The 131,885-nt window shown below is 37.9% G+C and overlaps 2 protein-coding genes and 1 long non-coding RNA gene across 3 annotated transcripts; 2 read left to right on the top strand and 1 right to left on the bottom strand.

Annotated features, from left to right (window-relative positions):
- Positions 1-11,663: 11,663 nt before the first annotated feature.
- On the top strand, positions 11,664-40,227 carry LOC129725706 (homeotic protein deformed). Its single transcript, XM_055681842.1, has 5 exons — positions 11,664-12,495; positions 22,079-22,179; positions 25,907-26,090; positions 38,430-38,794; positions 38,865-40,227. The coding sequence occupies exons 1-5, from the start codon at positions 11,982-11,984 to the stop codon at positions 39,135-39,137; spliced, it is 1,437 nt and encodes a 478-aa protein (XP_055537817.1). The 5' UTR covers positions 11,664-11,981; the 3' UTR covers positions 39,138-40,227.
- An 18,566-nt stretch (positions 40,228-58,793) lies between these two features.
- On the bottom strand, positions 58,794-80,236 carry LOC129718505 (uncharacterized). The gene is made up of 3 exons (XR_008726932.1): positions 79,797-80,236; positions 62,091-62,226; positions 58,794-61,832 (listed from the first exon to the last, which is right to left on the bottom strand). It is a non-coding gene; the product is annotated as an uncharacterized LOC129718505 (long non-coding RNA).
- A 20,484-nt stretch (positions 80,237-100,720) lies between these two features.
- Positions 100,721-102,395, top strand: LOC129717433 (homeobox protein Hox-A2b-like). The gene is made up of 2 exons (XM_055667320.1): positions 100,721-100,955; positions 101,614-102,395. The coding sequence occupies exons 1-2, from the start codon at positions 100,721-100,723 to the stop codon at positions 102,393-102,395; spliced, it is 1,017 nt and encodes a 338-aa protein (XP_055523295.1).
- The last annotated feature ends 29,490 nt before the right edge of the window (positions 102,396-131,885 follow it).

Genomic DNA, 131,885 nt, shown 5'->3' with positions numbered 1-131,885 from the left:
AGTCAGATCCATGACCCAATTTCATCGGGCTTGCTTTCAAATGCGTTTTCAAAATGTCCAAATACACGAATCGATCCATAGCACACTCATTAAATGTCAGATTTCCTGGGCCACTTACACTGAAAGCACCCCACATCATAACATGACCACCCCCATGCTTGACTGTTGGTCGCAAACTCTTTGGATCAAGTTCGGTGTTGGGCTTACGCCACACTCTAATTTGTCCATCAGACCCAAAAGTATTAAATTTGCTCTCGTCCGTGGAAATCACGTTCTGCCTGAACTCTTCTGGTTTAACCACGTATTTTTGGGCATATTCTAGACGCTTCTTCTTATTTTTGGCTGATATGAACGGCTTCTTCCTTGCGACGCAACCTCGATATCCTTTGTCATGGAGTACATTCCGTATTGTTTGAGGGCTAACGTTGATGTTGGCGTTTTGTAGCAAGCTATCTGCCAACTTAGTAGCACTGACTTTGGGATTTTGGTTGATTTCACGCAGAATTATGCGATGATGACGTTCTGTGAGCTTTGTCTTACGCCTTCTTCCAGGAACTGTTAGTTTTTTTGAAGTTTTGAAGCACGTACCGAACAGACGATTATGGTCGTTTCACAATTCCTGCGATTTCGGACAAGCTTTTACCTTCTTTTTTCATGTCCACAATTAGTTTGCGGACTGAAACTGGGATTTTGCTATTAGCAACGAACTTTTTCTGCAAACGAAAATTGAAAACATAATACGTAACACAAAAACCATACTTCTTTAAAAATTTTACCGTTCCTGCAGCTATAAACACTGTAACAACGGATTATGCCGACTGACAGATGGTTGATCATTTACATGACTAACTTTTGAAAAGGTTGTAACTGTACGGACAATTTTTTGGCCTGAATTTTGAGATTTTTTTGACAATATTACGATTCTATCAAATACAATATTTTTTTAAGTTGTTTTTATCGGTAAGCTAAGCAGAGGACATAGGGTAAGGAGCGGCTTAAGCAGTGCGCCCATTTTAATCGGTCGAAGAAAACAGGCCTTAAACTCCTGAATTTTGATCAATATCGACAATTCCAATGATGGAAACGAAAACTTTGATTGTCTAGCTGTCTTACGAATATAAGAAATACCGTTAATCATAAAGAAATCTGTGAACAAACATCATTCTAAACAAATCGACCTATATTGCAGTCATTCAGGAGCCACTTTGGAAACTGCTGAAAATACGTTCGGGGTGATTGGAATAGTGTCCCTCGATTGGTAACTTTCATTGATTATTGTTAAAGTTTGCTAACAAGTTTTAACAGGGAAAAAGTTAGAGAACAGATTAATATACTTCTGTTTGTATTTCACCCAACACATCTCGAGTATTTCGTCTCAATACACAGACGGTTCCTAAAGCTGCTTAGAATATGTTCCCTACCCTATTTATTAAACGAATGATACAAATTTGACAAATTGTTTTTTAGTTTTATTTTATGCCTGTTTTTTGTTGTACAATATTTGGGCCACTGCTGTACGGGCAATTTTTTGACACAGTGTAGATAAATTGATAAAAGCTTGAAATGAATGTAATGGTTTGAAAAAATGGGGAGTATTGATGGTATTTTTGAGAACAAAGTTGAGGTCAAATTACAATTAATATTAAAGTCGAAGTAAGAGTGATTGTCAAAATCGAAACTCAGGTTTAATTGACCAGTTAATTATACACTTTTTTGCTTGAAAAAATATGAGCACAGTTTTTAAAAACATGTGCAATATTTTTTTTAAATCAAAGTTTTAATTTTCAGATCTTTTTTCTTGAGAGACTTGCGTTGAAACCATAATATCGATCATCATTATCATCAGGTTTTATTCCGATGTCATGAATGATCATTTGCAATAATAAGAAATATTTCCAATTGATTCTACTACAAATATTACAAGGTACACAGCCCTAGAGGTTTTATGAAATGGTAAATGGACCAAACAGTGCACGTAGAATTGAAAAGTGAGGACTCTTTAGATACAATATTACATTATCGACTTTGGTTCAAATCTTAACAGAAACAGGCCGTTTATCCAATGACTTAGGCATGTTTATTTTCAGGTTCCTCGTAAATCCTTCTTTCAATGTATCATTTCACAATACTCTAACGGATTTTATTTACACTTTTCGATATTACGCCTGGCGTGATTTTTAAACTGAATCATTGAAATCCAAAACGAACAACTGCAGTGAAAAGTGTGATTCTGATGTAGCTACACCGCAAATACGAACAAGATCATAGGGTCTGCCTGTAAACAGTGGATGATAGTGCAGTTCAATTCATAAGATCTCATAGCAAAAATTTTATAACATTCAAATGCAAAAACAACATAAAAGTCAGTTGATTCCAAGGCGGGCACAAATCAAAATTTGTCAGTTTTCATGTATCTTGGGCAAACGATACTAAATACTGTAAGTTCCATAATACAGCGACCCGAAAGTTCACTAAAAACTTAGAGTAATGAGTAGATGTGCCTTTACAGCTCAAACTCGGAATGTCCTAAAGAAGATGAAAAAATGGAGTTTCAACTCGTAGAAATTGTTCATGATATGCACATTGCAGACCTAAATAGATTTAATGAGTATGTGAAGTTTTAACATTTGAAATCCACCGAAATTTGACATTCACTATGTAATGGTGTTTTTCAGTCGTTGCGTGCCGATCCGAAGACGAGCATCAACTACCGGGCGCGTGTTAGTTAGGAAGCAAGGTTGCACGCTCAGTGTTGTGTGTGCTTTACCTAACTTGTTGTTGTTTGTACCAGCATGTTTTCCTTGAGACATCAAGTTCAATAACATTCTCACAGAAGATTGTTACATTGTCTACTAATAAGGGTTATACCAACGTTTCCGGGAATGATTTACCATCGAAACATCAAAATGGACTAGGCCCATAATGAAGAGGATATCACAGCAGGCGATTTGTGTCTACTCAAGACGTCTGTGCTAAGCATGCTTGCACGTGATTGGTTCATTGTTCGTGGAAAGTCGGGCTTGAAACTCTTCATTTTTTTGCAAAATGCACTACGGTATAGAAAACAAAAAAGTAGAAGTAAAAGTATAACCTTCTGGTTAAAAAAAACAATAATTCGGGGACAGCACCCACATAATACCATTTCGAGATAATCGCGTCTAAAATTTAAGTTCAGTTGAAAACAGCACACTTAAAAATATGTGTATCTCTCTCTTTCTCTCTCTCTCTCACTCTCTCTCTCTCTCTCTTGCTCGAATCCCCAAGAAAAATTAGAAAATGATTTACAACGAGTTATATTTGAAAATAAAGTGATACAATTCCTTTCAAATTTTTGAAAAAAGGTATACAATCCCTTGAAGTCGACATTGAACTGTTACATTAATCATCTCAGCTTATGTATTCATCTTATACAACATGAAAACACAACTTATAACAGGCAAAAAACACATATTTTCTAAATAAATCAATCTTCTAATCCATGAAATCTTGGTTCACTTCAGATTTCTCATAAAGTAGAATCCTCAAAAACTCATTGAAAAGCTCTGAATTTGATATTCTAGTGGGGCATCCGCACTCGAAAACTCATTTATTCCAATCACCTACCTCAGAAAACAAAATCCGCGTATTTCTCTATATGGCTACAAAGTGAATCGTTCAGCAGCCAAACAATTTTTTCATCATCATTATTTTAATCACTATTGTTTAATGATCACTGCAATGACTCACTGCACTAAGAATACTTTAATCTTCAAAATGTTCACCTCAACTTTCCAAAAACAAGCTTTAATTAGCAGAAATATATGAGATGAATTTTTACCATTCCTTAATTTCAACTGTATGTATTTTCATCTGTTTTCACTGCGTTGAAGATATCCAAAAATTGCCAAATCAGTTTCTGTGCATACGAAAAAATCATACTGAAAATGTTGAATTATTCCAACATAATTGACATACCTAGGTTACGAATTATACACGTAAGCAACTACAGCGGATACCTAGGTGACCTACTACGACGGTTTGCGGATACGCTTATTCATGAAAGTGTGATTTATTCATGATTAACAGTATGATGAATATAAAGGAGTCGTGAGATGAATAATTGAGCAGTGATTCAAGTTTTGAGATGAATATGGAAGCGTTGCGAAAAATGGTTTGTTTTGCAAATTTAGAATCAATCTAGCTAAGTTTAATAAATTTCCAATTCTTGGCGATTCCATAAGAGCAAGTCAGCGTATTTTGTTTATTTGTTTAATGGTTTCGTGAAAATTTGGTGTTCAATCCGTGCATTCTTCGTGAATATCGGCTGAATGAGATGAATAATGGAACAAGTAATTAAAGCACTGAAGTTGATCTCGGAGTCCAAGAAAAAATAAGAAACAGGACCGATGTTGAAGTTGTGTTCAAGGTAGAAATTTAATTGCTTGTTGCGAGTCTTAAGATAGATATTATAATAAAAATAAAAGTTAAAGCTAAGATTTATGCTGCAAACCAAAGTCAAGATAGCAATCTTGAATCTTGTATGTTCATCTAGCCCAACGTCGTCAAATTTTTAGCTAAGATAGACGTCAAAGTTCAAAATCAAGATTGAAGCCAAAGTCATCACAAAATTAAGGGCGTATCAAATGTGAAGGTAGCAACGTAGCAGGTAGCGTTAACCAAGCACTGGATAACGTGAATTCCAGGTAGATCCGTACCTATTTAGCACGTCAAAACATTCAGAAGCACACCTGCCTAACAAAGACCGGCACTTTTCAAACGTCATCGATGCATGGGTTTTTCGAAGGCGGAACATCGACTCAAAGATTCGCGCCCGACTGTCCAACGTATTCAAATCGAGATCGAAGAGGAAGATACGTCCGAGCATCTACAGAATATCAGGGGAAGGAATAGCTACAGACTACATTCGGAAAGTTGATGGCCTGATCGATTAGCCAGTTGAAGTGAACCTTAACCAGCAGTTGAAGCACAACCACGCGGTCATTTAAACAACGTGACGGGTAATGAGCATGACAGTGAGAACCACTTGGCTTGATGCCGAGTGTCTAAAAACCTGATTACCGATAAGCCGTGGCGTTAGAAACAACCCTTCGAAGTGGCGTTGAACGGTGAGGACGGTAGGAGAGTAATCGAGCCAGCCAAACTTTTCAAAATCAGAAGCAAGCGGCTGTATAAAGTAATTAACCAGATTATCCTGAGGGAACGGTCTGAGGAAAAACTACCTTGATGCAGATCCTCAATAAGTTTTGAGAACACAACTTGCAGACACATCATCTGTTTATAAATTTCAAGACGGCGTACGACTCAGTGAAACGCAACGAGTTGTAGCAAATGTGACAGCGGATGAAATTCGAGACACGTTTGTGACGTTGGATGGTCTGGAATAAGAGGAACTCTCGAACTTGCTGTGCCATCAGCAGGGTTCCCTATTGTAGGATCTGTTTTTTACTGTCTTCCTGGAATATTTTTTTTTTGCTGTTTGTTCGTGATACCTATCTGCGCTTACAATCCGGTAGTCAGATTGAGAACGTATTGGCAACAGAGCATTACAAAAGGAAACGAAAAATGTACTCCGTGTGTCGATTTGGCATTATTCTGAGGATGTCTTCGAGATTGCGAATGTAGAAAAGAGAAGAAGCTGTTTTTTTATACAGACGTTCGTGTCCACACTTAACAAACAGCGCGTTTCGGTAACAGCCCGAATCTACCGGTGACATTTTCCCTCTCGGCAACTCACCGACAGCCTTCGTGCAAAGAAAAGCAAACTCGGCAACAGATCGGCTGTGCACTGAAGGATGTGTGTTTCGCATATCGAATGTTATATGCAACCATACATGCTATCGTTGATATGGGAATAAGGTGAACAGCAAAGAAAAAAAAAACATTCGTGTATGGGGAACTAGACAGCAACGTTATAGTCAATATATTTTATCTGTCGGTTGACTTTATTTTGCCAATACCAACACTGTCATTAAGGGACGCTCAAGGATATCATCAAACCAGTGTTATCGCTCAGTCCATTTATTTTCTCTGGTCATCAGCCTTTGAAGGTACTATACGGAGGGCGTGCAGAGAAGCGGCACCATCATCACGAAGTCTTACATGCTTCTAGGCTTTGCGGACCTTGGGCTTCAAATGGTGAGTTGACAACCTGGGCTTCTTCCAAACGAGTCATATTATTACACTAGACTGCCGGTTGAAACATGGATAGAACTGGTTGGTGTTGCCCGGGCAATGTTGTCATTCGACAATAGCTAAGTGAGAAGATGCGGCGCGGTCAATGGCGCGTAATCCATAATTCGGCGGTAGAGGACATGCTTCGCCATCCCGAACGTCTGTTCAGCAAGAAGGTGCGGCTCAAAACAGCGTCTGATCTCCGTGCTAGGAGCGGCTGATCAACGTCCTGGTGACAGTGTGGGACCCTAAACAGAGCTAATACGATGGTCCCTCGGCGAGACAGGGAGTTGGGGATGGCCCAGCGAACCGCCCCGGAAAACAACATGTTACAAACAATGTAAGAGATAAGACGGATCGGAACAATCGGCATGGACCTAGGCAACTAAATTAAGACTACGGTTGGAAACTTGGGACATGGAAGTGCAAATCGCTCTGCTTTCCAGGGTGCGACAGGATTATCTACGATGAGCTACATCCACGCAACTTCGAAGTCGTAGCGCTGCAAGACCTTTGTTGGACAGAACAGAAGGTATGGAAAAGCGGGCATCGGGCGGCTACTTTCTACGAGAGTTGTGGCTCCACCGGCGAGGTGAGAACCTGCTCATAGCACTGGGCAAGATGCGCCAACGCCCGATAGGATGGCAACCGATCAACGCAAGGATTTGGAAGTTGAAGATAAAGGGCCGGTTCTTCAACTACAGCATCATCAACGTGCACTGCTCACATGAAAGAAGACCCGATGGCAAGAAGGAAGCGTTCTACGCGCCGCTGGAGCACGTCTACGGGCATGAGACATAGACTATGCTTGTGGAGGACCAACGCGCCCTTGCGGTCTTTAAGCGGAAGGTGTTGTTTACCATCTTCGGTGGACTGCACGGAACGGAACGTGGAGAGGGCGAATGAACCACGAACTGCCGGAGCTGCTTGGAGAGTCATCTAGCGTTCACACCGCTAATATTGGCAAGTTGCGGTGGGCTGGGCATGTCGTAAGGATGTCGGACGACAGCCCGGTAAAGATGGTTCTTGAGACCAATCCGTCGTCGACGAGACGGAGAGGTGCACAGCGGGCAAGGTGAGTCGATCAGGTAGAAGACGACTTACGGACCCCTACGCAGATTGCAGAGCTGGCGAACTTCGATATGTACTGTCAACGAGAATGCCTGAGCAGCGGATGTAGGGGTGACAGGAGAGGCACGTCTAGCCAAAGGCCGAATTTTATGGAGGCGTATTCTGGATTCGGTATAGGATCTCTACGATCTTTAGGTATAAAAGCAAAGTAAGTAAGACTAGTCAAATTGAGTTAAGGTCAAAGTTAAAATCGAGATCGGAAAACGAAAATCGAGCTCGAAGCCAACATCGAAACGCTAAATTGCCGAATGAAATCGATGTTGAAGTTGGAGTCGATATCGAAGTCTGGATTTGAAATAGAGTCAAAATTGAACTTGGAATCTGCATTAAAATCCAAACCTAGAAGAAATTTATAGTTAAATCCAAATTTTCATTCAACTCAGATGTCGAAGCTGACATTAAGACTTCAGAATTTCTACAACGAAAATAAAATTTAAAGTCAAAGTCGATTTTGTTTGAGTCTAGTCGCAATCGAACATAAGTTGAAGAGTTTAAGTATGAGACACGACCACAAGGTTTACGTAGAATTACGGTAGGCTGACTTTTTTCGAAGTATTTTTCACAATAGGTTAGGGAATTTTAAAATGGCCTCTGGAGTTGATTTCCGGCCTCAGGGCATCATCTCACATCCGCAATAACCCATATGGGGAGGTATTCGACCATTTTGGCCGTTTTTTATGAAACCGGAAGTCACCATATTGAACATCAAATTAAAATTGATTTTCAGATTCTTGGCTTCTTTATGATTCCGGAAATATCCATATTTGGTGGTATTTGATCATTTTCCAGGCATCGAAAACTCCTACTATAGATTTTGTAATTGGGTCAGGGGCCGATTTCAGGGCGTCAATCCGATTCCTGAAGTACTTTGGTATTTTTTCACTGTTTATATAGAAACCGGAAGTTACCATCTTGAACTTCTAAATAGCATCTGGGTCGATTTTCGAAATAGCCTCTAGATATCAACCTTGGTCTGAAAATACCCATATTGGATGGTATTTGGTCTTGTTTTCAGCTCTGATTAGTCGAATTCTGCCTTCAATAGTACAATTGTTAGCATAATAAAAAGATGAGGTTATGTCAGGATCGACGTCGAAAGCAATAGTTTAGAACATCTAAATCATTCTTATATCGAGAACAAAGCTTAAAATGAAATAGAAATCAAGGTCGTGGTATAAGACTTCAATTTCTAAATTGAAATCGGGATTGTGTTAAAGTGAAACTCGGAACTGTCCTTGAATTTTTACTCGATGTCGAAATTTCAGTAAAGTTCGAAGTTCTAGTCCCAGATCGGTATCAAATTTCAGCTTGAAGTTAAATTTCAACTTACGCTGAAAGTTGAAAACTATGGATAAAGGGTGAAATTGGAAAATGAAGTTATCATTGAAATACGAACTTGATGTTGCCGAAGTTGCAGTCTGGCCATTTAGAATTGGGGCAGTTAATTTTTACACTTGCAAATTTTGCATTTGCAAATTTTTGTTTGCAAACAAATCTACCTGGTCATGTTTTGCACCGTAAAACTTACGTGATGCCGAGAAAAATTAACATGGATGATGGGAAAAGAAAAAAATGTGCACCTCCAGAATCCAACGCTGAGTATTCCTAAAAGTACCGTTGCGCGAATGATTAAAAAATACAAGGAAACTCTCAGTGATTAAAAAGTGCAAATGGAGCGTCGGAGCAGACCACTTGATCGTGAACTGCGGTCGGAGGTCATGCCGAAAATCAAGACTACTTCTAACACTTCCGATAACGATTTGGCGAAAAAACTGAATGCTGGCCGTTGAACTGGGCGGCGGATCCGTCTCCGGGAAGGATACAAGTGTTACCGAGCAACCCAACTGAAACATGAAGCAAGAAACATCGACCAGAATCTGAAGTTGTGTTTTGGTCGACGACAAAACCTATGCGAAAACCGAATATTAACTAATCCCAGGGATAAAATTTTACAAAGCACGAAGATCGAAATCAAAGTCCATAGTCCACAGAAAAAACTCAAGACTGCATGCATAAGGGAACATCCATGAATGACGTAGCTTTTTTTTAGGTTTTTTGACCCCCTCCTCCCCCATCGTAGCATTTCGTCACAAAGTCAGGACCCCCTCTAGATAATAACGTAGCTTTATACCAACCCCCTCCCCCCACATATTTTTTTTTTTTTTGTAAATTTTATTATCCAAAACATACCTTGAGTCATTAATGAACAAGAAAAGACAAGGAAGGAATAAAAATGACACTAAGCAGACAAAACAGTGATAAAAAAGAACAATTAGAAAAAATCCAAATTTTTTTCTTAGTTTCATGTTTGCTACGTAGCTTGGCTTGAAGCCCCCCCCCCCCTCCCCCTCGTCACATTTCGTCACAAAACTGCAAAGCCACCCCTCCCCCTCAAATGCTACGTCATTTATGAATGTTCCCTAAGCAGAATCGAAGTTTAGGTCGAGTTTTAACTTCTAATTTGGTTCAAAGTCAGTACCCAGATCGAGGTCAATGTGGAAGTCGAGCTTGGAATTGTTTTCTAGTTTTTGGCAAAGTCTAAGAAAAATAAAAAGTCAGGATGGCGTTTAAAATCGCCGTCAACGTAAAATTTGCGGTCAAAGTAGGCTCTGGAATCAACAGCGATGATTCAAATGTTTTGGGGTCGTCTTTGCTGAAAACGGAATTGAGAGAATGATGTGAATCTGACAAAAGTCAAAGTTGGGAAATATTCAATGAATAATTCATGCAAAAGAGATTAGATATGAAATATGGGTAATGGCGAATTCAAAGTAGAACATAGAAAAATTTGACTGGAATTACTCGGTAAGAAAACATGAACGAAGACAGAAAACGATTTATGCTCAAATATAATTATGCTAAACATGACATGCAATCGAAACCAAAATTATTCATTATAGATCCGTGCAGAATATGATGGCACAATATTGTTGCAACAATAGTTGCAACACTCACAAAATCTCAATAAAAATCGTTCTTTCGTAATGATTTAAAAATACTCGTTAGCAACATGTTTCGCTAGTCGTATAGATTGCAAAATACTCTCGATGTTATACTGTTCAATTTTCCCTCATCAGTATATTGATTTCTAAAAAAAGAAGAAAAAATATATAGCTGCATTGGGTAACATTATCTCCATACCGTAAGAAATAGTTTTTCGTTGTTTTTTTTTTCCTCCTCTTCTTCACAGTTCCAACCGATAACAAATACAAATAGCAGGCAACCAATTGGTAGGTGATACTTTTTGCAATTACGTTTGTGCCTGTCTAGCTAGCGGAACAACAGTGGGTATTCCCGTTTGCCAGCAAGCAGATTGATAAACTTCACCGAAATACTCAAGAAGAACAAACAATCAAGGAAAGCGAAATAGGGAGTGGTCTCAGGAATGCACTCCGTGCGCACTGAATCGACGGCACAGCGGAAAGCAAATTTTCTTTGCAGCATCGTACGTACCTACTGCTAGCAATGTGTCGCCCAATAATCTCCCTATGAGGATCAATCGTCGCTTTTTATAACTCGGCGTGTAAGATGTGGAACATGATATGGTGCAGTAGAAATCTCATAGGCAGTTAGATGATATTAATATTGACATCTTGAAATTTTTTAATTTTTTTTTAGCAATTTGGTATCATTTTCTTTTTGGTTATTTTTAGCCTCTTGAACAGTATTTTGGCGATTTAGTGCTCAATTTAGAACTATTTTACTTGGATCTTTTCTGGCCCTCAATTTTTTTCGACTCTAGTTCATTCTCCATTTTAACGTTAGGAAGCGAAAAAAAGTTTTTTTTGCTTGAATTTGGGAATATTGTCAATTGCTTACAAAAGTATTTATTAACAAAATTATTTTTTTAATGTTTTTTAATCCTTTTGTTTGAAAAAAGTAGGGACAATAGAATAATATTGCATGAACAACTTATTTTATATTAATTTTTGCACAGTTTCTTCACAACAATGAGAACTTGTTAATAAATAGTTCGAAACTCTAGATTATTCATGACCACAACAATATTCCCCTACCATAGAAACGTAACTCCACCAACTGGAGCTGGCATCACTGATCGCATCGTACAAACACCACAGGATGGTTGCTGAACCGATTAATCACTAGTGCCTACTCACTTGCACAAATCCACTTCGCATCGCTGCGAGGAAACGAAACAACCGATATTCGAAGGCGGAGCCTAAAAACCAAGTAGAGCAGTCAACCTTTCCAACAGTGGAATCTGTGTGAGTTGTGTTTGTTATTTATCCACTAAAATCGAAAGAAGAAAAGAGAGAGAGAGAGATTAAGACACGTTCATAAATCTTTCTTGAGAGGAGCACGGTTGTTGTTTATCGCTTCTCGTCAACTGCATAACAAAAGAGTTAGTCGATCAGTGCGGATGTATATTTACGCGCGCGAGTAATTTCAGTGCACAAAGGATTACTATTATTTGTTTTTTTTTTTTTTATACTACTTAGTAGCGATTCGTTTTAATTCGTGAACAAATTGAAAGTGTACATTTGTGAGGAGTTTTGGTAGTGAATAACATACACAGCAATAAAAGGAAATAGTGTTAACGAATGTGTTTCACACAGTGTTTGTGTATGGAAATTTATTGTTCAACAAAGAGTGAATCCAATATGCTGAAGTGATAAAATTAAGCAAAATTGCAGCACCATTTCCATGCTAGTAAGAAGATGAGTTCATTCTTGATGGGTTATCCCCACCATTTTCAATCCATGGGTATCAATATTGAACCGAAATTTCCTCCGAGTGATGAATACGGCTTCCATAATGGATACAGTAGTGTAAATGGGATTACGCAAACCGGAAATGAATACTTGCATCATGCCGCCCAGAGTGACATGCTGCACCACAATAATGGTGGCAACAGCGGCGGCAGTGGTTATAATGGCTACGGGCATGGTATGAGTGGTCATTATTATCATCACCACCATCACCACCATCATAATGGGTACGCCTCTCCGGTGCAGATGCACCCAGTGACTCCGACATCCACCCCTGCAGTTGTACAGCCATCAACGCCGGCAAGCGGCTCAACACCAAATCAGAATGATGGATACGTGTCAAGCTCAACGCCGTATTATTCGGGCTTTTATAGTAGTAATGCACACCAATCGCTAATGGATGTTCCATTACAATGCTCTGAGAATGAAGTTAGCAATACGGCACTAGGATTACAAGAATTAGGTAATTGAAAAAAACAGGCGACACAAGGGTATTCCTTTTAGCGTAAGTCTGTGGTTTTGTGGTTGTTTTGTGAACATTGACGGCACACATTATCATACAACGAAAGTAAGGCTTATCCATAACTAAAAAGCCTCGGGAATTACGTCTGGTATGAACCTAGTATTGGGCCTAAACAAAAACTATATCGGTCTTCACATCGAGCTCGTATACCAATACCCAGCCGTAAACTGTGTATCTTCCATTACTCGTCAATAGAGGCTGGGTATTTGTTTACCAGCTCGAATACCCATAATACCAATATTTTTTATCTCTATCGCCTAATTCATCTCTGTCAAAGTCATCCACAATTAATGCATGTGATTTGCGCTACTTGTTTTTTACACAATCAGAACCAAAATTACACATTTGATAATTATGGTTACAATAGTTTAATAGAAACAAACACGAGCCATCTATTTTCCCTTGTCAAGTAGAAAACAATCATAACCAAGTGTTATTTCTAAACATGAATGCTAAATCATTCTTAGGCAAAGAATAAAGATTCTGAACATATTAAAGCTTCTTAAAAGTGAAGCTATATTCTGGTCAACTTCTAGTAATTACTAGTCGAAATGGTACACATCTTTCAACTTCCGTTGATTTTCAATGTGTTATTATAGACATACTTTCTAAATCATTTCGGAAACCGAGACTCATTTTGAGAGGATGTATTGTATTTGTATACGAATGAGAGAACCTAAAATATTCGGAAGCAATATTGACATTTATGTTCCCGGACGAACACCTAAGTTTCGCATAGATTCTTTAGGGTTCCTCACATTGGCACCGTGGGCATCCTCGAAAAAAAATCCCGAACAAGGAATCCTCAAGATTACTCTACCTATGAGACTAGGAGTCATGAATGAAAACTGTGTAATGGAAATCCATCGGATTCGAAACTTCTCGCTTCGAAGCATGCTATCCTATCTAAGACATTATATCATGGAAACGATTTCTTCAACGAGTCCGTATTCTGGGAATTCTCACTCAAGATTCTATGTATTTTGATTGGAGATGCTCATGTTGCATATCGGGTACTTCTAGAGCAATAACATAGCACAGTTTGATATGAGTTTCAGACTTCATCATTGTTTGCCGATAAAAATGTGAAAAAAATACACATATTTACGTTACGTCACATTTATTACGTTCGGTGCAAGTCAGTTAATCTTTAATCAAAATGTTCCTAGAATATTAGATTGTGTTAATTCCATAAATAAGTATCCTTCGGAAATAGCGTTATCATAGGCGAGCAGAAAGAAACCTGTTTATTGATTGGAATTTTACTTCAGAGTCACGGAGTACATGCTATCGATTACTCAAAATTGGAAGCTGTCCAAACAATGGGTTGTATTACAGAAGCTTCGACGAGCAACTCGTCTCATTTAAAATGCATGGTCGAGTCGACTCGAATTGGCTTCTGCAAAAGAGCCCAATGACTTGCTGAAGAGAGAATCAAAGCAAAACACGAGCAGGGCATTCCTACTTCAGCAAGAATTCGAACAATCTTCAACCTTCTGCTTTTTATGACGACATCGTCTCAAAACCCAAATTTCCTTTTCATTCGAACGTCAGCTAAAAATATTTAGTTAAGGCAACTCTGCAAAATTATGTCAAAAGTATGTAAAGTGTCACGAAACAATGCACAAAAAACCACATGTAGATGGCTATTTGGGATCAATTTACCATCTTCAATGTACAAAAATTCAGTAGCCTTCGCTTTGTGAAGATCGATTACGGCGCCGGCCACGTCCTCACGGCCGTTAGGGACAGAAAGAAGGAAGTGTTACAACCGTTGTTGTCAGAAACCGGGTTTACCTCTGCATCTCTAACGATTATAACGGGAAAGGAAGGTACTTTTTATCACCGTGGTCAGTGACAGATTTTTATACTTTTACGTTTCCCGCCTTTTTGTAGACTATACTGCTCTTCTCTATCGAGTCTCGCGTAATTACCCTGAAAAGTATCGGCAATTATAACTGCCTGGAGAGGTATTCATTCAACTCTGTTCTAGTTTTTTCTGAAATTCAGCGTGAACTAGGGATATGAGTATGTGTAAAAGTCCCTCTGGCATCAAACAGTCTGGTCTGATTCTACTTAGATTCGAACTCATGACCATCCGCTTGAGGATACGAGCTCCCCTTAATAATCAGACGCAAAAGTACAGAAAGTTGTTCACTTGTAAAGTACATGCTATCGAAAAAATTTCGCAAAGGTCGAGGAGCAGAACGGAAATTGCACCAATTTACAGCAAATTGCACCTTGAAAAAAAATCCTTCCTTGTGGTTTGACCGATAAGTCTTAAATGTTTCATCGAATAATCTGAAAATTTATGATTTTATTTTTAGTTATAGTAACTTATACAGGGTGGTTGGTTCTTTATTGGAAGTATTTCAGGGGCTGATAGAGAAAAAAACTCCTCTGCGCAGATGCCCAACGTTGATCTACCCGTAGTTATTCTATTTTTAAGTTTCTTGTATACTCTTCCATAGAGTGGCTCTAACTTGAAATGTATACCACTCGGAGCGATTCTATTGATTTCTTTTGAAATTTTCTACCTTTAGCTTTAACATGTCTAAATAAATGTAAAAAATTACATTTTAGAAGCAAAAATGTCCAAAAGTAGTACTGCTGTAAACGTATTTTGTTGTTTTATCACAAAAAAAAAACACATAATGAACGTTATTGTTTTTTTCAGTTCAACATGAACGTTTTGAATCCCTATACAGTTCGTTCTCTGGCACCACTTTTCTATCTGCTTTAGTTTTCAAGGAATTTCAATTTTAATGCAGCATAGGGTAATGGGGGTATTATGGCCCAACGACATATGTTGGCCTTCCCGTGAAGATTTTACGCATTTCATTTGATAAATTCAATGAATATTGGAAAACAATGCACAACAATATCGCACGCTCAGCCTTGGGGCTAATAGCGGTCTTGATCAACTAAATTAGTTGAGAGAATTAGTTATCGATATTGTTTTTGACACATTTTGCATGTGTAGGATAAGTACAACGATACACCGTGCCCCAGTGCTGAGTCGAGAAAATTTTCAGCTCGAAAAGATCCTAGACTCGATCGGGAATCGAACCCAATATCACAACCGTGTGGGAGACCTAAGAAGCATAGTACACTATAGTTTTCGGCAGAATACTGACTCTATATGCGTGAACTAAATCCATTTACATCAATAAATTACCATAAAAACAGTTTTTATACTCTAACAAGTGGAAAAATGTTAAAAAAATAGTTTAGGGCATGACCAAAATATGTTTGTCTCTGTTTAGAGTGAACATATTTCGGCCATGCCAAGTTTTGACAGCTCTTTGTTTACCATTCGGCCGTTCGCACTGAAACGAGAAGTAACTTGCAACAGTTTACAAGTAATCATTTCTAGATTTATTACATTTATTGATTTGAAACAGACTGAAAAACTGCTACAAATCCTGTTTTTTCATTTTGCGATGCCTAATATTGCAAAAGCTTCATGGCAGAAGGATATTCTCATCAAATCCACTAATTCTACTCTAAAAAGATCGATGATGAACTAAAATATGATTAGTCCAAAATGGCTCAACACTCGGTTCTAATTTAAAGGTGGGACAAAATGAAGACATGGTGGTCCAAAATATGATTTTAGTACTTTGTAACAATCCTGATATTTCTAGGATATTTTCCAATAAATTGCATAGCTGAACGATGGACACCAAAGTAAACATTTAGTTCCCAACAATGGTATAATAAAGCAGGTGTTTATGTTGAAAAAATCATGTTTTTTTTCCAATTAATGTTGCAATTACTTCCTAAAGCTGGCCAAAATACTCCCGTTGCCCTATTTGATGGTTTGGTTGCCAGTTTTATGTTGATGAAGGTTCTCCACCAAACATACTGCAATAAAATTGTAATTTCGTAAAAACCAAAGAACGAGCTGTAGAGCGGTTGAAAACGATTCATTTGAGCTAAAAAAATAATAACGTTGAGTACTTTTTTGTGAGATAACATCAACATGCGTTGAAAAAACATTCCTAGTTTTGAACATTTTTGATTACAAATGATATTTTTTGCATTTAGCCAAACATGTTACAGCTGTATCCGGTTGAAACTTTTCTCTGCTTTCAAATGAAATCCATAGAAGTGCTCCAAGTGGTATACACTTGAAGCTAGAGCCACTTTATGGAAAAGTATCCATGAAACTTTAAAATGGAGTAACTCCGAGTAGATCAATGCTAGAGCATATGCATAGAGGAGTATTTTCATAATATTTGGCCCCCTAATAACCATTAATAATTGACATTCGTAATTATCGTGGAATTGCCATTATTTCATGCATTCCAAAATTATTTGAATCAATAATTAATGAAAAAATCTTTCAACAAGTAAAACACCAAATTACAACTCAACAGCACGGCTTTTACAAAGGCCGATCAACTACCACAAATCTTTTGGAATTCATAACTTTCACTCTGACTGTAATGGACAACGGTAACCACGTAGAAGCTCTTTATATGGACTTTAGCAAGGCATTTGACAGAATCGACATACCATTATTACTCTTCAAGCTCGAAAAATACGGAACTGAAACAAAATTTTTGGAATGGCTGCAGTCATACTTAACAAAACGAACACAAATAGTCCGCTTTCAAAATTCCTTTTCAAACCCAATAGAAGTAACTTCTGGGGTTCCTCAAGGTTCCCACCTGGGCCCTCTTCTTTCTTCTTAAGTCAATACATGTGCTTGTATATGCTGATGACATGAAGCTCTTTATAGAAATAACCAATGCAGAAGACTTCGAAATATTCCAGAATGAAATTAATGTATTCTACACTTGGTGCAACAAAAGCCTATTAAAACTCAACATTAAAAAATGTAATTCAATAGCCTTTAGCAGAAAAACAGTAACACCACCTACAAACATTTTCTTAGGAAACCAACCAGTAGAAAAATGCAAAATCGTAAGGGACCTAGGCGTAATCTTAGACTCCAAACTTACATTCATAGAACCCTATAATACAATTATCAACAAAGCAAATAGTATGCTGGGCTTTATAAAACGCTTCGGCCACAATTTTCAAGACCCATATACAATCAAACTATTATATATTACATACGTCCGACCAATTCTGGAATATTGTAGCATTGTATGGAATCCCTATATTGCCACACATGAAGAACGCATTGAATCTGTCCAAAAACAATTTCTTTTGTACGCGCTTCGTAAGTTAAATTGGACATCATTTCCCTTACCATCATATGAAGCACGCTGCATGCTTATAGACATAAAAGCACTTAAAGAACGCCGCGATCTTTCAATGCTTTATTTTATCAATGACATTATTTCTCAACGCGTGCAATCTACTCAATTATTATCACAACTAAATTTTTATGCACCCAGTCGTCAATTAAGAAATCGTAAAATATTTTCGGAAAATTCTCACAGAACAAACTACTCAAAAAATGGCCCAATAAATCGCATGATGCGTCACTATAACCAGCACTGCGAAAATATCGACATCACCATGGGCAGAAATGAAATAAAAAAACGACTAACTACTGGAAATAATGTATAGAATATAAGAAAACATTGTATTATTATAACTGTAGTCTACATTTCTTGACGAAATAAATAAAATTGTGATTTTGATAATGTTGTGCAAAACGACTATTTTTTTATTCTTTTGTATGCAAATATATCGAAACTCAGTAGAATATCCTGTCCACGGTCCTTACAAAATTTTTATAATTTATACGGGCATTTGTCCACGGGGGGGTAAAATCGTTAAAAATCTGTCCATGTGCTATGTGGATGGCCCCTAAGTAATACTTTGCCTCTCAACCGATTCATCATTGGTAGCAGGAAAATCATTATGGTTGAAGAAAGTACACTCAAACCAAAGAAATTTATGTTAAAACTTTGATGGTTGAATGTTTCTTTGATTTAATAGTTGTTTTTCAAGTAAAATTTATTACTTCACACTGTACGTTGAATTGAGTTTAAGTAAATGAATTTACTGTAACTTTCGATTGGAGATGAATAATGTGCTTACTCTTATTAAACGTTGACATCCGTTGCGATCTATTCCAGCAAGTGAACTTTCAAATTGCTCTTATTCTAATTCCAAATTCAACAATAAAAGCAGTATCATATAATTATAGGCGCGGTTTATTACTGTTCAAAAAAATCAGCTATTAAAATTCTACAAAGTTCCGAAGAAGCGCAGATTATCTAAATAGAATAATGTTTTCAACAAACAAATAAATCGAACACTATATAAGGTACCCGAAATAAACAAAAGGCTGCAAACATACTCCATCATGGGCTACAAAATTAACTAGAAAATAGAGTTTAACAACTTTCCAGGCCACATTTCCATTTTTTCATGACTCGACGAAAATAAATAATCATAACCGGGAAAGTAAATATCAACAATTGTGAACTATTGAAAAAACAAAAAAAAATGTGAAGATGTGGCGTGTGCAGTCATTTTTCATTCAACTGGCTGTATCCTTTTGCAAAAATTTAGGGACAAACGAAAAGTTTAGCCACCTCATACCAATTGAATCACATATTTACAGTTTTCAACTCATGAAAACAAAATATTAAACTTCAGGTTAAGGTGGAAGCTCTGACAACACGGGTTTAGGTGTTTTTACCAGCTTTTTTGTTCCAAAACTAGAATGTTCCGTGTGGGTAGTCGCTACTGGCTGTGTAGGCGCTTGATAATGCAACGATTTCAATGGCTTCAGTCAGATAAGTACAAGTTGCTGTTTAAAATTCGTGGTGTGTGGTCATTGGAGAATATACCCAACAAAAAATATTCGACGCTATCTTACCACCGACGGTGTAGAAGTCGCAGAGTAAATTACAATATTGGGATTTTATCTAGTATTCTTTTTCATTGATTATGCGATTGCTTATTAATATGCCGACGTGTGCAGTTGTGTAGGGTTGTTTTTGTTTGCCACAAGCTGCAAACTGTCGAATTTCGTTGATCCGACTCTTCGCACACTTTCTGCAGATGACGTTCAGCGACTTCTATCGATTTATGGTCAAGAGTAGAAGGTTTATTGGAGGCCAAATTTGAAATGTTCTCTGGGTATTTAACGGAATGGTTGCCTAGCGGCTTGTTTTTGTATTTTGGTTGTGATTTGTTTGGCATTTTGTGAATAAGCTTAGAACTCTATTTTGTTTATTATGCATATTTGCACTTGCTTATATATATTTAAGAGACCTAGCTTGTGCAGTTATGTAGAATACTAACACAAAATATTTATTACTACGATGCTTGTGGAGTTTCTAGGAGTAAACCTGGCCTGTAGTAGCAACAACCAGCATGCAGTTCGAATAGCTAATCCCAAGCAACAAATTCGATATACAATGTCAATCGACTCTGGTCAGTAACGAAATGGTAGCCGGTGGTGGTCAATCAACCGCAAGTTCAAAAAATAATTAAGTCATATTTCCTGAAAGATTTCAATCACTCTTCCAAATTTTTAACAAATAAACAAAGATTGGGTTTATGGTTCAAAAGCTACTTAAAGTACAACATGTAATCCAAACTATGAAAGTTATTACACCATTTGCTTTGAACATAATCACAGTTCAATCACAATCACAATTTAGTCCTTGCCAATGCCCAATCTTACTTATAGGTTGCGCAACTAAGTTCTCATATTTTTAATGAAAACGCAATTTTTACTCAGAAAGGCGTGCAATCGCTTGAAAATGGCTTGGGGGTGACTCGCACTACCGAAGCAAGCTGTTCCTGCATTTGGCATGGATCCTCATCAAGCAATTCGTCCAATTCAGCGTCCTCGAAAGTTTTTGGCCTTAAATACACAAGTAGTCGTCAACATTGAAATGACCACCTTTAAAGCTACAGAACCACTCCCGGCCAATTTCACTTAAAGCTGCATTTCCAAAAAAAAACTCTTGATGCGCTTCAGTTCAGTGGATGAAATGAGGAAAGTAATACTTCTAGCAGGTAATGATTAGTTTGCACAATAAAATCATTAGCGTGCCAAAATGGTTTATTTGCCATATGTCTCAAGATACAAAAAAACTGAAAACGATTAAAATTCCCCCATTGCCATAAAGCAGTGTACAAGATAAGATCAATTTCATAACTAACGAATCGACCGTTTCAATCAAGCTACTCGAATATTGAGTATTCAAGCGACTGTTAAGATTTCCGCCATTAAAAGCATTCGAACACCTGAAGAAATGTTCCATGGATGTGAGAGTTTTTCGTAATTGCATTTCCAACTAAATGACTCCTCAGTGGTACTGTGTAGAAGCCACAAATGACCGACTTCTAATTTTCAAAGGTACGAGAGTTAGAAATAGTTCATACGTTACTCGTCAAAGCACTATCTCATATTTGCACTAACGTACCAGAACAACTACTCGACTCCATGTGTACCCGACCTATGCATCCCAACGAATCTTCCTCAATGCCGTCCAATCCAATTCTTTAGGATTTCAAGTACCTTCGATGCAGAAATAGCTGGAGATCATCGAACAGCAAACAGTTGGTTGGTAAAATCAAGAGATGCATTCGAAAAGTCGTCGGGAAGGCCGTACAACACTCTTGTTCCGGCATCTTAAGAAAGCTTCGTCGAAAGGCCGATAAAAAAAATCATGGATGATGAGACTCATGTTAGGGCGGACTTCCGGAAGCTTCCGGGGCTACTGTTCTTCACTGCCCATTACAAGTTTGATGTTCTAGAGGAAGTAAGGAAGCAGAAACATTCAAAGTTTGCCAAAAGTACCTGATTTGGCGAGCGATCTGAATATGTGGCAAACGAAATGCGCTGTTCATGACTACCGATACTGTAAACGGGGAGATCAACCTCAAGGACAGAAGTGTCGTCTTCCTCTGTTGAAGTAACACTGCCACTATTCAAACTATATTCTGGAGTGGTACGAAGCCAACCCCCAACACTCAGAAACTGAGGCCTATCGGAAAATACTTGTCTATTATGAAGCAGGCACTACGAAAGCATACCAAGGATTTCAAATCTGAGGAGAAGGGTTTCCATACAGAACATGCTGCAGCCAGATATTGTACAAAACCTAATGAGTAGAGTTTAGCGTAAGGTGCGCGCGTACGGTTATGGTATTGAAGTTGAATGAAATAAATATGCCAAAAGCTTACTAATGGGTTAGATGTATTTTATTGTCTAAAAGCTTGAAAAGGATCAGGCAACGAAGTAATTTTTACAGCGTTTTTCCCGTGATACAATTTCATTTTTAATCGATTTTTTAACTAATTGAGCCAACACTATATCATACACTAATAGGATTGGCTATTTCGACAAAAGTTCGAGGTTTGGTAATAAGATAAAAAAACGAAACTGACCAGAGCCATGCAACAGAACCTAGCCTTTTAAATACATGCTTTGAGGTTATACATCAATTATGCTTGATTATGGACTACGAAAGCTCTTGAAAATGTACTTTTTAACGGCTCATCCAATATCTGTATTTAACAATTCAAACGAAGTGAACGATACTAAAACTAGAAATTCCAACTTCTCTCACAGGTATAAAACTTGATAGGCGAATAGAGGAAGCTGTACCAACGGGGCAACAACTGCAGGAGCTTGGTATGCGGTTGCGATGTGAAGACGTCGGATCAGATCAGGTAATCAGATATCTTTTATCATAACTAAAATCACCAGATAACCTTGCTGAGAATTAATCGAACGAACTACTAGACCGACGATTGTTCAAAACAAAACAGCAACTAACAGCACCGTTTGTTCGCGATGGATTTCACATGTTCCAACGTTTATTATTTCGACATTTAGCTGGTATTGGCCAGAGCGTTTACTAAAAATGCCAAACCAGTTTAAGTAAAGCAAATCCGCCGTGCTCATTTATGTAGGCGTTGCGAGCAAATCGACGCACTGAAGAAGCAATGATAGAGTGTAAACTGTACGTTTAGTTTAGCCGTGTGTATGTGTTGGAAGCCGAACTTTTTCATTTTTTAAAGCCTCCGACACCGTGCAAGTAGGTAGCTTTTAATGGTAGTTTAATTGAATAAACGATCTCTTCGAATAGAGTGATAATGTGCAAATAATTTATTTATTTGCCAAATCGTGGTGGTGCAACGTAAAATTAAAGATTGGTCAAATGACTTTATAGCCGACGGAACTTCAATTCATTATTTTTTAATACCACAAATTGAATAAAGATTATCCTAAACGTGAAAATGAAAAATGAATAAATAATTTAGCAAACTCGAAGTTGTATATGAAAATTAGTAACAGATGCATTGAATTAGTATTATTTCTTGAATACGGAAAACTATAAGTCACTTCAATTTCAAAACCTGAAAAGAATGCACCTGAAGCATCAATGGGCACAATCTTTTACAATAGTTTGTCTATCCACCATTTGAATGCATGAAACATCTGTTTTGTGGCGATACAAGAGCAAGATCGCGCCAAATGACCTATGGTCGAATATCGACCATTTTTGATTTGAATGAAACTTTGCACACGTATTTGGCTTAGCAAACTTAGCATTTTTCACAGGTGAAGAAATTTTTTACACCCATGAGTGACATTCTAAAAGGGCGTATGCCTTTTGGAATAGGTTTTATTCGAAGCATTGTAGCCCAGAAACCGTTGGTTGGATAGAAAAACTGTCTGAGAATGAGTTGTAGGGAATTAAAAATGCACCGTTGAAAAAACTATACACTGTACAAAAAAATTTTTTTTGACCAAAAAAAATTTAAAATAAACATTAAATTTCAATTTAAAAAAAAAGAGTTGATTTTTTTTTCATTTTTTTTTTTAAAGAAACTTGATGTTAATAGGCAACTTTTAAAAAAAGTCCAGGATGGAGAAATAAAACATATTTTTTTTATGGTAGATTAATTTTTTTATAAAAATTCTAATTTAAACATTTTTCAAAATATTTGTATTCTGATGATTTTAAAAGATGCAGAGAGTCATTTTGAATCTAAAAGCTCTTGGTAGTAAACATTCCAAAGGCATCGGTTTTCGAGTTATTTTAAATTTAAGCTCGAAAAATTATTATTCTTTCGGAAAATACATGTTTTTCTTAATTTGTCCATGGTTCTCCAGCAAAAACCATACGTTCATTGGAATGCTTGATCAAAAATATACAATTCATTCTTTGACAACAAAACGATTGGATAAATAACTCAAGCGCTAAACCTTAGCCTACCTACACGTTCCCCCTTGCCGAATGTTTTATAAAAAAATATGTTTGTCGTGCAACACTACCTACTTGTTTACTAATAATAACTGTTTGTAAAGTACGCAACCAATAACTGCTGGGTTACCTATAATATCTGTTTTCGTTTATAAATACGATTGCACTACTTCAGATGTGTTAGTAACAGTTTGCATTTTGTGAAGATGAATAAAGTGAAAATGGTATACACCAAGCCCAAATGCTGTAACCTTTTCCTGATCATCGGTGCTCATCAAGCTTACGCAAATTGAACGAAAACGTTATTGCAAAATTAAAAATATTGAACAGTCAAGCTCATTTTAATACGTCTTTATCAATTTGTGATTCGTTTAGTTATTGGAATGATAGTCAAGTCACCATTCATCCCTTCGTTGTTTACTATTCAGAATCTGGAACACTTAAGAATATCAGCTTCATCATAATATCGGAAGTACTCCATCATGATACTGTTGCGGTTCAGGTGTTTATTGCCAAATTAATGAGTTTTTTGAAAACAACAATAGAGTTGAAAAAAGCGATATTAATGTCTGATGGAGCTGCCTCACAATATAAAAATAGAAAAAACTTTTCAAGTCTTTGCAAGTTCGAAACAATGTATAACGTCGATGCAGAGTGGCATTTTTTTGAGACTTCTCATGGTAAAGGCCAATGCGATGCAATTGGTGGCATATTAAAACGAATGGCAGTAAATGCAAGTTTAGCTAAAGAACATGAAAACCCCATCACAAGCGCAAAATAATTGTACGATTGTGATAAAAATTCATCAAAAATGTCATTTAGTTGGCTATCATATGAAGAATATGAACAAGGAGTAACAGAATGGAGCAATATTTTCAAAAAATCTATAATAATAGCTGCCACACAAAAGTATTACTCTTTTGTTCCGAGTTCAGAAAATAAGATACAAACGAAGCTGTTTTCAAAAGATGACGAATCATTTACTTATAATGTATATAAAATATAAGATGAAACTAGTATCTATGTATCTATGTATCTATGTCATAAAAAATATGTTCCTAAGATAATGAAACTCGAAAATAAATATCTGATTCTTATATATATTTATATCACTTAGAACATTTAACTCTTTTCTTGAGAACCGTTCGCCCAATCGTTTCGTTGTCAAAGAATGAATTGTATATTTTTGATGAAACATTCCAATGAACGTATGGTTTTTGCTGGAGAACCATGGACAAATTAAGAAAAACGTGTATTTTCCTCAATAATTATAATTTTTCGAGCTTAAATTAGAAATAACTCGAAAACCAATTCCTATAGAATGTTTACTACCAAGAGCTTTTTAATTCAAAATGACTCTCTGCATCTTTTAAAATCATCAGAATACAAATATTTTTAAAAATGTTGAAATTAGAATTTTTATAAAAAAATTAATCTACCTGAAAAAAATTATTTTTCATTTCTCCATCCTGGACTTTTTTTCAAAAGTTGCGTATTAACGTCAAGTTTCTTTAAAAAAAAAAATAAAAAAAAATTCAACTCTTTTTTTTTAAATTGAAATTTAATGTTTATTTTTAATATTTTTTGGTCAAAAAAAATTTTTTTTTTGTACAGTGTATATTTTTTTTATGGTGCATTTTTAATTCCCTACAACTCATTCTCAAACAGTTTTTCTATACAACCAACGGTTTCTGGGCTACAATGCTTCGAATAAAACCTATGCCAAAAGGCATACGCCCTTTTAGAATGTCACTCATGGGTGTAACAAAATCTCTCCACCTGTGAAAAATGCTCAGTTTGCTAAGCCAAATACGTGTGCAAAGTTTCATTCAAATCAAAAATGGTCGATTAAATTTTCGTGTATTTCCAGTCGATTTGAAATGATTTTGCACACAAGCATTTTTTGTAAAAGGAAAAAGCTTTCGTTTTATATGCAGCCGGTTGCAAAAGACTAGATATAATTGGAAGGAAGATTTCTCCTAATGCATAAAAAACAAAAATTCTAGACTATTCCTGTATCTTACCAAAGTTATTGACAACATAAAGTGGTTACGACAAAACGGAAAAAAACTTGTCTCTTAAGTATTTAGAAGTCATATTGGATAGGAAACATTGAGGATCGAATTTTTTTAGTGATTTTTTAAAAATGTCATTCCGAATAAATATCTACTCTACTATTTTCGCAGGATGAATATCTGGACGAGGAACGAATGATGCTGGACCGATCGCCCAACGAGACAGAATCCAACGATGGCGATCTGGACGAGCTGGACACCGATAACGAACTTGACGAAGATTCGATAAATATCACAAGTGATGGCGAAAGAATCATTTATCCGTGGATGAAGAAAAACCACGTTGGTGGAATGGGTAAGTAATAATGTGGGATTGTTAAATGGTTGCCTTTATTCGGGAACAATTTTGTAATTCCTACACGACAGGTGCTATTGCAAGACAGTTGAACTATGAATAATTTGATATCCTCCATCACTATCAATCATTCGGGTAATAGACGAAAAAAAGCAATAATTTGTCTGATGTTTTGTATAGCAACCTTAAGTTACTAGTGATAGAATCGTGATTTTTTATCTTCCACCAGTACTGCAGAAGGTATCGATCCTATGCTGTATAACAGCATGCCTTCATGTGAAAGGCCCAATCAGTAAAAAATCCAAAATAGCAGCAGCACTAACGAACCGAGAATTATTCAATGTTTGAAAACCCGACGGTGTGAGTTAATTGCTCGGCCCCGCAATCGAACCCTCAATCTCCAATCAAATACAGAACACTGTCTTCCGATCAGACCAATATTTAGCTGAAATTCGTCCGACCACCAACAAATTCTCAGCGGCAAAACGGCTTATCACAATTTCTGATCAACAAATCAGCCGCATTAATGTGACGTGAACTGCCGTTGCCGAGGCATAACAAATGATCAACCCCGTGAAGTATATATATTTTAAAGATACCTGCCGCTGAAAAGAAAAGAAACAAGTAACAACACAAAATAAATTACATCTAATTTATCACTCTCAACGAACAACAACTGCTTGCAGTCTTACGCTCGTACCGCCGGGGAGAACTTGAGACGGAGACGGCTACTCTTGAAAAATCCTTCCGTGTGAATAGGTGCCATTATAGACGCCTGTTTGCCGATATTGTGTTGCACCGGTGTTGACCTTGAGTTATAGGCAAATAGAATCGAATCATCATTCACACGTACGATGATCATTGAGGTGATAAATGAGGCCCTCTTTACGGGAATGTTTTATGTAGTTTCGAACAATAGTGATGAAAACTCGTAATAAACCTTAAAGTAGTAAGTCCTGAAGGGCTGCTACTACTCATGTTCTAACTAATGTCGGTTAATACGATTTCAATTTTGAGGACGTTAACACCCACATGAAAGACGGCAAAGCCAACGCCGTTGCTTGTAATAGCTAAAAAAGTAACTGCTCTATATTTTCGAAGCACTTCTTCAAGTTGTATAACTTTATCAAAACGTACATCTTGATGAGTGCTGTCAAAACTTCTCCTGGACAGACCAAGTTTGAAGAATATAAATTGATGTATTTATGACGCCTTACTTCGATACTCCTCCGGCGATAGTATCATTCTAGTCGTGGGCACAGCTGCACTTGGTCTGCCGGTTAGAAGTAACAGTTGGAGGGTTAGTCCGCTGGCAATTTTTATCGACTTCGTGGCAAAAGGAGTGGGCCTACGAATTAAAACTGCCCTGGCCTCTCACTCCGCTCCTTCGACTTCGGCTCTGTCTGGCAGGGCGGCAGCAACGGCTCTACAAAAAATCGATTTCGCTGCCAAGTGTCCGTTTTACTTTTGGAGAAGATTGCAAGGAATCAGTGGCAACATCTTCACTGGATTGACGAGAAAAAAAAATTTGAACAAATGTGAGACGTGGTGCAATTGAAATGACAACTTTTTTTTTGCAGTAGCAAGGTTGTTGGCAATTAATTCCATAAAATGAGATTAACAAGGAAAGAATCTCAAAGTCCGGAAAACTGAAGTTAAATTATCATGCGCCTTCATCAAATTTCGAGGAAAGAGAAGGCGACGCATGATGATTTTCAGTTTACTGTTTCCACTTTCATGCTTCGATTATTTGTCGTCATTTTTTACCAACTTCGGATTCTAGCTGAATAAGAAAAATTCCAAAAAAAAACATGATCAATATTCAAATTTCACGAGCCGCATAAGCTGCATTTGATATTCTCAGTTTTCGAACCCCATAAAATCTATCGAAACAGAGTAGTTTTTTTAAAGGCGGCTGTAGTTTGTTGTCAAGCTTTTTATTTGAGTTTTATAGTAGCCCTAACAGAATCTACTAGTTATTTTGGAGGTCCGATACAGGTCTATAACAAAATCAGGGTGGCAACTCAAAATAGATATTTTTCAAATTTTCCTGGTATTTCAATTTAAAACAAGAGGATCAATGTGCAAAAACAGTGTTATAACTAAATTATGAATATTTTTCATCTTCATCGTTTTTTTTTCGACGAACATCGACTTTGCTCTTGCATAGAGTCTTCCTGTAGCATTTTCACGTCACTAAAGCTGAAAGTTCAAAACCTGGTTTGAATGATAATTCTATTGATTTTTTTAAACCTGCATAGCTTCGATTGTTTTTTCAAATAGGTATCTACCTGTGAAAACAATCAGAATCCTTTCGATACAATTAGATGAGAATTCAATGCTTTCAAACGCAGGTAGCCTCAATTAATTAGGTGCATTTTCCATAATTTTTTTTTTCGAAACATCAATAAAATTATCATGCTAATCAAGTTTTTTTTAATATTTCATTTTAATGAGTAATAAATTATTTAGACTGTTTTACAGCGGTTTATCAATTGAAAAAGCAGTTTTAAACCATTGTTCTGCTTATTTTTTTTTTCTTAAGCTAGAAGAACAATATTTTTGAAAAAAAAAATTATAAATTGAATATGATCGGCATCCAATTGTATCATTGCTTTCGATCGAAGCTATGCATGTATGGCTATATTCACGAAAAATTTAAAAAAAATCAATTAAATCATCATGAAAACTGCGACATAACATTTGCGGTAAAAAAAATGGACGAAAATTGCCGATTTTTCATGGGTTTACCTTTAATCGCACTGACGAAACTATTCATGCATCATCAATCATAGTAATCCATGAGTCAGCAAAAAAAAATGAAAGCTCTATCAGTCAAACTCTAACTGTGATGGCGAAAAAAGTGAAGCTACTCCGTTCAGAAGTGTGCGCGTTCAAAGAACGGTACCCTGTCGCGTCAAAAAGGACATCGTGCAGCACTTTGTGGACGCCGGGTATGCCCGTTCCGGCATCTACAACATCTTGACACTATTGGACAACGATCAGAGCATCGAAAGAAAGCCCGGTTCCGGACGGCCAACGACCCTGAGCGACAAGAAGCTTCAAAGGATGCTGAAGAGGAAGACCCGGGGGAAAAGTGACTAAATCGCTGCGTGCACTAGGCCTGGAGGTTGGTGCATGCGGTAAAACAGTGAAAAAGTATCTGGAGAACATGGACATACATGTCAGGAAGCGGCAACCCCGTCCACTGGTCTCGGAGCTGCAGGCAACGACGCAGCGACAGCGGTTGAATAAGATGGTCAAGTCGATTTTCCCGGCGAATCGCGACGTGGCAGTGGTGATGGACGACGAGACCTATCTCACCCTGAATGGCAACGACTGGCAGGGAACTTCGTATTTCACTTCTCCCACGAAGGACACACCAAGTTCCCCAAGAACGTGCTGCTGTGGCTGACAATCAGCGGGAAGGGGATGTCAAAGCCGCTCTTTTTTCGCTCCGGACTGGCCGTGAACGGGGAAATTTATAGTACGAAGTGCCTGACAGAAGTTGCGTTGTTCTTCAAGAAATACCATAAGGGCGAAGACACGGTGTTCGCCAGATTTGGCGTCGACCCACTACTCGAAGCGATCGTTGGAGAAGATGGAGCGGCTGATCATCGATGTGGTACCGAAGTCGGCGAATCCGCCCAACGTCCCCCAACTGCGTCCCATCGAGAATTTCTGGGTAAACTTGAAGCGCAAGATCTATTCCAACAATTATGTCACGAAAATGGAGGGGGAATTAATAAAAAACGAAAAAAAAAAAGAGGCTAAAAACATGCCAACCCGCATGTTTTTGTCCGTTATGGCGAATGTTCTGGTTACCTGCCGGAAGACCGCACGCATGGACGTGATATTTTTTTTGCGAAGAAGCTAACATGATTACCTTTCATGGGAAGTATAACCAACTCAATCATCTGTCTAAGTTTTTTTTATCACCATCTGAAAAAAGTCCATTTTTTTACCGCAAACGTTACAGTCATCATCAGTGCTTATGTGGACTGGTAAATGGCTCATCTTATTTCAATCTCATCTTATTAAAAATATTTTCTTTTAGAAAAACTCATTTTGATAGTAATGATGTTCTGGGATCATTTTGAAATCCAAGATGGCGACTTCTGTTTTTTGCCTTTCTCCTAGAAAGTTATAGCAATAACTGGAAAAACCAAAGGTATAAAAGTGATCCCAATGGCCGAATGTCATATACCACTCGACCTCTTTCGACGAACTGAGCATTTTCTGTACGTATGTATGTATGTGTGTATGTGTGTGTGTGTATATGCAACTTTTTTTTCTCACTCACTTTTCTTAGAGATGGCTGGACCGATTTTCATAAAAATAATTGCAAATGAAAGGTCTAGTTGCGCCATAGGTTTCTATTGAATTTCATTGCAATCGGATTTTTAGTTTAAAGGTTATGTATCAAAATGTAAAAATCACGAAACATCAATATATCAGAAACCACACAACCGATTTCAATTAAACTGGTTTCAAATGATTGGGCTGTCCCCAGAACCCTTAACTTTTGAATTTCGTTATGATTGAACATATGGTTCAAAAGTTATGTAAAGAAAAGTTATCCTGAGGTTGTTTAAACTCGCTCATTTTTCTCAGTGATGGCCCAACCGATTATCACAAAATTAGTGTCAATTAAAGGTCTAGTTGCCCCATAGGTTGCTATTGAATTTCATTGCAATCGGATTGTAACTGTGTCCGTTGTTCATAAAAATGTGAAATCGCATAATGAAAGTAAACATATTGACTTTCTCCTAACGATCACTGGCTAATTAAAAGGTAGAAAAATGATAGAAATGGCTGAATGTCATATACTACTCAACTCAGTTCGACGAATCGAGCATTTTCTGCATATATGCATGTATAGGTGTATATGTTTGTGTGTGTGTACGTGTGTATGTGCACCTTTCTTTCGCACTCACTTTTCTCAGAGATGGTCTGACCGATTCTTTCTATCTTGGTGTCAAATGAAGAGTCTATCTGCCGCTTAGGTTGCTATTGAATTTAATTGTAATCAAACTTTTAGTTTTGGCGCTGCGTCAGAATGTGAAAATCGCTCTTATAGCTCAGAAGCTCAGCAGACTGTATAAAACTATAGCTACGATCAAAATATGTGGCCTCAACATCATTTAAATTTAATATTGTACTATTTCAATGTTTGCGGCCGTGCTCGGGATTGAAGTTGAAATTAAAAGTCATTTCTATCATTTCACTTTTTGCCTTTCTCCTAGAAAAGTATAGCAATCACTGCAAAAACTAAAGATATAAAAGTGCTCAAAAGGGCCGAATGTCGTATACCACTCGACTCAGTTCGACGAGCTGAGCATTTTCTGCATGTGTATGTGTGTGTAACGCTCTCCCAATCTCACTCGATTTTCTCAGAGATAGCTGGACCGATTTCAATAAAATCAATTGCAAATGAAAGGTCTAGTTGCCCTATAAGACCCTATTGAATTTTATTGTAGTCTGATTTCTAGTTTAGAGGTTATGTATCAAAATGTAAAAATCACGAAAGATCAATTTCTCAGAAACTACACAACCGATTTGAACAAAATTGGTTTCAAATGAACGGGCTACCTAAAAACTCTCAATTTTTGAATTTTATAAAGATTGAACATATGGTTCAGAAGTTATAATCGAGCATAATCGAGGGCAAGGAAACGAGGCGGCACTAAGCCGCCGTGGTTTCCGCAGTCCGAGCCGGCCGCCGACCCGCCGTCGGAAGCGGCGGCCTCTCGCACTCAAACGACTGATCTACTGGTTTGCTAGGTCTACTCAAACAGAGTTTTCTTCCCTTAGTTAAGTCCGAACGAGCGGTAGCGAGTAAGGACAGCATTCGCTCGAACAGCGAGTCGGCCGAAGGCCGCGAGTGTATTGCTTTTCAAATGACACTTTCAAGCGTCCATTCGGCCTCGAGTCCAATCGGCCTCGCGTCCTTTCGGCCTCGCGTTCATATGCCTCGTGTCCGTATGCCTGCCGTCCATTATGCCTAGCGTACTATGCCTCGCGTCCGTATGCCTCGCGTCTGTATGCTCAACGGGGTGTCATCTATAAGACCCTAATTATTTTTTTTTTGCGAACGGATTATTACTTTTCCTGTTATGTTTAAAAATGTGAAATCCAGCTATGAAAAGAAACATATTCGGATGACTACTTGGGCTCACTCACTTTTCTCAGAGATGGTTGACCCGATTTTCACAGAATTAGTATCAAATGAAAGGTCTAGCTGCCTCATAACACCTATTGAACCTAATTTGCTGTAATCGGAATGTAACTTCATCTGTAATGTATCGAAATGTGAAAATCACTAAACTTCATTATCTTAGAAACTACACAACAGATTTGAACAATATTGATATCAAATGAACGGGATAGTTAAGGGTTAACTGATGAATTATGATTGAACACGTGGTTTCAAAGTTTGGCTCCCCCGTACGTTCCCTTTTCATTTGATTGTAATCAAACTTAAGCAACCGTTATGTTTTAATTTGTAAAATAACGAAAGTCTATTATCTCAAGTATTACACGACTTATTTGAACATAACTAGTGTCATACAAACGAGTCATCTCTCAAACTTACAAATAACAAACTTCATAAAAATTTGATATACTGTTCATAAGTTTTGCAAAGAAAAGAAATTCAAAGACTATTCAACACTATAGCTGCTTTGATCAATATATATGGCCTCAACATAATTTAAATGTGGTATCGTACTATTTGAACGTTCCCGGTATCGCTCGTGATTAAATTGATCAAAATTAAGAGTCATTTCTTATATTTCGCTATTTCTTAAGCACTAACATTACGTCAAATTTCATATTTTATACTTTGATTACACCATCAATATTTTAGAACCCAACGAGTGAATATACCTTTTTGGATTTAAGCATTCAATCTATTCTTACAAATAATAAGTTTGAATGAGAAAGGCTGAGTCTGACCGCTAGGTGGATTAATTTAGGTTTTTTCCCAGTATGGACTTCCTCACTGCGACCAGAATCGTTAATCTATTGTGAGATATACCCGGGTGTCTGCTGTATCCCCCACTTCTATTATTAGCAATACCTCTATTGAGAAGTGGCATGCTTATGATTAGTTTATCAGTGCTTGTGTGTAATGAAAACACGCTTTCTTTTACACGCTTACTGTTTTCCTATACCGAGCCTCGTTCCTCCTGCCAAATATCACCAATTATAATTTCCTGGAGAAGTTTCGTCGTGCGTCCTTCTGGCCAGTTTTTTTGATTATAGGACTTATTTTTGTTAAGAGGAAGTCACGCAAAGTTATTGTAGATTTCAGCTGATAACTGGCGAGGAGCGTGAGAATAAACCCACGCTTAAAGTTCTTTTTGACGTCGAATGGCCCTGATTCTACTAAGATTTGAACCTACGACCATCTGCTTGATGAAGCGGACTCTGTAACCTTGCGGCTACGCAGCTCTCTGATTTCTGGTTCCTGGAAGCTGAATAAAACTGCGGTGTTTTCGGAACCAGCCGGACACTTGACGGATGACAACTGAAATTTTGGAATTATTAGAGCATCAAATTATACTCAACATACTCAATAATAAACTCGCTCGGAGAGAAATGAAAGCATGTAAGCTCTTTTTTTCCTCTTTATGTCATTATTTATTGTTTGTTCTGTTCAAAATGGCGGCGAAACAGGAAGCATTGCACAGTGGGGCGACTCCATACAAAGGCTGGCCAAGCAAAAAAAGTGTCGATAAATGCGACAAAAACTTGGTATTTACATAATTTTGGGGTGCTGAACACGAATTTGGTATCCATTTTTTGTTTGGGGCCGTCCATAAAGCACGAAATCTAATTTTTAATATTTTTTTGGCACTTTTTTTCCTTTTTTATAGAATTATATGATCTTTGACCACAAGTAGTGCCACCGGGCGTCCTCCCCATTGAAAAAATACGTAATTTATGGACGACCCCTCGAACTAGACAAATTTTGCCTAAATATATATATATATATATATATATATATATATATATATATATATATATATATATATATATATATATATATATATATATATATACATATATATATATATATATATATATATATATATATATATTTTTTTTTTTTTTTTTTTTTTTTTAATAAACTAAAACAACATCAGTAATACAAACTATTTACAATTTGAAAAAGTCATCATCATCATCATCATCTTCCGCTGTGATCGCTTAAATCTCGTGTTGAATTGTTTCCAGAAAATTTAAAGTTCATTATACTATCAGCAGGAAAAATGTCTTTCGCTGCAATTTTCATTTCTTCTAGTAATTTTCGATGTTTTATTGTTTCATATATATGTTATCTTCCTAATCCGGTTTCTATGGTTGCAAGAGGACATTTAAATACATGTATAACACCATTAATTGACAACTTACTAGACATTGAATTAGGTGGTGCCGCTGAAGTTGAAGGCTCCATAATAAAATTCAACGAATTTATGAATTTGAAAACCTAGACACTGGAATGACACAACGTTCTAAATGAATACGAAAAGATGCGGAGGGCGACGACTGTTTTTTGTTTTTTTCTCATAAGACAAAATGTGTGCTTTACTTTTGTATGCCAATGAGTGCGAAGCAAAAGCAATTTTCAAACGGGCTATTGTTAGCCGGAGTTTGATGGTATGAATTTGCTGCTAGTATTTAACACTTCAATCAGTTTAGCGAATTTTATGATCATAAATTGAAAAGGGCTGAATGTTTTTAATATTGTTTTAAATTTGCAGAAAGTGATAAAGTTTGACATAATTAAAAGTTTCATAAAGATTTGTTTACTATTTTCTTATTTAACACTTATTTTATAACTTTTAATTGATAAATTTTGTAATTTTTGCCCAAATATTTATTTTATTCTTACGAATTGAGTTCGATATCATAAATTTCCACTAATGGGGTATCATGGTTGACTTAAATGACTAAAATTAATCCTGGATGAAATTTCAACCGCAGAAAAAAAATTTAAAAAAACTGCTATCGCTTTTATCACTAAAGTGACAGTTTGCGCAGTTTTGCGCAGCAGCGGACAGTATGCATTTGAAAGCTTACGTTTTTACCTGAATTTTAAATGTAGTCACAACCGTAGCAAACTGCGGCAACTAAACTTTTAAGCTACTTTTCTACAAAAAATCACGTTTTTTTTATTTTTTCTAGTATCAGGCCTATTATGACCAAATTTTACAATATCTAATAAAGAAGGTTTGTTTTGCATAATATTTACAACAACTTTTTCTTTGACGTCAGAAAAATCCAAGCTATCATTGAAGCTAAAGAGCGTTTCAAAGTAATATACTCTTTTTTTTCAAAAAAAGGACAAAAAACGTCAGTTCGCCAAGCTTTGAAAAGTCATAAAAAATTCAGATTTCATGATATTGCGCCCAAATTTTGGATTTAGACACTTGAATGTTATAGCAATAAAGGAAAAATATTATGAAACAGCTAACGAAAAAAAAATTTTTTGGCTGATGGCCAGCGATTCCCCACTGTGCATTGTGCAAGCGTATTGCACAGTTCTAGCTGAACTGCACAAAAATTTTGGCAAAACCTTCACGGTAAACCATTTTAAAGGCGAAAATTTTCCGGTTTTGACTATGTATAATTTATATAACCATAACAAGCCAGAATAGGGCACAAAAAAGGACTTTTTTCTTCCTGTTTAAATCAATTGAATGGGCCAGCTACTTCTCAAATGTTCATTAATTTTTATCGTTGGTAATAAATGTAAAAATCAGTTTTTAACGGGTGAAAAATTCTTAGTTAGAACCCGTTAGAAATAGAACATTTTCAATATGATAAATTCCGATTTCTGGAATTCTTCGAAAATCGGATATTCTGCGAGACCAAATATCGATAGTCGACATCATTTGTTGACTCCAGTGAATAGTAAGGTAAAATGTAAGAAAATGTTCAAATAATAGTATTTACGGAACCAGGGCCACGTTTAGAAAGCATACATTGGTGTCCGATATTTTCAAATTCACGATGGTGACTTTCGCATTCAAAGCATCTACGAAAACAGATCATGTACCCTGCAACATGGCAGTGGGTATTTTCAAAAGCAAGATGACGTCTTGGAAACAAATATCGATGTCCGGCGTTATTTTTGAATTTGAGATGACGACTTCCGTTATCTATAAAACTTGATGTAAAATAAAGAAAAATGTGTTAATACTCCCTAATGTTTATATTTCAACAATCCGAATTATATCCTGATCCTGGAATACGGTGTCCGAAGTTTAAAATTTTGAAATCCAAAATAGCGACTAGTAGTCTCTGAAAAGCTGTGTCTTTTCAATATTAGTATTTCTAGAACTGGAAAGGCGCGTTAAAGCCGATAATTGGTGTCCGAAAGTTCTGCCAGGTTATACGTAGTTATTTTTCTACATTGAAATTCTAAATTTTTAGTAAAATATGAGGACGATAGGCAGGTCATCGGTCATGTCTAGAGGCCCACAGTTGATGTCCAGAAAGCGGATGATTTTAATTTGAAGTTAAAATTGTACAAAGCGAGGAAACCATTCAGAAACCTGAGTGCGCGGAAATTTTTCCGCGCAAAAAAAAATCAAAGCCTTGGGGTGCTACTACATTACGTATCGGAACTCGACCTTCTGTTTATTATACACAGACTTCGCAGCCAACTGTTAAGTGTACAGGACAATTGCGGGGCTAGCGCTACGATCCTACTGACACTAACAGTCTCCCCAGAGTTGAGACTCGAACCTACGACGACTGGCTTGATAGGCCAGCATCGTACCTCGAGACCATCTGGGAGGTTTTCAATATTATGTATACCCGATGGAGAATCTCGTTTTACAGAGTCAGTTTTCAAACACTCCCTAATTTTAGTAGGTACTTCGTTAATTGGTCTAACGCCGTTTTGCTAAACTCAAAGATTTTGAAATACTGTCCAGTATTGACACTCTTGGAACCAGGACTATGACCAGAAACTGAAAATCGGTGTTCGATGCCATTTTGAAGCTCGAGATGTTGACTTCCAGTTTGCGGATAGCTGCGATTTACGAATAGCTCAGTTATGGAGTGAATCTGACAGCACTTGTTTTACAGAATTTGAACGAATAAACGAAAAATACATCGCGAAAATTTTAATAATGACACAACATATTTTTGCATACTGTAACGTAAAATACGACAAAAACGAACGATACACTCACAAACACACTCACACACTAACGAAAAGTTAGCCAATTTTCACCAAGTCATCACCGTTAATAACAAACAATGTGGATACAGCCAGGCATGTGTGGCTGGAAGGTACGAGCAAGGGAAGGATCCGCGCCGTCTGTGTAGGAATAACAAGAGATGTGTTGATTGGGACGATGATTGTGCGATGATTCCCGGTATTTCTTCGGTGCTGCTGCTACTTCCAAAGTGCACGAAGCTGAACGGGTGAAGTGGAGAAAAAGGCTGCGGCCATTTCAGTTAAAGGGATTTTCTTCCCACCGCATGTTGTTTGGGAGCTCGGATTGATATTTAATTCGTTGTTTGTCTGCTACTGTCTGCCATTTTTTCATTCTGTTGGAGAACTGTAGGCTGGCGTACCGAATTAGATTTGGCAATTGGAATATTTTGCTGCCCCAACTGATGGGGGAGCACCGTTCTGGTAACAAACAAATAGTTGTAATGCTTCTCGACGCCTATACCAGAAGCATTGCACTGTCTCTCGCTGGAAATCGCTTTATCATCGCGTATGCATCATAGAAACTGCAAGTCATTTCTATTAGTATCGACGCGGTGAACTTAGCAAAGGCGGCAATGAAAGTAAATGTTAACTCCAAGGCAAGGCAAAATTGTGCCAAGGTGATCCGACGATGCAGACGGCGCGGTCTAGGGCTGGATCTGCGCCCTTCGATGTATGATACACATAGAATTAAATTGAAAATTGTATATTTTATCACTTATCGTTACTGAAATATTATTAAACCGGACTAAAACACGTTCGAAATGTCCTCAAACTGTCAGCTGATTGTAACTCTGTAGCACGCGCATGGAGTAGAAAATCCGTCAGATGCTTTTCGTGTCAATCAAGTAGAGCTTTATACGTCATTCAAACAGTTCTCGAGCCGCCATTCCGGGGATCCGGGACGCGATTACTCATGTTCGCTTTCAGCTTTTTTGTTTCCTTCTTTCGTAATACCATGGCCCGTAGGGATGGTGGTTCTCTTCCTCGTTTATCACCGCTGATACTGTGTCAAGCGGTTCTTACAAAACGTGCTAATATCAATTTCTTGGAGTTTGCAATCAGACAACTATACCATTTATATTCATTTCTCTTGCTTTCAGCGAACGGCTCGTTTCAGCCGGGAATGGAACCGAAACGCCAACGTACCGCCTACACCCGGCATCAAATACTAGAACTGGAGAAGGAGTTCCATTACAATCGTTATCTGACCCGACGACGGCGGATAGAAATAGCCCACACACTGGTCCTGTCAGAGCGTCAAATTAAAATATGGTTTCAAAATCGGCGGATGAAGTGGAAGAAAGATAACAAACTGCCGAATACGAAAAACGTACGAAAGAAAAACGGCGATCAAGGTAAAAACAACACCACATCTAACGCTACGGGCGGCCCAACGAAAAAAGGTCGTAAAGCGAACTCGTCAAGTTTATCGAGCGGGAAGAAGCAGATGAACCTACAGAATGAAGTAAGTAGATGTTCGTATAACTGAAATAAAATGAAAGAAAAAAAAAATATTATAATTTTCGATCAAACAGTGCTTTCGCACCGAGAGCCTTGACAGCATGACGGACATCCATAATTCATTGAATGGAAGCAATCTCGCTTCAGCCCCGTATATTTCTGCATCGGACGTCACCGGGGTGCTGTCGATCAATAACAGCAACAGCATCAACTCCGCCGAGTCCGCCTCTCACGAGCAGCATCCGTCACCGATTTTGAACAACCCACCAGCAGTTGCCGGCAGTGTAAATACAGTAGTTGCTCATTCGATCAGTATTAAACATGATTACGATCTAACAGCCCTCTAGAACTATTTCCAGTCAAGTTTATTATTTATTTGCCTAATACAACTAGCTTTTAACGGAAGTATTATCCTGCTAGAACAAAAAGACCATCATTCGATGCACGTTGCACGTTGTCCGTCGAAAAATACCAAACAAAACTCATGTCATGTGTTGCCCCTAAAGCACTCATTTCTATATGTACATGCTATATTATAATTGGAGATTAGTTTTAAGTTACTGGTAGTAGACCTATTAAATATGATGCGGTACTGTGGTACAGAAATTATTTCAAACAAACAACCAGAGTACGATCTTCCTTTTCCAGACTCACTGGACTCGCCGCTCATAAATTCCGAACTAAATACGCATCACATTTGACAGCTCAAATCAAGCTTTAAATTTGATGCTGGTAGACCAAAATTCAACAGTATAGTTGAAATTTAAACTGGTCCCGGGCAAGAGAAGGTTGAATGAGCGTTTATTTGTCTGTTTCTAATTTTTTTGAATTCATATAATTAAAACTCCGTCCGTAACATAGAACACTTACTTCAACGGCTTACGTTAAACTTTCCGCACAAAATTAAACAGATTTTAAAAATTCCAGTACTTTAGAGGAGTATTATTTAAACAATAGAAAGATAACTACAGTTTAGTCATTGCTAAACGTGTAAAATAAGCAAAACAAATAAACAATAAAAACCGTAGGTGAATAGTAAATTCTTGTACCACAAAAACACACACCCACACAAACTGTAACTATTGAAATAAATTCGGATGAAACAGTGATGTATTTTTAAGTATACTAATTCATGAACGTTGTAAATAGTTGTACAGGACTGAATACTTTCAAATGGGTATGATTTGCTATCCCAACAACATAGTCAATGTAGGTTTTGTGCCATTACTTTTGAATTGGTTTCACTTTAGTAGAAGTATTGTCGAACGCATTTAAAAGTTCTAATTTTAAGAATTCAACCCACTGTTTTGCTCTCCAGATTTTGATTACAACAGTGTAGCATAAGCTGACGACATGTTTGAAACTGCTGGAGCACTGAAGCATTAGTTTTTCGGTTAAGTAGCGTCTAAAGTATTATAGAACTAAAAATAAAATACATCCACATTTTTTCACAAAACGCCGCTACTTTTACTATATCACCAGTTCCTTCACTCCCCAAGAGACCAGTAGCCTTTTTCTCTTTTTCTAGGAAGCCGTTTGACTTCTGAATCCCTTTTAAACTCATAAATAAATAGACGGATTAGACACTGTTGGGAATAGAAGTAGGATAACAGATCGGTAAGTACAATTAGCTTCGGCAAATATCATAAAAGGATTAGCATGCGCTTTGATGTGTCGCTTTGTGCCTCCCGCACAAACAGAGAGACAGGATCCGGTGCACCAGGTAAAAGCTGAGCTATAATCCAGGGTTTAAAGGAATCGAAGCTGCAGGACGCCAAGAGTTAAAGGGTTCGGAAATATGTTTGCGAATTTTAGTTTTCTTGCTTTTCAAGTGCTTTGAATGAACCGCTAGCTAAAATTGAGTATTTTTGTGCAAAAATCAATATATTCTAACAAGATCTGGAAGACTTTTAATATTAATAATTCCTATTGACTTATCAAGTTTATTCTAAACCTTTTTGGTGTGAGAATCTAGAATAAATCAGGTTGCTTTTAAGAGAATTGGGTGAATTGAGTTAAGGTTTTTTTTGAATTCTATACGCGAGTTGTCGCTTCAATTCCGAAAGATTTTTTACCACACAATTTGGGATTTTCTCAAAACGTTCGGGAAATGATAAACATAAATTGCATGAATTATGGCTTTCAATTTCTCTTCCAAATATCTTGTTTTTCGTAACCATTTGCATCTTTCTAACATGCTCTGAAATGGCAAAACTTAAGCAGGTATTAGACGACGCAAATATTTGCTGTTTCAGGTACGATTTTTATTTGCACAAAATAAAATCTGTATTAAAAAATAGCAAATATTTGCTTCGTCTAATACCTGCTTTAGCCTCAACAACAAAATAATTATATACGCGAGTCGTGTAAAAAAAGGTTTCTCTTTACGCAAAAGACTGCCAAGTTCTAGTTTTAATTAGTATTGAAATAGTTTCAAGAATATTAGCTTACCTTTTTTTAAACAGTTGATCAATTAAATCTTTCTCTTGAATCTTTCTAACATCTGATATTTTTGTGGCTAAAAAAAGAAAATGTCACAGAATATTAAAACCAATATTCAAGATAACTGTCCTACAAAAAAATCTCGAAACTATTTTACAAGAAAATCAAAGTACCATGGACATATGCTATGCACAAATTGCTGAACTCGATCATTCAATATGGTCTATTAACTACTAACAGCAAGCACTGTTTTTAATTTTTATTCTTAGACTATTGAACCGGAAAATAAACAAAAACCTGAACTTTTTTAAGCAAGACCTTTTTGTTTTTGTCCCAAAGCTAAAGGACTCTAAAATCTAGTGTTAAACACAACATTGAAACCCGCCTTCTGCGATCGACAGTACATAAACAAATCGTAGCGCACCTATCGGCAAATAGAAAAAGTACAGGGTTTACATAGAATATCCGCGACTAAAAAAGATAGCTGCAATTTGTGGCATCCAGCCGAATAATTTCTTTGAGGAAACTTGTTATCCACCATTTTGCACCTGATAGCAGCGCAAGCTATCAAATTATTCAAAAAATGTTATAGCTCGAAAAAAAAAGAAAAGCAAGTATACTTCTAAAGCTATGTATAGTTTTTTATTACATTAATGTTATAAGTTTTTACAGCGCAGTTGTTTCCGAAAAATAGGTTATTATTGACGTTCCCCCGAAGCTATTAGTTTTTTGAGAGGGTCGCGGTGATTATGATGGAAATCTTGCAGATCAACAGTCATTAAATTAAAAAAATCATTATAGTTTGGAATTAATTTGAGTCTGTAATCGATCATTTTAATAAATGTTATTATTTTGCAAAAACGGTCTCGTTTTCCCCTTAAAACGCGCTTGAAATATTGAGAAAGGTTTGTTTTGGCGCGATAAAAATTGTTAAAAGTGATATTTTAAGGACTGATACCAGTAACAACAAACATTACGAAATCGTAAAATAGATAATAATTTTCACGGATTTCTGATTTTTATATATCAGCTTAAAATGTGTAATCTTTTGAGAAAAATGTGTTTTTTTATTTTATATCGTAGTCCTTCGATTTTTCAATGAAGAATAAAAATCGCTTGAATCACAGTTGGTGCATGGGCGTCATTGTAGCCATTTCAAGCAGTTTTAATTCGTGATTTAAAATTGAAATACAACGATATGTAATTTTCGAAAATCACGTTCATTTGCTTAGAAAATGCAGCCCTTTCAGATGATATTAAAAACTGGTATAGCTAAAAACCTATTTACGGTATGGTATACTACAAAATGAGCTTCAAAACGCAGTAACTACTTTTTTTCTCGAAGTTAGGCCGCCTCGAATAAAAACAAAAATCCCTAACCTTTTTCTCTGGAGGATTTCCTTGTCTAAGAAACATTAATTTTAAAAGGAAACCTATGATTTATTACCTATCAATAATTGTTTTCATAAGATAACATGAGAATAAAGTCATTAAAACATAGAAAGTGACGAGATAATAAGAAAAAAGTGGGAACTATGCTGCCGTAATCTCGCAGTCTGACGTAAGCGCCAAAGTGGCCGATTTGTGTTTTTTGAGATTAAACGATAGAACACACCAAACCGGACCTATAGGCACCGAGATTTTATGAAAAGTGCAAAAAATAGCGTCAATAACTCACGAAAACGCAATGACGTAACCGACATTTCTACTCAACGTGACGTAAATCCAACCCAACTACGTTTGTGATGCTCTTATTGCATTCAATGACTCGCAAAAACACCAAACTTGGCATGTAGATGCTTATAGGAGCAGGAAATATTTCTATGGAGGTACGACACCTATCTTTTCTCTGCAAGAGAAGGGTTCCGGCCAAGTAAACCACATATTTGAAACAATATTTCCGGAAAATAGCTAAAACTGATCAAAATGATGCCTACACGCAAAAGTTGAAGTCTTGTACAATCATTGTGTCTGCCCGATTCGCACAAATGTTGCACAAAAATCGCACAATAAATGTGTGAAACGCCTAACGCAACAGTTGTACTGCGAATACATTGACATAGAATGAAATCTGAATATGTATCATATACCGACACTTTATTTCTCACGTCGAGTGTATTAGTGACTTCTACTCATGGAGCAGTGCAAGCAGCAAACAACAACTTGTGAACTCACTAGATTTCAATAGCTATAATACTCGATCGATTTATCTCGATGGATTTGGTAATTAAAAAGTACCATTGAATGATTTGCAAAAAAAAAACGAAACAAAATTCTGTTCACAACATTTTGTAATCAACCGCACCGCAAAACTAGCAAAACCCTCCATTCCACAAAGCCACAAGAGCGTTGCTGATTTTTAATGGCAACACTTGCGCAGGTTGCTCTTTCGCTTCTATTTCGGTTTGGATTGCGACGCACAAGGCGATATCTCGTTGCTTCACGGAATGAGCGAGACACCCGTGCTGTACATACTTGATACCAGTGCACAGCGGTACAGAACGACAATTTGGGCGGACATGGGGTTTTCGACGCGATTTTGTGATTTTACAGCAATACTTTCTATGGAGAAGTTGCTTTTTATATATAGGTCTATATATACACTGGAACGAAAATTAGGTTGGTCCTTAAACCTGCAAAATAGAACAACTAAAATTCTTATTTGTGAAAAAAAAGTTGAATTATTTTTGGCAAAGTTATAGATCACTTGATCTTAAGCAATTTTGTAGAAGACTACCTTTTTGTGGCTCTTGAATTGACTGAATTAGAGCAATTCTGCTTAGGGTGGCTCTGAAAAAACAGTTTTTTTACTCTATTATTTTTATTTCAAATTTCTCAGCAAAGTTGAGTTCAGACAACTTTTATAACTTTAGAAGACGCAACTTTTGGTTGCTAAACTTCGAAGATATCTTTTACGGGTGAAGAGTTATTGATGTTTTTATTTTTGAGATACGTTTTTTTCAAAAGTTGATATCTCTGAATGGGGCAAATAAAAACAATATCTTCTGGTTTCGTTTGGAATACTTTTTCTTGAGATTTAATAAAACTAATTTGAATCTGCTATTTTTTGTCAAAAAAGTTTAATTTTTTCATTTTTAGATCATTTATTTGTAAAACTACTGTACATATTTTTCGGTAAAGTTAAGCTTAGTCAAGATAACTTCGCACATAAAACCACCTATATCTCTTAAATTGACTGATAGAGTGTAACTTTGCCTGATCTCAGATACAAAAGACAGATACAGTGTTTGTCGCAGTGGCACTTTAGCATAATGCTAACCAGGTATACAAAAAAAAAGTCCCAGCATAGCTCTTTCTGTTTAGTTTTTAAAACTTCCATTCTGTCGCCAATGGCAACCTTTACATATTACATATTAAACTTTGCAACATATCTCCACTTTATAAGTTACATCAGTGTCAGTGGCGTAGCGTGACTAGGTGACACCCGGAGCATAAAATTTTAATAAAAATTATATTACAACCAATAGGAGAAAATGTATACAATTTTCGTGAATGTCACCTCTGAAGCATGGTAATTGATTATTATGTTCGCGGATGTCACACTTCTAGAAGTGACATGCATGAAAATATTCGAATGGATGTCACCTCAGACCGCCTCCTCCGTCCCACCACGCTACGCCAGTGATCAGTGTTTTTAGTTTTCAAAACTGTAAGTTTTAAAGTGAATATATGATTACAAGCTCAACACGCATCTAGTGTATAGAGTTAAAAATAAGTTTATATATGGAAAATCGTGGATCCTTCAGGTAAAGTTACACTCTATCAGTCGATTTAAGAGATAAGAGAGATTTAAGAGAGGTGTTTTTAAATGCAAAGTGATCTTAAATAATCTTATCTATAACTTTACCGAAAAATATGTACAGTAGTTTTACCAAATAAATAAACTATGACTTATGAAATTTAACTTTTTTGACAAAAGTTAGCAGATTCAAACTAGTTTTATTAAATTTCAAGAAAAAGTATATCGCCAATTTTTTTATATGATAAAGTACACGGACTGCTCTTCCAAATGAAACCAGAAGATATTTTTTTCGTTTGCCCCATTCAGAGATATCAACTTTTGAAAAGAACGTATTTCAAAAAATAAAACATTAATAACTCTTCACCCGTAAAAGATATCTTCGAAGTTTAGCAACCGAAAGTTGCGTCTTTTAAAGTTATAAAAGTTGTCCGAACTAAACTTTACTAAGAAATTCGAAATAAAAATAATAGAGTAAAAAAACTGTTTTTTCAGAGCCACCCTAAGCAGAATCGCTCTAATTCAGTCAATTCAAGAGCTACAGAAAAGTAGTCTTCTACAAAATTGCTTAAGATCAAATAATCTACAACTTTGCCAAAGATAGTTTAACATTTTTTTCACAAGCAAGAATTTTAGTTGTTCTATTTTGCAGGTTTGAGGACCACCTTAACTTTCATTTCAGTGTGTTTGTAGACCTATATATAAGAAGCAACTTTTCCATAGAAAGTATGGCTGTAAAATCACAAAATTGCATCGAAAACCCCATGTCCGCCTAAATTGTCGTTCTGTACCACTGTTCAGTGTTGTGCGTGCTTGCTGCTATTCAGAGGAATGCATGAAGAAGAAAAAGTATCTCGAAAGCGTGTGTGCAAAAGACTTGAAAAGCGTAGCATATGTCTCGTCCTCAAGCAGAAAGAAGATGAATGGTGTCGCTTCTCATTCGTTTTGCAATGCTGCTTGATACCAGTTGAACTGTTTAGGTGTAGTAGTTTGGAGCTGCCAAATACATTGGAGAAACGCTAGAGCAATAATTGCGTTATGCCCAACACGCAATCATTGTACTGGTTCCGAATTACATCAACAATTGCACTGAAAACGCACAGTTTTGTGCTGGTTTCGCACCATCCAACTTTTGCGTGTAGGAGCCAAGAATTGCTCCCAAAGACTATTTTGAATTCTAAGATGGCATATTCTGGTTCCTTAATAACAGATCAAAATGGCCAAATACCACCCAATTTGAGAATTTCCGGAATCAGAATGATACCCAGAGGCCAGAAATAAGCCTTTTTGAAATCCAAGATGACGACTTTTGCTCTCTGGAAAACATTCCAAAATTATCGAATACCACTCAATATGGATATTTTCTTAAACGGGATGATGAACAGAAGCCTACAATTGACCCCAGAGAAGACCGTGTTAATCTCCGAGCACGGTTTCAGCTTAGCGGGGATGAAATTGAGGTAGTTGGCGAGTGCGTGCACCCAGGCTAACTGGTGATTACCGAGAATGACATTAGCAGAGAAATTCGTCGAGGTCCTATGGCGGGAAATCGTGCCTTTTTTGGACTCCGGAGAACGCACTGCTCGAATAAAATTCGCCGCGGAACGCAGTTGACTATCTACATAACTTTGATCATACTGTAGCCCTCTAAGGCCACGAAGCTTGGTCCATGCTCGTGGACAACTAACGCGCACTTGATTTTCGTACGGAAGAAGTGCAGATGTAAGATGGCAGAGGCCACGAATGCTATTATATTCCAAACCAAATTCATTTCCTAAAAAGTATTTTTGAATCGCGATATTTTGCCTGATTATGAAAAAAAAAAGTTGAGTGACTTGCCCGTTCCGAGAGACGTTCTCATTTTCTTGCAATAATTCGGAATGTGGTACTTCAGAATATGGAACATTGAACTATTTAGAATGTCAGCTTCCATCTATGATTCTGAAAACTATTCGATGTGCCACTCGGATTTCACATGTAATACAGCTTTGAAACACGATTCATATACCTTGTGAAACTGCTCCAAAGTCTGAAAAGTATCAAGTTAGTAGCAACGTTATTTTTTCCTTCTTTGCTATGATCGTAATAAAACCAATTGATCCTTCTATACTGAGAATAGGTCGGTTAGTTTCTGGCAGTTGCGTCCCGTGAATCCATAATGATTATATCTAGTGCTTTCACTAATTTTAGCCCACTGCTCTGCAAGGTCTGCGTCAATTTTGAAGATAGCATTGATTACTCCTGAATAATTTTTAGCTAGTTTTTCATCTGCTCCATATATATATATATTTTTTTAAGTCCTGAATTCTGCTTGCTGTGTGACAAATTACATCTTGGAGCAAGGTTGTGCGGACATGGGTAGGGGGAGCTATGATCCATGATTCCCGGAAGCAAGTTGATGATTTTCCTAAAACTACAGCACCTAACTTATTTAGTTCCAGAAAAGTTGTTCGAATTGGAGCTACGTAGAAATATTTTTTTCCAGGATTCTCGGAACGATAACAACAACAATTTTTCCCGTCAGTGCTTTTGAACATCTTCTCCCCACAGGTGGTAACATATTGTAACGAACACCGCCTCATTTTTTCACCAATGATAACGTAATTCTCCGGGAGCCTCCTCCCACATCTATTCCAACTTTAACAAAATAATCCTTCACCCCAATCCTTCAATGCTCACAAACTATTTTTATCTTATTACAAAAGTTCACATCAATGGACAACGTAATTCTAATTCCTTAACAGAAAAAATCTTTATAAGTACGTTAAGTAAGTAAGTAAAGTAAGTAATGTCGCCTGTTTTCTTGGATTCATTAGGAATGAGAAGCCGGTCTCTTTTTTTCGAAGCCGACGATTTGTGAAGATTGAGTAGAATCAACCGAGCAGCCGCTCAAACCTTTTTTTAAATAATTTTCTCAGATGAATCGTAAACATTTCGGACAAATTGTACACCTCTTTTCACCTGTTGTTTCGGGACCGACATTAAATCTACATGAAAATAGCTCAATTTTCCGATCAATTTCACCATTTGATCCACTTCCACAAATTACAAATGAGCAATGGCAGCAAATACTACGCGTCACACATTTTTGCCACAACTTTTAACACATTTTTGCTCTTAAAATTACTCTTTCAAGCCATGGAAAACACACTTTACTACGGTTTTCTTCGTGTGTTTTTGGCTTCATTACCATATCGTTAGGATTAAGTACACTTTTTACACCAACCTTCGACTGCACCTAGAGTCAAACTGATGCCACAAAGACGTAAACAGTAATTACTTCTGCGACGTTACGAGTTTGTCTTGGTAACTAGATCACAACAAGCCTTCTTGGATATATGGTAACTGGAGAAATCCAATTTCAAATAAAAGTGCCGAACCGCTGTTATAATACTTTTTATTTTAGGTTGTAAATTAACTTTTGCCCTCATTTTATCCGCAAACCGATAACTCATTTAATAAGCACACTTTTAATAAACTTTTTGTAACTAACTTGAAGTTCTTAAGTAGTACTACAATTTGGTCAAAGAGAGTATTACTCATTGTTTATTGTTTTTTCTCCTTCAGTTCTATCTGACTCTACAGTCTTAATAAGGGGTGATGGAGAAAAGCCTTTGTGTATAAACCTGGAGTTAACAGAATTACTAACAAACGCTTGCAAACCCCATATCTTTTGATAAATTACTGTTACAAAATTACATAGCACATCATCCATCAAATACATAAACAGTTTTGTCAGGTGAATGCCGGCTCGTTGTTTCACGGAAGCAGTCTGAAGGCAAATTTCGTGAATTTCTTCGGGACAGCTTCGAACCGAACAATCCAAAGATCTGTATAGGGACTCCATACTAAACATGCATTATCGAGAGGTGATCGTACAAGCGAGAGGTAGTGATCGCATAGTGTGTGGGTCGGTAAAATCTTTCTACGTAATTATGTGCATGCTCCAAAGTTTTTGAGATCGTTATGAACTGTTCTCAAGCTGTAAAAACTGTATATCAGCTGACCAACACGGGTTTTACCTCAAACGATCCGTTTCCACGAGTCTGGTTCAGTTAACTTCATACTGCCTACGTAATATTGATGCCAGTTCTCAAGTTGACGCAATATATACTGATCTCAAAGCTGCTTTCGATAGAGTTGATCATGGCATATTGCTTCTAAAATTAAGTAAACTTGGTATCTCTGATAATCTAATTAGTTGGTTCAGGTCCTATCTCACGGACAGACGGCTTTGTGTCAAGATCGAATCCTTATCATCTAAAAGCTTCTCCCATATGTCAGGCGTACCACAAGGAAGCAACTTCGGTCCACTTCTGTTCTCAATATTTATCAATGAGCTGTCGATTTTACTGCCACCGGAATGTCAGCTCTTTTATGCAGATGATGTCAAATTATACATCACTGTGAAACGCATAGATGATTGTCATGTGCTCCAACAATGGATTTTCGAAGAATGGTGCTCGAGAAATCTTCTAACGATTAGCATCAATAAATGCAATTCAATAACGTTCCATCGAAAACCAAATCACTTACAAATACAGTATTTCCAACCAACCTCTTGTACAAGTTGACCACACTCGAGACTTGGGAGTAATACTCGATTCTGGACTCTCATTTCACCTTCACTACGACAACATAATTACTAAAGCCAGCAGACAGCTCGAATTTATGTTTAAAATATGTAACGAATTTTACGATCCTCATTGTATGCAGTCGCTGTACTGTGCAGTACAATGTACAATGTAGTACAATGCAGTTGTGTGGTGCCCATATTAGCACACTTCGAAGATCAGATTCGAATCAGTGCAGAAAAAATTCGTAAAATACGCTCTTCGACGTTTGCGCGGCGAGATACAGTGAACTTGCCACCAAATGAACACCGGTACAACCTGTTAGGTCTAAGAACACTAGAACACAGGAGATTCGTTGCTCAGGCTGTTTTTATCGGAAAAATACTGGAAGGAGATGCTGTTTCTGAGCAAATTCTAACACAACTTAATTCTTACGCACCTGAAAGGACTCTACGGCAGCGGGATTTCTCTCTCTCGATGCCCATCGTACGGAATACGGTCGCCATGAGCCGATCCGTTTTATGGCTACCAGCTTTATTGAGGTCTACCACCTCTACGATTTCGACTTCTCTTCTGAATAGAAAGCGAGAACTTCAACGACGAGAATTTATTGAAATTACCAATCCAGGATCATTGACATTACCTATAGTATTAGTGATAGATTTATACGGATTGACCAATCAACATGTAACTTGTTCGTTTTTTTTTTTGTATCACTTCTTGATGATGCTTTGTAAATGTTTTTGTAGAGTTAGAAAAGATAAGAAGTTTTTATGCCTTTTTGTGTAACAAACTGTGACTCAACAGGGTTTTTCCTGATCACGAAAAATTCATTAGGGCATATTTAGCCAGATGAAAATAACAAGTAAATTATTAAATAATTAATACGTGGCCGACCTGCGAATCTGTCTGATTTGGTGACCTCCACGGATACCGATGTGGAAGGTTCTTTTGGAAAAAGGTACTATGTACGACCATATTCTTGGAGGCGTTTTCGTAGGCAGTTTTCGTTGTTCAGCTGGTGCACGCTGAACTTTCCAATTACCACTTTAAACTCCTTGCTCATCCCGTTAAAGCTGTACCCAGCTCATGGTAGAAAGTATGACAATCCTGGAACGTACGAGCCATAGAATCTTTCCAACATACCTTTTGCAGCGCTAGGATTAAGAGCTTGCGACTCTTCAATTCATCCGCAAGTGCTCGAATGCTTCCAATGAAATTGAGAGATTAGTAGTTCCATGTTCCGAGTTTTCAATCGTCAGTCCGTTTTCGTCGCCTGGGTCCATGCCGATTATTTTGGTTTTTAGAGTCCTGGATGCACTAACAAGACATCCTGTTTGTTTATAAGTAACCAATGGATTGAAAACATCTTATTTAAAAAAAAGAAACTTCCGTTCATACACCTAAATATCAGAGTAGAGTCTTCAGAGATTTCAAAGAGTATTTCCTGTAAGTAAACTCAGAAGCGACGAACCCTGCGAGCAATTACTCTGCGGCCTTTTGTCGCACTTCCAAGTTCATTAGTGGCCCCAAAATTTATTAGTAGTTGTTCTTTCATATTTTTCCAGCTTGAGTTCTAGGGTAACCCCTGTGTTGATAAGTGTTATTGAAGCTTATAGAATGTTTTAAATTACAAAGATAAAGAATGCGATGTTTAGAGAGTAAAATTAAGTAAACGATTCACACAAGCGACGGCAAAGCAGGAATGTAATCCAAATGTGAAATGTAAGGCCTTCACATCCGCCTATTTTGCCTATTCCGCCATATGCACTACTTTATTTGACAAAGCTTCTAAAACTTCTCATACCTTCTTGGTCAAATATTCAAATAGCTCGGTATTCAAATACATTTCCCCTGAAATGTTGTTCACAAAAAATACTAAAATTTTTGAACCGTTGAATCACAATATCGACAAGTGATTTGAACAATTTGAATCGGGTAGTATGGTTTATATTACATCAACTTGTTCTATACTATAAAGTCAAGGTGACAGATAAGTGCTGCAATAAGCTCAATCTACGACAGATCAACGGAAGAGTTCAGCGTCAATGCAATTGGTGGTCATTTAATATTAATTCCGTAAGACAGAAACATACTTAAAAAAACTCTAGGGACCTAAACGGAACCAAACACTTGTACAATAATCAAGACCGGAACCCAACGCAAATTTACCATAACAAATGCTGATAATTGCCAGGCGAACAATAAATGCACCTAATCAAAAATTACACGGGTAATTTGGTCGATGGATTCTATTAAATTTGGCGTCTTTTGACACCAGTTATAGCCATTCCACTTTTTTCAGCAGAAACTGGTATTTGTCCTTTTTGGCGGCCAACGATGAAAAAAATCTTACCTGTCTTAAATCTATTACGCACTTGAAAAAAATCGATGTTTCATAATGATGCGCTATTCACCAGTAAAAACGACCATGTTTTCCTACACTTGTTTGTCAGCCAAATTCAGGCAACTCTTCAAACGTTTCACAATATTGAAGTGTTGTATCAGAAGAACTGAACAAATTGAAAAGTGTGATTTTCTTTATTTGTATAAAATATTACCTGGATTTTATGCGTACTATTTTCTGTTTTGTTCTTGGTCCTGAAGACAAAGTTTAATTTGACTTTTAAAGTATCAAGTTAACGTTTGAAATATACGAAGCTTTACAGATCACATAAGTAACGCTATCAACATCCAATTTATTACAATCATTATTCTCATAATCTTTCAGAATTGTAAAAATGCATAACCGTTAGTTCTGCTATAGCCTAAAAACATTCTTTGATTTCAAACAGATAGTCAAAATTGCTTGAAGGAAATATGCTTGAAATATAAGACTGTACAATGTGTCCCGAATAATTTATTTTTTTTTTCTAGGTTGTTAAACCTAGTCCAATTTTAAACTAGGAAATCGTTATTAAACCTGTCCAATTTTAAACTAGGAAATCGTTATTCGTGAACCGTTCCTCGTGGAAACAAAGTTGAAATATGAATTTGGGTGAAAAAATTCATTGGTTTAAAAAAATGACAAAAAAATCGGATTAATGTTTTCTTAATTTTTTGTGAATGTTCCACGACAATCCTATATACAAACCATTATTCTATCATGAACAGTTTATAACTTATGAGTTTTTAAAGCAGGTAATGTGCGAATAAATCAATTTATTTTCGGAAAAAAATGCGAATTGGAAAGAAACTCCTGATTCGTCAGCAAACACCACTGTTTATCTAGAGATTAGGATGTATTACAAAAATATTCTACTCCACTTCAATGAACAGCGATGTTATAGTTGACTAAAAGTCGTTGGTTCAATTACAGTTTCATTCGATACAAAAAAATGACTGCATTCCGACGGGAAGATTTCTCTTATGTATCCGCAGCTCCGTACAATTTTCTTCTGAACAAGAGTAATTTTTGTTTTATTTCTTGCATTTGATCGTTGTTTAGAGAATAACTTTAGATTTTTCTTTTTTAATAGCTTATCATACATTTTTTCCTACTTGATCACAATCTTGATGAATCATAACTTAAAAAACTTTTTTGAACAAATATCGTTCCGAGTGAATCGCTGGTCTGAAGGCATTATAAAAGTCCATTGTTCAGCGACTAATGCTCGAATTGTCCGCTCTTGGAGTAGCTAGCCCCTGTTCTTCCTTCTCGCTTCGCGAACTATCAAAAACAGAGCAATTCTGCACGATGGTTTCCAACTAATGCAATACTTTTATCGTACTTTCCTACATACGAAGCGGTCCACCATTTGTGCTATTCGCTCGTTAGAATTATAGAAAATTAAATGAAATACTTCCCTTTCACTGGGATACAGACGCCCAAACGAACATCTATTTATGTTTACTTGCTTTCTTGCAATTTGATTAATGATTACTCACGTCACTCAGTCCTTCGCTCGGCACAGGAATTCAAAACATAGATGCGAGGAGAAAAAGGCAACTGTTGGCATAAAATACAGACGAAAAATCAAGGGGCACATATCACTGACAGCACATGTCCCGGTCCCGAGCGTTGAATATTATAGAATTCTATAAAAGAGCCGGATTACTTTTGATAGACTTGTATGCCAGAACAATCCAACTTTTGACAGTCAGTATAAAAAATGATACATGGGAAATTAGCTACGCTCAAATTCTCTTTCGTTAAATTTGAAACCAATCCAACAATATAACTATGCTGCTGCTGCTGTTATAAGTATTGAGTACAGAGCATGAAGATGGCAATGATTGTCGTTGTCGTCGTCGTCATACCCGCAACCCGCATTTCTGCTACGCTCCTTGATACTGTTTAAGCTGTCTCCCAATACTAATGTACTATGTACTTTTGCTTCCGCCGTGAAAAACATGGACGAAAAAGACTGTGCCGAGTCATTTATCATCCTCACAACCCTTTAGTTCGGCTCATATCCTGCTGACAGGAATTCGAAACGACCACTGCTCCAAATCCAATTTTTGTGACCAGGACAATGCTGCAAAAGGGACCACCTAGAGTGGGTTTCTCGCTCGCTGCGTGCTCTAAGCCCCGAGGAGAAGTGACTCAGTCCTAGAGAGCGTGCAGAAGGCACTTCCGACGAACCGCCTTTCTACTGCCCTGGTGTTGGATAGTATAAACTCCACGAATGTTTAGAATTGCGAGGGATTCGTTTGTAGGCAAGTTTGTGCCACTTGCACGCAAGATTGGTGGAATGGGGCTAGTCGCAAACCACATAACCTTAGCAAAATGTTGTAGTATATTCCAGAGAGCGCATCAAGGTTCGTGTTCCAAACAATAACTTGATGTTTCTTACGGAAAATGTTAGTTGAAGTGTAACTTGTTTATCTTAAGATGATAGAATAACACTATTAAAAATTAGTGGTATATGAATGGCCTATGTTTGTCTCATCTAAGACGCGAATTTGAAGAATATAGAACCTACCTGTTTTTCATTTCCTGTTAAATCATCAAAAAAATATGATTTATATTGCTTGGTTGAGCAATAAAAGTTGGAAATAATTATGACTTCAAGCTTTCAAAATATTACTCCTCAATAATTTTTCATTACAACTGTTAGTTAAGAGAATAAGCTTGAAAAATTATAAAGTGAATTGACGCAAAATTACGAACAAAATCAACGAAAGCATAACCGATCCTATTGAAAGAAAATTTGCAGAAATTTTTAAACAAAAACATAAATGTATTATAACCATTTCAAAAGATACTTGCATTTATTTGATCAAAATTAGACTATTCCCAGCAAACAATTTTGTTGATTTCCAGCTTAATAAACTATTATTCAGTGGATTTCGGCTGAACTACAGCTTAACAAACCGTTATCCGACAAAATGGTTTGTTGGGTTATTTAGGGACAGTTATTCCACTTCAAGCTCAATTTTGATCAAATTTCGATAAATAGGAACTGTCATATACTTGAACATGATTTACGTGAATTATACTTTCGGTTGATAAATTCAAAAGTATTTTTTGTATGTAAAGACCGTCCCTGAATCCAGTAGGAAGCATATTCGAAACTTACCCTCATTTGAACAACTTTCGCTGGTCGTGTACTCATTTGCTTGCACTCTGTTATTTACGTTCAAGCGTTCAAACGATTGCGAAAGGTGAGAAGTTGGAAAAGTCAGTGGAGTACCTACACATTTAAAATTGACTGCCAAATCTCAGTAATTTTGCCGAGAACGGCACCACTGAGTGCTTGGTATGAAAATAAAATAACAACTGTCATATTTATTCGTAAATTCTGGTTCGACCCAACTAAAATTTTAGCACAAAATATTACCGAACTATCACTCCTGAAATTTCAAATATTTTATGCCCTAATTTCAGTTAGATGAACCGAGATTTAGGAAAAAATGTGAGAGCTGTATTTTTTTTTTTTCAACCGAGCACTCAGTGGTGCCGTTCTCGGCAGTAAATTTTAAGTGTGTAGGACAAGTTGCGCGTTTGCATACCAAGCAAAGATTATCAGACTGCCTAAAAAAAGCCCTACCTCAGTTTAGTTTCGTTTGGAAGCAGACCAACTAAAAGCTGAAAGTCTCTCTAATCAAGAAATCAAATAGTTAGTTAAAGATAGTTAAAGAAGTTTTTTTTAATGAACCACGACTGCAAAATTGAGGTGAAATTACGACAGCCTGTCCTTTGTCAATGTTTTTCTCGCAATAGGTTTGGGAATAAAATCGCTTGAAATAAATCAAATAGACGGTGTAAAACGATTAATTTCAGTAGTAATTCGCTTTTAACTCTCTTTTTTGCTAAATAATTGGTAGCTGTTCGATAGCTAGCGGAGAACGAGTGGACTGTATGGAATGGGGTATCACTGCGCAGACATCCTGGTAGAAAAGAATCCTTGCACCTTCTGCTAATGACGCTGCAGGCCCAGGTATCCTGTACCCGCGTCCAATCTTCGTGTTATATTCCCAGCTGACATTCATGCCGGTGGGATTTCGGGTTTAAGTAAACAGCGACATCAATTTCCTATGCACTAGTATATTACATTTTAAGCCTAAGTACAAATAACTATTTACAAAGATGGACGAGTGGTTAACGGCGACTGACTTAAGCGTTAGACATGCCCCCATATATAGCCTTATCCAAACAATATCCTCATTGTCGTTAATAATAAGCTCATTGTTGTCCAGCACGCGCGCAAACTGGCGTCGCCTGACCGTCGATCGTAGATGGCGTTCACAGTCAGTCCTTTACTTGTTCGGTTGCACTTCCGAACAGTAACCTTGAAGAGAAGCGTTGTTTGATTGACTCGAAATTATTCGAAAATAATTGTGAAGATTGTTGGAACACAGTCGTGGCGTTGGAGAAATTGATAAAAAAGGTTAAGTCAAATTTTGAAATTTTATTTAGAGGCAACAATTTATCTTTTAAGCTTGAATTGAAAGCATGTAGCATGTCCTTGAAAGGACGGTTGGTTTTATTTTTTTACAGAACTCTCGTTTTCTTCAGAAGCAGAACGGCTAGGATTTTCGGTAGAATATCTCCCTGGACGCCGGATGAACGTTTGTTCAATTCCTCGTCATCGTGAGCAATCCACACTGCAGATGAGGTAGAATCTTTCGGTCTTTGAATCGCGAAATAAAACTGCTCGAAATCACTCCAATGACAGTTCGCCCATGTACCAACTGTCGTTCAAGCGATTTTAACCGATTTTTATCCTTCATTCAAAAATCGAAGGACAACGATACATTTTTTTAAAGACACGTTTTACTCAGAAAATTGCACTCTTTTAGCTGATATATAAAAATAACCACTTCATTACAGCCGCCATACCGACAGGTACTCTAGCATCAACGCGCATAATTTCCATTACGCAGCGGAGAATGAATGCCAGGAATTAAAGACCAGCAGGAGACTTCCATTGACTGTGCCTCCTTGGCCACGACCAGGTACTGTAACTTTCAAATTCGATAAAAGGTGGGTGAACCGACTGAAAAGTGCCTATAACTACAACGTAGCACTGATCCCATAATCGGTTAATTGAATAAAAAATGGAAACCCCTTTTTTTGTTGGCTCACATGAGTAAAATGATGTGCCTACTTTGTTTTCGGCGCACGCTCTTCAGTTGTCAAAATGAGCTTAAAGAGGAATGGCGCCTAAAAAATCTTCACGCGAATCAAGAATTTCCGCTTTTGTCACATAATCAGTTAGCGAAAAAGGCCAATTTGTCTTAAACGACGGTGTCTAAAGTGGTTAAAGCGTTTAGAGAGAGGTTGACCACAACTCGGACGCCTGGAAGTGGAGGAAACCACATCCCGACGGTCGAACAAACGACCAAAGCGATGAAGAGGACATGTACGAGGAATCCAAACTTATCTATCCGGAATGTGACAGATAAAATCGGAGTTTCCACGGTGTAACCAAAATGGTAAATGGTAAAGACCATCTAGTCGCGACGAAAAGCAAAACGAAGACACGGAAGTTGTACAGAACGATGTTGACCAAATTCAACTGTATCGTTTTGGATGACGAGACATACATCGAAACCGACTTTAACTAGCTTCCGGGACAATATTATTTGAAAGAATATTTGAAAGAATTAAATTGTCGAAATTCGCACAGAAATATGTGGTTTGGCTGGTGTGGCTATTTTGGCCGGATTAGGCCTCATGCCACAACGGCAAGAAGGTCTTGGAGTGGTATGCGGCCAACAGCGTCAAATTCGTGCCTGAAGAAACTTCGCCCGATCGTACAATACTGGGCCATCGTGAAGCGGAACTTACGGAAGACAAAAAAAGTCGTCGGGAGCGAGCAGCAATTCAAGGTGAACTGGCGTGTAGCAGCTAAAATGGTCGATAAATCGAGTGTACAAAATGCAGCATGTGAAAAGGAAGGCTCGAGCATTCGGTTTTTCACCGCAGGAGAACCAACCATTTTTTTAACAATGAAAGAACTTCAAAAGGAAAAACAACATGAATTTTTACATTAAGAATAAACACTTTTTAAACGTTATTTTGTCGCAGCACTTTTTGGTCGTTCCACGAAATAGCGATGCGACTGCTACCTGGGTCCTGGATGATGAAAAATCCGTGTGATTGCGCTGAACAGACTTTGTAGGTATACAGACAAACGTAGTGCGCGAAGTACGTTTGTTTTTCTTCGTCAAGAATATCGCTTAGGTGACATTTAAGACGATCTTGCTCTGGCATTTAAGACCATCAAAATCCTAAAAAATCAGTCCACGTGGAATGTAGATGGCCCCATATGTATTTCAAAACTAAATCTTTTTATCACTAATAACGTTTTGGCGATTGGAAACAAAATAATGACTGCTTCAATTGAATGATTTTGAGGCGCCTAAAAGTACCGTTGGTGTGTTACAATTGTGACACCAGCAAGTTTTTTGAAATTATCGTCATTGCGGAATCACACACTGCAAGCTTCAAACAACACATATTTCAAGTGAACAAACGCTACCAAGCACACGTACAACTATTAGTAGTGCTCAAACGACTGAAAGCGAACGCGCCAGAACCGGATTGAATCACATGTCTGTATACCGGTGCTTGTTACACAGACGAGATTTTCAAAATCTAGCTCTGTGAAAGGTGATCTCAGATCACCAGGTTGCAGGTTTGTCCACTATGGAAGGCTGCAATAGAATGAGTGGGTGTAGCAGCTTAAACCATACAAACATATTCTATTTGAAATCACCGCCTGCTGCGCTGCGACTCGCCGCAGCTCTGCTTGGTGTCTAACTTTTCTGTCTTGCACTTTATAAAAATGGTGTCTTCGGTAAAGTTTTAGGTAATGTTGTTATGAATAACTTTAGTGAAGACGTTTTTCTTCTAACTCCACTTATTTTGGAGATATACTGTTTCATTCACACTAGTCCTTGAAATTCATATTTTTTTAATATCTGAAAGAACTGAAGCATTTATTAGGCAACAATGTTAAGCATATATTCGGATATCATGAAAACACACAACTCTGTAGAAGACACGAAAAATAGCTTCAACAAAGTCACAGTAGCAGAAGGAACCTGCTGTGGATGAACTATTAATATAATCACTCTACGAAATTTATTACAAAATTTGTCCATTTCATTATCTGCATTTTAAAAATTTTTGGGAATAACTCGGTCTGTGAAGAAGCTGTCTTTTTCGTGTATTCTACAAAGTTGTGTGTTTGAATGATAAATAAATATATGCTGAACATTGTTTTTTTTGCTATAATATTTTGCTATAACAAATCTTGTTACCAGCATCAGGCACAACTTACTACAGCACATTGATAAAAAAGTAGACATTTTGGTGTGATTTTTCTTTGCAATATCAAAATTACTTACAGTTTCCAAAAACGTTCATTGATCCATTCTTGGCCACATATTAATGCAATTCCATGATTCATAATCCTGTTATTGGCCATATGTAAACAAAACCATGGTAACGTATTCGAGTTTATGCAAAACATGAAATGTATGGAGTTTTTCTACAAAACTGGTTTGGGATTGGAAAGTCTCCGTTTGTTCAGATTATTTACAAATCTGCAACTTCATTTGTATTGACCAAAACTAACGCTTCGGATTCTCAACCTTAACCTGACTATAATAAATGGCACTTGAGTTACCGAAGTTGATGTTAGCAAATAATACGAAAAAGTTTCTATGTGAAAAAGGAATGAGCGGAAGCTTTTTAATGTAGATCAATGTCAGACGAAAAATTAATATAGGTCAATGATGTGATGTCAGTGTTATTAAACATCCTACTAAGTTTAAACAAATTCTAACTTTGCCCAGCTAGCTATGTGTGAATATAATATCATTATTTAGTTTGATTATTATATATACTTGGTTAGTTCAAAAACGAGGATTTTCTGCTGTTAAAATATATCTATATGATAAACTCAATATGGAATATCGCGTGGCTTCAATTCTTTCGCGAATTGGCCACAATAGGAGACCCAAGCGGCCAATAAAGAAATGCTAAGGCCAAAACAGGAGCCTATAGAAGTTTTTTGATTTTAAAATATGTAAACAATACAACATAATTTGATTATTTAAACTCATTGTAAGTGCAGAATATAGGCGATTTCATCAGACCGATGTCATGGCAACAGTTTCCTGAAGCCGCCGCCGATGATGATGGCGCTACTGTTGGAAAAATGGTCGTAAGCTCCGTTCATTGTGCCGCATGTGTTACTGTACGGATTTATTGCATGCTTCTAACTATATTGAATGTAGGGCTATCCGGAACGTGTTGTAACATGTTTGAACGTGACCATTTATGTCCTGCACAAAATCTATAAAACGTTCAAAACAAAACAATCGTTTTTCGCTTTTTGCATTACTTCACACCACTTGCAACAACAGTTGATCTCGCATGGACGGTGCCTAATCGGCTGTTTTGCAAGCACTGACAGCCTTTTGACGGATAATCGAGCCAGAGAGCCAGAGAAAAACGGCTTCAAGCGAAATGTATGGGGATGACGTTCGTGACAGGGATGTGGATTTCATCCGATTGCCCCGTTAATTATTCAATTACATATTTTTCGAAGGAAGAAGGACAAATATATCTCATTCATAACATACTATGGCCAAAGCCGGTGCTCTTACCCTACTAAATATCTTTTGAAACTGTGTCAATAAAACCAGTTTTTGAAGAGTAAATGTAAAAAATTCACGATTTTGAGCTCTCGCACCTCTCACAAAACAACAGTTGTCCAAGTGTTTCTAAAAACTTGTCTGAATTTCGTTTTCGATTTTTTCCTAATGTGCTTTAATAAACTCATAATTACAAATAATTTTTCCACATTAATTTCTAATTTCGCTGCAATCCTAATAGATATTGTTGTGATATTTTGCTCTACAATATCTATTTTTTTATTGTTTTGAAAAAAGATTGTGAACTTTAACAAAAGCCGTGAAACAATTGAACGATTGCCGTAGTGAAGTAAAATTGAAACAAATCGAGACGATCATGATGACAAACAGTTTGATAGTTAAACAAGTGACTCGTGACTAAATTTGATTCCAAAATCAAAAGATCAATCGATCTCCACCTTTTGTGCTTAATAAAGTTGCCTTCTGATCTGCGGTTGTGCTGAACCGTTTTTCGCAACTTTTAATAAAGGGTTCATTATCTCTGCCTTGTTCAATAACCATTTCTAATTGCCTTTTATTGTACTTTATTTGCTGAGAGGGTTTGTTAACTGCTATTAATCAGCTAATAAGCATCTTATTCAGAAGCTGTCAAGACACAACACTCGACTTCTGATGTATTGTTAACTCATTTCAATATTTCTAACTTCAGAGCTTCCTCCTAAACCATCATAAAAGAACTTAATTTGTTTCAAAACCAGAAATTGATTATTGTCTAAATGTTGCTGATTCTAACTGTCTAATATCTTTTCTCAATCTAGTTTTCAATTCAACCTCCAAAGTTGGTTCTTGTAATTTGTAGTCAAACTATTATCCTAATGAGTAGTTAGAAAAAATCTAGTACACTCTAACAAAATAAAACCCAGACTGAAATACCGTAACTCAGCAACATTTTCAATAACAAACTATTTCAGAGATGAATTTTGAACATAGAAATGAACAAATAAATTGTCTATGACTACAATAGTGTTTGGTATTGTGTACAAAAAACCTTTAATTCTGAATGTTTGTTCGCCACTCCAAAGAATCTAGCGACTTCTCGGCTGTTTTAGGTGTCGTCCAATCTGAATGGTAATAATGTCCTACCTTTTTCGAAATACGATTTGTACTATATTCATCTTGTAACAAAATCGAACAATATTGAATAAGTGAAACTGAAATAATAAAAAAAAATGTAAGTAACGTAACTCAGCGTTCTCAGAGCAAATTTAATTGATTTGAAATATTTTTACTGGGTTCCAGTTTTTTACGAGATTTTAGATATGAAAAGGTAACTTTAAATCGTTATTCTAGTTCAGAAATTGTTCCCTGAAGCATTTCGGAAAGTCTTAAACAAAGATACTCGACCAAAAACAGTGATTATTGCAAATAGAATCTATATTCATGTAATTAACAATAAACTGGTTACTTACCATTTGTACATTTTGATTGTTTTTCTATCACCAGCTAATTAGTATGAAATGTCTCTCAATCGATTCCAAGTAGAATATCATCAGGTAAACGGTTGTTAGTCAGCCTATCACCACCGCAGTTTCCACTCTAGAAATACTGATAATTAGAGAAAAATCTGATAAATTCTAATGTTTTAAGAGTGAGCTATTTTCAGTTGAAAAATCTATTCCAAAGAAAAACGCGATTGTCCTTAATTGTTGCTACTGCAGATCCCTACGGCTCAGAATGTTTGACTACCATTTAATCCGTCATTCAAAATTTTGGAGCGAAAAACCAGCAATATACTCGATCACGTCCACTTCATATGCTTCATCAAAAGTTGTCCGATTGTTACTGCATCTTTTGCAACAAAATCTACCAAAGTTGTGATCCTTGAAATGGTAGTTTGTGGTAAATATTTCCGAATTCGCAGAATCGAACCCAAAAAACCATTTTAAGGTAGATATAAAGACGTAAAACGCACTCACACCGTTTCACCACTCAAATGGCCAGGTTTTTTTTTTCGCTATCATTAACAAAAGTTTTTGTTCTAACTCGAGGCGGCGGATTGAAGATTATTCACCCTGTGAGATACCTCTATAGAAACGAGCTTCTGATAATTATATACTTCAACAATCCACAAAAGCCCGGAACTACAGGGTAGGTCACGGAGGAGCGCAATTGTTGTTATAGATTAACATGATTGGTTTATCGTTCTATTGCAATGTTTATCGGCACGATAACACGAATCCAATTAACAAATCCTTTGCCTCTTGGGTTTATTCGACAGTTGAGGAACCGGTGAACGATCTCCTGAAAACCTCCTCGAATTTGTGTGAGTTGTCTAACTTCGAACCAAAATCAATTTTATTCACTGCCACCTCTACTGCCGCCATGATGCTCTACACTGCCTGATGCTTGAATATTGCTCTGCGTCCTGCTACCAACCTGGGCACTGTATTGCGTTTATTTGGGGTGCGGTTCATCTCACCATCATCGCACAGCATCTCTTCCTTATTATTAGCGCTATACGGTGGTGAGCAACACTAACACTAAACACATCCCCTCAGGATGCAGGATTCCGCTCTACCACATCGACAGGCGAGGCAGGCAACATGCTTTGTCAATGCACCCTTCAGACAATTCAGTTTAAATCGATCCATATTTGCATGCTGGTTTCTGGGCACCTAAGTGAATCCCGCGAAATAAACCTCGTGGAATGCGAAAATTCAATCTTGTCTTGTCTACTTCTATCCATCTTCAATCGCATTACCGATGCTATGGAATATTTTATAATGGGAAGAAAAAATCACATTCGAACGGCGCCTGCGCGTTTTCTTTTTTTTTAATTTTTAATTTTTTTTTTTTTCGCATCAACCCCTCTATAACAGCCAAAACTGTTTCTTTGTCCCTTCAAAAAGGACTGAAAATTATCGCCAAAACCGCATCAGAAGCGCACTTGTAAATATTTGACTGAAATTCAACTTAGTTAAATTCTGGATCCCGCTATTAGACAGCCAGTGTCAGGAAGCGCTTGAAAATACACCAACTGGGGGAGGTAAAATGCTTCGGAAAAGCTGGCACAATGTGTCTTCAACTACCCACTAATAAACGTTGCACGTGTGATTGTGTGAGCGTCCCACGCCACGAACGATAACAAAACGTGCCGCCCGCTCCAGTCACCTGACTGACCACCGTATGATCGAACCTCAAAACCTTTCGTGTTTCTGCTATCACACCTGATAACGCTTGATGCGCTCATTTTTCTCATCCGCATTTGCTTGCATTGAAGCGAAGGTGGAGGAAGAGAATATCGGAACAATGTTTTTTTTTGGGCTTTGGGTATAGAGTATTGTTCCAATTCTGATTTGGGTCGGTTTTTAAACCACGAGGTCATCAAGAGAAAATCGCGTGATCTTCGATTTAAGTTTTATTTTCTATGCTAATGGTTCAATTCATCCTTGAACTCTACCAACAAACCAATGGAACGATTAAAAGTATTATAGAAATTTATCAGAATGTTATATTGAAAATGGCAGAATAATATCAGTAAAATGTGAGACTATCCGGTACATTGTTAACAGAAAACATTAAATAAGAACTCTATAACTCAAAAATTTAAAAACGCAGATTTACTCGAATGTTTCTTTTTAATGATTTTTCTATTTCTAATTATTCTATCAATATTCTCGAAATATTTGTTTACGTTCAAAATAATTCATCCGAAGGAAACAATTGTTTGCAAAATTATACCAAATATGGATTTTTGCAAACGAAAATATTTTTTCAGCAGATTTTTACACATACAAGTACCGATTGTTTCGAAACAATTTGCTTTTTTACAGGAAAACTGAAATTAAAAATTGCAATGTGACCTTCAAGCATTACTTTGTTTTTCGATCACTATCAAATCACACATATCTTCGACACATTATGTTTGTGTTGAGTTTTACAAATCGGTAACTGTTATAATTATAATTTTAGTGCAGGTAACTTTAAAACCTGAATAAATTGGATAAAATGTCTGCTCCACATGCAAAAAGTATATCGTTTTCGACCCGACGTTATCAAAACCGCTACCCAAATTCAACATGATTTTTTCAAACAATACTGTCCCTTAAAAAAATGGATGGACGGATAGCCACTCATCAGGTACTACCAATGCATTGCACAGTTTTGCTGATAACTGGCAAAAGAGAGTTCGAAAACTTGCTTTTGGAAAATTTCCTGCTTCCTACCTGTTAACACTCAAGAGAAGTATGCAAATAAATCATAACTAATATTTGCTTTATACAGCTTTCGGCAGTTGAAAAAATCAGTGGAGTTAACCAAAAAAACGGCACACTCGCTGGGAAGGACGATATCCCGGTTGAACTTCCGAAAGCGAGCGGCTGCAAAATCATTTTACAAAGCTGGACGAATGAACAAATGCCAAACGACTGGTTGGAAGGCCTCATTTACCCTATTTACAAAAAGAGCCACCGACTCGGCTGCAGGAATTATAGAGGCATCACGTTGCTGAATTCGACGTACGAAGTGTTCTCCCATATGTTCTTGAGATTACGACCGTTGACAGAACGTTTTATCGGAGAACACAAGGCTGGTTTTCGAGAGACTCCATGATGGATCAAATCTTTCCCTGCGATATATCCAAGATAAGTTCCGAGATTACTAGCTGGCTGCAGACTCTGTTTGTTGAATTGAAGGCGGCGTACGATTCAGTCTAGCAAAATAATCTGTGAAAAATAATGATAGCAAACGTTTCTTCGACGAAACTAATTATGCTGATTCGAATGACACTGAAGGGATCCGTGAGTAGAGCTGTGGAACAGGCATTTAGGCGAGGTTGGGGTTCATCACCGACTCTGCCAAGACAAAGTAGGTGGTAGCTGGTGGAAAACGTGGAAGTGCTAGAGGTGTTAGTACTGAAATGGAGCGCGACATGTGACAACAACGTGAACCAGCTGAAGTCCTAATAAGAAAGAGGTAATAGACTCCAGGGTAGACCTCATACCCGGGGGTTGTGCACTGTCGAGGAAGACGCGAGTACGACCTGCTGGCTTTCGAGGAGACTGGAGAACGACTGTCAAATACTGATAAACCTGGGCATCTACTATTCGTTCGGCATTGGACCGCTAGAAAGACATAACATCAGACAAAAATAAAGTAAGTAAGTAACGCTTGCATCCAAATCGGCCACATAATCGCTTGTGATTGAAGTGATCTATAATTTGCAACACGAGAAGTTTCTTAAACAATATCAAATTTTATCCAAGTTTTTTGCAAGGGTTAAAATTTGACTTATTCACCATATGAAACTCCTTGAGAACGTCTTGTATATAGTTTTGTTGGCCGAGGGAAAGTTTACCGTATTCTCGATCACGGGTTATCTGCAGTCCGAGACAATATTTCGCCTCTCCAAGATTCTTCATTTTGAATCGGGAGTTCAAGTACGATTTTAGCTTACTTTGAAGTCCTGTATCGTTGGTGAACAGCAGAAAATCGTTCACATAGATTGCCACGAAAAAAGTTTTTGCATCCTTCATGGGATCTTTCACGTTTCCTTCATGTTGTTCCATATATATGTCTCGTCCTTTAGTTTTGTCTTGCATGAATGCTGTAACTACATCGAGCTGTTCGATATCGAGATCATGCTGACCACCGCCACCGTGCCACCGGGGAACATGCTTCACTGTAGTCGATGCCAGTTCACTGAGAGTATACTTATGACTAGCCGTGCCTTGTACCTTTCGAATTCACCATCAGCACCTCGTCTAGTCTTGAAAACCCATTTGTTGAGAATCACAAGCCATACAATTTTAAATAGCTTTCTTTTTCATTACAATTCCATCTGCCATCAACAATACAGTAAGGTCATTCCGCGTCGAACACTCGACAGAAACGGACGTGCAAAGTGGTCGTTCTATTACAATCCGGTCCGTGTGTACGAATAGCCAAACAAAAGAGTGTATTATTCAAGGCCATCAGTTGACAGTCGAGTCCGTGTCGCTGTGCTGAGTGATCTCACACCCGGCTCACTGCTGGTGGCTGTATTGGTGCTGCTGTACTGGTGCTGCTGGCTGCTTTGGGTGCAGCTTCGAACGATCGGACAACCACTGCTGGAAGGAAGAAGTAAAGAGGTACGTGTTCTTGTCGGCGCTAGTGCGCTAGTGCACTACATTTAGCGCGATGGATATAGATCCCTCGCCTCCCGTGCCACCATCCCCGAACCCCCCTGACCCTGACCCTTCTGTTACCCCCTCCCCTGTTCATTCTCCAGTCCCCCCTCGCCCCAGGCTTTACCCGGACGGATCTCAACAGGGCAGCTATACTGTTTATTTTCGTCCAAAGGCAGGAGTGAATTCAAAGCGATTAAACATACTGCAAATTTCTAAAGACCTGACGAAGGGGTACAAGGCCGTGACCGAAATTTCCAAGGTCCGACCTAACAAGCTCCGTGTCGTGGTCAGTGATCTGGCACAGGCCAATGCTATCGCTTGCTCTGAGCTCTTCACACGCGAGTATCGCGTTTACATACCCGCACGAGACGTGGAGATCGACGGTGTCATAACCGATTCGAGTCTGTCTGTCGAGTGTATCCTAAAAAGCGCAACCGGTTGCTTCAAAAATACCGAAACACAGGCGAAGATTTTGGATTGTAAGCAATTGCGGTCCATGTCTCTCGTCGGCGGTAAAAAAGTTTACACTCCGTCAGACTCGTTTCGCGTTACGTTTGCCGGATCTGCACTCCCTAGCCACGTCTCGATCGACCGGGTTCGTCTGCCTGTGCGATTTTATGTACCCCGTGTTATGAATTGCACCAATTGCAAGCAGTTAGGCCACACAGCCGCCCACTGCTGCAATAAGGCACGATGTAGCAAGTGTGGGGAGACTCATGCGGAAGATTCTTGCAGTGTTAATGCTGAAAAATGTATTCACTGTGGGGAAAACCAGCATGAGCTCTCCACATGCCCGGTGTACATGCAGCGCAGAGATAAAATCAAGCGGTCACTTAAGGAGCGTTCAAAGCGTTCTTATGCTGAGATGCTGAAGAAGACCGTGACCACTTCTACCATAACATCGAACCCCTTTGATCTGTTGCCCTCCGATGAAACCGATTCTGACGATTCATTAGCGGGAATATCTTATGCCAATCCTGGGGAGTCTAGGAAGAGGAAAAATGTTTCTTCTCCTAAACTTCCCCGTAAAGGTCCCAAGATTTCCCAAAGTGTAATGAAAAGTACGAACAAACCAAACAGTGCTGCGGAAAACCCGATGCAAACTCCTCCTGGGCTTGCAAATTTAAAGTCCCAGAAGGAGTTCCCAGCACTGCCAGGAACATCTAAAACCCCAGTTGTTCCTTTTGCACATCCAGTTGATGAAACAAACTCTGGATTAGTGAAATTTTCTGACATTGTGGACTGGATTTTTGAAAATTTCAATGTACCCGATCCAATTAAAATTTTTCTTACAGCATTCCTCCCAACAGTTAGATCATTTTTGAAGCAGTTGACTGCCCAATGGCCCCTCCTTGCAGCGATTGTATCCTTCGATGCCTAATTCAACTGCGTATATGAAGGATTCTATCTCTGTCTTACAGTGGAATTGTAGAAGTATTTTACCAAAAATTGATTCGTTTAAAGTTTTGATAAATAAAAACAAATGCGATGCATTTTCCCTTTGTGAAACTTGGCTTACTTCAAATATTGATCTCAACTTCCATGATTTTAATATTATTCGCCTTGATCGAGACACCCCATATGGAGGAGTACTTTTAGGGATTAAAAAGTGCTATTCTTTCTATCGTATTAACCTCCCCTCGATTCCAGGCATCGAAGTTGTCGCATGTCAAATGACAATACAAGGTAAAGAGCTTTGTATTGCCTCAATATATATTCCTCCCAGAGCACAGGTTGGGCAACGGCTGCTCTTTGATTTAATAGAACTTCTTCCCTCGCCACGTTTGATTTTGGGAGACTTCAACTCTCATGGCGTGGCTTGGGGTTCCCCATACAATGATAACCGCTCCTCTTTAATCTATAACCTTTGCGATGACTTCGACATGACTATTTTAAACAACGGTGAAATGACACGTATCCCGAAACCTCCAGCGCGCCCAAGCGCTTTGGATCTATCCTTATGTTCGACGTCGCTACGGTTGGATTGCACATGGAAGGTAATCCTTGATCCTCACGGTAGCGACCATTTGCCTATTCTTATTTCAATTAATAACGGGTCGACTCGCATGCGACCAATTGACATTCCGTATGACCTCACACGGAATGTCGATTGGAAGTTATACGAGGAAATGATTTCAAAAGCGGTCGAGTCGATTCAACATCATCCACCACTTGAAGAATACAACCTCCTCGCGGGCTTGATTCTCGACGCCGCGTTGCAAGCCCAAACGAAGAAATATCCCGGCGTAACGATCAAAGAACGGCCTCCCACTCCGTGGTGGGACCAAGAGTGCTCCGATGTCTACACGCAAAGATCCGACGCGTTTAAGGCCTACCAGAAGGGAGGTATACCTGGCGATTATTTACGGTATTCAGAGCTTAATACCAAGCTTAAAAGTTTGGCTAAAGCAAAGAAACGCGGATATTGGCGTCGGTTCGTGAACGAGACGTCGAGGGAGACATCGATGAGCACTCTTTGGAACACAGCCCGAAGAATGCGGAATCGCGTAACGGTCAACGAAGCGAGGAGTCTTCAAGTCGGTGGATATTTGATTTTGCCAGGAAAGTATGTCCGGACTCTGTTCCTGCGCAAAACATTGTTCGCGATACGTCTCCGGGCCACGACGCGATAGAATCACCTTTTACGATGGCAGAATTTTCAGTTGCCCTCCTGTCCTGTAACAATAACGCGCCTGGGTTGGATAGAATCAAATTCAACTTGTTGAAGAATCTACCCGGCAATGCCAAGAGGCGCTTGTTGAACTTGTTCAATAAGTTCCTGGAGCAAAATATTGTACCGCAGGATTGGAGGCAAGTGAAGGTGATCGCCATCCAAAAACCAGGGAAACCAGCTTCTGATCACAACTCTTATAGGTCGATTGCAATGCTATCCTGTATCCGGAAATTGATGGAAAAAATGATACTCCGTCGTTTAGACCATTGGGTCGAATCAAATGGTCTACTATCAGATACTCAATTTGGCTTCCGCCGTGCCAAAGGGACGAATGATTGTCTTGCGTTGCTTTCAACAGATATTCAGCTGGCGTATGCTCGCAAAGAACAAATGGCGTCTGCGTTCTTGGACATTAAGGGGGCTTTTGATTCCGTTTCTATTGACATTCTTTCGGGTAAACTTCACCGACAAGGATTTTCTCCAATTTTGAACAATTTTTTGCACAATTTGTTGTCCGAAAAGCGATTTGGCAACTTTTCGCATTAGCTACATGGGTCTTCCCCAGGGCTCATGTTTAAGCCCCCTTCTTTACAACTTTTATGTAAATGACATCGACGAATGTCTGGCAAATTCATGCACGATAAGACAACTTGCAGACGACAGTGTAATCTCTGTTACAGGAGCCAAAGCTGCCGATTTGCAAGGACCATTGCAAGATACCTTGGACAATTTGTCTGCTTGGGCTTTACAGCTAGGTATCGAATTCTCTCCGGAGAAGACTGAGATAGTAGTTTTTTCTAGGAAGCATGAACCTGCTCAGCTTCAAACACAATTAATGGGTAAAACGATTTCTCAGGTTTTGGTACACAAATATCTTGGTGTCTGGTTCGACTCTAAAAGCACCTGGGGTTGTCACGTGAGGTATCTGATGAAAAAATGTCAACAAAGAGTGAATTTTCTTCGTACAATAACCGGACAATGGTGGGGAGCCCACCCAGGAGACCTTATAAGGCTTTACCAAACAACGATATTGTCTGTTATTGAGTACGGGTGTTTCTGCTTCCGCTCCGCAGCAAACACACATTTAATCAAACTGGAGCGAATACAATATCGTTGTTTGCGTATCGCCTTAGGTTGCATGCAGTCGACCCATACGATGAGTTTGGAGATCTTAGCTGGAGTACTACCATTGAAAACCCGCTTCTGGAGCCTGTCTTCTCGTATTCTAATCAAATGTGAGGTCTTGAACCGTCCCGTGATTGAAAATTTTGAAAGGTTAATCAAACTTCATTCTCAAACCCGTTTTATGACATTGTATTTCAATCACATGTCCCAAAATATTAACCCTTCTTCGAATATTCCAAATCGTGTCGACTTATCAAATACTTCTGATTCTACTGTGTTTTTCGATACATCCATGATAGAAGAAACTCGTGGAATCCCGGATCATTTACGCGTGCAGCAGATCCCCAAAATTTTTTCCAATAAATATCGAAACATCAACTGCGACAATATGTACTACACTGACGGATCACTTCTTGATGGGTATCTTCAATAACAATTTAACCGTCTCCCATAAGCTCGATAATCCTGCTTCTGTTTACGTCGCAGAATTAGCTGCAATTCAGTACACCCTAGGGATTATCGAAAAAATCCCACGGACCATTATTTCATCTTTACGGACAGTCTCAGTTCCATTGAGGCTCTCCGATCGATGAAAGATGTTAAGCACTCTCCGTATTTCCTGAGGAAAATACGGGAACATCTGAGTGCTTTATCCGAAAAATCTACTCAGATTACCTTAGCGTGGGTCCCTTCTCACTGCTTGATACCGGGTAATGAGAAAGCGGACTCTTTGGCTAAGGTGGGCGCAACAAACGGTGATATTTATGTAAGACCAATTGCCTTTAAGGAATTTTTCGCATTTGTACGTCAGAATACGATCATCAGTTGGCAAAATTCTTGGACCAAGGGGGAACTGGGAAGGTGGTTACATTCCATAATCCCCAAGGTATCGACGAACCCGTGGTTCAAGGGGTTGGATGTAGGTCGGGATTTCATTTGCGTGATGTCCCGGCTTATGTCCAATCACTATAGATTTGACGCGCATCTCCGTCGTGTTGGGCTCGGGGAGAGTGGTATCTGTGCCTGTGGTGAAGGTTATCACGACATAGAGCACGTTGTTTGGTCATGCCCTGTACACCGTGACGCCAGGTCAAGATTAATAGCTTCCCTGCAGGCCGAAGGTAGGCAGCCGGCTGTTCCTGTTCGTGATGTCTTGGCGAGCCGTAACCTATCCTACATGTCCCTTATATACGTTTTCCTGAAATCCCTCCACGCCCCAGTTTAGTCCTATCCCCTTCCGCCTACATCCAACCAAACGACAAGAACACGTTAAGACCCCGGATCCGGAAACAGCAATCAGACCCGCACGATACTCTCAAGGCCCGATGGAAACAACCCAATATGCCAGTCCGTAATATCTTGGCCCAGCAGCGGAACAAATTTAATATGCTGCTTACCCATGGCAATGAAAACCATCAAACAGCAAACCTGTGCTTTTAATGCAAAATATTCTAGCTTTAAGTTAGATTTAGTTTCAGCTCGTAGTCGGCAGCGAGGATAAAAAATTTGCTTTTAGTTATTAAGATACTTTAGAAAGTAAGCTACCAGATATAATTGGCGCCGTTAAACATTGAATTGTATTTGTGCCGTGTCAAATAAACTATAGATGAAGAAAAAAATACAGTAAGGTCTTGTTTTACACGTTTTTACACGCGGTTTACTTTTCTTAATAACTTAATAACTTTCTTTAATAACCTTAGTGTAGTTTCTGCATACTCTGCTGGTTTATGTTCGTGCCAAATATTGTAATCGATCGTCAAAAACGAATTCTACGTCTTCCCCTGGCTCAGCCGGTATAGCCCATCACCTTCCGTTCCTGACATCACCGTCTCCATCCAGAACTTCACATTACGTTACCGTTGCCGTTGCGTTGCCACAACCATCAATCCTTCAACATCAAATTGACAACAAACTGGTTGCCAGATCAGGGACAAGTAACACATCCTGAACTTTAATACTACCTTCCTTAAGATCTAACTCGATGAACCCTTTGACAATCGACTGCCTGTACGCCGTGTACATACAGAGATAAATTTGAAACTTCTCTCATAAAAAATCAAAAGGAGTATTTGATTAGCTTATTTAGTGTTTTGCCTTCCTCCTAGAAAGGTATAGCAATCACTGGAAAAACCGAAGGTATAAAAGTGGTCCCAATGGCCGAATGTCATATACCACTCGACTTCTTTCGACGAACTGAGCATTTTCTGTATGTATGTATGTATGTGTGTATGTGTGTGTGTGTGTGTATGTGCAACTTTTTTTTCTCACTCACTTCTCTCAGAGATGGCTGAACCGATTTTCATAAAATTTATTGCAAATGAAAGGTCTAGTTGCGCCATAGGTTGCTATTGAATTTCATTGTAATCGGCTTTTTAGTTTAGAGGTTTTGTATCAAAATGTAAAAATCACGAAACATCAATATCTCAGAAACCACACAACCGATTTCAATAAAACTGGTTTCAAATGATTGGACTGTCCCCAGAACCCTTAACTTTTGAATTTCGTTATGATTGAATATATGGTTCAAAAGCTATGTAAAGAAAAGTTATCCTGAGGTTGTTTAAACTCACTCATTTTTCTCAGAGATGGCTGAACTGATTTTCCCAAAATAAGTGTCAAATGAAAGGTCTAGTTGCCCCATAGGTTGCTATTGAGTTTCATTGTAATCGGATTGTAACTTTGTCCGTTGTTTATAAAAATGTGAAATCACATAATGTAAGTAAGCATACTGACTTTCTCTCAACGATCACTGGCTAATTAAAAGGTAAAAAAGTGATCCAAATGGCCGAATGTCATATACTACTCGACTCAGTTCAACGAATCGAGCATTTTCTGCATGTATACATGTATGCATTTATAGGTGTATATGTGTGTGTGTGTGTGTGGGTGTGTACGTGTGTATGTGCACCTTTTTTTCGCACTCACTTTTCTCAGAGATGGTCTGACCGATTCTTTCTATCTTGGTGTCAAAAAAAGGGTCTATTTGCCGCTAAGGTTGCTATTAAATTTCATTGTAATCAAACTTTTAGTTTTGGCGCTGCGTCAGAATGTGAAAATCGCTCTTATATCTCAGAAGCTATGAACATAGTTGAATTCAAATTAATGGGCTTTTAAACCCTTAAACATCATATTTAAACATGTGGTTTGAAAGTTATAGAAAGAAACGTAACGCGCAGACTCTTTAAAACTATAGCTACAATCAAAATATGTGACCTCAACATCATTTAAATTTGATATTGTCAACATCATTTAAATGTGATATTGTGTATTTCAATGTTTGCGGCCTTGCTCAGGATTGAAGTTGAAATAAAAATACATTTCTATCATTTCACTTTCTCCTAGAAAGGTATAGCAATCACTGCAAAAACCAAAGGTATAAAAGTGCTCAAAAGGGCCGAATGTCGTGATTTCAATGAAATTAATTATGAAAATGAAAGGTCTAATTGCCCTATGAGACTCTATTGAATTTTATTGTAATCTGATTTATAGTTTAGAAGTTATGTATCAAAATATAAAAATTATGAAACATCAATATCTCAGAAACTACACAACCGATTTGAACAAGATTGGTTTCAAATGAACGGGCTACCTAATAAACCCTTAACTTTTGAACTTTATGAAGATTGAACATGTGGTTCAGAAGTTATGGAATATGTTATGAAGTTATGGTTTCATATGGAAGGTCTTGTTGTCCCATAAGACCCTATCGATTTTTTTTACAAACGGATAACTACTTTGCCTGTTATGTTTAAAATGTGAAATCCAGCTATGAAAAGAAACATTCCGAAGACTACTTGGACTCACTCACTTTTCTCAGAGATGGTTGAACCGATTGCCGCAAAATTAGTGTCAAATGAAAGGTCTAGTTGCCTCATAACACCCAATTGAATTTTGCTGTAATCGGACCGTAACTTCGTCTGTAATATATCGAAATGTGAAAATCACGAAACTTCATTATCTTAGAATAATATTGATATCAGATGAACGGGCTAGTTAAGGGTTAACTGATAAATTATGATTGAACACTTGGTTTCAAAGTTTGGCTGCCCTATACGTTCCCTTTTCATTTGATTGTAATCAAACTTAAGCAACCGTTATGTATTAAATTATTAAAACAACGAACGTCTATTATCTCAAGTATTACACGACTCATTTGAACTTAACTAGTGTCATACAAACGAGTCATATCTCAAACTTATACCACAAAAGATCAAAATAATGGTCCCAGTGGTCCAAATCTTACAAAAAAAATCACAAACCTTCAAATAACATACTTCATAAGAATTTGATATGCTGTTGAAAAGTTTTGGAAAGAAAAGAAATTCAAAGACTATTCATCACTATACCTGCTTTGATCAATATATATGGGCTCAGCGTTCCCGGTATCGCTCGTGATTAAATTGTTCGAAATTAAGAGCAATTTCTTTAATTTCGCTATTTCTTGAGCACTAACATTACGTCAAATTTCACATTTTATACTTCAATTACAACATCAATATTTTAGAACCCAATGAGTGAATATAAATACCTTTATTGGATTTAAGCATTCATGTAAATCTATTTTTACAAATAATAAGTTTGAATGAGAAAGGCTGAGTCTGACCGCTAGGTGGATTAATTTAGGTTTTTTATGTAGAGTACATTTTTACCAAACTATTCAATCATAGAATTTTACCTGGATATATTTTTTTCGGTTATGATGTCCCAATAAACAAATGGAGTTTTTTACTGAGTTCTGACCCGAAAATCGCCTGAAATCATGAAAAATTTCAAAAAAACTGAAGAGGTTGTGTTTGTGACACGACCGCAAGTTTACGGTTATGAACGACAGACTGTCTAACGTCAATGTATTTCTTGGGATAAGTCAGTTCTATTTCAACTCTCATTAGTCTCTGTAATGCTATTTTCCAGCAACCTAAAGTCACAATCTTGGATTGCAAAATGGCATCTGGAGTTGATTTTCGGACTCTGGGCAACTTTCTTTCTGATTTCGAAAATACCCATGAAAGATGTTGTTTGGTCATTGTATGCTGCTTTCCAGGAGCCGAACCCGGAAGTTGCTACCATGGATTTCAAAATTGCGTCTGGGGTTGACGAAAGCTTTCAGGGCATCATCCCCATTCCGGAAAAAAACTCATATTAGGTGGTATTTGATCAATTTTAACTGTTTGGATGAAACCGGAATTCACTTTTTGAACTTCAAAATGGCGTCTGTAGTCGGTTTCCGATTTTTGGCACCATTCTGGTCCTGAAACAAAACGGCATCTGGAGTAGATTTCTGGCCTCTAGATATTACCCCGGTTCCGGAAATATTCATATTCGATGGTATTTGACCATGTTTACCGCTCTGACTGCTCAAAATCTGCGTTCATTGTACATTTTTCAATAGACAATAATAAGCATCATAGGATCGCGGCTTTTTTTTTTTTTGCAATCCAATATGCCATACGCAAAGTTAATCGAGTTACACAAGTTATTAGCGTTTGAAGTTTGACCATTTTCGTGAAGCTCTCGATGTATTCAGCATCCCTATCCCAGGAAAAAACGTCATAACGACATCAATAGAAACTGTGGAACATTATAGAAATCAATCTTTTTTAATTCAAAATTTTTTGAAGTTGAAATTTGAAGCTATAGCATAGATTACGTTTTAATGTTCATAACGGATCTTAACTATGCGGAGATATATGCAAATTATGATAACGGTTCTAATAGTTTTTTTAATTTTTTAATTTCCACGCTCATAGAGTCCTTCTCCCTATTGAAAAGTTGATTGTGTCAAAATATGTGATTAAATCTCCTTTGTGTTTCATGTTATTTAACTTAGGCCGTTACAAATTTTATTCTCATCGTATGTCACCCACCCCCCTCAAAAATCTTGAAAATTGGAAGGGGAAGAAAAAAAGTTCTAGCCGTTTTGTTAATATTATTGGTTTTTCGACAGCGTATATACTAAATTTAGCAACAAACAAGTCCAGTGACAGCGAAAGTGTCGGTAAAAGTCAAGGAAAAGGATTCATAACAATAAAAAAGGGTTATTTTTCAACATTTATTTGAGTGCAAATAGGACGCCTTAAATTTTATACAAACTTTAATTAAAGATATTCCATTATTTTTCGTCTCGGTATTACAGACCTCGTTCGATGTTGGCACGTTTCGTTTTTGGCACGATTCAATTTTAGCAACATAAAAACTTTGGACGTGTTGCCACCAGCAACCATCCAAGCGTTTAATTGAATTTTCGCTTCAGTCCGGTAGGCATTGAACAACACTGTTCGGATTTGTTATTGGCTATTGAATTTTCTCTTTAGTCCGGTAGGCATCATAAAAAGAGTTAAATTTGGAAAATTACAGTGTTGCCGGAAGCGAACATAACCTGTATTTATTTGTCGCCCTTCCCTTGGATATCTTTGTTAACATTGGACATAAAAAGAATTCGAAATTTGTATCAGCCGCTGTTTGAAGGCATGTAACATTTTTGCAGTAAATTATGCCATATTTTATAGCTTTGACCACAAAAACCATCGTTTTTATCCCTACATAGATGCGTTTTTCATAAGCGTTGATTATTGTCATCTAGAATCTTACAAAATAGGTATTTGTCGCTTTTCTCAATCAGCGTAAGTAGCGCGCTCCTCATTTATAAGGTTTCTATGTGATAATTTTGGATCACTTCGATTTAAATGTGATTTTCACCAATTATAATACCCTATCAACACCCTGGGCTCTAAACGGAAGCTAAACAGTGTTGAGTCTTTAAAAATACGGTTTCCAAGTTACATAAATCTACCCATTTTTGGTGATGCTAAACTTTCCGGAGTGCTGCAACATTCAAGTAGTGTGATTCTAAGCTTAACGTGGGTAGTGTACAAATCTGGTCGAACTTGAAGCTTATTACTCTGTGAAGCCCTTCCAGCTGGTCACGAGGCACGATGCTGGCCTAACAAGCCAGTTGTCGCAGGTTTATGTCTCGGCTCGAGAGACACTGTTAGTGTCAGTAGGATCGTCATGTACACTTAACAGTTGGCTGCGAAGTCTGTGTATAATGCAGGACCGGCGGTTGATGTGAGTAGTATGGGTAGTAGTACCCACTCGGAATTATCGGACAAAACCAAAAAAAAAAACTTAAATTGACGCGCATATGTGCGAGCGACAGATTTTTCGATGGATATCGTTGAGTGAGAGGTTATATTTCATTCATTTCTAAGAGATTTACTATCAAACAAATCTTCGAAAACTTCAAGAACTACTCTTGTGCATTTTTTTGTTGGTCAAAAAAGTGAGACTTTTACTACTGTGAGTGAAGCCTTACCAGAAGTCCGATGAAGCTTAAATGTTATATGAAGACTTTTTCGAGAAGACACAAAAATTGTCGATTTTCCATGGGTTTACTCTTAGATGCACTGGTGAAACTACCCATGCAGCATCAATCATAGTAACCCATGAGTCAGCAGAAAAAAATGACTCGAACTCTAGCCGTGATGGCGAAAACAGTGAAGCTACTTTATTCAGAAGTGTGCACGTTCAAAGACGGCATCTACAACATCTGGCACTATTGGACAACAATCAGGGCATCGAAAAAAGCCCGGTTTCGGACGGCCGACGAACCTGAGCGACATAAAGCTCCCAAAAATGCTGAAGTGGAAAACCGAGGGAAAAGTGGCTACATCACTACGTGCGCTTGGCCTGGAGGTCGGTGCCACCGACCAAACTGTGAAAATTACCTGGCGAACATTGACATACTTTTCAGGAAGTGACAATCCCATCCACTGGTTTAAGAGCTGCAGGCAATGACGCAGCGGCAGCGCCTGAATAAGATGGTCAACTTGATTTTCCTGGCAATCGCGACGTGGCGATGGTGATGGACGTCGCGCTTTATCTCACCCTGGATGGCAACGACTGGCAGAGCACTTCGTATTTTACTTCCCCAACGAAGGAAGTGAGGCTCGAGGTGAAATACATTTCACATACCAGGTTTCCCGAAGAAGGTGCTGCTGTGGCTGACAATCAGTGGATGTCAGAGCCGCTCTTCTTCCGCCCCGGACTGACCGTGATCGGGGGAATTTATAATATAGAAATGCCTGCCGGAAGTTGCGTCGTTCATCAAGAAATACTATAAGGGCGAAGACGCGGTGTTCTGGTTGGATCTGATGCCGGCGCATTACTCCAAGCAATCGTTGGAGGAGATTGAGCGTCCCCATCTGCGTCCCATTGAGAGTTTCTGGGAAAAACTGAAGCGTAAGATCTACTCCAATAATTTTGTCGCAAAAACTGAGTAGGAATTGATAAATAAGACTGAAAAAGAACTCAAAAACATACCTACACGCATGTTTTCGCCCGCCATGGTTAACTGCCTGAAGGCCGTACGCAAGGACGTAGAATTTTTTGCAAGTAAGTTTATAAGTAAGTAATAACCTTCCGTGGGAAATTTATCAATCCCAACTATCTGTCTTAGTTTTTTTCCTCTCACCATCCGAAAAAAGGCTATTTCTTAAGTAAACATCACTACTGAATAAAATTCGAAAATCAAATTTTTCTTATACATTGCATTGGCACTCTGTTGTTGATACTCTGTCGATTTTTCGAAAAATTTTATTCGCAGGTATCAGTGGGTCGAGCAAACAGTGATGTTCGAAGTGTTCAATATTTCTGCGCAATTTTGATGTTATAAGATAGAATTACTCTTGACAATTGAAAAAAAAGTGTTGTGAGTTCAACAAAGTCAGGTTGGTAACAGATTAAATGTACTTGGTACACCCTGATTGAACCAAAGAAGAATTTTTAATAACTTGGTTCATTATGACTGAACAATTGAAATAATAATTTTAGTCAATTGATCGTCCAACAGTCACAAAATTTACATTTTTTATTGTTAGCTTCTGCGACAAAAAAAATCATTTAAATCATTGCACACTATAAGGTCAGCTTAATGATAGAAATAAACCGTTTAAAAACACATTTAAATACACGAAAGTGCTTGAAACTGCTTGAATCAGATTCCTACACACAGAAATCTCGGAAAAATCGAAGTTCTTCCATTTGGTCGCTTTAAGCAACAGCTGACCGGAGGCAGTCGCCATGAACGTAAACGCAGTGTACACTATTGTAGTTTTTCTTTGTTCATTAAAAAAAAATCATGCCCTCATTCCTGCTGTTTCTGAGTTATAACTAATCTGATTGTTGTGTGATGTAGTTTAAGGAAATCTTACCCGATTCCGATTTTGTAACTTGGTCCATTTTGTTTTAACCCTTTATAAGGCAGTGGCAACAATATTGCCACCAACGAAAAAAAATGTTGCTGCACCAAGAATATTTTAAATAAATTTCGCTAAACCAAGGACTTTAAGAGTATTTTGCAGCATTACGAATTTTCTTAAACTGCAAGAAATGTGCAATGTTAATTTGTGAGATAGTTTTCACATTTTATTTACGTTTTCTTGAACTTGTCTCGGTCCCTAACGCAGTTTTCACGGCCTTATAAAGGGTTAACACCGACCAAATGTTTAACAAAAGTAGCTTTTCTTCTTTTCGGTTTCATTATCGATCCAATAACTCGACACAAAACTGTTTCTTTCGATTTTGAGGCCTATTAGTGGAAACACTATGCAAAGTGAAGAAATCTACAGCAGCTGTGGTTGCAATGTGTCCACGACTGACAATCACGACTGGATTCGACATGCACGAAAACAGGCGAGTCGATCTATAACCTATTTAGTATATCCCTCTTACAGTGCGTGTACGAATACAGGAAATTGTTTCAAGCTTAAAGCGTTAAAGAAGGTTTATACCGCTTTTCTACATCATCTGGTGAATTCTTCTTACACCATCAACGTCGGTCAACAAAGTGGTTGAGGCTTGAACTGAAGGGTTATCAGCCAATCAGTGGTTTCCGTATGATGGAGAATAATTAATGAGCAAGATAAGAGTAACTAGTAAAGCGAAAAACACTTTGTGTAAGTCTCTAAGACAAAGCTGACAAAGCCTGAGTACATTGAGAAGGGCTCCTGCTCTTTATACTTATGTCAATCAATTTCATTGCTATTATCTGCAACATAAATTAACTTTTTTTAGACAAAAAAAATGTGGATATTAAATTTTTCCTAAAGTTCCTGAGTGCTCATTATTCTTACTTTCTGACAGTCTAATTTTGTATCTTCCTTAATATTTCAAAACTGAGTTTTGGCTTTCTTGGCTTGATTCTGATATGATATCATATTTTCTCACTACTGTTATAGCTGATAAGATTTTCCTTAAAGAATTCGATTTTTTTCTCAGTTCTCAATCTTTGATCTTCTTGTTTTTTATGGTTTTTCAACTTTGTTATTTACTGATATTTTTTATATCCTTAATCCTCATCAAGTTTTAGGCTTGATTCTGATATGATATTATATTTTCTCGCTACTGTTATAGCTGATAAGATTTTTCTTACTGATTTAGAGAATATTTTTTTATATTTTAACATTCTATTTTTATCTCTCAGTTCTCAATCTTTGATCTTTTATATCCTTAATTCTCATATAGTTTCTAACTGCTTCCTACTTTCTTCCTACTGATGTCTGACTATCAGTGACTGTTGGCTATCGCCAAGCAGAACACATTGTTGTAAAGTAGCAGATGCAATCGTGCATGCAATATTTACAACTGCATGCGGTAATTACATCCGTCACTCCGACTAAGGTGTTAAGTATTCGACAGGTGAGACAGGAAACATTAAAAACGGTTTCGGAAAAGTAAAGGAAAAGTAATGTTTATTCACTTCTACTGTTCACGTACTTTGAGTAAGGCTATTTAAGATTCCAAATTGCCTCTCAATTGATACTTCATTCTGTCAAATTTCTCTTTAATATACAGGCTTAAAAAAAGTTTAAAAGAACTTGTTTATGCTGATAAGCAAATTCAATGACTAAAGTAAGGTAAATAAAAGATAATTTATGCAAAAGCAAAAAACTTCCTTCAAATGTGAGCAAAACAAAAAAGCAGGCCGATTTGGGCAATTCTGGACTTGGAATTACCCACAACTTTAAGAATATTAAACTCAGATTATCACCCCACAGGCAACCCCCGAAGTACTGTTCTGCATATTATTATAATCAGCGAAGATGAATTGAACCGTTTTGCAGCTGAAGTTACCTTGGCATTGGACCGACTTTTACGACGACGACGACGACGGCGGAGCCGAGATTTGTGCGGCACATGTTCAAAGAAACCGGCACGGCTGCTGGAACAAAAACAAGCACCCAGCAAATTCAACGTGAGATTTGTGAGTTTTAAACGCCTGTCGTTTTTTTTTTTTTTTTTTTTCTTCGGAAAAGTTCTTCTCTGCTCGATACTCTCCAACCACACACCGAAGACCGACTTTGTCTAGGATGTTTTAAAGGTTGCCAGCGAAATTTCAATAGCACACCACAGCATCGAGCAGCCAGAGAGAGGGGACGAATGATTGATGATCTTTTCCCTCCGGAGTGCGGGCAAGAATGATACACGCACGCTGCTTTTGCTAGGCATTCGTGCTACGTCCGGACTCCGAGAACTACGGTAACGGTTGAACTGAACGGTCATACTGTTTTCCTGCACCAACAACGGTAGGTACAAGCAACAGTTTGGATATTCCGGGTTATCCCGTCGGACCGTTCGAGAGGTGAACGACAAAAAAAAATCATCATCGTTCCAAGATTGTTGCAATTCGGTTTATATTATTGGAAACATTTCCACGGAGTACAGTTTAGCAGCTGTCGTCGATGTTCTACCTAGTGTTGTTTGTTATTTTTTTCTTGTTTGGCATAATTTATGCGTAAGAAAAATTGAATTGATGAGCAATTGAAGGTAATCTGAGACGCGGACGCTTACCGTGGGGACATAGATAATCGATTATTGTTTATTGTATCGATCAATTACGTTGTTGGGCGGCTCTGAAAAAGGCTGTACATTCGACACGTCTCTATGTTAATTACTTTTGTTAATTACAAACAATCCAATCCAATGTCCAATCGAACATTTTTAATAAATAGTTTGTAGATGTTGTTAGTGAGTTCCAATGTAGATCTGTTTTCAGACTCCACACAAACACTCTTTATGACCCACTGTGTCTTTTCTTAAACAAATCCCCAACAACCACTGCTGTGTGTCAACGACAAGTATCCTGTAGTGCAAGTAATTTCCTCCTCCTCAAACCCGGCTTTCGTCCTCGTTGTTTTCGTTCAATATTACGATCGTTGACGCACTAAAATTCACATGTACGAACCGAAAACTGCTTCATGCTCATTCAAACGCATAACACAAAATGAAACAAATGTTGAATCAGTTGCACTGAGCCGGGCACAGATAGGGTCCGACGAAGCTTGACGATGATTTCGGTCCTCAACGATAGAGTGCAGCAGGGTACACAGCTTTCGACTCTCAAAGCTCCAACCCGTCGTTGGAACAAAGCGAGAGCAGGAGAGCCAAAGTGCAGAAGATTTTACTACCCGTCCCACCGAGAGGGAAGGACGCATTTTTTTATCTCAATCGGTCTATATAGTATCTACAAAAGGTATAAAGTAAAGTATCCACCGCATCCAACCGTTTAACCCTCATGACAGGCATGGGAAAGCTGTGCTTGAGAATTTATTAACTTTCCACTGTTATGTGTTCGATAAATATTCTTCGAATGGGTATGGAATTTGTAATCGGACCATTAGAATTCGTCTCAACGGAACGAACAATGGGGACAGTTTTGTGGGTTTTATTGAAATGAAAATTGCCAAAGTTTACGGGATGACACAGCAGAGTTGAAATAAAATTCACGGCTCACGTTACATATGTTTTTATGGATTATCGTTTTTTGAAAACTCTTGGCGTGATAATGTATGATAAACATCGTAATAAAATCCTTGGTTTAAAATTATTACAACTAATTGTTCTTAGAATGTACGTCTAATTATCGTAGCTTATACTTTAGATTACATTTAAACTTTTAAACCACAAAAGACCGACTTCGGAATTTAATTTCCAGGAACGGAAATGAACAACAAATCCTAGCCAAAACCAATACTTAAGCCTCCAATCAAAATTTACTGTGGCATGCGATATCGAGATTAGCTGCTTCACTCCGCCCCAACCCGGCGGCTTTGCCGGAACTGCCCCTCGGGCGGCCCTCACTTCCTCCCTCCCCAGCTCCTCGATGATATGAGTTTAATGTGAATTATTATATACCACCGCTCTTGGAAGGAGCTTGCCGGGTTTCACTGCTATGAATTAATAACCAAATAGTACGAACCATTTTTGCACATAATTTCAGCAGAGTAGAAAACAAGAATGGAACGAGTATTTCGCTTCTAGAAACTATAGCCACGACTAGCACTCAATCGATAACGCCTGGCACTCAGGTTTATTGAAAAGTAATGAATTAGTTCGATAATGTTAGAAAACGATGGTGGAAAAGGCCGCTAGAATATACAGTTCATTCACGTATACTCGCTCAAATGTACAGTTACATGTATAACCGAGAGTACACTCACATGTATAGTAGCTCTAATGCGGCACCCACTTTGAATATAATGACTATATATCGGATTTTTTCCCAACATCAACGCAACCTCTACCTAGCGAGCGGACAATTAAATACTAATTGGGTGTATTAAAAATTATTGTGCCTTCATCGAGCAGAGCTGAAATCAGAATTGCCCAGTTCTCAGTGTGTATAAAACATTTTACTCCCCCGATTGAATCCGCTATTGAGTGAATCAAGAATTTAAGAGAACGCCGATTTAGATTGATTCGAATATGATTAGAACTTTTTTTCCCCTGTAAATCTGTTCGATCAGAACAACCTGATCAAACCGTGCTTTGGAGACGAATATAACCTTTTTTCCTCCCCCCAATTGCAATTTAAAATAAATAAAAGTCAAAACAGCTTACATTTGCGGCCGAGTTTTCAGCTTCGCAGCATTCTGTTCAGCTTAAAGCCACGGATATGATAAACAGTTTGGCAAAAGTTCGCGTCATGCTGCCCGCGCATCGAGCGTGTTTTTTCTTCTGCCGAATCAATGGCCAGCTCATCACTGCACTGAAAATACATGTACAACCAAATAAATTGCAAACGAAACATCGATACCGAATTTCTGCTATCAGAAGTGCAGTATCATTGTTAAAAAACATCGCGAGGGATTAGAGATAAGTTTTTGTATCAAACCACTTTGCCATACAACATTAAATTCGCGTTGCGAATATTGGATTAGGGTAAAACGTATGTTTATTACCATAACATCCAGAAGCAATCCTACATCCTCAAGCCTACTCATTAAAGCTATAATACTTAATGCTGTAATGATGCATATGTGAATAAGAAAAACAATTAGAACATCATTGTAATGCAATAAAATTTCTTTCTCCGTAAGACTTCCTATATGGACTTAATCCGAATCCACAATTTATCTTCTACAACAACCGTATAATGAAGAGGGGATTTATGTTAGATGGCAATACGCTTTCCAGAGGAGGCGAAAGTAATCCGACTCACTGTTGGCTTGTTTACCGACGAATTTTCACTGACGTGTAGAAGTACTGGATTATCCAGAAGTGATTCATTTGGTTTTGAAACAAAAACCAAATTTCGTATGACCTTAAATTAAACAACTAAGCTCAAAATGTTTTCCATATCTTCGAAGTTTCAACTCCTTCTGGAGAAAAATGTGAAATTTTCTTTCTTCATTTGAACATTGTGAAATAATTGGGCAGAATTAAGGGCATTTAAATAATGAAAACTCCTAAGCTTAGGTTAGCAAAGAAAACCCTTTTAATCTGCGTTTAAAGTAATTCAGCGCCTAATTTCGATTACTTTTTTCATTTTGTCTTTTCAGAGCTCGAGCCTAATTAAGATTTTCTGTGTGGCCTTTTCTGGTTTTGAAAAAAGTTTATTTACCAACTTTCAAAGTCATACTGACTTTTTCGAGAAAGGTTTTCACTGGTTCTGAGCTCAAATTGAATTCATTTTCTATGAACAGCATTTCTAATTTTTTAAAGTTCTTTTTGCTATGATATAAATATTTTATAAATAAATATTTTGAAAAAAACTATACTTTACTATTTTAAACTAAATTCGTTAACTATTTTACACGATTTTCACATTTTACGAAATTGAAGCACTTTAAAACGATATAACATTGTAGGAACAAAACAACCATCATCTGTGAAGGAGAAAATTCATCAGAAAATGGCAAATACCAACTCAAAGAATAATTCAAGGTTCCCCAGTTCGTTACCTTGATAGATTCACGAAATTCATTCAGAAAACCAGCAATGCCTCTTGGATATAAATATTAGGAAAAAATACCAAAAATTGTAAAAATTTTTAATCAAAGCATGAAGTAAATATTACTAATAATTCTAGTTCTGTCTGAAATTAACAGTCAAAATAGAGCTGAATTGATAGGCCATTATTGAAGAAAATATATGCGAATACCTCCAAGCGCATGTAGTTAAAATTTTCAAACGACAAATATTAGGTTCAAAAATATTGTGGATTTATGAAACAAAAGGCTAAAGGAGACATTTGTTGATTCAAATACAAAGAGTGCCAATTTTGAATACATCCAATCAAACATAGGCACAAATCACAGTATCCTGATAAATTTCAATAATTCAGAAATTTTAGCACTCTATGAATCTGAGTCATTATTTCTGCGGGCAGTCTACATCTATGAATCTGATTTATGAATTTTCCTAGTCATTTCTAGTTTTGATTTTTCTGTTAAACATTTTCGAACAAGACACTCCCAAGAGTTCGAAAATACCTTCAATATTTTATTATAGCTTTTTGGTGTATAACTCGGCTCTCGTGGACAGAACTAGACTTAATACACCATTGAAAAGCAGGTATTCTAGAGCAAAACATGGAGATTTTGAGGATCATTTTTTTCGAAATCTGCGGCTGGTTCGTTATAATTTCTCGCCATCTGGGCAGCAACCCGCATCACTTTTTAAGTCTTTTTCATTTTCGTCTTAAATTTCACCCAGTACTTTTCGATTGGGCGTAATTGGACGCATTTGGTTGAGTTTACCACTCTGGCCTAACAAGCCAGTCGTCGTATAATAAACAGAAGGTCGAGTTCCGATACGGAGTGGGTGAGTTAATATTCTTTGCGATGAAATCCATCTTATTGTCACGGTACCTATGAACTACCTCCCGGCTGCAGTGACAGCTTGCCAATTCTGGCTATAACATAACAGGACCTCTGTGTGCCCTAATAAACAGTGGAACTCGTTTTTTGAGACACTTTAACTGAAATAGTATTGAGTCTTGTTCGTGATTTTCCGTCCGTAAATTCCTGGCTAGATCCTTAGTTTCCGTGCAAATTTTTCAGTGAAAACTTACTTGAACTCAGTGGGGACATTGCTCCGTTCTGTGACGAGGTAAAATTTCGCTCCGGGAAGCTGTTCAAAATCATTCTTCACGTATGTTCCGTCGTCCATAAGCAAGCATTCTTTGCATTTCGTCGGAACCTTTTCCTACAACTTTTGAGCGCTTGTTTTAGCCACTAATTTTTGCTTGAGCGTCCGACAGGGTTGCTTACAGGCACGTAAAGAATGGTTGCCTCCTCGTAGATGTATTATCCGAACAACACTAATGTTATCATCATTTTTTTAGGCGATATCGCGATCCTTGATTGTCCTCAATACCTTCCAGTTCCACTACGACGCTTATTCTAGCCCTCCTGGATCACTGTCATCCGTTTGAGCACATCATAGGTATACAGTTGATTTGGCAAATTTCAGTGTTTTTGCGATCTTCATTCGGGTTTTCAACATGAGTATCAACATAGTGTTGAAGTATCTTTAGTTTTTTTGTCTTCCATTTAGTGCAACTTTTTTCAAGCTTTACGCATCGCAAATAAGTTTCAGCAGTGAAAAGCGAATAGTTTTCAAACAAATAGTTGTTGTCAAAACATTTCCAATCCTAAGCAAGCTTAGTCAATTTTACCGCATTTCTTAACGTTTCTTCACTCGATTATGCTGCTTATTGTTTCACCTAGAGCATATGAGCGCAAACACCGATTTATAAATTTCATAAACTGAAAAAAACTTATATTCCTGTTCAGGGGCGTCTGTTCCACATGAACAAAAAAAACGTCATTTTTATTTTGCATGGTCTAAAAACTCCTTTGAAGGTATCGAAGCACCAAAAGAAAACAATACCTCAAAATAGTTTAAAACTGCTCTAAACGACAGAAAATACGGATAAAAAATGAACCGAATTTAGTCAAAAAAAGGAAGAATGCTTCCGAAACTTAACAAATAAATTGGTTTTAATAATGTTTTCAACTGCACCACCGAAAAATCGAACAATAACCAAAATCTAAAATAACAAAAGCAAAATTAAATAAATTTCCAAATCGGAGTCAAATGTCCGAAATGTTTCAAAATTATTATACTTTTATCACCTTATTAACACACGCCTGTCCAACACTCAACTTAAGAAATTGGAACAGTTACTAAAAATTTTGCTGAAGATGCTAAATGCTGTTGGGTTGGGAAGCAGTGAATTGAAAGAAAAAACCTAAATTAATCCACCTAGCGGTCAGACTCAGCCTTTCTCATTCAAACTTATTATTTGTAAAAATAGATTTACATGAATGCTTAAATCCAATAAATGTTTATCCACTCTTTGGGTTCTAAAATATAGATGTTGTGATTAAAGTATAAAATATGAAATTTGACGTAATGTTAGTACTTAGGAAATAGCAAAATAAAAGCAATGACTCTTAATTTCGAACAGTTTAATCACGAGCGATGCCGGGAACGTTCAGATAGTACGATACCACATTTAAATCATGTTGAGGCCATATATATTGATCGTAGCAGGTAAAGTGTTGAATAGTCTTTGAATTTCTTTTCTTTCTAAAACTTTTAAACAGCATATCAAATTGTTATGAAGTTTGTTATTTGTAAGTTTGAGAGATGACTCGTTTGTATGACACTAGTTGTGTTCAAATAAGTCGTGTAGTACTTGAGATAATAGACTTTCGTTGTTTTACAAATTAAAACATAACGCTTGCTTAAGCTTGATTACAATCAAATGAAAAGGTAACGTATGGGGCAGCCAAACTTTGAAACCACGTGTTCAATCATAATTCATCAGTTAACCCTTAACTAGCCCGTTCATCTGATATCAATATTGTTCAAATCTGTTGTGTAGTTTCTAAGATAATGAAGTTTCGTGATTTTCATTGCTGCAAAATTCAATAGGGAGTTATGAGGTAGGTAGACCTTTCATTTGATACTAATTCTGTGGAAATCGGGTCAACCATCTCTGAGAAAAGTGAGTGAGTCCAAGTAGTCTTCGGAATATGTTTCTTTTCATAGCTGGATTTCACATTTTTAAACATAACAGGCAAAGTAATAATCCGTTTGAAAAAAAAAATATTAGGGTCTTATGGGGCAACAAGACCTTTCATATGACACTAATTTTATAAAAATCGGGCCAGCCATCTCTGAGAAACATGAGTGAGATTAAATAGTCTCCAGAACACGTTTCTTTCCATAACTCCTGAACCACAAGTTCAATCTCATAAAATTCAAAAGTTAAGGGTTTTTATGGTAGCCCGTTCATTTGAAACTAATTTTAATCAAATCAGATGTGTGGTTTCTGAGATATTGATGTTTCGTGATTTTTACACTTTGATACATAACCTCTAAACTAGAAATCAGATTACAATAAAATTCAATAGGGTCTTATAGAGCAACTAGACCTTTCATTTGCAATTAATTTCATTGAAATCTGTTCGGTCAGACCATCTCTGTGAATAGTGAGTGCGAAAAAAGGTGCACATACACACGTACACACCCACACACAAACATATACACCTATACATGCTTATATGCAGAAAATGCTCGATTCGTCTAACTGAGTCGAGTAGTATATGACATTCGGCCATTTGGATCACTTTTTTACCTTTTAATTAGCCAGTGATCGTTGAGAGAAAGTCAGTATGTTTACTTACATTATGTGATTTCACATTTTTATTAACAACGGACAAAGTTACAATCCGATTACAATGAAACTCAATAGCAACCTATGGGGCAACTAGACCTTTCATTTGACACTAATTTTGTGAAAATCGGTTCAGCCATCTCTGAGAAAAATGAGTGAGTTTAAACAACCTCAGGATAACTTTTCTTTACATAACTTTTGAACCATATGTTCAATCATTACGAAATTCAAAAGTTAAGGGTTTCAATAGCAACCTATGGCGCAACTAGACCTTTCATTTACAATTAATTTTATGAAAATCGGTCCAGCCATCTCTAAGAAAAGTGAGTGAGAAAAAAAGTTGCACATACATACACACACACACACACACACAAACACACACACACACACACACACACACACACACACACACATACACACATACACACATACATACATACATACAGAAAATGCTCAGTTCGTCGAAAGAAGTCGAGTGGTATATGACATTCGGCTATTGGGACCACTTTTATACCTTTGGTTTTTCCAGTGATTGCTATACCTTTCTATGAGAAAGGCAAAAATTGAATTTGACCCAGAAGCCGAGAAAAAATACCTTTAAATGATCCTAAATTTGGCTTGGAAAGGCTTTTGGAAGAAAGGAAACTTCTATTTTCAACTAAAATAAGCGAAAAAAAAGTATACAAAAAGGACACAAATTAAGCATTGAAAAGGGGAGCTTCGTAGTTTCAAAGTTATAGAGTTCGCTTTGACAAACGGTTAGCTGTGGGTTTATTCTCAAGCGCCCCACTACATACCCTTGCTTCCAGCTGTATCCTACAGTACCCCTGTTGACTTTCCTCTTAACAAAAATAATAAGTCCCTCTTACAATAGAACTGGCCAGACTAACTTATAATTGTTCTTTTCAGGGAAGTTTAATTTTGGCGCGATATTGGCTCGAGGAACGAGTTTTCAATAAGACTCGATTCGACTTTTGACAAAATATAAGTCCTACTTACAATAAAACTGAACAGCGGTTTAGGTTGTGATTATGATGCGGTATTGATAGGATGAAAAGAAGCTCTCAGAATAAACCTGAACAGAGAGGAACATTAGGTAATGTCTCTCCAGGGAATTGTAGTTCGACAGTATTGGTAAAATGGTAATGGAAAGGTAAAGTTGGAGCGGAAGGATAAAACCTACACGCAAGCACGGATATGAATGATAAGCATGTCACTTACTTCAATAGGGATACTGCCAATAATATGAAGTGCGGAGTACAGAAAACACCTGGGCAGTATCACAATAGATCAGACACAGAGAAAAAAGCATTGAAAATCCCTTTAAACACACCCAAAAAAACGCAATAGTAAACTAGAAGCACCTTGGATGAATATTTATTTCAATCAAAATTAATAAAAATCACTTCTTAGTGCCAAAATACCACAACGAATAGTGAGTTTAACTTGAAGTAGTCGAATATCCCATCACAGCCGAAGGTCGAAAAAAGACAACCAGTATTATTAATGATAAACATTTAAAAACGCGTGAAAACAAAACAAATACCAAAAAAGATCAATTAGTAAATAATTATAAAATTTTTCTAAAAGGTAGAAATAGAAAGAAAAATAACTCCAAAATTTCGAAATACTTGAAAAGCCTGCAAAATAAAAACAAAAATAGTTTCAAATCCAGTCCAAAACCATCTGCATACGCCAGAAAAGCCAAATATGAAAAGAATCCTATTTAAATTCGACCAAAAAATATCAAACTAATTTAAAATGCAAAACAAAACTGTCTTTACGTCTTGTAACTGGAAACGTCTATTTCAAATCGAACTTTCTTGAAACTTTCAGGGAATGAACTAATACATATGGATTATGTTTCGGCATAGTTACATTATTCAATTTCCATTCCATCGCTGAAAGCCCGCACCTTTCCCTTAATAGTCCTTATTACATTTTGTGCAATGGTGGAGCCGACCTTTTTGGGCACTTTCATCCATTCTTTCTTCAACTCCAACTCGCTCTGAAACACCATGGACGATTTTTGAACTTTGGCCTGCTTCCCGCACGAACACATACGATTCGCATAGATTCTCTAGGATTCCTCACATTGGATTCCTGAGGGTCCTTGAAAAGGATTCCTGAAGAAAAAATCCTCAGGAATGCCCTGTATATGGCTCTAGAATTCTTGAAATAAGAATCGTGAGTGGGAATCCCTCGGATCCTGTTTGCGATTTCTTTCACGATTCCGTCACCGAGTTATAGGTATCCTGGGGATGGATTCTCTGCATGTTAGTGAGGGTTTACGGCCCAATCTATAATATAATCTCGAGTGTATTTTGGGGGTTGGCGGTTTTTTGGTACAAAAACAACGTTATTGTCTCTGTACCACTCCAGCGTCGATCGCGCGTAATGGCATGATGCCAGGTCCGGCCTAAAGAATGTCCCACCTCCGTAGGACCGCAGGAAAGGCAACAGACATTTCTGACATTCGGTACAGTAAACTTCGCTGTTGATGGTATACGTTGTGATATACGGTTTACTCAGTTTACCGCATTATCGTCGCATATATCGTCGGCTTCGTGCAACACTGGCACAACTGAAAATTTAGCATTTTTGAGTTTGTGATGGCAAACGATGCCAAACACTGTTAAGTTTCATCACACGAAATCCCATTTCGAAAATCACAAAAATTCCAGAGTTATGAGTAGAAGTGCCTTTGCTGCACAAATTTCTCCATAAAGTTAGTAAAAATAAGGTTTTAACTTGGACAACCTGCTCATAATATGTGCATAACTGACCTAAAAGTGTTAAATGAGGCTTGATAATCTTAAGCTTCAAAGATTTCTTGAAAATCGAAAAATAAATTTTCGACGCAAATTTTCAAACGCGTTTTTCTCGAAACTATGATTTTTGAGTTGTGCCAGTGTTGCACGAAACCGACGATATGACCTGCCAGAACAAGTATTTTCTGGCGAATTTGTCCACTTTTTTCTTCCTTATGTCTTCCGGAACATTGAACTTGTCAACGTAGAACTCCAGTCCCAGTATCTGCTTTGCGTCTGCCTTGGTAGGTTTCGCCATCCATAACCATAACCACATCGGTTTCGTTAACCACTCTCGATACAGCTTCCTTGGGCGGGATTTGGCCGCCGTATTCTGTTGATCACTCCGGTTCGGTGCCGTTCGGACCATGAATGCAGCTTGATTCGTGGTTTACTGAACGAGCCAGGTGCAATACTTTTCTTTCACAGAGTCAGCTGTCTTTGAAATCAAAGAAATAGTTATCGGTTTCCATTATACTCTACTAGAAAATTCTAGTAGAGTATAACGGAAACCGATAATTATTTCTTTGATTTCTTAAATCACTCTGCTAAGACGCTCGGTATAGATTTTCTAAATTTGAGCTGTCTTCGATTTTCTTCCACTTCCAGCCCGCCGCTTGGTCGCTTGGTCGGGACTCCTTAAACGATTTTACCACCCAAGACACAGTTATATGGGTAATTCCCAGTTGTCTTCCGATTCATCTCATGGTCGCAGTCGGATTTTCCATGACGACGCGCAAAATTCTCTGGCGATTTTGTTCCTGTCTTAATGACATCTCAATAACCACAGAACCGATTATAATTAGATAAACTTTGCACATGTAAATAATACACTCCAAACTAGTTATACCCAGCATTTAATCCATTGCTACCCACGGACAAAAAAGTTATGTTTGTTTGACGGCATTTTTCGAAAAAAAAAACTTCAAGGAACGTTTTACCCCAAATTGCGTATCTTCTGGTAAAGTAGGTAGCTCTGGTGAGGTATAGTGATAATCCAAATTTTAAGTAAAATCTTTTAAGTCTAGCAGAAACTAAAGTGATTCTAGTGATTTTGACAGTTTTTTGAAAAAAAAACCTTCTAGGGCCATTTACCCCATTTGGCACACTTGGCTTATACATGACATCAAAGCTCTTGAGTTGCTCTACAAAACGCCATATTCAGATATTTTTTCTAGCGATGTTGAAAAGAGTAGGATGACCCTGAAAATTGGAAATTTTAATAAGAAAAATGCGTTTTTTTCGTCAATTCACCTCTTTACCCTATATTGTTACCATGCGTTTTGAAGTACTCTTAGTGTAGAATAATACCACAAATTTTTGGAGAAATCCATCAAGTCTAGCAGGAGTTATTGCACTTTTTAGAATTTGGACGTTTTTGGACATATCATTTTCAATGGCCGTTTTACCCCACTTAACCTCAATGAAAATTTTGCAAAACTTCCTACCTTGAATAGACAAACAAATGCTGGAAATTCCAGCCCAATCCGAGAACATCAAAACAACATGCGGTTGCGCCTCTCGCGAACTGGCTCTTAAGTGACAACCTCATGACATTTTCTGTAATCATTAAGAATTTTTTTAAATATTTTTTTCTATGATCGGTAAAAATCTGTCCACGTGGAATGTGGATGGCCCCTTAGCACCTATATTCTTCTCGTCGCTTTCATTCCGGTCTTCTCATCGCTCTCTAGGTAAAATAGAACTACTTTTACTTTGAAAAAAAAAAAAAATAGTGGCCATGCGTTGGAAACAACACGTCGAGATTGAGAAAGATGGAACCTGTGGATCTGCCAAGCTTGGATGAGGTCAAGAAAGTTTGAGAGGAGCTAAAAAGCCACAAGACAGCCAAAAAAGACAGCATCTCGCCAAATTTTTCAAAGGTGGGAGTAAGCAATTGTTGCGTTGCCGCAAACTGAGACTCTTACAGAAGTTTCCCTCGTTGATTCAAAAATGCAGATATTCCACTAAAAATTTTGATTCAAATAGGTATCCCGCAGGAATACTTACAAATGCTTCGCAGAGTACCAAGTAAATGGATGCTCCCGCGTAAAAAATGACCTTCGTGTAACCAACGCAACGTCTGTTTTGTTCATTTCAGAGAGATCAGAGGGTATTTATAATTGATGATTTTATCTTTTTCATCTTTGAAGATGGAGAAAAAAGTTGTTCCACGATATTGTACCCCGTTAATTTGAAGCAACTATACAGAAAAAAGTTTTTCTCTATCTTAGAAAATAACCAATTAAGATTAAAAATCACCTTTTTGCTCTATTTTTTCATTTTTGCTCCAATTTTCACATCAATACTGTTTTTTTGCGGCTTTTAGGGCTTCTTGAGACAAACTATTTTCAATGCTGACATTCTTTATATTTCAATTCTACTCGAAGGTATGATGTTTTTCGTCAAAAAATATGCTTTTTTTATTTTTTTTTGTCGTTCTTTTAGGGGCAAACATAAGATAAAACTATTAGCTTCATTGTGAAGGGCACACTCGGCTCTATATATGATAAAATTTCAAAAAATACGTTTTTTTATATTTTAGTAAATTCAATTTGAAAGCATGACAAAAATTATAATAATCTTGTTTTTTTTGCATTTAAAAGCACTCATATTTGGTTTCTCCGTATTTGTTTCCTTTAAACTAAAAGTAATTACCTTTAATTTGATTCAAAAATATCGAAAATCTTTCAACTGGTTGAAAAGTTATGACTTTTTGAAAATATATATAGCGAATTGAACCGTTTTGTATGGTCACTCTATTTCAGAAATAATAACTTTTTAAGCTTTTCTTACCCTTGGTCATATTCCGGAAAATCAATTTTCCGGTTAAAACCGGAAATTAAGAAAAAAAAGTTGTAGAAAACCTTTTAAAAAATACAATAGAAACCGAAAATTGGTGTCCGAAGCCATTTTAAAACTCAAGATGGTAATTTCCGGCCTCTGAAAATCTGCGAAAAAATATTTTACAACTCGGGGTGACGTCCAGAGACAAAATATCGACCTCATTTTTATTCTAAGCTAAGAATGTTCAAATCAAAACCAAGATCACGCCTAAAACCCCGAAATTACCACAAAAGATCAAAATAATGGTCGCAGTGATCCAAATCTTAGAAAAAAATCACAGGAGGGTTGTGTGCAAAGCCACGACCGCAAGGTTGAAGTAGAATACATTTACAAGAAAGAAAAACCGGCTGCTAGCGTGTCAGTCATTTCTAAATCGGATTTGTTTCGTATATACCGCTTGTTAAGCACAGTATCAACAAATCGTAATATACATCATACTGCTGTGCATTTGCAGCAACATTAAACCTCAGTTGCAGTTTATTAATAACCATTTATTATGCTCTTCCAAATACATTTAGTAGCCTTGAAAAAGGGCGTTTGCTGCAATTGCAACTTTCATTCAACTATTGCATAAATGCTTCATGGTCAGATATACCAGCTGCAACTACTACGCTATCCATAGCCATGCCACAGTTGTGGCCGCTATACGCTACCATTGGTATCCGCTGCCCCTGCATCAGCTGGCCTAGCTGCTATCGTTGCTGAGATCCGCTGCAACTGGTGCGCTATCCATTGCTATGCACAGTGGGGAATCGCTGGCCATCAGCCAAAAAAAAATTTTTTTTTCGTTAGCTGTTTCATAATGTATTTCCTTTATTGCTATAACATTCAAGTGTCTAAATCCAAAATTTGGGCGCAATATCATGAAATCTGAATTTTTTATGACTTTTCAAAGCTTGGGGAACTGACGTTTTTTGTCTTTTTTTTTTTTTTGAAAAAAGTACATTACTTTGAAACGCTCTGTAGCTTCAAGGATAGCTTGGATTTTTTTGACGTCAAAGGAAAAGTTGTTGTAAATATTGTGCAAAACAAACCCTTTTCATTAGATATTGTAAAATTTGGTTATAGTAGGCCTGACACTAAAAAAAAATTAAAAAAACCTGATTTTTGGTAGAAAAGTAGCTTAAAAGTTTAGTTGCCGCAGTTTGCCACGGTTGTGACTACATTCAAAATTTAGGTAAAACAAAGAACAGTCGTCGCACTCCGCATCTTTTCGTATTCATTTAGAACGTTGTGTCATTCCAGTGTCTTGGTTTTCAAATTCATAAATTTGTTGAATTTTATTATGGAGCCTTCAATTTCAGCGACACCACCTAATTCACTGTCTAGTAAGTTGTCAAGTCATGGTGTTATACATGTATTTAAATGTCCTCTTTCAACCATAGAACCCTGATTAGGAAGATAACATATATATGAAACAATGAAACATCGAAAATCACTAGAAGAAATGGAAATTGCAGCGAAAGACATTTTTCTTGCTGATAAGTATAATGAATTTCAAATTTTCTGGAAACAATTCAACACAAGATTCAAGCGATCACAGCGGAAGATGATGATGATGATGTCTTTTTCAATTTGTAATTAGTTTGTATTACTTATGTTGTTTTAGTTTATTTAAAAAAAATATATATTTAAAATTAGTTCGATGGGTCGTCCATAAATAACGTTTTTTTTTTCAATGGGGAAGACGCCCGGTGGCACTACTTGTGGTCAAAGATCATATAATTCTATAAAAAGGAAGAAAGTGCCAAAAAATATTAAAAATTGGGTTTCGTGCTTTATGGACGGCCCCAAACAGAAAATGGATGCCAAATTCGTGTTCAGCGCCCCAAAATTATGTAAATACCAAGTTTTTGTCGCATTTATCGAAACTTTTTTTGCTTTGCCAGCCTTTGTATGGAGTCGCCCCACTGTGCTATGCCACAGCTGTGGCCGCTATCCACTTTCGCTGGTATCCACTGCACTGCTAGTGCTGCTGCTAAGGATGGACGACTACTGTTGTCGCTTTCTAGTACTTTTATGAGCGGCTTCGGCTGAAACAGGCTCTTATATAGGCCAAATAGCATATTTTAAACTGCAAGGTATATGATTATGTCGACCGTGCTTGGGAAGCAATCTTATAACGACCAATCAGAGGTCTAATTTTCCGTTTTGACAAGGCTTAACTATTTTCAATAGTACAATAGTTTGAATAATAAAATCACAATTATCTTCATTTTGGAAGAATCTTAGAAGATTTTCCAATCTATTGCTGCAAGAACGAAGGAAATCCATCGAATACTAACCGGTTTATTAGCATTTGAAATTGGACATATTTTTCCCTTTTTCGGTTTTAGATTTTCATTTCACATCCCTATGTAGCCGAACTTCCTGAGAGAAGTATTCTACTTCAAAAAAAACTGAAATCAGTGTTCGTTGATATTTTGAAATTGGAGATGGCGACTTTCGGTTTAAGAAAATCCACGAGAATTGATCATATATATGATGCCGCTTTCATATTCAAGATAGCGGATTCCATTTTCTTAAAAAGCTGAATAAATCACAGGTAAACGATTATATGTACTGGATAACGATTATAACATTGGAGAGATTTCCAGACCCGATGTCAACTCAAAATTAGTATCAAACGCCATTATTTCTAATAATGACTATTAGCAATTTCGGCAATATCTACTTTAACATTGCTATTTTGATAAGGATGTGATTAGGATATTTATAAAAGGCATGAAAACATTGAAAAATTTCTTAGTTTCCAGGCCATAGAGCTGCGAACAGATTTCCTATTTTGCTATTTTTGTCAGTGAAGTCAACCTCAATATTTCACATACTTCTATATTGATTGAGTTAAGGTATGGACACTTTTGGAGACAAAGCTCTAAACTTAATTTGTTTATGCTATCATTTTAGTTGTTTTTGTTTATTATGTAGGATGTTGTGGATGAATTTCCCGTTATTTACGACAATCTTTGCTTACGTCCGGAAGTAAATTTTGGTTTTATTGCACAATCCAGCGCAAGGTTTAATCCTCACATAAACTTTAACACCATTAAAGCGAAAGAGTTCACTCAATCAAATTTCTACAATTTAATGGCCACCACGAGACTTGAAAAAATTGAAGGTAAAATTGAACCCCGATTAGGATCGGGTATTCAGCCCATATATTTTTCGAATAATTCCAGCGTAGAAAACTACGCTGTGAATTGAAAATACGTGTAAATGTTCCTTATTTTGTCTTGAGCAGATTTTACCAGCGATAAAGGGTTAACTAAAAGCTGTGAGTAAGGCAATAAACATTATATGATATAATACTCAAATCTAAATCATCTAAAGCTTCTAATTATCAAGAGCAAATTTGATAAAAATTCATCTATTAATATCATTGTTAGGTTGGAGGGGAAGTGATAATGTCCAAATTTTGCTAGCAGACCGTTTTACTTAGGTTTAGCTTCAAACTGAAATTCATTCAATGTTAAATTTAATTTGTACTTCGATTGAACTATTCTGGCATAAAAATTTTGGTGCACTTCCTCGTTTCACGGAAGTGGGTCAATGTTTCCAACGCGGTCATGTGCTTTGCCTATTCATTTTATTTGCGAAGTTATTTATTAAGTGTTTCAAACTATAATTATAATCATATACTCACGATGTAATTGTGAAAACAGTATTTGAAAAATTTATATAAACCTGGATTTCCTAAGATTTTATACCTAGATGTTAACCCTCTAGTGCCCAAGTTAATTTCTAGACGGGCTTTGGTAAAATTACTATGAATCACAATAAACACTTTTTAAGTATTCATTGAAGCTTTTTAGAGGTTTGAATGAAGCCCGCCAAATGGCGGTATTGGGCACTAGAGGGTTGAGTGCCAAGGTGACTGTAACGAACTTCGATGCAGTAGGTACTTCAATAATTTTCTTTTTTGACATCATCGCCTTGAACTTTTGATAATACATTTTTCTAAACCAATTGAACATTTTCGACTTGATTGAATGGTATTCGATGGCAGTAGTTCATAAAAACCAGAGAAACAATATCACAATTTTTTTCCCAGTTCACTAATTCGTAGAGTATTCGCTTTTTCAGTATATAAACACGGTTTTGTTGAATTACATATTAACATCAACTCTACCCTGTGTAAAATTCTTATAAAAACCATGTCTTAAATAATAAAATCTACTTGATTTTGAACTAAAATGAACGTTAAATTGTGATAAAAAAATTTTTATCCGTTGTTTTATCATTTTTATTCCTTTAAATAATCGAGTTCTTACCTTACTACCATCGGATATATCGAACTCATTTCATCGCAAATCGATGTTCGTTCGCTACGTCAAATTGGACAACATTTTGTTACGCACACATTACGTCTCTGTAAGCCGAGTTGTGAATACAACATGTTCCCTTTAGCCACCATTAATTGTGAAAAAAAAAACATCAAACCCGAACACACAAGTGTCCCGCCACCAGTTGCCTGCCCCGATTCCAGCATATTGTAACCATGAATGAATCCACCCAGGAGACAATAAACGACTTAAGGTTAGATTTATAAATGGCTCAAGTCACTGGGACTAGCCTCCAAAGTCGTGTGTTCGTATGTTTCATTCATTAGATTATATTCTCCCAGTCAATAGAATTGGAGATGAAAGACGTAGTGAAAAAAAAGAAAGAAAAGCCATACGAATCGTCAAGAAGCCAATCCCCGTGCGACTAGAATTAGCAGCAGTATTATTCCACGCACCTTGGAGACTCCGGACGCGCAGACGAATGGACGGGTCTGAAGTTTAAGCGAGCGACAAACGCCTTTCATAGTAGCCCATTCAATAAGAGTCCGGTCCGTAAATAGTTTTATTACCCCTCGGAATTGACCGACCCATTCACCGGTCACCGGTCGATAGGTCGGCCAGCCGGCGGACGACGACGACGACGACAACAGCGACGTCAGCTGCGGTCGTGCGGTCAGTTTGTTATCTACACGTAAGGTGCATTCTAAATCCCCAAAATTACTTAACAGAGACAAACTGCCATCGGTATTTACTACCTCCTCGGGCCTTTCGGGTGACTTTACGGAATCTGAATAATTTTTTGACGCCTGGCGTTTAGGCTAGACGCACCAAACCCGCAAGGCTTACTCCTTTCTTCGAGTTCGGGTAGACTTTCTACTTCTGTTTACCATTCGCTAACACTTAATCATTCCCATTCACCCTTTGTTTACGGCACAGACAGCAGGAATATAGACACTTGCCAGGCAGAACTTTACCTTTGTCACTTGACCTGCCAACGCACATACAACCCGCCCTAGTTTCCTTTTTCCTTCTATAAACTTTTTCCGTTTGTTTTTCTTCGTAACAGGATCTAGTTTAAACAGAAACCCAACGGTGCATCCCCTCCCTTCGCAGGCTATATTTAAGCTATGACCTAAGTGATTTAAAATCATTTCATTAAATGTGGCTTACCGTTTCGGAAGCGTCTCTAAACCGTGTCTAAGTGCTCGAGTGTATTAATTTGCGAAATGTACTCCAGTGATATCGATATGTTAAACCTAAACGAAAATTTGTGCATAGATGAATATTCCTTCATTCCGTTCTTCGAACCAATCAAAATCAGCAACACGAATTATTGGCTGGCGGATTTAATACCGGACATTAGCACTGCTTTTTCGGATCATCAAACGGACGTGGATGATATTCAGCCTTCTCAAATCGCCTCGCTCAGTAGTAAATCATCTAGCGGCCTCAGCAGACAAGGTAAGGTCAATCATTAAAATAATTGAAATAAATATCCTGTACAAAACCACAAAGCCTGTTGAAGGTTACACTTCATGATTGAGACAGGCTCTCGGTTTTGTTCAAGAAGGGTCGAGGGTTTTGATAGCAATATTTATCATCATCATTCCTCATTGCTTCTCTCCCATCATCACAGAGCAGAAGTAATTTGTCTATTTTCTTTCCTGTATTCATGTGCAATGTATGAGGGAATAGGTAACCCGACCCTAATAATTTAACGTGAAATTGGCTAAGAACACGGCACCAAGGCACGAATTGCAAAATAACAGCTTAGGATTCATCCAAAACCGTAGCATTGTCTGACCTTTCATGCTGTGAAAATGTTCTTTTTTTATCGAATTATTATCATACGAATCGAGCACCAAACGATAAAATAATTGAAAATTGCCCACTCAAACGATTTGTTTTTAAACTGCAGCAAAACATTTATCTTAAATGTGCGTTTGTTGCTCCTGACAGACTTCGCTTGGCAATAAAATACTGTACATATATTATTCACACACCCTTCAGCACCCCGTTTGGCATAATCTTCCCCCAGGACTAGCGGACGCAAACCCTCCACACACAGCCCAATCCGAGCACATGTTCTTAATTTTTCTCCCATAACTTTTACTTTCAGAATCACAAACTGTTACTGCCACCCCGAAAACACATGTTGCTGCTGCGAAGCGGTCCCGCACCGCCTACACCAGCCTGCAGCTGGTGGAACTGGAGAAGGAATTCCTGCACAACCGATACCTTTGTCGCCCCCGGAGAATTGAAATTGCCACTAAACTTTCCCTAACGGAGCGGCAGATAAAAATATGGTTTCAAAATCGTCGGATGAAGCATAAAAAAGAATCCGCCGGGGTAAAGAGTGTGCATCGATCAAATGAAACGTTCAAAGGCAACGGCGGCGGTGTCGGCGGCCAGCAGCAGCAGCAGAAAGGCTACACAAAAAACTCGAAATCCGATTTGTTAGCTCCGGCCAGCGAAACCAGCGGACACCAAAGTATTGTGAACAGACTGATGGCCCACTCGACGTTCTCTCCGTGTCCTCCAACAACCGCAAAATCCACCGATAAGGACACTTACTGCAGTCAAAGTGAAAACAGCGGACAACGACCGAATAAATTATCAATGAAAGCACTATCAGGTATCAAGAATGAGTACTCCGCCTTTGATGCGACATTCCATCTGCCAGCCGGCAGTAATCTCAGCCCCCCTCCTGGGGAGAGCATTTTCCGAAACAACGAAACGAAACCCTCGGTTACCGTGCAGTGGGGCAGCAACGGGGGAAGCTGCATCAAAACGGATTCCATCTACCAGCAGCTCGAGACGTACCTACCCTTCGATGATGTGGACTTTTGCGATAGCAACTTGTTCGGAAGTTATCCATCGATCGAACAATCGGTACAGTGAAGGGCTGAGGCTTCCTTCCAAGTTAAGGAAACTTTCACACTAAAGTATTATATTGTAGTGATTTTAGCGTTAGTTCATTGTTGTATAATAAACGAGAGAAAAGTCTGAAACTTTTGTGTGTGTGTGTGTATGTGGCTGAGATTGAAATTTGAACTAGTCGTTCTTTTGTGGGTAAAGCTTCATAACTTTTCAGTCACACAATACCCATGTTTTTATCTCGCGTACAGTAAATTTGAAGATACTCTTCGAAATGTTTTTGTTCAGGTTGAATCTAGTAAAATTCACCCACCTGCATTAAAGAAAAATAACTAAAGGTAAGTGACATGCTTAGCGTTTGTTTTTTATCCTTTCTTTGAGGCTTACTGCTCTACTTTACCGATCTCACCCCTCTTGCCAGGATCGTTATTCACAATTTAGCTAAAAAGGACAAATTGTGTTCTTCTGGCCTCAATTACGATAGTGACTTAATTTGTCGAAAAGAAATCGTCAGGATATTATAAAGCTTAGAGTGAAAGAAGTGTTTATGAGAGAGCCTAATACAACCAATTTTCACATCCAGATTGCAATAATTTGCAAGCTACATTCAGCGCTTTAGAAGTATTATTAATCAGATAAAGACCCAAATTAAAGAAGTTTTCCTATCAGTTTCTTAAAAAGGCTGGTGTTTGTTATTTTATTTTATTTTATTTTATTATTATATTATATTTTATTAAGATAGGATTTTTTCTACTGTATGTGTAATGTGACTTTACCCTGCCTTCTACACACTTACTGTTCTACCATACCTAGCCCCGGTTCTCCTGCAAAATATCACCAATTATAATTCTCTGAAGAAGTTTCGTCATGCGCCAGTATTATTGATAAGAGAGACTTATTTTCTGTTAAGAAGTCGCGCAAAGGTATTATAAATTTCAGTGGGGGAACCTGAGAATAATCCCATGCTTTTTTTCCTCTGTGTGGACTCATCACTGCGACCAGAGACATTTGATCTATTGTGATATTGCCCAGGTGTTTTCTGTACTCCGCATTTCATATTTTTGGCAGTATCATTAAAGAAGTGAATGATATGCTTTTCATTTATATCTGTGCTTGTGTGTGAGAGTTTACCCTTTCGTTTCAAGCTTACTGCTCTACTATACCGAGCCTCTTTCTACCCTACCAATATCGCCAATAACAATTCCCTGAACTAAGGCTACACGTTCCTCTCTGACCAGGGTAATTCTAAGAGGGACTTATTATGTCAAGAAGAAGGAGTCTTATCAAAACCTCGTTCCTCCTACCAACACCGCGTCACAATCACAATTCCCTGAAGAGGCACTCAATGCTTCACCTTTGGTCAGTTTTATTATAAGTAGGACTTTTATTTTGTCAAAAGGAAGGAGTCTTATCGAAACCTCATTCCTCCAGCCAAGACCGCGCCATATTTACAACTCCCTGTAGAGAACTATTATACGTTACTCAGAAAAGTTTTATTGTAAGAGGGACTTGTTTTGTTAGGATGAAAGTCAGCAGGGGGTACTATAGAATTCAGCTTGAAGGAAGGGTATAGAGTGGAGAGCCTGAGAATAAACCCAAGTTAGATTCCTTCTACTAAGATTCGAACCCACGACCACTAACTTATCAAAGCGGACTGTTTAACCTTGCGACTACAAAGCTCCCTAATCAAAATCCCATGCTTAAGTCCTTCTTGACATCGAATGGCCTGATTCTACTAAGATTCGAACCCACGACCATTCGCTTAACAAAGTGGACTCTGTATACGCAGCTCCCCTATTGGGATAGGATATTATAAAGCTTAGAGTGACAGAAGTGTTTATGAGAGACCTTAATACAACCAATTTTCCCATCCAGATTCAAACAACTAACGTAAATTTGAAATCTTTATCCAGCACTTAAGAAGCATTATTACTCAGATAATGACCCAATTTAAGGAAGTCCTACCAGTTTCCTAAAAAAGCTGATTTTTAATTTCAATATGGTTTATTCGACACGGCTCGATACAATTTTAAGTTTAACTGAGCCAAGTACACTTTTTATTAATTCTAGATTAGCGGGAAAAGGAGGGAGGCCTTTTTGCCTTTCTCCTAGAAAGGTATAGCAATCACTGGAAAAACCAAAGGTATAAAAGTGGTCCCAATGGCCGAATGTCATATACCACTCGACTTCTTTCGACGAACTGAGCATTTTCTGTATGTATGTATGTATGTGTGTATGTGTGTGTGTGTGTGTATGTATGTGCAACTTTTTTTTCTCACTCACTTTTCTTAGAGATGGCTGGACCGATTTTCATAAAATTAATTGCAAATGAAAGGTCTAGTTGCGCCATAGGTTGCTATTCAATTTCATTGTAATCGGATTTTAAGTTTAGAGGTTATGTATCAAAATGTGAAAATCACGAAACATCAATATCTCAGAAACCACACAACCGATTTTAATAAAATTGGTTTCAAATGATTGAGCTGTCTCCAGAACCCTTAACTTTTGAATTTCGTAATGATTGAACATATGGTTCAAAAGTTATGTGAAGAAAAGTTATCCTGAGGTTGTTTAAACTCACTCATTTTTCTCAGAGATGGCTGAACCGATTTTCACAAAATTAGTGTCGAATGAAAGGTCTAGTTGCCCCTATGGGTTCTATTGAATTTCATTGCAATCGGATTGTAACTTTGTCCGTTGTTCATGAAAATGTGAAATCACATAATGAAAGTAAACATATTGACTTCCTCCTAACGATCACTGGCTAATTAAAAGGTAGAAAAGTGATCCAAATGGCCGAATGTCATATACTACTCGACTCAGTTAGACGAATCGAGCATTTTCTGCATATAAGCATGTATAGGTGTATATGTTTGTGTGTGGGTGTGTACGTGTGTATGTGCACCTTTTTTCGCCCTCACTATTCACAGAGATGGTCTGACCGAACAGATTTCAATGAAATTAATTGCAAATGAAAGGTCTAGTTGCCCTATAAGACCCTATTGAATTTTATTGTAATCTGATTTCTAGTTTAGAGGTTATGTATCTAAGTGTAAAAATCACGAAACATCAATATCTCAGAAACCACACATCTGACCGGATGAAATCCGGTGGTGGTGTGTTGATTGCGGTGTCAGTAGACTTTAATTCAGCGCTTATCGACACCATTCAGTTTAAAGAGTTCGAACATGTTTGGTGAAAGCAGAACTAGCAGGAGAGCCACACGTATTTGTCTCTGTCTATTTCCCTCCAAATAATGCGCGGAATGAAATCTTTGGAAAGTTTCTTCATGTTGTTGAAAATATTGCATCTAAGCTGTTACCTGAAGTAAAACTCCACATATACGGTGATTTCAACCAACGCAACATTGACTTTATTCCGGACATCGATAACCATAGCATTTTACTTCCTATTATTGGCGAAAATGAAACGCTGCAACTTCTTTTCGATAAAACCTCTAGTCTTGGTCTTAATCAAATAAATCATGTGAAAAATGGACAAAATTGTTATCTAGATCTGTTAATGTCCAACATTAGTGAAGACTTTTGTGTGATGAATTCATTACAACCATTATGGAAGAACGAAGTTTATCATACAGCAATAGAGTTTTCTTTATTTGTGCATGTGAATAAAAGACCTGACGAATATGAATTCGAAGATGTTTTTGACTTTCAGTCAGCAAACTATGATGAATTAAAACATAAACTAAATAGTATCAACTGGCAAGATGTATTGTTTGAAGACGGAAACGTCGATTCGGCTATAGAAAATTTTTATAACATATTATCTGATTTATTTATTAGCGAAATACCATTGAAAAGAATAAGACGTCATGGCAATTCTAAATACCCAGTCTGGTACAATAGACAAATTGAAAACTTAAAAAACAAAAAACAAAAAGCACATAAAAAATACAAAACTCATAAAAATCGTGATGCTTTAACAACTCATCTTAACATTTGCGGCGAATTAAACGATGCCATTAGTAACGCGTTTGAAGAGTTCACATTAAAGGCTGAGCTTGAAATCAAATCCTGTCCAAAAATTTTTTTCAAATATGTTAAATCAAAGTTAAAATCTGAAAATTTTCCTTCAAAAATGCAACTGCATGACAAAGTTGAAGAGAACCCGGCATACATCTCTGATCTATATGCTGATTTTTTCAACAAAATTATACAACTTTCTCCGAATCTGATCGTGACTATACATTCTTCACCAACTTTCCTGAGTTTCCCAACTATTTCAATATTGAACATGTCAGCGCACGCGAAATTGAAGATACTTTAAAAGCTCTGGATGCGTCTAAAGGTCCGGGACCAGACGGAATTCCGCCAGCATTCATGAAACATTTAGCTAAAGAGCTAACTTCCCCACTGTTCTTGATTTTCAATATGTCGCTGGAATCCGGTTGCTTCCCGAAATTCTGGAAAAACTCATATCTAGTGCCTGTGTTCAAATCTGGTAAAAAAACCGACATTAGCAACTATCGAGGCATAGCCATTCTTTCCTGTATACCTAAGCTTTTCGAAGCAATAATAAACAAAAAGTTATTCCACCAAATAAAAAATAGAATTACCCCAACGCAACACGGTTTTTTCAAAGGGCGCTCAACAACAACTAACTTACTCGAGTTTATTAACTTCTCTTTGAACGCAATGGATAAAGGTAATTATGTTGAAACCTTATATACTGACTTCAGTAAAGCTTTCGATCGCATTGATATACCCCTGCTTCTCTTCAAGTTACGAAAAATTGGAATTCATCCACAATTACTCAAATGGATTGAATCGTATTTGACAGATCGTCAACAAACAGTCAAATTTAAAGGTAGAATATCGAAACCTATTCAGGTAACCTCAGGAGTTCCTCAAGGCTCTCACTTGGGCCCTCTACTATTTATATTATTTGTAAACGACATTTCCTTTATTCTAAAACATGTGAAAATTCTTATTTATGCCGACGATATTAAACTTTTCATTGAAATTAAAAACGCTGATGATGTAAATATTTTTCGTAACGAGATAAAATATTTTTACATTTGGTGTAAAAAAAGCCTTCTTCAGCTAAACGTTAAAAAATGTAGTTCGATGGCTTTTGGCAGAAAAAGAAACATGCCAAGCAATATGATTTCCTTAGGAGATCAGGTAGTAGAGAAAAGTGAACGAGTTAGGGACCTAGGAGTCATACTCGATTAAAAATTAACATTCACTGATCACTACAATACAATTATTAATAAGGCTAGTAACATGCTCAGTTTTATAAAACGTTTCTGCTATAATTTCCAAGATCCATACACAATAAAAACACTTTATAATTCCTATGTCAGGTCACTTTTAGAATACTGTAGCATTGTATGGTCTCCGTTTTCTGCAACACATGTAAACAGAATAGAATCAGTGCAAAAACAATTCCTGTTATATGCACTTCGTAATCTACGATGGACGTCATTTCCCCTACCATCATATGACGAACGCTGCAGACTTATTGACATCCAATCATTAAAAGCCCGTCGTGAATTCGCAATGATGTCATTTGTTAACGATATCGTATCTCAACGTGTCGATTCACCCGAAATATTATCAAAACTCAATCTTTATGTACCTTCTAGAAATTTACGAACTCGGAATTTGTTTTCTTTAAATCATCAACGAAACAATTATGCTAAATACGGGCCAATTAATCAAATGATGTTAGTGTATAACCAACACTGTGAAACAATTGACTTTTCTATGTCGAGAACTAAATTAAAACAATATTTCAACTCAACGCGCAATTTAAATCGATAGAAAACATTCATTGTAATAATCCGTCAAGTGAAGAAATTATTATTCAATTATGTATAAACTCTTTTTTTTGATCCCACTAGTATAAATAGCATATAGCATGTAAGTTAGTTTTAAACATATGTAGTCTACTTTTGTTTGACGAAAATAAATAAATAAATAAAAAATAAATAAATAAGATTTGATTAAAATTAGTTTCAAATGAACGGGCTACCATAAAAACCCTTAACTTTTGAATTTTATGAAGATTGAACATGTGGTTCAGGAGTTATGGAAAGAAACGTGTTCTGGAGACTATTAAACCTCACTCATGTTTCTCAGAGATGGCTGGCCCGATTTTTATAAAATTAGTGTCATATGAAAGGTCTTGTTGCCCCATAAGACCCTAATGATTTTTTTTCAAACGGATTATTACTTTGCCTGTTATGTTTAAAATTGTGAAATCCAGCTATGAAAAGAAACATAGTCCAAGACAACTTACTTGGACTCACTCATATTTCTCAGAGATGGTTGACCCGATTTCCACAGAATTATTATCAAATGAAAGGTCTACCTACCTCATAACTCCCTATTGAATTCTGCAGTAATCGGACTGTAACTTCGTCTGTAATGTATCGAAATGTGAAAATCACTAAACTTCATTATCTTAGAAACTACACAACCGATTTGAACAATATTGATATCAGATGAACGGGCTAGTTAAGGGTTAACTGATGAATTATGATTGAACACGTGGTTTCAAAGTTTGGCTGCCCCATACGTTACCTTTTCATTTGATTGTAATCAAGCTTAAGCAAGCGTTATGTTTTAATTTGTAAAAGTCTATTATCTAGTCTATTATCTCAAGTACTACACGACTTATTTGAACATAACTAGTGTCATACAAATGAGTCATCTCTCAAACTTACAAATAACAAACTTCATAACAATTTGATATGCAGTTTAAAAGTTTTAGAAAGAACAGAAATTCAAAGACTATTCAACACTTTACCTGCTTCGATCAATATATATGGCCTCAACATGATTTTAATGTGGTATCGTACTATCTGAACGTTCCCGGCATCGCTCGTGATTAAATTGTTCGAAATTAAGAGTCATTGCTTTTATTTCGCTATTTCATAAGTACTAACATTACGTCAAACTTCATATTTTATACTTTAATTACAACATCAATATTTTAGAACCCAAAGAGTGGATAAACATTTATTGGATTTGGGCATTCATGTAAATCTATTTTTACAAATAATAAGTTTGAATGAGAAAGGCTGAGTCTGACCGCTAGGTGGATTAATTTAGGTTTTTTTATTTCTCGCGGCCGACTACGAGCTAGTGGGGATTAAAGGTGAGAGGAGGGGAGATACAATTCTTGCTTTAAACTAATTAAGATATACGATCTATTTGTGTTTCGACTGGTGTTCTTTTTGTTTTTCAAACATAGATTCAGGCTCTTCGTGTTCGTGTCTCCAGCGTCGTATGCGGGTATTCTGACAAATAGACAAAAGAATATTAAATTTTAATGTCAGTCTTTTTCAAATAACAGTACAGTTGTGTCATGTACTGAAGATCACCGCTTCCCAGAATGTCTCTAACGGGAACGTTCGGTTGTTTTCCTCGGGCCCGAAGGGAATCTATAAGCTCGGACCTAACACCACAGTATTCGGTACACGACCAAACAACATGCTCGATGTCATGGTAGCCATCGCCACAAACGCAGTGATTACTGTCTACAAGCCCTATACGAAAGAGATGCGTGTTTAACGTATAGTGATTGGACATAAGTCTGGACATCACGCGAATGAAGTCCCGACCTACATCCAACCCCTTGAACCATGCTTTCGCCGATACCTTAGGAAAAATGGAATGTAGCCACCGTCCCAGTTCATCTGAGTTCCATGATGATTGCCAACTGTTGAGTGTTCTCTGACGCAAAATGCTATAAAATTCATCATGAGCAATTGGTCTCTCATAAATATCGCCATCAATAGCACCCACCTTAGCTAAAGAGTCAGCCTTTTCATTACCCGAAATCGAGCAATGAGAAGGGACCCACGCTAAGGTAACCCGGTAATTTCTTTCTGTTAAAGCACTTAAAAACCGCCGTATTTTCCCCAGGAAATACGGGGTGTGCTTCACAGGCTTCATCGATCGCAGAGCCTCAATGGCACTGAGACTATCTGTGAAGATGAAGTAGTGGTCTATGGGTAGGGTTTCGATGATTCCAAGAGAGTACTGAATAGCAGCAAGTTCTGCGACGTACACGGAAGCAGGAGCATCGAGTTTATAGGAGGCGGTAAAATTTTCGTGGAAAACACCGAAGCCAGTGGACTCATCTAGATAAGATCCGTCAGTGTAAAACCTTTTATCATAACTAACATGTTTAAACTTATTGGAAAAAATCTTAGGGAACTCTTGGGGTCGCAATTGATCCGGGATACCAGAAATGTCTTGTTTCATGGTGGTGTCGAAGAATATAGCATTATTAGAAGTATCTAAAAGTGCGACATTGGAGGAATCGTATGAAGAAGGATTAATATCTTGAGCCATATAGTCAAAATATAAAGTCATAAATCTGGATTGAGATTGAAGGTCGACCAACCTCTCGAAATTTTCAATTACTAATGGGTTCATAACTGTGCATCGAATTAGCAACCGGTAAGAGAGATTCCAAAAACGATGTTTCAACGGAAGAATACCCGCTAGCACTTCAAGACTCATCGTATGGGTCGACTGCATGCAACCCAAGGCAATACGCAAACAACGATATTGTATTCTCTCTAATTTTATAATGTGCGTGTTCGCGGCGGAGCGAAAGCAGTAACAGCCGTACTCAAGAACTGACAATATCGTTGTTTGGTATAACCTTAAAAGGTCTCCTGGGTGAGCACCCCACCAGGTTCCGGTAATCGTACGAAGAAAATTAATCCTCTGTTGGCATTTTTGTGTCAGATACCTAATATGACAAGCCCAGGTGCGAAAATTTAGAGTCGAACCAGACCCCGAGATATTTAGCGACTAAAACCTGAGAGATCGTTTTACCCGTTAGTAGGAGCTGCAGCTGAGCTGGGTTATGCTTCCTAGAAAAAACGACCAGATCAGTTTTCTCCGGAGAGAATTCGATACCCAGCTTAAGAGCCCATTCAGACAAATTGTCTAAGGTATCTTGCAATGGTCCTTGCAGATCGTTAGCCTCGCTACCAGTAATGGATACAACGCTATCGTCTGCAAGTTGCCTTAGCGTGCATGAATTTGCAAGACATTCATCGATGTCATTGACGTAAAAATTATATAAGAGAGGACTTAAACATGAGCCCTGGGGGAGGCCCATGTAACTAATTCGGGAAGTTGTCGAATCGCCATGTGAGAAATACATATGCTTTTCTGACAACAAATTGAGCAAAAAGTTATTCAAATTTGGTGAAAGTCCCTGCGAATGAAGTTTTGCGCTTAAAACTTCTACAGAGACAGAGTCAAAAGCCCCCTTAATATCCATGAACGCAGAAGCCATTTGCTCTTTTCGAGCAAAGGCTAGTTAAATTTCAGTAGAAAGCAACGCTAGGCAATCGTTCGTCCCTTTGTCCCGGCGAAAGCCAAATTGAGTATCTGAAAGTAACCCGTTTGTTTCGACCCATTTGTCTAACCGTAAGAGGATCATTTTCTCCATTAATTTCCGGAGGCAAGAGAGCATCGCAATCGGCCTATATGAATTGTGATCAGAGGCAGGTTTCCCGGGTTTCCGAATAGCAATGACTTTTACCTCCCTCCAGTCATGCGGAACAATATTTAGCTTAAGAAACTTGTTGAACAAATTCAACAAGCGTCTTTTTGCAGAGTCGGGTAGATTCTTCAACAGGTTGAATTTTATTCTATCTAACCCTGGAGCCTTATTGTTGCACGACAGGAGAGCCATTGGAAATTCCAACATCGAAAATGGAGGCTCTTCCGTAGTTACTAATAACGCGTCGCGAAAGGTTTTCTGTTCCGGTACAGAGTCCGGACAGACCTTTTTTAGCAAAATCGAGTATCCAGCGATCTGAATACTCCTCACTTTCATTCGAAACGTCACGGTTCCGCATGCGCCTGGCGGTATCCCAAAGAGTGCTCATCGCTGTTTCGCTCGACAACGCGTTTACGAACCGCCGCCAGTACCCGCGTTTTTTCGCCTTTACTAAGCTCTTCATCTGCCTGCCCAGTGCCTCGTACTTTCGAAGCAGGTTGACAGTGCCGTACTCCCGGTAGTCCTTATACGCCGCGGACCTTCGCGCGTACAGCTCAGAGCACTCTTTGTCCCACCATTTGTTGGGAGGGCGCTGTCTACTCGTTACCCCGGGTATCGGTTTCGTTTGAGCTTGAGTCGCGACGTCGATTATCAAGCCAGCTAAGAACGCGTATTCTTCCTCCGGAGGAAGTTCCTCGTAAGTCTCGATAGATTGCGCTATAATAGACTCATAACACTTCCAATCAATATTACGTGTAAGGTCGTAGGAAATATTGATTGGGTTCGGGGGAGTTGAACCATTAGCAATTGATATAACGATTGGAAGATGATCACTACCGTGGGGATCGTTGATTACTTTCCACTGGCAATCTAGCGCTAGTGATGTCGAGCAGAGGGATAGGTCAAGCACGCTTTCACGTGCTGGAGGATTAGGTACACGTGTCGCTTCCCCAGTATCCAAAACTGTCATATTGAAGTCGTCGATCAAGTTACAGATTGAAGAAGATCGGTTGTCGTCGTACAGCGACCCCCATTGCGAACAGTGAGAGTTAAAATCTCCCATTATCAGAAAAGGTGCGGGAAGCAATTCTGCTATATCAGAAAGTTGCTTCTGTTCAATCCGCGCGGATGGAGGGATATATAACGAAACAAGGCAAAGATCTTTTCCATTCATATTGGTTTGAATGGCAACGACTTCAATACTCGAGATCGAAGGGAGGTTGATTCTGAAGAAGGAATAGCACCACAATAACCACACCGTCGATCTCCACGTCCTTGGCAGGGATGTACACGCGGTACTCCCTTGTAAAGAGCTCGTAGCTAGCAATTTCGTTTGCTTGCTTCAAGCTACTCACGACAACTCGCAGTTTGTTCGGCCTCACCTTCGTAATCTCGGTTACGGCCGAAAACTGTTTTGCCAGGTCTTTGCCTATTTGAACTATATTCAAAGGTTTTTTTATGGGCCGGAAGTAAACAACGTAGGGACCCCCAGCGGCATCTGGGTAGGCTTTTACCCGTATTTCCGGTACCTTTGGTACGGGGCTAGGTAGCGGGGGTGGTACAGGGGAAGGTAAGGGAGAACTGCTGGGGGAAATTTCAATTTCTTCCCCATTTGTTTCAACATCCAGGAAAAGTTGCACCTGCATGTCGTCCATTTTGCGGGAGCGTTACGCTCTACCGCACACAAACGATAAATATTCGAATGTGTGGGGGGGATCAAGTAGTTGATATTAAATTTTAAAAACAATTTTTCAAACTACAAGGGTTCAAAATAAAAAAAAGACAGTTATACTAATACTAATAACAATAGTAATAATAGTAATAATAATAATAATAATAATAATAATAATAATAATAATGATAATAATAATAATAATAATAATAATAATAATAATAATAATAATAATAATAATAATAACAACAATAATAATAATAATAATATTAATAATAATAATATTGATAGTAATAATATTAATAATAATGATAAAAAATCTAAAGTGAATGCTTCACCGAACGTCTAAGTCACGACCTCACGGCTGATAGTAGGATTAATCGAGTGTCTCCGCAGAACAAACAATGACGATCCAGCTTCGTGTTGTGAAACAGTGGCCGTATCCTACACGCGACCTTGTAGATGCCACTTGTAGTTGACTTCCACTCGCTCGATCGTATGGTGGTCCGTGCTGCTAGCGGGGTAACAGCGGTGCGGGAGAATTATTCTTGCTGATATATCAGCTGCGTATCAGATCACTGGCGGGGTAGCCTGCCCCTACCAGTGTGCAGAAGATGTTTCTGCCGATAAACTGCAGGCTATTGTTATCGCACAACAAAAGAGCTAATCGAAAAAAAAACACCCGTACGATAACTCGTGTATTGTTATTTTGCGAATCAAACGGAGAGAAACAATTTGCGTCTAATCGAGACGAAAGCAAAACAACGAATGAAGGCTGATTTTTGTTATTATTTCTTTGAACCGATAAAAACAGAGAACAAAACTTTTTCACTCATTTGAAAATGAGCTTGGACATGGAAAAAAATTTGGCACAAAAAATTTAAGATGACGGACTTAATAATGGAAGTTCGCGCTGGATTGGCGTGTAATATTACATAAAACGAATTAAGCTATTTATACAAAATTACAGTCGAAAAAATAAGACAGCAGATTGAAACAAAAATCTAACCGAGATGTTAGAACTGCCGAAATTATCAATAAGTCAAACATATGAAAATAGCAATGAATTTTGGCTTATCCATTAGAGTGTACGGGTCGAAGACCGAAAATAATATAATATTTTCATGTCAATATTTTTTATGTTTTGTATTCTTGCGAGGTTCCTTACACTCCTAACAACTTTTTTCCAATGTGTTATGAGAATCGGTTGATATACCGGTTTTTAAAGCACTTTGAATGTTTCTGTGTTAGGCAATTTTGATGATTTTTATGTTTGAAAATCACCATTTTCAGCTTAACCTCAAAGACCTGTAACTTCCTCAATTTTGATCCGATTTTGAATCAACAAGTTTCATTTTAAAGGAAAAATTTGTGCTCTGAATTAATAGACCTCACATTTGATTTTAGTTATATACTTTATTTAGAAAAGTTTCCATGTATTTTGAGGCGCTTCTTATAAGATGGAATTGATTATTCTGCCTAAAAGTGATATGTACATATTAAACCCTTAAAAAAAGTTATGTCGAAAAGTATGATTTGAATACAAATAAGAGATAAGAGACAAGAAATAAACGTTTGACATCTGCGACAAAAATACTAGCACCCAACTTTCTTGAAGAAATTGGTTGTTCTAAAAAAAACTCTTCACATTTTCGATTTTTCTTAGGTATCCCTTCACACTCACTGACGAAACTACCCATGCAGCATCATAGTAACCCATGAGTCAGTAGAATGAAATTGACAGCTCTATCAGTCAAACTCAAACCGTGAAGGCGAAAACAGTGAAACTACTTCGTTCAGAAGTGTGCGCGTTCGAAGAACGGTACTTCGCCACGTCGAAAATAGACTTCGTGTGGCACTTTGAGGATGCCGGACGCCCGTTCTGGCACCTGTAACATCGTGGCACTATTAGACAACAATCGTTGATGATCCGAACGACAAGAAGCTCCAAAGGATGCTGGAGAGGAAGACCGGAGGAAAAGTAACTACATCTCTGCGTACGCTTGGCCGGGAGAATTTCAGCAAAATTTTTAGTACCTATTCAGAAACCTGCACAAAAAGCGACGTAAAAAGATTTTTTTCTGTACTGTACAATTGCCCGAATACCATCCAATAGAGGTGTTTTCGGAACTAGGGTGACCCCACAAAATAGCAACCCATATTTGGTTATTTACGGAAAAGGGATGAATTTTAGGAACCGCGAACAGCTCAACATGGTAAAATGTTATCTAATATTGATATTTTCAGAAACAGGATGAAGTTCAGAGACCAGATATCATTCCCAAGAGTGATTTTGAATTCCGAGCTTTGTTTCATCCAGAAAACAGATCACGATTATTGCATCCAAAATCCTTCAAAACTTTTAAACGGAGAGGACGTTCCAAGCTACAATAGGTGACAAGAAATCGAAAATTTTTAAGGAGGAGTCGGGAGTCTCTCAAGGGTCCGTCGTTACGGTGACACTCTTCCTCGTCATGACGAATACAGCTCATCTCAAGCTGCCAAAAACATTTCTTTTGAAAATTTAGATCACTGCGACCACTATTTTGATCTTTTGTGGTACTAAGTTAGCGGTGGTAATCGATTCTTCAACAACACGCCGAGAACCCCCGAAAATGAAGCTGCAGATAGTTTAGCTGCTCTTAGACGAAAAGGTTCGATGTACACGAACGAAACCCTGTGTGCGGACGTCAAAAATGGCTGGGTAACAATGCGACAAAAGGGAGGAAAAATGGAACATCAAAAATATTTAATATATCACCACGTCCAAAATGTCATTATTATTGTCGACAATGACGAATTTATAGAAAATAACAACAATCAAAAATAGGGTAATGTATCATGATCGGACCAATTTAGACTATTTTCATGGTACATCGCTTTTCATGTCACATTTACACCATTAATATTGCATGTAATCACGAATGAAATACATTTATCGGAAAAGTTCATCTGTCTAGCTTACAGAAATAGTAATTTATAGTAAATCCGACGTAAACCCATTTGAATATATTGTTTTCTTTGATCATAGAATTTGTATCACGATCAGACCAAAAAATAATAATCGGATCAGTGTACTTCTGAGACTTCAAGCGATTGTCCGCTTTGCATGCTGGGCTTTACTTGCATGGTGTTTGGTTCAATTCCTGGGCAAATCAATTTCTGGGCGTTTTTTCGGCTGCTGTTTCATTTTGCCGATAGCTCACTCCACAAGTACAATTTTGAGAAACGATGTATGACAAACTTATAGTCCCTAAGTAGTGCTGCAAGTTTGCCGAATAGTGAAATGTTGTAACTTTTATGCCTAAAGTGTCCATATCCGGTGCGAATTCCAGCCAATATTCGCGGTGAATAGCATAATGTTTTGAAACCTACATTTATATTTTAGTAACGCTTTATACAATTTTTCTAGTAGATTAGTTATCTTTTAACAAAAGCACTATCTGTTATTTTTTTCAAAACTGATTTGTTAGTCGTTATCGCATCTATTTGATGAAGTTTTTTAGAAGAATAAGAGCTATTATTTCATACTCCTCAAAACTTCAACCAAAATTTAAGGTACATTGAAAAATGTTATCGGTGCAATGTCAGGAAGCTTATAGATATTTCAGATGCCTCTGCTATGACTAAAGCTATGACAAACAAACATTCACAAACATACATTTTCATATATTTTTATTTATCACTTTCTTATAAGCTTGACAAAAATACGCAAAAAAATGGTTTTTTAAATAAGTTTGACATTGAGTTATATTTTTTTTATTTGAAGCTATTTGTAGTGAAGTTCCAAATAGTTTTGCTTTAAAATGCGAATTTCACGCCGTTTTCGAGAGGATTCATTCTAATAGAAAATAAGCTTTATCATTTATATTCTGTCCCAATGAATAAAACGTGGATATATCAAGCATAAGCTAAGTGAAACGATGATGTCTCAGAAGTAAACTGGTGAATTGGTTTCACCAATTGTTCCAACTTTAAAGCAAATATTGCGAAATCAAAAGTGTTCCTACATTGAACTCAAATGTTACAGAAGCATATTACTGAAAAATAGAATGCAATTTTTGAATATTCGATTCTAAAATCACTGCTTGAAAACAAGACTTGATAACATTTTTAAGAGCATTTGTGCTCGAAGTTCATTTCGAGTTCATTTTCTATAACTTTTTTAATAATAGTAATACATAAGAAATCCTAATTAAACCTTCTGAAGATCATCAAAAGAAATTGATTGATGATTTTCTACAAATTGCTACAATAGTTTTTATTCAGCTAATTCCAAACATAAAATAACTTTAAGCCAACTCAGATTAAAGTTAGTTATATTTTTTAAAACACAATTTAAGACACAGCAGACAGCAATGTTAAAGCGTTCGGAAGTGAAACCGTGTTGATCAGGACTTCCAGATTGCGCTTAGCGATTACCAAGAAAGGTGGGTAATTGCCTATTGAGATCCTGTCATAATCGTATAATACATCAATTAGTATCCCGAAGAGGGGTGTAAACGGTCAAAAACAAAATGAAAAGCACTGTTTTGTTTTGATATTAATAAAAATACGTGATATTTCTAGTAGGAACTCAGCGCGTTGCATCAAACGCGGAGATCAAACTCTCCCGGTTTATTTTATTGTTTTGTCAGTTCCACCACCTGACGCATGGACGGCAAAAAACAGACAGACAGCATAGGCGCCACGGGTGAAGAAAACCGTCTGCGGCTGTTGGATCTATCAATCATTATTCCATGACAAATCGCGCCCTTTACTATTTTTCACCACGAGTTTTGGACTGTCTGACTGACTGACAAACGAACTTTTTGGAACAGCGAAAATCAAGCATTCTACATAACGGGCCAGCTTTTGACCTTCTAAATCCTGGGAGTTAGCATTTCAAATCCTACATTGATCGACAAACCAATTTTGTTTTTTCGAGTGACACCGCCACTCGCACGTAACCTGCAGATACAATAATACCGCTTCCTGTCCGACTTTGCGTTTTACGTCGAAACGATTGATGTTGAGTGAGCGCCATAATGGAGCCAAAACACACCATTGATGGAAAATTGAACACACAATGGCGGAAGAAAATAACCCGATAGTTATGAAGTAGAAACTCCATGGCAGCACGGAATTCACCGTTGAGGTACAGAATAAAAATTATATATTATCACATGTAGCCGAGAAAGGGCGCAATGCGGCCTCTCGTGCACAGTCACAACCCAACAGCATCGAGTAACGACGACTGTTGCTGGAAATTATATAAAATGAATGCTATCGCCTTAGGGTAAACGTAAGACGGACACATAAAAGCAAAATATAGAATTGCATGAGGCCTGTTATTAGATATCATTACAGTTTATAACCTATAATTGAGAAAATAACTGTGTATATACCTGCGTCTAATTTATTTCTGCGGTGGCCATGTAGTTGTGTCCTTCGTACATGATCACTCTTTCGGTTTGTGTTTTTTTTTTTTTTTTTTCACTCCTAGTGACAGCTCGGGCAAAGATGGCCCAATGGCGCAGAGGCTACTACCCTCAGTCACGCGTCACTTAACGAGTCTCCTGCGAGCTGCACACGCATATGACTTTTACTGGAGGCTTATTGCGCCGAATTCCATAGTAGATCGGGAGGTTCGTGTAAAAGTAATACTTTTGAGTGTTTTTTTCTCCTTCAGGTTGATGCTTTGTAATTTGAAGTTTCTCTTTTTTTTTACACAACGATCGAAGTTTAATCGAAGCAGCAGAGAAACATTTGCCATGATTGGTGCAAATAATATATTCTTCGTACTTACAGATTTGATTTAATTTTTTTCTGACCTTCACTCACAACCATCGATTACGTACAAGTTCCAACACTCGTTGTAGGTAGACGCCTACAAATATATTGTTAGAATGCAACACACAGTACCGTAAACATTTGTATTAACGCGCGCTAAGGCATAGCGAAGAAGATAGATTAGGGGTTGACACCCCTTGAAGCGTTGCTCATCATCGTCTCAGCAGCAGCACACATCCTATTTGCCCAGCTTCGTTACGGGTTTCGATACAAATCGGAAAATGCTCCATTGCTTAATATGAGGCATTCTAAAAATGTGATGACCGATGCTTTTAATTTTCTACGAAGAATTAAGCGAATTTTAAGAGATATTTTTCTATTAACTAAATATAATTCTTTTCATGAATTAAAAATATGCGACACAAATACACAAGTTGTTAAATAACGGTTTTCTTCCTATTCGTTAAGTTTGCATATGATAAATTAGAAAAAAAATAATAAAAATTGGGGTAGCAAGTATACACCATATTTTATAAAAACTTAAGCTTTGAGATATTTTTCAAACATCATTGTTTGGACCCTGGATTGCATACTTTGATCACCATGAGTTGTTTTCATCGTAGTTTAATTTCATTAACCGTTATTCAACAAGAAATAAGAACCAACGTGGTAGCCTACAAAAAACTACCATTTATTGTACGATCAATGAGAAAAAACTTTATTCCGGCGAAGAACAATGCGGTGACCGACTTATTGAATGATTTTAAAGCCACTGATCGTAAATGGGAATATTGAAGCAGATGAAATTCGCATGTTTACTACAGACATGCTGCTTGTAGACGACTCCAGGCTTCCTCGAGGACCAGAACTCGACGGGAAATGAAGCGTCGAAAGGCAGACAGAAAACCAGTGATGGTGAGGTCCTCTACCAGTTCGAAGTAAACCGCCTATGGGCCAAAGCACACTAAAACGGCGATGTATACCCTCTGAACTGCAGCCTTTCGGTGAACGGGCTTCAAGGAGACCGGATCCTTGTTATCTGCGACCTTGACGATTCCGCATGAACTTCACGCAGTAGTACACCAGGCCCCTGGTCCACTGTTCGCTTGCAGTGAGTCCCGTCGATGCTCAGCAGATCTGGGTTGCCAACTGATTCTTAGCGTTTTTATGTGCTCCTGGGCGGAAGTCAAAGCGGACGATGTTCCCAATTCATCGGAAGCCAATCCTGCCAATACTGTTTCCGAGTTCGACACGCATTTGTGCAGTCTGAAACCACTTTTCGATAGCAGCTGTAGCAATTCTTGCCGCAGAAAGATATTCCGCTCCTCGGAGTCTCTTTCTCCGATATAATCGTAGACGTAGAAATCGAAAACGAGCGCCACCTTTGCCCTCGGAAACTGATCACCTTCGTCGTGCGCCAAATGCTGTAATCATCGTGTAGCAAGAAACGATAATATGACCATGGGCCTCTCGAGAACCTCCACAGGTCCCGAAGCAGTGTCGTCCGAATGTACCATCAGATACATCTTCTAGATGTCAGCAACGAGAATCAACAAATGCTTGCAAAATCGAAAAAGCAGATCTAAGAGCGAGTCCCGAGTCACTGGACCCCTCCTAAGAGCATCACTGAACGAGCGATTGGATGTCATTAAATCATCTGCTCGAAACCCATTCGCTTCGGCAAACGCACCGCGTATCGTCCTGTCGAGCCACGAGAGAAATTGAACTGAAAATATGCCGTAACCTTCTTGATCACTAGAAAGTTCATCGGTACTGAATAATTCGTAATTCGAAAATCTGCCTTTCTGGGTAGCTTCAGAAGCTGGTGCAGCCTCTTTGAATTCAGATTTGCTCGCGATCCGCTGTCCAGAAGAGCTCTCGCTTGTGCAGCACTCATTGCAGTCCTTCACTGATACTAGAATAGTTGACAGGAATATGTGCAACTCCCTAAATTCTGCTGGAATATTGGCAGCGTAGATTGTGACCACTAAAGAGACTGTCGATGAGTTACCACTGTTTCTGCCGTAGTCGTAACTAGAGGAAACGGAATCACCTACTTGAGATTGATCAGAAACCTGAGCACTAGCCGCAGAAGCCACACCGGGTGCTGATGCCCCAGGATAGAGTAGGGTGTGATGCTTCTTGCTACACGTACGGCAACGGAGTTGCAGTCCCGACCTTTAATCGCTGATTTAAAGACTTCTTCACGAACTCTGAGCAACTACTTGAGTAATGAGTACCGCTGCAAGAGACACATTTCGACGAAAAACTTTCCGAATTTTGATGCTAGCTTTTTAGAACGGAGTTGGCATAAAGGACGGTGGAGAACGCTGGCTTTAAGAGGTCTGGTCAACCGCAATCGCATCGAGACTCCAAGAGTTTGCCGTCCCATGAACCATCATTCTAATAGCAGAGTCCGCATGGCCCCCAATCCGTTTTGACCTCCTCTAACAGATCCAAAATCGTCAGAAGTCATATAAAACAATTGATAACGTTATGGATTCCACTCGCAGTCATCTTTCTCAAGTTTGAGTACTGTAGTAAAGCACTTACATATCTGTTAGTACACATTCGAGTAACGTGTGGTTAACGCAGACCAGACAACCCCGTAGCTCGCTTCGCACCTTCAATGCTTAACCTGAAGATATGCACGTAAATAGTGAAAACGTTGTATGACTTTCAGATCCAAATTTCTATGGATCAGCGAATTGAACGTGCCATAAAATGGCAACCATTTTTCGACTCCTCTATACATTTCTTGCAGACTCATTTAAGAAATTGGATATTACCACATGCCTTTCTGCGCGAGGCCCCAGAAGAGGTAGAAGGGGGAAATGGGTAAATGGGTAACTCCTCAAACTGGGCCCGAATCTGTTTATGGTAATCATCCGATCCTCTATTAGTGTTCGGGCGTCTTCGAATACGTCCCATTTGTCTTAGAGTTCGTCGATCCTGAATTGGACCTGTAGAGCGTGATTGGCCAGGCCGTATTGCCTTAAAAACCTTCATGCATATAATCAAAGTTTTTATATTGGGTAATTTGATTTACAGTAACGTATCTTTAGAGTACGGGAATAACAAACATCAAATAAAATTCATGCTCTTCCAACCCTGTTGTTAATACCCATGCGGTAAAATTCGATATGGTTCAGGCCCTATTTAGAGTTCCAAGCGAAGTGATGAACCTTAACCGTTTCAACAAGTTAATGATTTTATTGTGGCATCATCTACTACCAGTTGTGCGAAGATGTCTGATTCTGTGCCAAATAGTCGTCATTTGTAGGAAGTGTTACTTTTCTCATTTCATTCAAAGAAAACGGCAGTTGAAGCGCATCGAGAGTTAAAAGAAATATACAGAATTGATGTTTCTAGTTAAACGCCGTGCCGGGATGGAACAGCTAAAAGAATAATTCAAATACATGAGCTTGGATTCCTGATGATTTGAATCCAACGGTTGTTGGGCGTCATTTTTTTACTGATGAACAACTGCTTCAGCGGCAAAAATAGAAAAGGTTTTCTGCATAGCATTGTGACGGAGTTAAATAGCAGCCAAAAAAAACTACGTCATCGGCTCGGTCGTTGTTTTTGGTGGGACCAGGTCGGTGTTGCTTATTATGAGCTGTAGAAACCGAACGACACCATCAACTCATTGACTATGATTGATGCGATTAATCCTAGCACTGCACAAAAAACGGTCATATGAGCAGAGGCACGAAAACGTGATTTCACTGCAAGACAACGGTCGGTCGCATACTGCCAATGTTGCTAAAAGTTGTATAGAAACGCGACATGGAAAATCCAACGATGGTGTTGGAAGATAATAAGAAATACCGTCTGTAATGTGTCTGTAAATTTACTTTGAATAATTTGAATACTTTAAATGATTCGAAAGGTGAGTCGACAATAATTGCGAGACTTTCAAACTTGTGTAGCTTTTTGCATACTTCACCGTTGCTCTTTAGAGACTTATTTATACGTTCGCTAAGTTTTTCAATTGTAAATGGGATTCCAGTCGAGATAGATGAAAATTATTCAACGGTTCGCGGAAGGAACGGTGAAAAATACTGAGTTGTCGCACCATGACTTTGAAAAATAGAAATATTCGAACATTTTTCAACTATCTCAAGAGTTTTACAGCTCCCAGCAACAATTAGTAGTGGAAACTGGACAAAAACTGTTAATTACCCACAAAAAAAAACGAGAGTCAGTGTTCATTCCGAACGGAATTTAAAACTTTCGATGTTGGACTTCATTGAAAATCCTGATGTTTAGCAAAGTTTCGTCCAGAGGGCTAAGTAACGGTCCAGAAAAAAAACGTACAAGGTGAAAAGTCGAGATGAAAACCAGCCAAGTGCTTTCAAAACGCGTACCCACCAGTTTTTTTTTTTTTTTTTGTGGAATCAGACTACTGCGTCCATTATTTAGAACTATTGTAGTATATCCCCCTTACTATACGTGCTATATAAGATACCCAGTCACCCACTATTGATCGAGTGATGACCGGTTGCCTCGGCACGCTCCCAGTCAGGTATAATGTGCCTAATAAAGCCAATTACCTTCCGAGGATTAGCAGACCAAATTTCACTAGGTTGTAAGCAACCCTTGTTGAGAAAATTGATTCTGCTCATGTATAATGCACCACAGCTGCATAGCAGATGTTCCGAGGTTTCACTTTCTATGCTACAAAAGCGATAAGTATCTTCTGGAACCCGACCAATGTTCTTTAGATGATACTTACTCGGAAAGTGCCCTGTTATTAGTCCTGTGTAGATACAGAGCGCCCACTTATTGAGCTCTAATAGCTTTTTTGTAATTTTTGCGTTTGGCGTTATTACCCTTTTTGACTGGTGACATCCTCCGACAGCCACCCAGTTGGATGTCACCCGTTGTTCTTCCCAAGGGTTCTGGACCAATGAATTGAGAGGTGGAACCTTGTTTGGCCAGTTCGTCTGCTTTTTCATTGCCTTCAATTCCCTGGAACCCAGTACAGATTGACAGAGTTCGTACGACACAGGCTCCGCAGAGAGAGAACGCGCTCCCAGACAATTTTTGACGTGCATTTGGAGGCACATAAAGCCTTCAGCGCCACTTGACTATCAGAGAAAAATCAAAAATTTTGGCATGTTTGTAATTTCTCCTTAAGCAAACGTTAGCACATTCGATTATAGCGTAAATCGCTGCTTGGAATACTATTGGCCATTCACCCATAGCCACCGATATCCGAACTCCAGGACCGAAGATTCCACCCACCAGTTTAAAATTACACAGTTTTTGTGCCGAGTTTTTGAACCCACCAAACTGACCTTTTAAACTGATGTGTAGCGCAAATTCGAATGACCAAAGGGGAGACGAAGAACGGAAAGAAATTGATGGGAAACAAGAAAAAACTAAAAAAATACACCGGAAATGTTGTATGTTGTTGTTCGCTCCACAAGTACAATTTAAAACATGATGTACGACAAACTTGCAGTCCTTAAGAAAAGCTTCAAGTTTGTCGAAGAAAGTAGTGCCCTAACTCTTATGCCATAAGTGTGAGAGCTAGTGCTGGGACTTTTAACCGGATATATTCGTGACCCGGTTATCTGAAGCTCGGATCACGGATGGGTGAACGAATACTATTCGGATGACCGGATATCCGGATACGGATAATCGAATAGTCGGATATTGGGATATCCGGATATTTACTATCGGGATATCCGCATTTTTTTCTGTCTTTTGAAGCTCGTTCAAATAAAACGTAACGCGAAAAATGGCTTCTTTCACAATCCTCCATCCCCTCGCAAGTAATTATTTACATAATTCTCATTAAACTATGTTCGGATACAAAATCCGGATATCCTACTATTCGAAAATCCGGAAATCCTGTCGGATAATATCCGGATATCCGATTGACCCGGATTTTGAATATTTGTCGGATATCCGAGGTTGGATATCCGGATAGTCCCAGCACTAGTGAGAGCCCATATTCAGCGGGGTATTCAGCCAATATTTGCGGTGAATATAATAATATTCACCGCGAATATTGGCTGAATAATGCACACTTCAGGTGTAAGAGTTAGAGTATTGAACTATTCGGCAAACTTGCAGTATTACTTGGAAACTAAACAAGTTTGTCATACACTATTTCTCAAAATTGTACTTATGGAGCGAGCTATCGGCACGCGGCGAAAAAGCACCCTAAAATTGACTATGCAACCTTGCCCATCGTTCCATGTTGACAGCTGAAATTTCTTAAGCGTCCCGTCACTCATAGTTCCGCTTCAATCTACTCAAGCCACCCAGCACGTCAAGCCCCTTTATTTCTGGTTCCGGTGGGGTCCTTGAAGTGAACCGATTTTACGGCACTGTCGACCGGCATCCTCGCGACATCGCAGCCTCCCGACCTTCGTCAGGTGCACAATGGGAATCTCTCCAAATAGTGCATGCAGCCCAAAGCTTTCCGTTCAAATACGGTCAGTGCGCGTACGTTTTCTGTGAGCAGCGTCACGATTTCAAGTCCATAGAGAACTACTGGAACTACTAATTCGGGTTTTGTACATCGCCGGCTTCGTGAGACGCTGTATTCTCCAGGATCGGAGCGTCCTGCATTCAGCTTTAATACGTCGTAGGATCTCGTCGGTGGTTAGCAGAGATACGCATTCTTCTACCACTTCGAGTTCATCGCCTTTCATGATCACGGCGAATGCTGGTTTCTCTTGAGCCTCTCCTTTTCATATACTTTCGACTCATCGATTTCTAGTCCAATTCTCCTAGCCTCCACCTTCAGTCTAGCGTAGATTGTCTCCGCCGTTCCAAAATTTCTAGTAATAACGCCGAGGACGTTTGCGAAGCCTATGAGTTGACTACCTTTGCTTGGAATCGTGTCTCTCGTTTCGATGCCCACTCGTCGGATAACACCCTCAAGAGCAATGTTGAACAACGTGCAGGATAGTTTTTTCTCCTTGTCTCAACCCTCTGCGCACTTCGAAGAAATCCGAGAGTGTCCACGATACGCACACGTAACACATTGCTCGATCCAAGGTAGCTTTGATAAAGCATGTCAGTCTATCCGGAAAACCGTAGTCGTGCATTATTTGCTATAGCTGGTCTCGATTGACTGTATCATACGCTGCCTTGAAGTCCACGAAGTGCCTTAAACCTTAAACTTTCACGTTTGCCTTAAAGTCAAACGTAGCGCGTGCTTGTGTGAAGCCCGATTGGTATTGACCTACAAATGCTTTCGAAAGAGGTCCATGCAAAGTTTTTAGAGTTGATATGGCTAGTAGTCCACGGAAGAAAGACGGGGTGGGGTAAATATCTTAAAAAATCTGTTCACGTGGAATGGGGATGATTTCTAATGCAATATCCCAGTTTTAGATCAGCTGCCTTATTCACCTGGTCTGGTATCATGTGATTTTTATCAGTTCCCCAAGGTCAAATTTGCCTTCCAAGGAACAAGATTTCAGTCTGTTGAAGCTGTGAAACGAAATGCGGCACGTGTCATGCAGGAGCTCACAGAACGCGACATCCAGCACTGTTTCGAACAAGGGGAAAATCGTGTAAAGCATTGTAAGGATAGATGAGGGGTGTATTGTAAAGGTTATAAAAACAAAATATGTATGAACTCGAAATAAAATATTTTACAGCAATAGTCTCGTTATTCATTAACCGCACCTCGTACATCAAAACTTACGCCTTAAAATTATATCAAACTGTATAAAACAACAAAACCTTTTTTACACTTCGGAAAATGTTTTTTTTATTTTGATTATAAAAACTATATTTCTCAATGCAATATTTGAATTAAATCTTTTCGTGATTTCAACAAAGATTTGTAACATTGTGAAATTACAGAATTTACAAAAAAAAAGTATATGTGCGAAAGAATTTTAAAACCGCTCCTTTCCATTGAACCTTCTCTTGTGCAAAGTCATCGGGAACCTGTAAAATCTGCAAAACCTGACAGTGAAGTAATTGATTTAACAGTAACGTAACTTTAGAGTACATAACGATCATACTCTTCCAAGTCTGTCGTTTAATAACCGTCCGGTAGAATTCTTTATATTCCACAGCGAACTGTAAAATCTCTGTAAATTATCGAACTACTGAACATTGGAATAAAACATTGACACATTGTCCGAGTCTGATGAAAAAAAGCAGTATATTAAGCATTTTCTAGTTATTTTTGCCTTCAATGGTTTGTAGATAAAAAATTATATTCCTACTGAGTATCTTTAGATATTTTTGAATATCTATCATCTACGCAATTCCGTTAAAAGCGATTAGTTCGAAGTTACAATTGTATTGTAAATATAAGGGCATTCCGAGAGTTGCAAAATTGTAACTTTCATGAACTATAACTACAGTAGACGCACTGAAAAATGTTTTTCCATTGGCAAAAATCAACTAACGAGCTGTATAGATAGTTTATTCTAGAAATCCTTCAGGTGGTTCTAAAAAAAATAAGAAAATAGCTCCAATATTCTAAGTTCATCCTGAATGACCGCATAGAATCTAACTGGTACTCGCCGTTTTTATTCTTTTAATAGTCAGAAAAGAATCCATCTTTCTTAAATCTTGTTATGTTACCCAAAAACACACAAAGTATTCAAAAGCTTGAAAAATAATCAATTTGGTTCACAGTTTTGACTTCAAAACATTTCCCGGGAATAATCACAAACTTACCATTAACCAGTTAATCTCATTTCAATGTTTAAGTAATTAAAAAACACTGTAGGTATAAGTACAACTTTTCCATGTAAGTTAGACATTTATCCTCTCTGATAAACCGCGAATTTTCTTATCAAACAAACACGAAAGTAGTGAGTTAACAAGGAATCATATTGCTACCTATCTGGCATTTTCCAAAATACACACACATTCTCTCTCGAAAACTATCTCATTATCTCGAAAGTAACACCACTTTCCAAACCTTGGGACAATAATTCCGCTGTCAGCACAATGGTGCAACTGGGAAGCGAAACTCGAAAGTCAAACAACACTAACCCAAACAGGGGGTTGTGCTCCCATTCTCTTCCGGTTCGAGGTAAGCCCCGTGTATGAATATTGGATTGCGACCAACATAATGACATAGACAGATAACTTATGCACAGCATGTTCGAGGTGTCGAGGAGCATGGGTCGGTCGGCTTTGCGAAACGTACCCCCGAACGGTACGAAAATATGCAGAGGCTTTCTCCCGGCTGGAAACAGATTTTCCTCCCCAAACTCGGCGCCAGCTGCTGCACCGGCCACACGAATTTCGGGGACCGACCGAGATGTACACTGTATCTAACTCTCTAACCCGGGGGCCCGATACTTTGCAATAATGGCCAATGCGCTCTTCCAGGCAAATCCTGACTGACTCCCAAAACTCCACTCAGCGATGCAATTTATTAATTATTTATGGCCCTGTTTATGTAACTCTCTGTCATCAGTCGTTCTTCTTTCACAATTCGGCGGAGAAGTTTCTGTCAGTACCTACGGCGGCGACGACGAATATGAAATTGTCTATTCTACGCTTATCATGCAACACATTTTATTTAGATTTTTCATGCCTATGTTTGTCGTTTTCCTGCTGTTTGATGGCACTCTAGGTATTCTTACCGAGCGCTGAATTTTCTTGATCACAGAACAATACAAGCGGAAAATGAACGAGTGGCAACGTGAAAAAAAATAGGAACGGATGGAGAAAAGGAAGGAAAAGTGGGCGAAAGATACGCTGTCTGTGAAGCGATGAACGTGTATTCCTTCCTGCAGTTATATTTTCAAGCTTCACGTTTCGACATTCAAGCTTCTATCGTTGCCAGACAGCAGCGTAGACTGAGCCGCCAGGGTTGAACCGCTGAACGACACCTGGAACCAAGCCGAGTTGCTATCTCCCCTACTTTACCTTCAACCCTGAGCTGACAGTCAAACAGAGAAGAAGATTGATGACCGCCATGAATTTTTTGTTCATTTAAATGTACCGTCGTCGGCGTTGGGTGTGTATTTTCTGGTTTGTAGAATGGGTGAGTTAGAAGATATTTCTATATATACATGTATAATACTACCAAACACAACGCCGAAGGGTGAGTTATCGCAGAATTTAATACCGCGGCACTGATACCAACAATTGAATAAAACTGTTTTCCCCTCTCAATGGACGGTCGGTACAACGTTCGTTCGAGTCACGGCGATCCGCACTTTCAAGCAGATAGATGATTGCGAGCGCTGTTCGGAAAGTGCCGAAAAATTGATCATCGAAGAGGAAAGCAGAAAAATGTTGACCGTTGTTAACCTAGAGAATCACACACAAATATCGATACGACCGGGCCATTGGCATTGATTACAGCACAGGTTGTCGTTCGAATGACACCCGAGTGGGGTTATGGGGTGGTGGGATGTCAACATATCCTCGGGATGTATCTTGCTTATTATATCTCGATTTACGTGTGCGGTAAACTCTAAGCTGTGTAAGCTCTGCTTTTGGGGTGGGGAACCATTTTTTTTTTCGAAAGTTTATTCACATTGTGACAAACCAAAGAATACTTTTTTTAGCCTTCTGAAATTCGTCACTGAAGCACTTACCAGTGCAAGGTCAGCCAAAATCGGCCGATTTCGATTGAGTCATCACAAATCCCCGCTTTCGTGCTAAAGACTCACGAGGAACGGACAATAAATCACAATCCTCTACTAGGTTGCCTGGTTTTGTATTATGATACACAGAAATTTCTCAGATAATATACCGTCGGCACTTGATTTTACGCAATTTATTTCCCTAACTCGGCAAAGATACTAAACATTTTTCTCAGGTGGTTTTTCTATATCAACCTTCCGTTCAATTTAAGATGAAATTTTTTTCTCTGCTTTACAACATTAAGCGGTGCTTAAACTTCACCGACACGATCTACACGTATCAACACATTTCGTACCGGATTCGTTTCCAGCCATAAAAGGGCGCCGCCACCCTATTTCCGGCGATGCGACAAGAGAAAATATTTACCAACCACAAGAACCGAACCAACCACAACTACAAACAAGGGGCGACTTTTAAGCAGCAAATTATGTGTTTCTGTGGCTTAAATTTCCATTTCGTACAACTTGTGCATCTAGAAAATTATCGAAATAAGAACTTCTTACGCGCTGCTGACATTTTAGAGTAGGTACCCAGACTGCTGCTGTGGCTGTGGCCGTCGCTCGTCTGGTGGGGTGGTGGCTTTCGGGAGTGGGTTCACACGTTTTTCACAAGTGCGCGGCTCTGTTGGCGTTGCAAGCTGGTTTTGTGCTAGGGCTCTCTCTATTGCCTTCTAACACTGTTCGGGATGATGGATTATGACGTACTTTGGAATTACTTTTCTACTAATTATCTTAGCATAACATCCCTTTTTTGAATTATTAAGCGATATACTCTGTTGAATTTTTTTTTATAATTGCTGATTTTTCGTTAGAACATTGCAGCCATTTCCTCAGAAAATGTTTCTGAACAGTGAAACAAAGTCGCAAAATAACTTGTGTTTTTGTTTCAATCTGATATTCGATCGTTTCCAATATTCAATCTCATTTCTGCAGTGAACAATTTAATTAGAAACTGGACCGGAACCGTTCCGCATTACAAAACTAGTTTTTAACATCATTGTAAATCCAAATTGAAATTAATTTAAGACAACACGAATGCAAGCTTTTCTCAGGTTACGAAATCCAAAAGATATATAATATATATAATAACTGAAAATTCAACTTGTATTGATTTGATAAAAATGTGGTGGCTTTCCATAATTTAAGTTACCAAACAAAATAAATATGAATAAAATAATAAGTGCTTCATAGCTATCCAAAGCCACACCTGAACTCCGTACTTTTTCATCCTTAAATTTTTTCTGATGTGTTCATAACATTTTATCGTATCTCATGGCGACATTTTTAGTTTTTAAATAGTTTATTTGACACGGCACGATACAATTTATGTTTAACTGAGCCAAGTACATTTTTTTTAAATTCTAAATTAGCAGGGAAAAGAGGGAGGCCTTTTCTTTATTCTCGCGGCCGACTACGAGCTAGTGGGGATTTAAGGTGAGAGGAGGGGAGTTACAATTTTGATATTAACTATATTGAGTTACAGGATTTATTGATTTGTACATTGCTAAGCAGTGATGTTCCAGTTGAGCAGTTTTGGTCTGAGGTGTCTGCGTGAACATGAAGATGCCGAGTCTTCGATTTAGTGTCTCCAGCATGGTGTATCATTTTCATTCAGTTTATAACGGGAATTGTAATCTAACAAATAGATAAGAAAAATCAAATTTTGATTCCAGCATTTTTTATAAACCCGTATAGCTGTGTCATGTACTGGAGATCACCGCTTCCCAGAATGTCTCTAACGGGTACGTTCGGTTGTTTCCCTCGGGCCCGAAGGGAATCTATAAGCTCAGACCTAATACCACAGTATTCGGTACACGACCAAACAACATGCTCGATGTCATGGTAGCCATCGCCACAAACGCAGTGATTACTGTCTACAAGCCCTATACGAAAGAGATGCGTGTTTAACGTATAGTGATTGGACATAAGTCTGGACATCACGCGAATGAAGTCCCGACCTACATCCAACCCCTTGAA

This window comes from Wyeomyia smithii, chromosome 1, assembly GCF_029784165.1.
Source record: "Wyeomyia smithii strain HCP4-BCI-WySm-NY-G18 chromosome 1, ASM2978416v1, whole genome shotgun sequence".
Lineage (NCBI taxonomy): Eukaryota > Metazoa > Arthropoda > Insecta > Diptera > Culicidae > Wyeomyia > Wyeomyia smithii.
This window is presented reverse-complemented; position numbering and strand designations above follow the sequence as displayed.

Coding starts and splice junctions, on each gene's coding strand:
- LOC129725706 (XM_055681842.1), top strand. CDS start 11,982: ATGAGTTCATTCTTGATGGGTTATCCCCACCATTTTCAATCCATGGGT. Junction 12,496..22,078: donor ACTAGGATTACAAGAATTAG/GTAATTGAAAAA, acceptor CTTCTCTCACAG/GTATAAAACTTGATAGGCGA. Junction 22,180..25,906: donor AAGACGTCGGATCAGATCAG/GTAATCAGATAT, acceptor CTATTTTCGCAG/GATGAATATCTGGACGAGGA.
- LOC129717433 (XM_055667320.1), top strand. CDS start 100,721: ATGTACTCCAGTGATATCGATATGTTAAACCTAAACGAAAATTTGTGC. Junction 100,956..101,613: donor TAGCGGCCTCAGCAGACAAG/GTAAGGTCAATC, acceptor TTTTACTTTCAG/AATCACAAACTGTTACTGCC.